General features: G+C 43.8%; 1 protein-coding gene across 1 annotated transcript; it reads right to left on the bottom strand.

Moving 5' to 3' along the window:
* Window positions 1-35,958: 35,958 nt before the first annotated feature.
* On the bottom strand, window positions 35,959-133,863 carry PARM1 (prostate androgen-regulated mucin-like protein 1). The gene is made up of 4 exons (XM_069743501.1): window positions 133,610-133,863; window positions 70,773-71,591; window positions 52,003-52,081; window positions 35,959-39,760 (listed from the first exon to the last, which is right to left on the bottom strand). Exons 1-4 carry the CDS (start codon window positions 133,680-133,682, stop codon window positions 39,676-39,678), a joined length of 1,056 nt encoding a protein of 351 aa, XP_069599602.1. The 5' UTR covers window positions 133,683-133,863; the 3' UTR covers window positions 35,959-39,675.
* Window positions 133,864-144,179: the final 10,316 nt, after the last annotated feature.

Genomic DNA, 144,179 nt, shown 5'->3' with positions numbered 1-144,179 from the left:
TTCATGACCTTAAATGAGCGGTACCATGTGACCGCTGAAGACAGGACGCGCTGCCGGCGCTGAGACACAGTTGCAGCCACCGCTGGAGGAAGGTGAGTATTACGTCTTCAGGGAGGGGGGGCGGGAAGGAAGGAGGGAGGAGGGGGGGCGGGAAGGAGGGAGAGAGGAGGGGGGGCGGGCACTTGACCCCAGAGTTTTGTAAAAAAAAAAAAAACCTAGCAGTGCAAATCCAGTTACTACGGAATCTGCCGCCCTCTCTCTTCTGCCGCCTGAGCCAAAGGGCTCAAATCGCCTAATGGAAGCAGCGTCCCTGCTGATATACATAGTTCTTATCACGTTACTGTTCAGTAAAGTTTGTTTTTGGGCTTTGATCTCCCTTACTCATCTCCATACCATCTGGTCCTGGCCTGTCAAGTACAATGGCACCACACGGTGAGCAGAGACATATCGCCAAAGTAACTACAGCACATACACCCAGCCAGGATCCCTATTTTCATGTAGCGTGGTGGGATATGGAAGACTAGTAGCTCCAGGCCACGTTACACATGTATAAAATATTCTCATACAAACAGTATATATAAAGTAAAATACATTACCATAAACACACACAATACACAGGATCCGGATAAATGGATTAAGACTTAAAAAATGTATACAATACAAAAAATATATAAAAAGGAAAAAAAGGAGAGACAGAGTGAGAGAAAAAGTCTTTGGTTTTGGATAATATATATTCCAACCAACTATAAAATGTCAGTTGAAGTTCAGATATTTGTATTTATTGTTGTAGAAAATTATGTAAGGGTAGATACCATCAGGGCTGTATTTAGAGTTTCTGCTGCCCTAGGCACTTTTCGTGCTGCCTCCCCCATTGGTGAGTAGGACACTATCGGCAGTGACTTAGGCTACTTTAACATCAGCGATTTTTGACATTTGCGGCAGTTTTTCCGCATCCGTAACGGATCACTTATGGTAACAGTGCGTTCGGCCTCATTCATTCCCTATGGGACTTGGACATGTGCGGCACTTGCGGTTTTGCCGCGATCCGGCAAATGCGGTACTTGCAGCAACAGGGAAAAAAAATGCTGCTAGCCGTGTTTTTTTGTCTCGCCTCAAGTGCAAAACCTCAAGTGCCGCACATGTCCGCAAGTCCCAAAGGGAATGAATGAGACCGAACGCAGAGTTGCCGGCCCGTAACTGATACGTTACGCGGCAGATGCGGAAAAACTGCAGTATCTGCCGCGAACGGAGAAAATTGCTGATGTGAAAATAGCCTTAGCAAACCTTTCCAGTTGTCATGTGAGAATCTGGTGAATCTCATACACATTACATGGTCAGTTGATTCTGCCATGGTTGCAAGGTTTGACAGATTTCTAAAGGGAACCCCCTCTTCAGCCTCACCCTGTTGGATGCAGGACGCAGACTTTCCTCAGCAACCTCTCCTCACTCCCGTAAGCAGCCTCCACCTGCCAGATGCAGCCTCCACCTGCCGAATGCAGCTACCTCAGCAGCCTCTCATCTCCTCACCAGCCTCACCTCTCCTCAGCAGCCTCCCATCACCAGCCTCTCATCTCCTCTCCAGCCTCCCCAGCCTCTCATCTCCTCTCCTCACCAGCCTCTCATCTCCTCAGCAGCTTCCCCTCTCATCTCCTCACCAGCATCCCATCTCCTCACCAGCCTCCCATCTCCTCTCATCACCAGCCTCTCCTCTCCTCACCAGCCTCTCTTCCCCTCACCAGCCTCCCCTCTCCTCACCAGCCTCCCCTCTCCTCACCAGCCTCCCTTCTCTCCTCACCAGCCTTCCCTCTCACCAGCCTCTCCTCTCACCAGCCTCCCCTCTCCTCACCAGCAGCCTCTCCTCTCCTCAACAGCCTCCCATCTTCTCACCAGCCTCCCATCTTCTCACCAGCCTCCCCTCTCACCAGCCTCCCCTCTCCAGCCTCCCTTCTTCTCTCCTCACCAGCCTTCCCTCTCACCAGCCTCTCCTCTCCTCATCAGCCTCCCCTCTCCTCACCAGCAGCCTCTCCTCTCCTCTCCTCACCAGCAGCCTTTCCTCTCCTCAAAAGCCTCCCCTCTCCTCACCAGCCTCTCCTCACCAGCCTCCCCTCTCCTCACCAGCCTCCCCTCTCCTCACCAGCCTCCCCTCTCCTCTCACCAGCCTCCCCTCTCAGCAGCCTCCCCTCTCCTCTCAGCAGCCTCCCCTCTCCTCAGCAGCCTCCCCTCTCCTCAGCAGCCTCCCTCCTCAGCATCCCCCCTCCTCAGCATCCCCCCTCATCTCCTCAGCAGCCTCCCATCTCCTCAGCAGCCTCCCATCTCCTCACCAGCCTCCCATCTCCTCTCCTCACCAGCCTCTCATCTCCTCTCCAGCCTCTCATATCCTCCCCTTAGCAGCTTCCCCTCACCAGCCTCTCCTCTCTCCTTAGCAGCCTCCCCTCTCATCTCTCCAGCCTCTCATATCCTCCCCTTAGCAGCCTCCCCTCACCAGCCTCTCCTCTCCCCTTAGCAGCCTCCCCTCTCATCTCCTCTCCAGCCTCTCATATCCTCCCCTTAGCAGCCTCCCCTCACCAGCCTCTCCTCTCCCCTTAGCAGCCTCCCCTCACCAGCCTCTCCTCTCCCCTTAGCAACCTCCCCTCTCATCTCCTCTCCAGCCTCTCATATCCTCCCCTTAGCAGCCTCCCCTCTCCCCTTAGCAGCCTCCCATATCCTCCCCTTAGCAGCCTCCCCTCACCAGCCTCTCCTCTCCCCTTAGCAGCCTCCCCTCTAATCTCCTCTCTAGCCTCTCATATCCCCCCTTAGCAGCCTCCCCTCACCAGCCTCTCCTCTCCCCTTAGCAGCCTCCCCTCTCATCTCCTCTCCAGCCTCTCATATCCTCCCCTTAGCAGCCTCCCCTCACCAGCCTCTCCTCTCCCCTTAGCAGCCTCCCCTCTCCAGCCTCCCATCTCCTCTCCTCAGCAGCCACTCATATCCTCCCCTTAGCAGCCTCCCCTCACCAGCCTCTCCTCTCCCCTTAGCAGCCTCCCCTCTCCAGCCTCTCATCTCTTCTCCTCAGCAGCCACTCATATCCTCCCCTTAGCAGCCTCCCCTTACCAGCCTCTCCCCTCCCTTTAGCAGCCTCCCCTTTTCAGCCTCTCCTCTCCCCTTAGCAGCCTCCCCTCTCCAGCCTCTCTTCTCCAGCCTCTCATCTCCTCTCCTCAGCAGCCACTCATATCCTCCACTTTGCAGCCTCCCCTCACCAGCCTCTCCCCTCCCCTTAGCAGCCTCCCCTCTCCAGCCTCTCCTCTCTCCTTAGCAGCCTCCCCTCTCCAGCCTCTCATCTCATCTCCTCAGCAGCCACTCATATCCTCCCCTCACCAGCCTCTCCTCTCCCCTTAGCAGCATCCCCTCTCATCTCCTCTCCAGCCTCTCATATCCTCCCCTTAGCAGCCTCCCCTCACCAGCCTCTCCTCTCCCCTTAGCAGCCTCCCCTCTCATCTCCTCTCCAGCCTCTCATATTCTCCCCTCACCAGCCTCTCCTCTCCCCTTAGCAGCCTCCCCTCTCATCTCCTCTCCAGCCTCTCATATCCTCCCCTTAGCAGCCTCCCCTCACCAGCCTCTCCTTTCCCCTTAGCAGCCTCCCCTCACCAGCCTCTCCTCTCCCCTTAGCAGCCTCCCCTCTCATCTCCTCTCCAGCCTCTCATATCCTCCCCTTAGCAGCCTCCCCTCTCCCCTTAGCAGCCTCCCATATCCTCCCCTTAGCAGCCTCCTCTCACCAGCCTCCCCTCTCATCTCCTCTCCAGCCTCTCATATCCCCCCTTAGCAGCCTCCCCTCACCAGCCTCTCCTCTCCCCTTAGCAGCCTCCCCTCTCATCTCCTCTCCAGCCTCTCATATCCTCCCCTTAGCAGCCTCCCCTCACCAGCCTCTCCTCTCCCCTTAGCAGCCTCCCCTCTCCAGCCTCTCATCTCCTCTCCTCAGCAGCCACTCATATCCTCCCCTTAGCAGCCTCCCCTCACCAGCCTCTCCTCTCCCCTTAGCAGCCTCCCCTCTCCAGCCTCTCATCTCCTCTCCTCAGCAGTCACTCATATCCTCCCCTTAGCAGCCTCCCCTTACCAGCCTCTCCCCTCCCCTTAGCAGCCTCCCCTCTCCAGCCTCTCCTCTCCCCTTAGCAACCTCCCCTCACCAGCCTCTCCTCTCCCCTTAGCAGCCTCCCCTCTCATCTCCTCTCCAGCCTCTCATATTCTCCCCTTAGCAGCCTCCCCTCTCCTCACACACATCAGCAGACTCCCGTCTCCTCTCTCACCTCACTCCTCTCTGCAGATTCCTCTCACACTGCCCACCTCCTCTCCCTGCTCACCGCCGACTTCGGTATCTTCTCCCACAAACATGGCATGCTGCTCAGCTCTGCAGTCTGCTCCAGTGCTCCTACATTCAGAAGAGCGTGCAGCATGTCACATGACCGGCGTCAGGACCATGATGCACTTGGGCCTGCCTGCTGCTTAAAAGTACAGCACCCATTTCTGGACGCCAGATGCACACTAACAAGTAATGCCCGGATAGCGGGCGGCCCTGCGCCCGAGACCCCCTCCCCCCGCAGCAGCCGTGGCTGAGGTAGGTGGGTGGGCGGGGTGACCCCCGAACCTTAAAAAAAAAATAATAATAAATTTTTTTTTTTAAACTTGCTCAGGTGCCGCCCCCTCACATTGCCCTGCCCTAGGCACGTGCCCTCAAGTGCCTAGTGGCAAATACGGCCCTGGATACCATGGATAGTATATACAGTATCACAGCAACATGATAGAACCTGGCATCTGTGCAATTATAAATTACTCACAGGTCATAGTTACATATGATAAAGTTTGCATTTCCGTTTTCTTTTAAAGGTAGATGTACGTGATTTCTACTTAGTATTTCTACTTAGTATGCTACAGGAACTCCCATGACTGGCAGTCTGTTTTCAATTTCAATGAGTTTGCACGTGATCACACTACTTGAACTTCAAATGAAGATGTTGCACCTTCTACAGTGATGGACAAACATTTTAAGACTAAAACCAGTTTTGGTTTTCACAAAGTTTTCTGCATCATATTTTTATATCTTTTAGTCAGATGTTTCTACGGTTATCAAGTACAACTATAAGCATTTCACATGTTTTTAAAAATTTTGTGAAGATGTGAAGATGCAATATTGACAGTGTTGACCCTTATTTTTCCAGATTTTGCCTTGGCTTGTTAGATATCAGCTTCTGCCTTACCAGCGCTTGGAGTCTATCACAATTTCTGCATTCTGCTTTTGAGGATTGACCACAAGTTCTTAATGGAATTGAGATCTGGCGAGATTCCTGGCCATGGGCCCAAAATTTCAATGTTTTATTCACCCAGCCACTAAGTTTTCACTTGTGCTGTATAACATGGTACTCCATCATGCTGGAAAAGCATTATTCAGTACCAAATTGCTCCAGAATCGTTGTGAGAAGTTACTCTTGGAGGATGTTTAGACACCATTCTTTACTCATGGTTGTGTACTTTGCGCAGCACTCACCATTTCTTCTCTAGAGATTAATTATTCCAGAGGTTCCAAACAGTCTGAAAGCGGCTTCATCAGAGAAAATGCCTTACTAAATGACTCTTCAGTGCGATCAACTGATTTCTTTAACAAGCAAGCCATGAAACATTACGCAGACAGAAGGCGAGGGGCACAGCCATGTGCCATCAAAAAAGGTGATATCGTTGTTGTGCGTTAAAAATCAACCACCAAAACCTCAGCTGTATATAATCCTGCAAAATATAATGTTACTGAGAGAAAAGGCAATATGGTCACGGCTGAGCGAGACGGACACTCCATCACTCGAAATTCCTCACATTTTAAAATCATACCGCAGAACAATGGTAATGAACTCCCACCAGTGGAAGATTTGATACCCGACGGTGGGGAGGACCAACAGAAGATGGCTGATCCGTCAGCAATGGACACCCCCAAAAAACCCAGACATTACACTACACAGGACTTATTGAAGAGATATAATTAAAAAAAAAAGTAATAAGACGATACAGACATATGGTTTCTCTTGGATATTTTCTTGGGGGAAGGGCTATCATAATGTTTCCTTAATGGTGTTGCACGTGTGGAATCAAGACAAATCTATGGATATTGTAGATCTACGTTTTATTTTTTACAGCAGCAGCTGTAATGTCCACACGGTGCAAGAAATTTAAGAGAGTAAGCTTTAACTGTAGTTTATTTGTCTCCTCTTTTCCTCCAGCACACAGCACAACATTTTCTCCTCAGGCTAAAACTGAAACTGAAACTGAAAATCCACTCCCGCCCTCACTTTCTTAAAGAGACAGATCTAATCATTATACATTACAGCAGCTATTACTCATTTACAGTTTACTCTGTTAAAGAATTGCAATGTACCTGTAAAAGAAGCTATACTGTGGCTTCATACTGTATCCGATATTTTTCTCGCAACCATAGACTTGAGTCTCATCTGATGTGTGGAGGAAAATCATGCATGCTGGCATTTTGTTCACAGGCTGATTAGGTCAGTGAAAAAAATCGTACATCTGCACTGCCCCATTGAACAACATTGGTTTGATCCGGTTTGTTTTTAACGGATAGCACTCGGACCGAAAATACGTTTGTGTTCACGAGACCTTATACTTACCAATGGGAGAGACCTAATCCACAGCCTCAAAGGAGTCACAAAATATCAAGGAGAGATGGAAAGAAAGATAAATATCTCTGGGGTCCTGGGTTCAAATCCCACCAAGGATAAACATCTGCAAGGAGTTTGTATGTTCTCCCCATGTTTGCGTGGGTTTCCTCCATGTTCTCCAGTTTCCTCGCACACTCCAAAGACATACTGATAGGGAATCTAGATTGTGAGCCTCAGTGGGACAGGGCCGATAATGTCTGGAAAGCGCTGAGGAATTAATGGTGCTATATAAGTGAGTAAAATAAATGAATGAACAAACAGAGTCATGAATGTGGTTGTGCTAAAGTTGATGGAAAGCACCACTGTGCAGGGAGAAACTTAGAAGTGAACACAACTAGAATTCTTAAAATTGGTAGAAGAACCCCACTTATGAGAAAGTGACAGTCTATCTCAGTGCCACCATCTCCTCATGAGATGGGAAAACCACGTCTGCCATTATCCATTAGGGTGTATTCATTTTGTTTTTTCCAACCACCATTTACTTGGAATAAGTATGACTTGTTTCACTTTTTTTCTGGTTCTGACCTTCAAAAGGCATTGGAAACCGGGCAGAAAGAGACTACCACAAGTGTGAAATAAAACTCCAATACTTTAAAACTTGTACAGCCAAATTGATTGCGCTGCCAAGTATGAAAGCAATTTATAACTAGTAGTTTTAATACGGCAAACTGTCTGCTTAGTGATGAAATATCACAGGCAGCTGTCAGCTATGGGGAAGGTTTTTCCTCTAAATATGACAGTTTCTTATTTCACAGCTACTCATTGTTGAACAACGGGAAATGGCATTTTGTCACTACCAATTCTTGGCTCAAATTACATTTTTAAGATTTTCTATGGTATTAATGGAATGAATAGCTGTTAATAAGGTGTTCTGGTATTGTTAATAAAATAAAGCTTTCCAAACACGTCATTTCCCGGCCTCCCACTCACTGCTGCAAACTGTAATTTTGTACTTTCGTCGTAAGCCAGAACTACTTGGGAGCCGCATCAGTCTATATTCCTATGTTATTATTGTAATTAGTAGCAAAACTTCTACTAACAATGAAAAATTGCTGAATAAACATTAAAAATTATGAACATATACACTGAAATGTCAAAACGACTTGCTGAGCATATGCTCCAGTTTTTTAGTTCTTTTAACATATTCAGGCTTCGAAAGCTCATTACTATTTTATATATATATATATATTACAATATTTATATACAGTGGGTACGGAAAGTATTCAGACCCCTTTAAATTTTGCACTGTTTGTTTCATTGCAGCCATTTGGTAAATTCAAAAAAGTTCATTTTTTTCCCATTAATGTACACTCTGCACCCCATCTTGACTGAAAAAATAAACAGAAATGTAGAAATTGTTGCAAATTTAATAAAAAAGATAACCTGACATATCACATGGTCATAACTATTCAGAGCCTTTGCTCAGACACTCATATTTAAGTCACATTCTGTCCATTTCCTTGTGATCCTCCTTGAGATGGTTCTACTCCTTCATTGGAGTCCAGCTGTGTTTAATTAAACTGATAGGACTTGATTTGGAAAGGCACACACCTGTCTATATAAGGCCATACAGCTCATAGTGCATGTCAGACCAAATGAGAATCATGAGGTCAAAGGAACTGGCCAAGGAGCTCAGAGACAGAATTGTGGCAAGGCACAGATCTGGCCAAGGTTACAAAATAATTTCTGCAGTACTCAAGGTTCCTAAGAGCACAGTGGCCTCCATAATCCTTAAATGGAAGACGTTTTGGACCACCAGAGGTCTTTCTAGACCTGGCCGTCCAGCCAAACTGAGCCATTGTGGGAGAAGAGCCTTGGTGCGAGGGGTAAAGAAGAACCCCAAGATCACTGTGGCTGAGCTCCAGAGATGCAGTAAAGAGATGGGAGAAAGGTCCACAAAGTCAACTATCACTGCAGCCCTCCATCAAATGGGCCTTTATGGCAGAGTGGCCCGACAGATGCCTCTCCTTAGTGCAAATGACAAAAAACTGACTGGCACATCCAGATTAGTGTGAATAGGTGCATACCAGGAGGAGCTACCTCCATATACGTTATACAAAAAAGTTTGAACTCTCTCATTCTAAAGAATGTCAATGTGAAATATATATTTCACATTGACATGCTTTAGCATGTTAGAGTGCAACCTTTTTTTTTGTATATCTCCTCAGTGCAAAACATATGAAAGCCCGAATAGAGTTTGCTAAAAAACACATGAAGGACTCCCAGACTATGAGAAATAAGATTCTCAGGTCTGATAAGATGAAGATAGACCTTGTTGGTGATAATTCTAAGCGGTATGTGTGGAGAAAACCAGGCACTGCTCATCACCTGCCCAATACAATCCAAACAGTGAAACATGGTGGTGGCGGGATCATGCTATGGGGGTGTTTTTCAGCTGCAGGGACAGGACGACTGGTTGTCATTGAAGAAAACATGAATGCGGCCAAGTACAGAGATATCCTTGATGAAATCCTCTTCCAGAATGCTCTGGACCTCAGACTTGGCCGAAGGTTCACCTTCCAACAAGACAATGACCCTAAGCACACAGCTAAAATAGCAAAGGAGTGGCTTCAGAACAACTCTGTGACCATTCTTGACTGGCCCAGCCAGGGCCCTGACCTAAACCCAATTGAGCATCTCTGGAGAGACCTGAAAATGGCTGTCCACCAACGTTCACCATGCAACCTGACAGAACTGGAGAGGATCTGCAAGGAAGAATGGCAGAGGATCCCCAAATCCCAGTGTAAAAAGCTTGTTGCATCATTCCCAAGAAAACTTATGGCTGTACTAGCTCAAAAAGGTGCTTCTACTCAATACTGAGCAAAGGGTCTGAATACTTATGATGGGGTGCAGAGTGTACATTAATGAGAAAAAAATGAACTTTTTTGAATTTACCAAATGGCTGCAATAAAACAAAGAGTGAAAAATTTAAAGGGGTCCGAATACTTTCCGCACCCACTGTACCAGGATTGGGGACATATGCCAGGATGAGGGACATAGACAAGGATGGGGATATATACCAGGATGGAGGGACATATACCAAGATGGGGGGCATATACCAGGATGGAGACATATACCATGACATATATGGGACGATTATACTTGGGGTACTACAGTACAGACCAAAAGTTTGGACACACCTTCTCATTTAAAGATTTTTCTGTATTTTCATGACTGTGAAAATTGTACATTCACAATGAAGGCATCAAAACTATAAATTAACACGTGGAATTATATACTTAACAAAAAAGTGTGAAACAACTGAAATTATGTCTTATATTCTAGGTTCTTCAAAGTAGCCACCTTTTGCTTTGATGACTGCTTTGTACACTCTTGGCATTCTAGTAACATAGTAACATAGTTAGTAAGGCCGAAAAAAGACATTTGTCCATCCAGTTCAGCCTATATTCCATCATAATAAATCCCCAGATCTACGTCCTTCTACAGAACCTAATAATTGTATGATACAATATTGTTCTGCTCCAGGAAGACATCCAGGCCTCTCTTGAACCCCTCGACTGAGTTCGCCATCACCACCTCCTCAGGCAAGCAATTCCAGATTCTCACTGCCCTAACAGTAAAGAATCCTCTTCTATGTTGGTGGAAAAACCTTCTCTCCTCCAGACGCAAAGAATGCCCCCTTGTGCCCGTCACCTTCCTTGGTATAAACAGATCCTCAGCGAGATATTTGTATTGTCCCCTTATATACTTATACATGGTTATTAGATCGCCCCTCAGTCGTCTTTTTTCTAGACTAAATAATCCTAATTTCGCTAATCTATCTGGGTATTGTAGTTCTCCCATCCCCTTTATTAATTTTGTTGCCCTCCTTTGTACTCTCTCTAGTTCCATTATATCCTTCATGAGCACCGGTGCCCAAAACTGGACACAGTACTCCATGTGCGGTCTAACTAGGGATTTGTACAGAGGCAGTATAATGCTCTCATCATGTGTATCCAGACCTCTTTTAATGCACCCCATGATCCTGTTTGCCTTGGCAGTTGCTGCCTGGCACTGGCTGCTCCAGGTAAGTTTATCATTAACTAGGATCCCCAAGTCCTTCTCCCTGTCAGATTTACCCAGTGGTTTCCCATTCAGTGTGTAATGGTGATATTGATTCCTTCTTCCCATGTGTATAACCTTACATTTATCATTGTTAAACCTCATCTGCCACCTTTCAGCCCAAGTTTCCAACTTATCCAGATCCATCTGTAGCAGAATACTATCTTCTCTTGTATTAACTGCTTTACATAGTTTTGTATCATTCTCTTGATGAGCTTCAAGAGGTAGTCACCGGGAATGGTCTTCCAACAATCTTGAAGGAGTTCAAAGAGACAATTAGCACTTGTTGGCCCTTTTGCCTTCACTCTGCGATCCAGCTCACCCCAAACCATCTCGATTGGGTTCAGGTCTTGTGACTGTGGAGGCCAGGTCATCTGGCGTAGCACCCCATCACTCTCCTACTTGGTCAAATAGCCCTTACACAACCTGGAGGTGTGTTTGGGGTCATGGCTCTGTTGAAAAATAAATGATGGTCCAACTAAACGCCAACCGGATGGAATAGCATGCCGCTGCAAGATGCTGTGGTAGCCATGCTGGTTCAGCATGCCTTCAATTTTCAATAAATCTCCAACAGTGTCACCAGCAAAGCACCCCCACACCATCAAACCTCCTCCTACATGCTTCACGGTGGGAACCAGGCATGTAGAGTCCATCCGTTCACCTTTTCTGTGTCTCACAAAGACACGGTGGTTGGAACCAAAGATCTCAAATTTGGACTCATCAGAGCAAAGCACAGATTTCCACTGGTCTAATGTCCATTCCTTGTGTTCTTTAGCCCAAACAAGTCTCTTCTGCTTGTTGCCTGTCCTTAGCAGTGGTTTCCTAGCAGCTATTTTACCATGAAGGCCTGCTGCACAAAGTCTCCTCTTAACAGTTGTTGTAGAGATGTGTCTGCTGCTAGAACTCTGTGTGGCATTGACCTGGTCTCTAATCTGAGCTGCTGTTAACCTGCCATTTCTGAGGTTGGTGACTTGGATAAACTTATCCTAAGAAGCAGAGGTGATCCTTAGTCTTCCTTTCCTGGGGCGGTCCACATGTCACCCAGTTTCTTTGTAGCGCTTGATGTTTTTTGCCACTGCATTTGGAGACATTTTTTGGACTGACTGATCTTCATTTCTTAAAGTAATGATGGCCACTCGTTTTTCTTTACTTAGCTGCTTTTTTCTTGCCATAATACAAATTCTAACAGTCTATTCAGTAGGATTATCAGCTGTGTATCCACCAGACTTCTGCACAACACAACTGATGGTCCCAACCCCATTTATAAGGCAAGAAATCCCACTTATTAAACCTGACAGGGCACACCTGTGAAGTGAAAACCATTCCCGGTGACTACCTCTTGAAGCTCATCAAGAGAATGCCAAGAGTGTGCAACAGGAAAGAAATATATCTTGGTACCGTGTTAGCCAGTAGATAGAAAAATATTTAGAATTGAGAGTCCTCACTGGTTGATACCTTTTAATGGCCAACTGAAAAGATGGTAATAAATTGCAAGCTTTCGAGACTACATACGTCTCTTCATCAGGCAAAGACTAAAACAAATTCTGAAGAATCACATATTTATGCACAACATAGTATAGAAGAAGAAAAAAAGGAAAAAAAAACATGGAAAGTGTGCAAAGCAGTCATCAAAGCAAAAAGTGGCTACTTTGAAGAACCTAGACTATGAGATATAATTTCAGTTGTTTCACACTTTTTTGTTAAGTATATAATTCCACATGTGTTAATTCATTTTGATTCCTTCAGTGTGAATGTACAATTTTCATAGTCATGAAAATACAGAAAAATCTTTAAATGAGAAGGTTTGTCCAAACTTTTGGTCTGTACTGTATATGAGGCCATTATACTGTGGAGCACATTATACTGTGGGTCAGTATATGAGGCCATTATATTGTGGGGCACTAGTTGAGGCCTTTATACTATGGGACACTAAATGACTAAATGGGGCCCTTATAATGTGGGACACTATATGGGGCAAGGCCATTATACTGTGGAGCATTATGGGAGGAACATTATACTGTGGGGCACTATATGGGGCCATTAAACTGTGGAGCACTATGTGAGGATCATTATAGTGTGGGGCACGATATGGGGCCATTATACTGTAGGCCATAGAAGTGAATGAAGCAGTGTCACGCATTACACCACTGCTCCCATAGAAGTGGATAGGGCATGGTCGAACATTTCTATGGGAGCAGTGATGTAATGTGTGACCCTGCTCTGTCCACTTCTATGGGAGCAGTGGTGTAATGTGTGACCTTGCTCTGCCAACTTCTCTCTGGGAGCAGTGGTGTAATGTGTGACCATGCTCTGTCCACTTCTATGGGAGCAATGGTGTAACGCATGATCATGTCCCATCCACTTTTACGGGAACTGTAGTGTAATGTGTGACACAGCTCCATCCACTTCTATAGGAGCAGTGGTATAAAGTGTGACCGCGCTCTGTCTGCTTCTATGGGAATGGCAATGTAGTGGATGGAGCATCGTCACACAATACACCACTGCTCCCATAGAAATGGACGGAGCTGGGTAACAATTTACAGTACTGCTCCCATAAAAGTGGATGGAGCGGGGTCATACATTACATACATTAGATACTGTGTATCTAGTCCCATCCTGTGTGATACACTCAACTGAGCTCAATATCTAATCAATATCTAATGTGATAAACTACACCATGTTCCAAATTATTATTCAAATGACATTTTTCCCGGATTTTCCTAAATGGTCGGTGCAAACGACAGTCAGTCTAATAAAAGTCATCACACGTTAGATTATACATCAAATTTTATTGAAGAAACCTCCCAATGATAATGGTATAATCTCCAAAATGAATAAAACCTCAAAATGCACTGTTCCAACTTATTAGGCACAGTAGAATTTCTAAATATTTGATACTAGATGGTGGCCCTATTCTAACGTATCGGGTATTCTAGAATATGTAGGTAGTATATAGCACAGGCTACGTACTATATTGCACAGTGACGTAGTATATAACACAACCGACGGAGTATATAACAGAGCTACGTAGTATGCAGGGCCGGACTGGCCATCGGGCACTTCTGGCAAATGCCAGAGGGCCGGTGCCAGTAGTGGGCCGCTGCACGCCATCTCACCCCAGCCGCATTCAACTATACCGACGTCTATGACGCCGATACAGTTGAATGCAATGATGGAGGAGAGAGCGTCCGCTGATGCCCCCTCTCCCACCATTCCCCGCTCTGCCTCTGACACTGCGAGTGCGCGCACACTCACTGTGTGCCAGGCAGTGCAGTGGCAGCCACCGAGACAGGAGCAGGGAGCAACGCGGGCATGAGGAGAGGTGAGGAGTGTGTTCTCTTTTTTTACTGGACTGTGGGGCCATTCTCGGGGGGGGGGGGAGGAGAGATGCAGGCTGTGCTGTATACTACTATGTGGGCTGTGCTGTATACTACTATGTGGGCTGTGCTGTATACTGCTATGTGGGCTGTGCTATATACTGCTACATGGGCGTGCTGTATACTGTTATGTGGGCTGTGCTGTATACTGCTACATGGGCTGTGCTGTATACTGCTACGTGGGCTGTGCTGTATACTGCTACATGGGCTGTGCTGTATATTGCTATGTGGACTGTGCTGTATACTGCTACGTGGGCTGTGCTGTATACTGCTACGTGGGCTGTGCTGTATACTGCTACATGGGCGTGTTGTATACTGCTATGTGGGTGTGCTGTATACTGCTACGTGGGTGTGCTGTATACTGCTACGTGGGCGTGCTGTATACTGCTACGTGGGCTGTGCTGTATACTGCTACGTGGGCTGTGCCTTATACTGCTATCTGAGCTGTGCTGTATACTACTGTGTGGGCTGTGCTGTATACTACTGTGTGGGCTGTGCTGTATACTACTACGTGGGCTGTGTTATCTGCTATGCGGGTTGTGCTATATACTATGCGGGTTGTGCTATATACTACGCGGATTTTGCTATATACTATTGGGGGTATATTATATTGTATGGGGAGGCCGTGTTATATACTATGTGACTGTGTTATATACTATTGTGGGGGTATATTATATTCTATGGGGGAGGCTGTGTTATATACTATGGGGGGCTGCATTATATTCTATGGGGGCTACATTATCTATTATGGGAAGGTGGTCTGTATTATATTCTGTGGGGGGGCTGTATTAGATTTTATGAGGGATGATTGCATCATACTCTTTGATGGGGCTGCATTATATTCTGTGGGGAGGTGGGCTGTATTAGATTCTATTCGGGGCTACATTATATTCTATGGGGGCTGTATTATATTTATATTCTTTGAGGCGTGATTGCATCATACTCTATGAGGGGGCTGCATTAAACTATGAGGGGGCTGCATTATATTCTATGGGGTGGCTGCATTATACTCTGGGGTGGCTGCATTATATTCTGTAGGGTGGTGGCTGCATTATACTATATGTGGGCTGCATTATACTGTATCGAGGACTATGGGGAATACGTTTTACTATATGAAGAACTATGGGGTGCATTATACTATGGGAAGTGAATTGTACTACATGGATGACTATGGCAGTGCATTATACTATATGGAGCCCTATGAGAAAGGTATTATGCTATATGGAGGACTGAGCAGTGTATTTTAATATATGGAAGAATATAGGGAGTGTATTATACTATATGGAGGACTGTGGTGCACATTATAATATATGGAGGACTATGGGGTGTATTTTACTAAACAAGTAAAATGCTGCATATTCATATTGTTTTTGCTGGAACAAAAATCCTTGTTCTCAGCAGCTCATCACCGGTGTAAACTGTAGATGTGCTGCTGATAACATGATACTGTATGGTGATCTGTTAGTGATCTATTAATGATGGTTCTGTCCCATCATTCTTTCTCAGACGGTGGAAAGAGGCCGGGAAACAAGCGTGGAACAACTTCAGTATTGTCGATCAAACTCATTTAGCGGCCTGAACTCAGCGCTTGTAAATACAACCGAAATGCTTCTGTGTGATGTGCAATATGTTAGCATTTGGGGCCCCATTTTATACTTTGCCTAGGGCTAAACTTTGCCTAAAACCGGTCCTGCCTACAAGTGTACAAAGATATTATACAGTCACCAAGTGACAAGTGGGCCTGTGTAACTTCCAATGCCAGGGCTGAATTTTAGTCCCAGTCCGGCCCTGGTAGTATGTAACACAGCGTACGTAGTATATAGCAGAGCTAAGTAGTATATAACACAGCCACGTAGTATATAACATAGCCACGTAGTGTATTGCACAGCTACGTAGTGTATTGCACAGCTATGTAGTATATTGGTCAGCGACGCAGTATATAGCAGAGCCACGGAGTATATAACATAGCCACGTAGTATATTGTAGAGGCACGTAGTATGTTGCATAGTTACGTAGTATATTGCACAGCCACGTAGTATATAACAGAGCCACGTAGTCTATTGCACAGTCGACGTAGTATATAACAGAACCGACACAGTCACATAGTATATTGCACAGCTACGTAGTATATAACACAGAGCACGTAGTATATTGCACAGCCACGTAGTATATTGGACAGTCACGTTGTATATTGCACAGTCACGTTGTATATTGCCCAGCTACATAGTATATAGCACAGAGATGTATAATATAACAGAGCCCACGCAGTATGTAACACAGCCCACGTAGTATATAGCAATGTGGGCACTATATGTGTGGCTAAAAAAGACTTCAAATAAAAAATAAACATATACTCACCTTTCGAAGGCCCCTTGAAGTTCTGGCGCCTGTGTTCGGTGCACACGGCAGCTTCCAGTCCCAGGGTTGGTATGAGCGCAGGACCTGTGATGACGTTGTGGTCACATGACTGTGACGTCATGGCAGGTCCTTCTCGCATAGCATCCTTGGCACCGGAACCTGCCGCTTGCACTGCCGAGGACAGCGCGCGAAGTCGGATGGTGAGAATAACCTTTTTTTTATTATTATCATTTGTAACATTAGATCTTTTTACTATTGATGCTGCATAAGCAGCATCAATAGTAAAAAGTTGGTCACACAGGGTTAATAGCTGAGTTAACCGAGTGCGTTACACCGTGGTCTGTTAACGCTGGCATTAACCCTGTGTGAGCGCTCAGCGCTGACTGCAGGGCAGTAAAGCAGCGGCCATTTCGCTGCCAGACTATGGCCGTCGCTGATTGGTCGTGGGCGTTTTGCCACGACCAATCAGCGACTTGGGTTTCCATGACAGACAGAGGCCGCGACCAATGAATATCCGTGACAGACAGACAGAAAGACAGACAGACGGAAGTGACCCTTAGACAATTATATATTAGACTAGATGGTGGCCCGATTCTAACGCATCGGGTATTCTAGAATATGCATGTCCACGTAGTATATTGCACAGCCCACGTAGTATATTGCCCAACGACGTAGTATATTGCCCAGTCACGTAGTATATTGCCCAGTCACGTAATATATTGCCTAGCGACGTAGTATATTGCCCAGCGACGTAGTATATTGCCCAGTCACGTACTATATTGCCCAGCCACGTAGTATATTGCCCAGTCACGTTGTATATTGCCCAGCTACATAGTATATAGCACAGAGATGTATAATATAACAGAGCCCACGCAGTATGTAACACAGCCCACATAGTATATAGCAATGTGGGCACTATATGCGTGGCTAAAAAAGACTTAAAATAAAAAATATACATATACTCACCTTTCGAAGGCCCCTTGAAGTCCTGGCTCCTGTGTTCAGTGCACACGGCAGCTTCCGGTCCCAGGGTTGGTATGAGCGCAGGACCTGTGATGACGTTGTGGTCACATGACTGTGACGTCATGGCAGGTCCTTCTCGCATAGCATCCTTGGCACCGGAACCTGCCGCTTGCACTGCCGAGGACAGCTCGCGAAGTCGGATGGTGAGAATAACCTTTTTGTTATTATTATCATTTGTAACAGATCTTTTTACTATTGATGCTGCATACGCAGCATCAATAGTAAAAAGTTGGTCACACAGGGTTAATAGCTGCGTTAACCGAGTGCGTTACACCGTGGTCTGTTAACGCTGGCATTAACCCTGTGTGAGCGCTCAGCACTGACTGCAGGGCAGTAAAGCAGCGGCCATTTCGCTGCCAGACTATGGCCGTCGCTGATTGGTCGTGGGCGTTTTGCCACGACCAATCAGCGACTTGGATTTCCATGACAGACAGAGGCCGCGACCAATGAATATCCATGACAGACAGACAGAAAGACAGACAGACAGACGGAAGTGACCCTTAGACAATTATATATTAGACTAGATGGTGGCCCGATTCTAACGCATCGGGTATTCTAGAATATGCATGTCCACGTAGTATATTGCACAGCCCACATAGTATATTGACCAGCGACGTAGTATATTGCCCAGTCACGTAGTATATTGCCCAGTCACGTAGTATATTGCCTAGCGACGTAATATATTGCCCAGCGACGTAGTATATTGCCCAGTGACGTAGTATATTGCCCAGTCACGTACTATATTGCCCAGCCACGTAGTATATTGCCCAGTCACGTAGTATATTGCCAGCCACATAGTATGTAGCAGAGCCACGTAGTATATTGCCCAGCCACGTAGTATATTGCCCAGCACAGAGCCACGTAGTATAGAGACTTTAAAAATAAATAAACATATACTTACCTTCTGAAGGCCCGTTGAAGTCCTGCTATACTTACCATCCGCCGCCTTTCCCGCTCCTCGGGACGCTCCCGGGACCGCTCCATTGCAAGCGGCAGCTTCCGGTCCCAGGACATTGAACTTGTGAGTTTTTGGAGAGTTTCTGCTTATATTTCTTTGCACGAAGTCAGAATAGCCTCCCAGAGCCGCTGTTTTGATGTGAACTGCCTCCCACCCTCACAGATCTTTTGCTTGATGGTACTCCAAAGGTTCTCTATAGGGTTGAGTCAGGGGAAGATGGTGGACACACCATGAGTTTATTTCCTTTTATGCCCATAGTAGCCAATGACTCAGAGGTATTATTTGCAGCATGAGATGGTGCATTGTCATGCATGAAGATGATTTTGCTCCTGAAGGCAAGTTTCTGCTTTTTAGCAGAAGAAAGTTGTCAGTTAGAAACTCTATATACTTTGCAGAGGTCATTTTCACACCTTCAGGAACCTTAAGGGGCCCTACCAGCTGTTTCCCCATGATTCCGGCCTAAAACATGACTCCTCCATCTCCTTGCTGACGCCGCAGCCTTGTTGGGACATGGTGGCCATCCACCAACCATCCACTACTCCATCCATCTGGACCATCCAGGGTTGATCAACACTCATCAGTAAACAAGACTGTTTGGAAATTAGCCTTAATGTATGTCTGGGCCCACTGCAATCGTTTCTGCTTGTGAACACTGTTTAGGGGTGGTCAAATAGTAGGTTTATGCACCACAGCAAGCCTTTGAAGGAGCCTACACCTTGAGGTTTGAGGGACTCCAGAGACACCAGCAGCTTCAAATAACTGTTTGCTGCTTTGTAATGGTATTTTGGCAGCTGATCTCTTAATCCAATGAATTTGTCTGTCAGAAACCTTCCTCATTATGCCTTTATCTGCATGAACTCTCTCTGCTCTGTTTCAGTCACAAATCTCTTCACAGTATGATGATCACGCTTAAGTTTTCGCAAAATATATAATGTTTTCATACCTTGTCCAAGGCGTTGCACTATTTAACGCTTTTCAGCAGCAGAGAGATCCTTTTTATTTCCCATATTGCTTGAAACCTGTGGCCTGCTTAATAATGGGGAACATCATTTTTAAGTAGTTTTCCTTTAATTAGAATTACCTGGAAAACTAATTATCACGTGTTTAAGATTGATTTCAGTTATCCATGGAGCCCTGAGACACAATACCATCCACGAGTTTATTTGAAAAACAAAACAATTAAATCTTTATGACACTTAAATCCAATTTGCATAGTAATTTGGAACATGGTGTACATTTAGCCCTGTATCTTATTCCAGTGTGTGTTACTCTAAGCGTATCTAATCGCACATGTGATACACTTCATGTATCTAACCCCAGCTTATGATACAGCACTAACTAACAGAATCGGTGCTGCTCGCTGTCATCAGTGACACTATACTTGTCAGTATCGCTTTTCAGTCATCAACAAAATGGCTCCTCACTGTGATGCTAAACTTTCCCTTTCTTATCCTGTTACAATCACCCAGAAGGGAAGGAGGGGAGTGACGTCACAGATGTGAGCAAACCCCGCCCACATTTACTGCAATATTAAGGTGAGCTAGTTGTACACTAGGTTTTCATGGCAAATTTCAGCAGCTGCTAATGCCAAAGTTTAAAAGTGGAAACACCAAACCTTTTTACATTATTTTTCATATATTATCTAACTAAAAACAAGAAATCTATATTTTTAAAAAGTTAAAACATTAATACTGTACATTTTTTCAATTGCTGAGAAAAAAATATTTTTACAGCACCTTCCCCTTAAGTTCCTGTTTTGCTCTTCTATACTGCTAGTTATTAAGTTCTGCCTGACCTGAGCCACATCACTGTTTTCACAGGGTTACCGCGACAGAGAGGAGTCATAAGATCACAGCATCTGATTGCTCTCTCTCTAGCGCTGGAAAGAAGCACTTCACCTTCTTTTTAATTGGTGTAAATTTATTTTGGCAATACAGGGGTTAATCGGGAGCTCTCGGAGTCTGGGCTCTCAGCTGATCACAGTTAGCTACTCCTATCCCCTATATTATCTGAGTTCTGACAGACACACATGGTCAGAGCTAGCTTTTGCTGCATGGATGGGAGGATAGTAGTTGGTGATTACATGAGAAGGCGTTTGGTGATTTATCTGTTACTGTTGATTGGTTTAATAAGCGTGATAATTCCCTTTCCTTCTCATACTTTGGTTTTTCCCTGTCCTCCACTTCCGATGCATTCCATTGTTATATGTGAGTGAATATTGGTATGCCTGGTATTTTCCATTGCCCCTGTTCTTGTTACCTTGTTCGTCTGGTTGGTGTACTATGGTGCACAACTACTCCCCTTTCCCCTGGGTGGAAGAAGGGTACAGACGGAGGGCGAATTCAGGAGATAAGGCAAGGTATGTGGCATAACTCGGGGAACAGGGCAAGCTAGGGCGCCCCCAAGCGTTAGGGACAGGGAAGGAGCCCCTGGCATCGGGTCACCGCATAACTGAGTCATGACACCTGGGCTCTGCTCCTGTGTTGCTATTTTAATTATTACCTTTTCTGAACATGGCTCGCATTCTGACCAACTGCTTGCCTTTCTCCCTTAGTCTTCCTGGTAACAACCTCGCATGTACACTATTCTTGCCGCCAGTTGCTCCACTGGTCTGCAGCCAAGTCTGTTGCCCCAACTCATGCGTCATCCCTGTGTTATTACCAATTTTTGTACCGGGGTTATAGGGTCAAGGCCATGGAAACCCCTTGGAATTGGTAGAGTTAGTGGCTATTGCTAGGCCTGAACATGGAAGCCCTAATAAGACCTGCTAGGCTACCATGAACATTGCCATCACTGGCAGTACCTTATGTCTCTACATAGAAGAAATGGTGGGCTAGGTATCTGATGATTCGCTGCTCTACCATTATATTCATCTTTATTTCTGTGCTGAGTACACATATACAGCTGAAGTTAGGAAATACCCCTGACCTCACAGGAAAGCAGGACAGCTCCTTTAATTCTTGCTGGATCCAGGACAATCGAAAGGTATGGTATAATGCCCATGGATCGGTCATGTCAAAGAATTTTCTGGTGAGCAACATGCCCTCTACTGCCTTTTACTTCATAATGCCCATAATGGAAATATTCTGTTGACATGTCTGTAGATAAACGACTGATGTGAGTACTAGACGAATCTACAGGGATGTGCAGTGCTGCTACATAGTCAAAATGTAAGCAGAAGCAGCACAGCTCAGATGTCTTTTTTCCATAAAATACAAATGTTTACTGCAAAAGACATGTCAAGTATGGATGAGTGAACCTGAACTATAATGTTCATGGTTCATACCGAACACCTAGTGTCCGGTAGTGATGAGCGAATTTGCTAGGAAAATGATCGCCAAACATATATTTCGGCACGAATATGGCATATTTGGAGTCATGATCGGAAACATGAGCAAAATTTTATAAAATCAGAAAAAATCAGAAACATTCGGTAAAAAGTGCGGGAAAATATTTGTGTTGCCACAAAAGTATTTTCAGCACTTTTGCAATGATAATGGTGGTGGATCATGAGTGTCTGGCATGTGTTTGATGAGAGGAGGGGGTTTGCAAAGCTCAGAGGTGCTGGGTGCTTGTAAATAGTAATTTTTTCCCCTAACTTTATGTGTGCACATTGTGGCTAGCCAATCAGGGCACAGGAAGCATCCACAATGTCCTGACACAACGGCTTGTGTCATTGGCTGCTGAAATCACGTCCCTCTCCATATAAATACCAGACATTTTGTTTTAGCACCATTTTGACACTACAATAGCGCAGAGAGGCTGCTCCTGATGCAGGCAGTGTTAGCTGCCAGGTTTTAGCTAGTTAGCTAGGCAATTGTTTCGTACTCAAATAGTATAGCTAGGTAGTGTCCTGTGTGGCTGTGAAATCGACCTCCCAAAATATTTTTTGTCATTACTGAGGTCCACAGACAAAGACAGCAGGGAGCATGTCATACAAGTGTGTTGTGCACTGCTTCTATTGTGCTCCATGCACGAGTATACTGTTCTAAAGCTTATTTTGTCACTAGATAAATGTGAAACAGTAAGCCATATCCCACCTTATAATTTTGTGGCGGTGATATGAAGCTGTCTGCACACCTAAGACACATTTAAAAAAATCTGTCAACACCAAAACGTTAACAGCAGCAGTAGGATAAGTGGAAGAAGTAATTTCTGTGAGTCCTTTTGACACTTTTTTTAGACCAGCTCATGCACCAGCACAAGTCCAAGTTTTACACGTGGTGAACGAATGGAGAGGATGGTGCAGAAGTATCTAGAACTGAATATCAATACCATCAGGGAGGGTTTGGACCCTTTCACATTTTGGTCTTCCAAAGTGGCCTGAGCTCACTTCACATGCCTTGGAAGTTTTATCATGCCTGGCAGCCACCGTTCTCTCAGAATATGTCTTCAGCGCTGTTGGTGGGTATCCTGGATTTCCAAGGACTTTTGCACCTCAATCGCAGACCAGGCGATGTTGCATTTTTTAACATGCTGCATTAATCTCACGTAATTGCACTTTGTGATATCTTTAGTGTGTCTTCTGTGCCTGCTGTTGCTGCAGATGTTAATATAAATTTGTGGAAATGTGAATGGTCACATTTGGTCTACATATGATGGGTTGGCTGTAGTGGAAGAGGTGTTGGTCCCTATTGCACTATTTATTCTGTGGTGAAATTGATGCCACTTCAGTGATGTCAGGCCCTCATTTTTTGAAATTTGAAAACTCCTGGTTGAGTGTCCAACTGTCCATCTGCTGGGTTGGGTGTAGTGGAAGACCTCTCGGTCCCTATTATACTATTTATACTGTGGTGAAACTGATGCCACTTTGATGGTGTCTGCCAATAATTTTTGGAAATGTGAACAATCCTGGGTGGGTGTCCATTTGCTGGGTTGGGTGTAGTGGAAAACCTGTCAGTCCCTATTATGCTCTTTCTACTCTCGTGAAATTTATGCCACTTTGGTGGTGTCAGGCCCTTATCTTTTGAAATTTGAAAACTCCTGGTTGGGTGTCCAACTGTCCATCTGCTGGGTTGAGTGCAGTGGAACCTGTTGGTCCCTATTATACTATTTATGCTGTTGTGAAATTGATGCCACTTTGGTGATGTCTGCCAATAATTTTTGGAAATGTGAACACTCCTGGTTGGGTGTCCATCTGCTGTGTTGGGTGTAGTGGAACACCTGTCAGTCCCTATTATACTATTTATACTGTGATGAAATTGATGCCACTTTTTTCGGTGTCTGCCACTAATGTTTTTTAAGTGAGGAAACATGCCTGTCGGTCCCTATTATACTATTTCCACTGTGGTGAATTTGATGGCACTTTGTTGGTGTCTCCCAATAATTTTTGTAAATGTGTAGACTCCTGATTAGGTCTCCATCGTCTCCATCATGTGTGTTGCCTGTAGTGGTAGGTCTCCAAGATCGTCAGGCCTCCACTTCATTGAAGTCAACTACCCGTGTTAGTACTATCCTTAGATTTTTCTGACAATGTAGTCTACGAAACTGATATTTGTGCCACCTGAGTGTGGCTCAGCATGAAAGCAAGTTGAGGTGTTATATGTGGCATCAGGACTCCCAGCACAGCAGGCCTATACCGATCCCTCTCCCACCCTGTCTTACTTTGAAGTCCAATTAAAAGCTGTAAATGATGGCCCAGACCATGATACCTCATGCATGGCTGATTGCTGCAGTGCCATGCTACAATTTGTACTGTGGGTGAATTGAAGCCACTTTCTTGGTGTCTGTCCCTCATTTGATCTGCTTTAGGCAGCTTTTGGGGCCGTTAGAAGTTGTTGTGCATGCGTTTCTTTTTGGAATGGCATTCAGCAAATATTTCAGATTCAGCTATCGTAATCCGAACCGATCATTGAAATATTGGCTCATCTCTAGTGTCCAGTGCTGAATTCCTAACCCAGACTTTTTCCAGTCAGTCCTTTGTACTGTTCGGTGCAGAATAAAGTTTGTTGAAAGGCTGCAGTGCAGCTAATCAACAAGCTTTTAGGCTGTGTGCACCCCCAGAGCCATAACAGTCATTCCTAGTATTCGCATGGCTGGGACTGGCCGATGCAACATGTGATCTGGCTTGTATAAACGCCGGATCAAGGGTGGTGCCGCCATTGTGCTCTGACTAGCGTAGGGACAGGACGCTACTTGAATGACGCACAATGTAAAATAAATCATTTAAAAAATGATGTGTGGTCCCCCTATTTTTAAAAGCCAGCCAAGTGAAAACAGACAACTGTGAGCTGGTCTTATTATGCTGGGAATGGCACAATATCCATGGACCATCCCAGCCTATTATTATCAGTCTCCAGCTGTCTGCTTTGCCTTTGCTGGTTATTAAAAATGGGAGAACGAGGCTCCATAGGTCACTTCTGGTCATGTCTCGACCGACCGACCGCTGCGCTCTGCAAATGACTTTCGACTAACCTCTGCGCTAATCCATACCTCCCACTCCCGCCTCCAAGACTTCTCCCGTGCTGCACCAATCCTCTGGAATGCTTTACCCCAAGATATTAGGACCATCCACAATTTGCATAGTTTTAGGCACTCGCTCAAAACACAATTGTTCAGAGCGGCCTACCACGGTCACTAATCAAACTCATTTTATGTTTGTGTGTGTGTGTAGCCCATTCACTATCCCCATCTATCCCCCACCCTCTGAAGATGGCTGGACCATCATTGTAAATACATCATTGTAAATACACACTTGTACTTTGTATCTCCCCCACCTCATTGTAGATTGTAAGCTCTCACGAGCAGGGTCGTTTTATTTCGCTTTAATTATTGTATTGTTAACGTTGTTACTTATGTCTATTGTGTTTGATACTGTTAAACTGTAAAGCGATGCGGAATATGTTGGCGCTATATAAATAAAGATTATTATTATTATTATGTCTCATGGGCGATGACATTACTGACATCATTGCTCGTGAGATAAGATCAGAAGTGACCTATGTAGCATCATTCTCAGAACGATGCTCCATAGGGTGTAGTAGAAAATCGCTGGACATCATGAGAACCACAATGGATTACATCAGAGCTGCAGGTACTTTCTTTACTAATAATGGGTGACTCAGGGAATATGTCAGGGAGTCTTTATTCAAATAAACTTTTTTTCCCTGTGTGTTTGTCTGCGTCTTTTTATTTTTAAATACAAGGTTAGTAATAGGGGTGTCTGATAGACACCTCTCCATTACTAACCCTAGGGCTTGATGCCAGCTGATATTACACAGCTGATATCAACCCCAAAAACAATTACCCCAATTGCCACCACACCAGGGCATTCGGTTATAGCCAAGGCTAAGCGCCAGAATTGGCTCACCTAATGGATGCACCATTTCTGGGCTACCTGAGGGCTGGTCTTATTAGGATGGCACGGGGCCAATATCCATGGACTTTCCCAGCCTATTAATAACACCCCAGCTGTCTGCTTAGCTCATTATTAAAAACAGGGAGGACCTTTCATTTTTTTTGTCCCCCCATTTTTAATAACCAGCAAAGGCAAACCAGACAGCTGGGGGTTGATATTAATTGAATGGGAAGGTCCATGGATATTCGCCCCTTCCCAGCATAAGACCAGTTCACAGCTGTCTGCTTTCCCTTGGCTGGTTATTAACAATATTTATGTACAGTAAACTACACACAGAAGGCACTGCTCCACTTGGACCTCCACCTCCTGGTACAAGATTATTAATTTTTACTTTTTTTTATTTCATGCTATTTTAAGTAATTTTCCTATCCACATTTGTTTGCAGTGTAATTGTCCTGCTCTTACCTCCATTTTGCATCTCCCTAGCCCTTTCTATGACAATTTTACATCACCAAAGTTTGGGTCACCGTTGGCCCCTATGGGTTTTGAGTTTGCGGCCAAGTCCTGGTACCTGAACTGAACGTCCATCTAAATTTCGACCAAACCCAATGAAACCTGAACATCCAAGGGTCCACTAATCCCTAATGTCAAGTAAAGTGACAGGTCATTTTCAAAGCAATCTGTCACTAGATTTCACAGTACAAACTGTATACAATATTATATACATTGTAGAAATGATAAGGCTGCTATACTCAGAAAATCTAAAAAAAAATAAAAAAATTGCAAAATAGAAAAATTCTAAATCACCTCTCTTGCCCCTTGAATATTACGAAAATAAACAAAAGAAGAATATTTGAGATTGCCACATCTGTAATAGTCAGCTCTGTTATGTTGCTAAATTAATTAACTTGTGTCATAAAGAAAGGAAAAAAATCAAAAACACCAGATCAGCAGCATTTTGGTCACAACACCTCTATAAGAAAATAAGCAATCAATATGTTGTATGTATCCCAAAATGGTATCAATAAAACATCAGCTTGCTACCCAAAAAAAGACCTATCACAGGCCAATCAATAGAAAAATAGAAGTGTCATGGGTAGACATGAGTAATTTTATCTGAGAGAAATTGAATTCTGTTAGTATTTTACAAAAATCCATAGTTTCCAAAATGTAGAATTATTTGTAACTCGCTTTGTGGGAATTCAGCAAAAAGGTAACTGGCACCATTTTGCTGTGCCATAAAGGTCAGCAAAAGGTTAAAAAAAAAGAAAGAAAATAATACTGCTTAGCTTTCAGGGTACTTCAACTGCTCACTCTCACCAATATGGTCCTCAGTGCCTCTTCTTACTTACACTGTATGCTGAAACCCAGGAAGCTCTGCCTGTGACCGGCGGTAACACACAGCCGCGCTCTCTCTGCTCAGTGTGAGCCGCCTGGCATGGAGAGTGGCCACATCATTGATATGACTGCTCTCCTCAATGTCTGAATTGTAGTGGGACAGGCCATTAATGGGGGTTTGCCTTCCAACAAGACAATGACCCCAACCACACAGCTAAAATAACGAAGGAGTGGCTTCAGAACAACTCTGTGACCATTCTTGACTGGCCCAAACAGAGCCCCGATTGAGCCTCTCTGGAGAGACCAGAAAATGGCTGTGCACTAACGTTCACCATCCAACCTGACGGAACTGGAGAGGATCTGATGGAAGAATGGCAGAGGATCCCCAAATCCAGGTGTGAAAAACTTGTTGCATAATTCCCAAGAAGACTCATGGCTGTACTAGCTCAAAAGGTGCTTCTACTGAATACTAAGCAAAGGATCTGAATACTTATGACCATGTGATATTTCAGTTTTTCTTTTTTATTAAATTTGCAATAATTTCTACATTTCTATTTTTTCAGTCAAGATGGGGTGCTGAGTGTACATTAATGAGAAAAAATGAACTTTTTTGAATTTACCAAATGGCTGAAATGAAACAAAGAGTGAAAAATTTAAAGGGATCTGAATACTTTCCGTACCCACTGTATGTGAAGGGGGTCTTAGACTATCTTAGGGAGATGACAGATTTTCAGTTAACTCGTTCTGCAGCCAGTAATAGACATAACAGCACATTTTTATCTCAAATTAAATGCATTTATGTAAATAAATTTTTTTTCCCAAAAGGAAGACAACCCTTCAGCTGTTGTCATTATCATATATTAAGATTATGATGCTATTATTGTGTACTAGTGTGTCACTTATTTAGTCACTTTTCTTGTACTGTTTTCTTATACGAGTTATGCAGACAACTTGGGGGCAAGTTTGCTCATGAGATCACCATTTTGGGGATTATATGGTGTTCACCAGACAGGCTACATCTGTATGGCTGGAAGAGGCTGAAATCTATGTTAGGTTAAGACTGTAGGAAATACATTGTTCCCACAATTTTTTTGGGGACAAATGGCAGAAAAACACTGGTTCATTACCGACAGTAAATATAAGGTCAATTAGCGGCCCAGACGGAGTCCTGTCATGTCCAGTCACTGGAAACATACCGTAAATCAATAATCAATCTAGATGCAGCTTAATGTGATCCTAGAAAAGTAGAGAAGCATATTAATGAGTGAGAGGGAAATCCCTTATAGTCAGTGGTCACGTGATATGCCATACAGATCTCCTCTCAAACACCATTACAGGTGACCTTTCAGCAGTTTCTCTCATTTATTGATGAGTTTAGACTCTCACCAAATATATAACAGCCATTATTTTTCAGAATAGAGAGCAATTATGCAAATAAGTGCAGATACAATGCGAACTGCTCAACATGTACTTGTCATATACTAGTAATCAAAGTGAAGCGAACCGACATGGGGTAAAAGGCAAAGATTCAATTTATTAAATAACTAAATCTCAGACTGACGACACCCAAACACGTTGGCTTACAGCGGTTGTGCTGTGCAGGACTAAATTATTTTTTTTTTACTATGAGCCAAAAAAACTAACAGGCAGGTAGGACTACTATCTGCCACCACCAATCATTTATACAGGCCGATCAGACACAGTTACAGGTAGTGTACAGCTCCAGGGGTGCGGTTTATAGAGAAAGTGGAACCAAGCTATTACATTTTATATATTTAATCCAGAAAGGTAGGCAGTGTTTTTAAAAACTATACAGAGATGATACAAAATGAGAACAAAACAATATGATTTATACAATTACATAAAATAAAAAAGAATAAGAAAAGATAATTCCAAAACCTGACGTCATGGAAATGGCTCAAAGCTTAGTGGAGGGAGGTAGTCCTTAGGAAAACGGACAGAACTACAGCAAGCTGTACCATCCAGGACTGACAAAGGACCAAACCCAAATTCTTATTTTTATTAAATCAAAGTTACGTCCACATACTTCCCCTTGATGAGCTCATGTGGGGGCTGTTTGTGGGATGTACTTGGCCCTTAAGAATTTTATAAGATTTTACTTAAAGGATATCTTTGCCTCTGGAGGTCCCAGTCGGTAGATATTGTCATGTCTCCTAATTGCATTTTTATCTTTTTATAGAGATGAGACATGACCTGGGTAGCATCATCCAATGGACCCTTATTAAGTTGAACGTGTACTGTCGGCCTTACAGTGATGTGAGTGAAAGAGTTCTGTTCATCCTTTTGTTAAAAAATATCTCCCATAAATATCAGATTGATGCAAACCCGAATATTTATATCTGGACATCAAAGAAAGAGTATCTAACTGCAGTTGTCCAGTTTTCCCTTGAAGAGAACAAGAGTGGAACAGGCTGCCATTAGAGGTGGTGAGTTCTCCTTCCATAGAAGTCTTCAAACAGAGGCTGGATAGACATCTGTCTACCATTCTATGATTCTATAGTTACCTCTAAAGGTGTTATATTTTCCACTTCTCTGCCTGTTGACTATATGGATCTCAGCCTTGTGTCTTTTTCCCAACAAATCTCCCTGCTGTAATTATCTGATCACCGCAGGAGGCCCCTAACTCAATGGAGATAAAAGTGTTAGCTTTCTCTCATTTCCATATGTTTAATGTGAAGTCCTACTTCTTTGGAGAAGTCTTTGTAGATTTTAATTTTTCTCCATGACAACTTGTAATACTTAGTGACAAAACTCTGTGCCATTCATAGTCCTCTTTCAAGCAGCCTTTCATATTTATGCTCATGCGCATAGCACAAAGGAGCAGGAGCTTCCAACTACTGCATACTAGTCCTGTCCATTCTGCAGTCTAAACTAGTGCTTTTTTCCAGACTGTTATTGGTCTGTAAGAAAAATTGCTTTATCACTCAACTGTTAATGTACAGGTCCTTCTCAAAAAATTAGCATATAGTGTTAAATTTCATTATTTACCATAATGTAATGATTACAATTAAACTTTCATATATTATAGATTCATTATCCACCAACTGAAATTTGTCACGTCTTTTATTGTTTTAATACTGATGATTTTGGCATACAACTCCTGATAACCCAAAAAACCTGTCTCAATAAATTAGCATATCAAGAAAAGGTTCTCTAAACGACCTATTACCCTAATCTTCTGAATCAACTAATTAACTCTAAACACATGCAAAAGATACCTGAGGCTTTTATAAACTCCCTGCCTGGTTCATTACTCAAAACCCCCATCATGGGTAAGACTAGCGACCTGACAGATGTCAAGAAGGCCATCATTGACACCCTCAAGCAAGAGGGTAAGACCCAGAAAGAAATTTCTCAACAAATAGGCTGTTCCCAGAGTGCTGTATCAAGGCACCTCAATGGTAAGTCTGTTGGAAGGAAACAATGTGGCACAAAACGCTGTACAACGAGAAGAGGAGACCGGACCCTGAGGAAGATTGTGGAGAAGGACCGATTCCAGACCTTGGGGAACCTGAGGAAGCAGTGGACTGAGTCTGGTGTGGAAACATCCAGAGCCACCGTGCACAGGCGTGTGCAGGAAATGGGCTACAGGTGCCGAAATGGGCTACAGAGAAGCAGCACTGGACTGTTGCTAAGTGGTCCCAAGTACTTTTTTCTGATGAAAGCAAATTTTGCATGTCATTCGGAAATCAAGGTGCCAGAGTCTGGAGGAAGACTGGGGAGAAGGAAATGCCAAAATGCCTGAAGTCCAGTGTCAAGTACCCACAGTCAGTGATGGTGTGGGGTGCCATGTCAGCTGCTGGTGTTGGTCCACTGTGTTTCATCAAGGGCAGGGTCAATGCAGCTAGCTATCAGGAGATTTTGGAGCACTTCATGCTTCCATCGGCTGAAATGCTTTATGGAGATGAAGATTTCATTTTTCAGCATGACCTGGCACCTGCTCACAGTGCCAAAACCACTGGTAAATGGTTTACTGACCATGGTATTACTGTGCTCAATTGGCCTGCCAACTCTCCTGACCTGAACCCCATAGAGAATCTGTGGGATATTGTGAAGAGAAAGTTGAGAGACGCAAGACCCAACACTCTGGATGAGCTTAAGGCCGCTATTGAAGCATCCTGGGCCTCCATAACATCTCAGCAGTGTCACAGGCTGATTGCCTCCATGCCACGCCGCATTGAAGCAGTCATTTCTGCCAAAGGATTCCCGACCAAGTATTGAGTGCATAACTGAACATTATTATTTGATGGTTTTTTTGTTTGTTATTAAAAAACTCTTTTATTTGATTGGATGGGTGAAATATGCTAATTTATTGAGACAGGTTTTTTGGGTTATCAGGAGTTGTATGCCAAAATCATCAGTATTAAAACAATAAAAGACGTGACAAATTTCAGTTGGTGGATAATGAATCTATAATATATGAAAGTTTAATTGTAATCATTACATTATGGTAAATAATGAAATTTAACACTATATGCTAATTTTTTGAGAAGGACCTGTACTATACCCTTTCAATATAGTAGATAGAAAGGGTACTGCCATGGGGTTGTGTGTGGGAGGGGGAAGAGGGTGTAAGGAACTTAATCTTTCCCTGCCCAACTTATATAGCTTTGTCTAGCTAATGTCAGCAATGTTAAAATGGTAAGTCATTTAGACAATGAAGTGCATAACAAGGCTAAACATGAAATAACCATAGTTTTTAAGTGTTATTGTCATGGTCCTATCTTCAGGAGTGCGCTCCCTCTGATCAACACTTTGGACCTAGTGCATGGCCGAGACGGTACCACAGACGGTACCACAGACGGTACCACAGACACCAAGACACCAAGGAGAGCAGACGTGTCTGTCTGCTCTCTGCTGGATGAGGACAATAAGGCGCCGTGCTAGTGGCAGCCCATTGCAGCAGCAATAGTTTTGTTTTGTTTTAGTTTTGTTTTGTTTTATTTTGTTTTGTTCTACTTTACTTTATTTTATTTTGGAATTATTTTTGTTATGTGTGAACCTTTTTCTTTCTGAACCTCAGCTTTTTGGTACTCCTAAGGAATTTTCTTTTCCCCAATACCTTCTCCTTCTGAACTTGGATCCGCTGGAATGCTTCCCTTGGATTTATGCTGAACCCTTGGATTTATGCTGAACCCTTGGATTTCCCCTTGGCTGGTTGCTTCTGAACCTGGGATACTCTGATTTGTTTCCCCTGGATGCATACTGCTACCCACAGCTTTCTGGATGTATGCTTCTGATCCTTGGCTCCCCTGGAAGGTTTCCCTTGGATGTTTGCTGCTACCCGCAGCTATCTGGATTTACAGTGCATTTGTGATCACCTTGCAACCTAGGACTGGTATTATACGCACCTACTGCCAGGCGGCCACTACCTGTCTGGGAATTGGCACAGCTATGTCTGGAGGAGTGCACTGTATACCTCCCTACACGGACAGGCTTAGTGCAACTAACATGGGCAAGGTTTTGATTGATGTCCCTAAGTCTGTTCATAAACGTGTTGCTTACTCAAGGGTCCGACTTCTGGAGCTGCGCAGGCTAATGCCTTCTCCTGCGGTGGGTAGACCATGTGTCCCGTGTGAGGTAAGGCGACCCTACAGAGGCTGCAGAGCGGGCAAAAAACTTAAGGCAAGGCGAAGACGGTTTAAACCTGTAGTTCCGTCCATCATCATGGGGAATGTTCAATCACTGGGTAATAAGTCGGATGAACTGCTGGCATTAATACGGACCCAGAGGGAATACAAAGAATGCAGTTTGATATGTTTTACTGAAACATGTTTACGTGGCGAGATCCCGGACTCAAGTGTTTCAGTACCAGGATTTCACATGGTCCGGGCGGATAGAGACACTATGAAGAGCGGCAAAAAAAAGGGTGGTGGAGTTATACTCTACATAAACAATGGTTGGTGCAATCAGGGGCATGTGACTGTAAGGGAGCGCCATTGTTGTCCGAACATTGAATTGCTAGCTGTTGGCCTCAGACCTTACTATATTCCTAGAGAATTCTCGCTTGTTATTGCAATAGTGTTGTACATACCACCAACTGCAAACCATGAGGCTGCAGGTGAAGTGCTGTCAGGAGTCATTGCCCGGCTCCAGATGAAACACCCCAACTCGCTTACTGTAATCTCTGGGGATTTTAACCGGGCTAAAATGTCTACTGCCTTACCTAAATTCTATCAATTTGTTAAATGTACAACACGTGACAAAATTACGTTGGACTTACTCTATGCGAATGTCAAGAATGCTTATTCATCGTCTACCCTGCCGCCCTTGGGGAAGTCTGATTACAATCTTGTACTATTGTCACCAGTCTACCAACCTGTTGTTAGTACACAGCCTCCTAAGATTAAATCAGTTAGAATGTGGAATCCAACAAATGAACAGGCTTTGCAGGATTGCTTTCATCTTACAGACTGGGATGTGCTGCTTGGGACAATGGACGAGTATACAAATGTTAATGAAGTGGTTGGTAGAGTGACTGACTACATTAACTTCTGCACTGATATGTTGGTGCCGACTAAAAAGATTAGGTGTTTTGCAAACAACAAGCCATGGATAACAAAGGAATTGAAGCATTTGCTCAACAGGAAAAAAAAGGCATTTAAACTGGGTGACAAAGAGGAAATTAAAATGATACAGCATGAATTGAAGCATAAAATAAAGGAGGCCCAGGAAGCCTTCAGAATTAAACTTGAAAAGAAACTGTCCCACAATAATACCAGAGAGGTTTGGGCAGGAATGAAATTACTGACTGGGCTTAAGCTGAGGCTTGAAAATGATCCAGGAACAATGGACAAGGCTAATGAGATGAACGAGTATTTCAACAGGTTCAGCAGTACATGTGTAATGCAAACTGATAGTGGATGGGAACTGGGTGCAAATTCTGCAACATCGATATTGGAGGATGAGCAGACCTATTTTAGAGTATCCGAAAATGATGTGAGGAGGCAGTTTAAGTCACTTAACATTGGTAAAGCTGCAGGACCAGATGGACTCAGCTCACGTGTCCTTAAAGTGTGTGCAGACCAGCTGTGTACTGTCTTTACGCGCCTATTTAATGGAAGTCTACAAACACAGAGGGTACCGGTGTTATGGAAAACTTCCTGTCTGGTGCCGGTACCCAAGACGACTTCTCCTGCAACCCTAAATGACTATCGTCCTGTAGCCTTAACATCTCATGCTATGAAGGCCTTGGAAAGATTAGTGCTTGCTCACTTAAGACCGAGGGTCAATGCCTTTATTGATCCCCTTCAGTTTGCTTACCGACATAGATTGGGGGTGGATGATGCTATCCTTTCTCTGTTACATAGGGTACATTCATTTCTGGAGATTGATGGAACCACGGTGCGAGCGATGTTCTTCGATTTCTCGAGTGCATTTAACTCCCTGCAGCCACTTTTACTACACAAAAAGATGACTGATATGAAGGTGGAGGAGGGGATGAGAAATTGGATAACTGACTACCTATCAGATCGGCCACAGTTTGTACAGATGGGAGCAGTGGTGTCAAGCAGATTATTGAGCAGTGTAGGTGCCCCCCAGGGAACGGTGCTTGCGCCCTTTCTATTCACATTGTATACCTCAGACTTTCAGTATAAATCTGAACTTTGCCATCTTCAAAAATTTTCGGATGACTCTGTGGTTGTGGGATGCATTAGGGGAGATCAGGGGGATGAGGAATATAGAAGGGTGGTGTCGAATTTCGTGGATTGGTGCAATGGTAACTATCTGCAGCTAAATGTTAAGAAAACTAAGGAGTTGGTGGCCAACTATAGCAGGATAAAGTTGGAATGCTTACCGATCACTATTGCTGGTCAGGAGGTCGAGCAGGTGGAGAGTTACAAATATTTGGGGGTCCATTTGGATAGCAAACTGGACTGGAGATGCCACTCAGAGTTTGTCTACAAGAAGGGGATGAGCAGACTGTATTTCCTAAGGAAACTGAGGTCTTTTAATGTGTGTAGCAAAATGTTAGAAATGTTCTACCAATCTGTGGTGGCAAGTGCCATCTTTTTTGCAATCACGTGCTGGGGTAGTAGTGTGCGGGCCTCTGATGCTAATAAGCTGAATAAGATTATTAAGAAGGCAAGTTCTGCTGTGGGCTGCAATCTGGACTCTTTTGGGGAGGTAGTGGAGAAAAGAACTCTGAGAAAGTGTATGACAATTATGAACAATAATGCACATCCATTATATGAGCTATTCATGAGACAGAAGAGCACCTTCAGCAACCGGCTAATACTTCTGAGGTGTAAGAAGGAAAAATATAGGAAATCGTTTGTGCCAACTGCCATGGGAATGTACAACAATAACATTAGGGTTAAACCACCAAGGTGAATGTCTACTTATTTCTCTACATTTCAGTTCACTCGTTGTGTATGTCCTATTCTAATGTATAATGTTCTTCTGTCAACAAACTGTCATGTCAACTATGGAATTCCTTTATGATTTTTATGATTTAAGTTGTGCTGCTGTGATACCATAATTTCCCACGGGATCAATAAAGTGTATCGTATCGTATCGTATCGTATCGTAAACTGCGTTTTTCCATGCTGCAAGCAGAGTCATCATTAGACGAGTCCAGGGGTTCTGCAGTTGGCTGGATCCAGCGATCTGACCCGCTTCAGAGCATGGCTTGCTAGCTGTATAGCAAAGAGCTTGCAAACATGATCCTTGCAGGGGAGAGTGGCCACCTCTGACAGACTGCAGCGGTGGCCGATTAGACAACCAGCAGTAAATCATACAAAAAATTTGCAATTCTATCCATATATGATGTAGAGAGAACTCCTTTGAGCTGGTTGCTTTATATTAAAACTCCAATAAAATATTCAAATGAAATGATTTTCGGACTTAAGAGTTTATTGGTTGAAACAGGCAAACAAATGATATACGGTCTGGGTAATACATATAGGTTTGATGCGCTCCATCAGCAAGGACAGGTTCACATTCTCATCAATCCAGTGGCTAAGAGGAATGGAGTAAAATGACGGTTCTCAGTTATAATGGTGTACGATACAAAACAACACAGCAAGTAAAAGAAATAGCAAATCCTACAATGTGCCTTGAATGCAAAATCAGCTGCTGCGTCATAAGAAATTGGAGCGTGCAAGCATTCCTTATATCACGATGTCCTGGCATTGCTACAGGCAGCCGACATAACGGTGGCGCATACAGAAAAGATACTTCCAGAAAATATGTCAGAGGTTGGAAAAGTGTCACAGAAAGGCCCCATAAAATGAACATAACGCACAACAATGTTAAAACAACGCTGCTGTGCACATGTTCATATGTTATGTCACTTCTTTCATCCCATTCACGACATGGTCATTTTCTGTTTTTGTTCTTTCCTCCTCTTCTTCCAAGAGCCATAACGTTTTTATTTTTCCATCCTCATACCCATATGACTACTTATTTTTTGAGGGACAAGTTGTACTTTTGAATGACACCATTAATTTTATTATACGATGCACTGGAAAGCGGGAAAAAATTCCAACTGTGTTGAAATTGAAAAAAAGTGTAATTTTACAGTTTTTTTTTTTGGGGGGGGAAGGTTTAGGTAATGCATTCCCAATATGATTCTCAAGGTCAAAACGAGTACGAAGATACCAAACATGTACAGTTTTTTGTTTTATTTAAGTGGAGAAAAAAAAATCGGAATTTCGAACAAAAATACAATTGTCCTTGTGTTTTCTGAGACACGTAATGTTTTCATATTATGGGATCTGGGGCTGGGTGAAGGCTTATTTTATGTCACCCTGAGCTGAAGTTTTTACTGACACCATTTTGGAGTATTTACGATGATTTGGTCACCACCTATTGCAGTTTGTTGCAATGTTGCGGCAGCCAAAAAAACATATTTCTGACATTTTGTTCTATTTCTCATTACGTTGTTTACCGATCTGATTAATTAATGTAATATTTTGACATTTACAAATGCAGTGACACTAAATGGATATTTTTTAAGGGGTAAAAGGAGGATGATTTTATTTTGTTGTGTTTTTTTTTTTTTTCTTTTTTTTCAAATGTTAAAAAATATATATTTTTTTACTTTTTACTGTATTTATTAGTCCCTGTAGGTGACTTAAACTAGATCCCGATCACTTGTACTATAAGTAGTAGTACATCCGCCCCACTAAACCCACCACTGCTGTTACCACTGATGTTAGAGGCACATGATGGCTGATTAAATCAGCCATCATAAGTTGGGAAACATGCGGACTTGGCATCAAAGTATGTCATATGTCGGTATGGGGTTAACTGCTACAGGGTTCGAAAGTATAGAGTGAAAGCCAACGACAGTGGAGCTGCAACAAGAAGGATGGCAAAGATGCTGCTTCTTGAAAATGACTGCGGGCATTTACTTGAAGTGGCTTTGGCTATGAAAACTCTAAATGACGCCGTGTGCACCTAACCTAAGACCGGGAGTCCCCCAGTTTTCCTCTCACACTGCCTGCAGCACAGCAGGGCACCTAATATAGAGCACATGAAGGTTGATGGGTATTTATTGATTATAATGGATGACTTAGGGTGGCATCCTGATCAGGTCGCCCATTGAAGACCTCATCAGTTACCAGTAATCTATTTTATAATGGAAGTGTGCAAAGTAGACACCTTCTTCTAGACAATTTTAAATGATTAAAGAGGTCAGCTTTAAGTGATCCTTTTTCATTATAAGGTCAAGTATAAGCTAATGATGATATCCCACAACTGTAACTCAGTGACATATCTATTTAGGAACCTGGTAGCAAGTGCTCAACTTCCCTGCACTGCCTCCACAGGTAAAAACTAAGCATTACATGGTGTCAATTGAAATCAGTCTGTCTGTGTAATGCATGCTCAGGCCGGCTCCCCCAGGGAACAGAGTTCCTCTCTTTCCTCGCTAATCAATAGAGATCCTAAATGTAGGTCTCCTGCTATTAACTAAAACCTGATATAATTTCTCATAATGAGTTTTTTTTAAAACCAGACAACCCATTTTAATAAGATAATAAAAACATGTTGATGTTATGTGTGGACGATCCTTGTGTTCTCTAGCTATCGCTATGTTCTCATGATATCTCATTAATTTATAACTCTGAATATTCCAAAATATCATTACAGTACAAAACAGGCTTCAGCCCAATCAAAAGGGCACCGCAATGATACCATAAGCCACCACCACAGTCTATCTCCTGTATCCTCGCTGCCAGCTATTAAGCCCTGGGATTCATTCTCCAAATGATTCACATTTCTGAAAAAGGGCACACAGCATAATACTTTGTGATACAATACTTCCAGTGTTTGGTAATGATCGACAAGTGATTTCGTGTAAAACCAGTTTACCAAGTGGTGTCATATAATGACTGCTATCATCTATTGAAAGAGAAAATGGCTAGAATTAATTGGAGCATGGGGTAACAAGAAGCCATACTAGTCGTACTTTTATTTGTACTTTATATAGATGGTCTATCCTTAGGATAAGTCCTCAATATCACATCAGTGGAGCTGTAACACCCGGCACCACCGCCGATCAGCTGTTCTCAACGGCGGTGGCTGGAAGTGATCAGTTGCGGAATGGAACCTCACAACTCCGTCAACCGTATAGTGGCCGCAAGGGGTACTGCACATCCACCCCTATGGACACTTCTTCAGTAGACCTTACTTATGTAGGATGGCAGGGCAGTATAGAGCAGATACTACGTCGATTCGGCTGGTAGTCACCTAGAGAAATCAGGTATCATAATCTCTTATGTTCTGCCCAATATACAAGGTATGTAATACTAGTCAAACAATGTGTATAAAGTTCCTACAGGAACGTTAGATTTCAGCGTGCCAGAGAAGTGTAGATAATAAATGATATAACTAAGTACCAAATATCAATTCTGACCACACTTGTTTTCATTGTACACATATTTCTGTATGAATGGAGTGGATGAGACTTGTGTAATGGAAATGATAGAAACGTGGAAGAAGATAGTGATGTGATGGGATAAAACGCCTCTAACACTAGACCTCGTCTGTTATCGACAGATTATCCCCCCAGTGTATGTCAATCGGTCCGAGCATCGCACTTCACACTAACGGTCCGCATTGCTTGATTACTTACTCTCAGTAATAAATTAATAATACAAACTGATCTGTAATAGCCATAAAGGTGGACATGGAGTGTAACACGATGCGTTTCTTTGGGTTTCTTACAAATGTCAATATTCCATACACGAATTGATTACACGCCAGGATCACTTCAAGTGTGCAAAACTGCTCTCTCATTAAAAAATATATATATATCTCTTCATTTCTTAAATAAGGCTATTAGTTATTTGGTTAAGGAATCATAATCAATGTGATTTCTATCATCCAGGAGACGGAGCTGAGCGATGAATGGCGATTACAGAGGACAGAAATGTTACTTTGGTTTTTGGTTCGTGACTTTGTTGATTAACAGCAGATAGACGACGTGACAGGTGATTTCAGCAGGGATGACGATAGAAAGGTAACGTGGATCGGTTGCTCTGACCCTGCACAACAATAAGACCATAGAAAATGTTTGTTCTTCTTGAGCGGAGAATCCGTCCTTCACGAGTCATCGTACAGTGGATTGTTGTAGTTTCCTAGCGACCCATAATCTTGGTCTTCTAGTAGTCTTCCATACGACGAATGCCTACAAAACGGAACAATCACAAAGTGAGAAAATAATGTTGCTAGATTGGAAATACTTTGCATAATGCTGTAAAAATGATATACTGAATTTAAAGCTGAGATCACATTAGTTAATCCTAGTTTATTCTAAGGCTACACTAGTAGTGGTCCATCTCCCGGTGCTCCCCCTGATCAGCTGATTGATCGGTTTTCTTGGTTTACCAGAAGTGGCACTTGTAGTGGCTGAGCCTGGTACTGCAGGGCACTGCAGCTTAGTCCAGTTCTAGGGACTGTGCCCAGTACTGCAACAAACATAGGGTCCTACGTCTCGTAAAGAGATCGAAATAAATGAAAGGAACACTGCTGTTCATCAGGGGTGCTGAGAACCAGACACCCACTGATGTGATCCGAGACCATTTAAACCGAAAGATTATTCTTCAGCTGATCAACAAAGAATGAGCATTATAGCAAACTGGTTACGGACCGTCATCCATGGGCTGTATTTAAGATTCGCTGATATTTGCTAGTCCTTGGTTATTCAAAATGTTACTAAGCATTCCTTGAAAATTGCTCATTAGTTGCCAAGTGTCAGGAAAAATGTATAGCCAGTCAATACAGAGTAAAAGGGGTAAAGCTGATCGTAACAATCATCCAACTGTTCTTCAACCATCAACCTACTTATATCTAAGGGGAATCTGTTACCAGGTCTTTGTCAACTACCCTGAGAGCAATATCATGTAGAGAGTGAGATACCTTGCTTCCAACAATGTGCCACTTCTGGAGCTGCTTGCTGTAATTTTACTAAAATCACTGATTTATCAGCAAGAGATCATCACTAGAGGAGTATTAAACCTGCTGTCATGTAGTCCCCCATATTCATCAATTCTGTATAACCCTGCCCATAACACCGATGGCAGCTTTCTGCCTATGCACAGTGTACACAGGGAGCTGCCAATCAGTGATGTGGGCGGGGTTATACAGGGCTCAGCATTCAGAGAACTGGTATATCTGCAGCAGAGAAAAAGGGATTTTATTGAACTGGTAAAATGCAGCTCAGTGATACATCACTGGAATATGGGTCTCTGGCACTAGAGGACACTGTTCTCAGATATGGTAGCAAAAACAGATTCACTTTAAGAATAGGCTATCAATACTGTTATCCTAGAAAATAACGTTAAATATGAACTGATCCCATTTAATTCTGGTACCTGGCTATGGCTTCAGTAAAATCAGTTTATAGTATTATGTTTGCCTTTTTCATAAAATTGTTCTGCTGATGGATCTCATTATAACTTCTGCAGAACTTTAACTGAGTACATTAGCAAAACAAGAAGTGTGTGTATATATGTATATATATATATACATATATATATATATATATATATATATATATATATATATATATATATATATATATATATATATATATAGTAAGAAAGTCAGGTAGAACGGGGTTAAATCCTAGCACTGCAGGTGTTGATTACAAGCACCTGGATAGCTTTAAGTAAGGCTAAGTTCCCACAATTAGTTTTTCGGATGTTTTTGACGCTGTGTATTTAAAAAAAAATGCAAGTAACCAATCTTAATGGGTGCAGAAATGCTGCAGAAAATCTGCAACATCAAAAACTCACCAAAGAAGCTCATTGTAGGAATCAAGCCTAACCAGGTCATGTGTGCATCTCTCTCTCAGTCAGCTGGCGAAGCTGAGCAGAGTGGGTTGTGTTGGAGCTGGTGAGAGACAAACCAGAATCTCACTGAAGGGAATCTGCAGCGGGCCGTGTGCACCAAACTGCAAATATAGTCCCACAAAGTCCTCCATATATTATAATGGGACCCACATGGTTCCCCGAATAATATAATGGGCCCACATCTCCTTCTGAATAATATGAGTCCCACATAGCCATCCATATAGTATAACAGCCTCCACATAGCCCTCCAAACAATATAATGGGCCCCACATATTTCTCCATACAGTATATGGGTCCCACATAGTCCTCCATACAGTATAATAGGCCCCACATCCAGGATGCCAATACAGTTGAAAGTATGATGCTGGAGAAGGGGGGTACACATTTGTGCTCTGGAGAAAGAACTGAATATGACAGATCAAATATAATAATCAGTCGATAAATTATCTCAATGATCTATTTTATCCTCTGTTAACTTTTATGACAATTTTTGGGGGGTTGTACAGTTTTTTTTCCATTTTCTGTGTAAAAAATGGCAGCTACACATTACATAAACCCATGTAACAATTTCTTCTCTTCATCTGGGCATCTCTTTCCCTAACATCACTTCCTTCTCTACAGCTATTAGTAAAGGTTTCACAGCACAGACTTCCTGCTCTGCAGGTATTGGCGGAGGTTTCACAGCACAGACTTCCTGCTCTTCAGCTATTGGTGGAGATTTCACAGCACAGACTTCCTGCTCTTCAGCTATTGGTGGAGATTTCACAGCACAGACTTCCTGCTCTTCAGCTATTGGTGGAGATTTCACAGCACAGACTTCCTGCTCTTCAGCTATTGGCGGACGTTGCACCTCATCGACTTCCTGCATTGCACCTATTGGTAGAGGTTTCACCGCACAGACTTCCTGCTCTGCACAGATCACTGCTTCTGAATCTCACCAATTCAAAAGTGATGGTATAGTCTTGCAATATGCCATCTAATATATAATTGCCTAGAATACTACTTCCTGCAATTTGTGCCAACTTCCGTGGCTTTGTCCGGAGCTAATGTCCGGAGCTAATGTCCGGAGCTAATGTCCGGAGATAAGTGACGTCAACAGTGTCCAGTGTCTGATTGGTTGCCGCCTGCTGCGAGCGACCAATCAGAAACGTGCCGTACTGTGACACACTCCGCCCGCCATTTTGGTGTGATTTTTGAATTTTTACCTCACAGCAAGTTTCTACTGCGTGGAGGCGGGCCCAGTGACGTTGCTCTTCAAGCTCCTGCCGAATTTCGTAAAAAAAAATGATAATACCATTTACCAAAACTATATATATTTAGTTGTGAAGTCGTTCAGTGACATTTTCACGCCAATTTTGAACTTTTGTTTGGTGTTTTCTCAATATACTGCCTATTATTTTTGTTCCTTCTTACTATTATTTATTAATTGTATTATTCTTACATTTGAATAAAGTATATATGGATTCTAGACTCCCGATTCTTTAGAATCGGGCTGCCATCTAGTTACTTTATAAAAGGGTAAGTCTCTTTGTGTATATCACCTTCAAGTCAAGAACTCATTGATTCTTCCTTTATTTAACCATAAATCTGTGTCCTTCTCCTTTACTGTTGATGTAGTAGATGTAATCATACGTGTGGTAAGTCACAGCCCCGTTTCCAGATCAGACAGCCTTTCCCTAACAAGCTAAAAGATGATCTGATGCCAATTTATTTGCTGACTACATCATAATAAGAACAGAAAGGAACGTCTTATTTAAGATACCAGCTGGCTTCTCACAAGCTGACGGACACTGTAATACAACTCATGGATTAACATCCATGATACGTCAGGCCCTGTGTGAGTCATAGTGAAGAATGGTAGTGGCAAAGGTCCGGAAAGAAGACAATAGAGGACAAAAGACCAAAGATAGAGGAGCTTATTGGAAGAGGCGAGTATGACTTTTTTTTCTTAATGAGCATACGTAGTTAACAATATTTATTGTGGCATGTCAGTTATACACGTTTGTGTCCCAAATTTCCCATATTTTTGGATTTTCATTTTCTTTATTGTGACCTTCAGCCACTTTGAAACATCCTCATCTAATATATAATTGCCTAGAATACTACTTCCTGCAATTTGTGCCAACTTCCGTGGCTTTGTCCGGAGCTAATGTCCGGAGCTAATGTCCGGAGCTAATGTCCGGAGATAAGTGACGTCAACAGTGTCCAGTGTCTGATTGGTTGCCGCCTGCTGCGAGCGACCAATCAGAAACGTGCCGTACTGTGACACACTCCGCCCGCCATTTTGGTGTGATTTTTGAATTTTTACCTCACAGCAAGTTTCTACTGCGTGGAGGCGGGCCCAGTGACGTTGCTCTTCAAGCTCCTGCCGAATTTCGTAAAAAAAATGATAATACCATTTACCAAAACTATATATATTTAGTTGTGAAGTGGTTCAGTGACATTTTCACACCAATTTTGAACTTTTGTTTGGTGTTTTCTCCATATACTGCCTATTATTTTTGTTCTTTCTTACTATTATTTATTAATTGTATTATTCTTACATTTGAATAAATAAAGTATATATGGATTCTAGACTCCCGATTCTTTAGAATCGGGCTGCCATCTAGTAACTAATAAACATTTACAAGGCCTAGTAAAAAAAAAAAACAATATGCAACACATATGCAACCCAATATGCAACACAAAGGTAAACAGTCAATAAAAGTAATGAGCATGACATCAGCGGTTACCAGGCTATTATATTCTTTTCTATTATGGACAATCATTACAATGTTGAAGAATTCAATTGTTCTAAAGCGGACCTGGGCAAAGTGTGGTCAAATATGAAACCCATTAGTTGGGAATCAAGCACAGAACGGTACTGCAAGAAGCAAAAGTTCAACCCCCCCCCCCGCTTTTGCCCCACTGAAAAGAAGACCATGAAAAAGAAAATACACATTTTTGGTATAGCTGTGTTCATAACTGTCAGATCTGTCAAAATATAAATAAATCAATCCGATCGGTAAACAGGGTAACGAGAACAAAAAATCAAAACGCCAGAATTAAAATGCAATAAAATGCAATGAAAATTTTTTATCTATCCCAAAATAGTATCAGTAAAAAAGTCTGCTCAAGACGGCAAAAAATAAGCTCTCATCCAGCCCCATAAGGTTGTGATGGGGCTAATATTGAGCAGAATAAAATAATAATATTAATAATATTGAGCAGAATTAAGTAACGTTCTCTCATGTGGCCCATGATTTGCTCACCCATGGTCTAAGGTCCCTGTGGAGAGCGCCATGCCGACGTAAGGAGACTAAGGAACCTTTCACACGTCCGTGTGTCCGGTACATGTGGTGACAGTTTTCAAGTGAATGGGTCTGTGCACATATCAGTGTGTTTCCACGGACCGTGTGTCCGTGGGCAAAACACGCTGACATGTCCATTTTTTGCCGTAATCACGGATGGCAAAACGTCCCGCACACATGCACATGGAGAACACACTTTGATGTCCTCTGTGTGACATGGGCAGCCGGCCTGGAAGAAGCGCTACAGTAAGCACTGCTCCCCGGCGTCTGGTGCTGAAGCCGGCTGTTATCATTCTACCCTGCTGTGCCGGCAAGCAGAGGAGAATGATGAACATTATATTAAAGTCTGAACAATAGCAGGTGGTGGCTTTTGCGACTGTTACCCAGATCTTACGACACCTGCTGTAGCTAATAACAGTGATAGTAGGTGCGGAGGATGGGGGTATTCCACAATTAATTAAAAACCCGATGTGGGTTCCCCTCTATTTTATTAGCCAACCAGACAAAACTCACAGCTGGGGGCTGCAACCCCCAGCTGTCAGCTTTTACAAGGTTCGTATTAGGAGTCGAGTTCCCGCGGCTGCACAGGGGGAATCTCGAGCCATGTCTGCTGCTGTCTCTCATTCTACATCAGCTGCAGTGGAGCCTGCTGAGCGGAGATGTCGGTCCCAGCGTCTCACTCAGTCTCATTCTGTGCAAAGGGTTACTGAGTGCAAAGGGTTACTGCTGCCTTTCCAGGCTCTGCTGTTTTAGCCTCCACTGGTCAGCGGCGAGTAGGCTTTTCTGGGACTAAATCCTGCTTTGCACACACTGAGCATGCCCAAGGTAAGACCTCTCATTGGAGGACAGGGGTCACATGCTCAGGTACTGCAGCAGCTATCAATGGTCCTCTAGGAAGGTCCTGAAGTTGCTCAGGTACTGTAGCAACTTCCATTGGTTCTCTAGGAAGGTCCTGATGCTGCAGCAGCTATAAAAGGTTTGCATGGCCGCACGGCGCTAGTATCACCTCATGTCATGAGCTTGTTATTTGTGGTTGCGCCTGTATGTGTGTATTCAGGGACCCGGCTGTAATAAGCCCCTAGAATACCGGCACCTCCGGTGAGGAGTTTCCATGTATGTGTTCAGGGACCCGGCTGAAATAAGAGAATGCCAAGAGTGTGCAAAGCAGTCATCAAAGCAAAAGGTGGCTACTTTGAAGAACCTAGAATATAAGACATATTTTTAGGTGTTTCACACTTTTTTGTTAAGTATATAATTCCACATGTGTTAATTCATAGTTTTGATGCCTTCAGTGTGAATGTACAATTTTCATAGTCATGAAAATACAGAAAAATCTTTAAATGAGAAGGTGTGTCCAAACTTTCTGGCAGCCCACAGCTGCCAGAAAAGGCACATCAATTTAGAGAGCAGGAGCGGCGGATTGGAGTATTCATCTACCACTCCTGCACTATAAATAAATAATTTAAAAAAAAAGGCGTGGCTATCCCCCTACTTTTGATAACCAGCCATACAAAACTCAGTTTCAGCAAGGTTGGTTATCAAGAATAGAGGGCAGAGCGCAGCATCATTCACCAGCGGTGACATCATCACAGCCGGCCTGAAATGTGATGGCCTCAGGACCGTGAGAAAAAGCCGTTGATGATGTCACCGCTGGTGAATGATGATGCCCTCTCTGCAGCTCATTCACCAGTGGTTTTCAGCTGAGAAGGTTGCATATTGGCACCTTTCTGGATGAAAACTATTTAGCCCCCAAACTTGGATTACAGTGTGGGACAGAACGATGGACAGGTATGGCACATTGTTGGTTTATTATTTTATTTTTATTACAGGAGATCGAGGGCGTCGCATGGATTAGGAGTAATAATAAAATGGGAAAACTGTTGTGTTTTATTTAATTAAAAGACTTTGTGTCTTTAATTAACATTACAACTATAGGATTAGTAATGAATAGGTGTCTTATAGCCTGAAAAGTGACATCAACCCCCCACTTCCCACCGCTAATAGATGCGCCTTTTCTGGGCAGCTGCGGGCTGCTGTTTTTAGGCTGGGGGGCCTATATAAATGGTCCCTTACCAGTTTCGAGAATAGCAGCCTCCAGCTGTGAGCTTTAGCAAGGCTGGTTGTCAAAAATGGGGGGACCCCACGCTGTTTTTTAAATTATTATTTATTAAAATAATTTAAAAAAACAGCGTGGGTATCCCTCTATCCTTGATAACCAACCTTGCAGAAGCTGACAGCTGGGGTTGCAGCCCCCAGCTGTGAGTTTGTCTGGTTGGTTAATAAAATAGGGGGGAACCCATGTCACATTTTTCATTCAATCATTTCCGAATGATCGCAGCCGGCGGCTGTGGAATATGCCCATCCTCCGCACCTACTGTCACTGTTATTAGCAACAGCAGGAGTCGGATGATGGGGTAACAGTCCCAAAAGCCACCAGCTGAGGTAGTTCGGACTTTAATATAAAACTCATCATTCTCCTCTGCTCGCCGGCAGTGCAGGGGAGGATGAAAGCCGACTTCAGTACCAGCCGCCGGGAAACAGTGCTTACTGTAGCGCTTCTTCCCCGGTGGCTATCCATGTGGTACTGATGCGGCACACGGGTGGCACACAGTGCCGGAAATATACGGACGTGTGAAATTGGCCTAACAGCAATTTTTTGCCATTAAAATTCAAGTCCTTTTCCTCTCTGAAGAGGCAATATGCATATTTAAACTTACCAAGGAGCACTGCATGGTCTATAAGTCTTCCTACGCCGATCTGGCGCTTCCCACAAGGAGAAACTTTACCCATAACAGGAACCTGTCAGGTCCGATAACACTGCAGGTTAATAGACTTAAGAATCTGCCCGGCCGCTGTGTTGAAAGTGCGGCACCTGGTAGAAAATGAACTTTTATTTTCCTGAGAGCTGCCAGATTTCAGTCATGCAGGAGTTCCCGGAGCAATCAGAGTCACAGTTCATAGCACTCATAGCAGCACCTAAGCACACCCTGACACTGATGACAGCCGGCTCAGCAGTGCATCTGTGCAGAGACAGCGGTCAGTCAGTGCCGGGGCTTACAGCCACCAATCTCTGTGATGTGAGTGGTGCCTGTTATTGATCTGGGCACGGATACATGACTGAAAGGCGGAGGCTTCTGGAAGAGATAAAGTTAATTTTCACTTAGGTGCAGTATGGCAGCTGGGCACCTTCATAACACTATCAATCTATTGATTAACACTATATTTGCTGGTTAATAGTGTTATCAGACCCAACAAGTTGCCTTTAAATGCCCTGTCAGAGGCATCTCACCCAGTCAATCCAAGTACTCCTGTTTGGCACTGATGAGGGGCAAACAGCGTGAAACATGTGTGCAAACAGAGAGTCTGATTTGGCTTCTTGTCCTAAGTCATGTGACAAGACCCTTTTACGGGGGCGATATTGACTCTTTTGATTGCAACAATTCATTAACTGGTTGTACTAGAGTTCCCATGGCTCCCTGAATAGGAGAATGTAATGGCACATATTCTGTAAAGTTTCTATTGGGATGTTGGGAATGATCTTATTTGTTACTTTGTAAGAATGGCTCGTCAGCTGTATAAACTCCAGAGTACAAACTTTTGGATAAGTTTCTAACTTACTGATAATCATTTCTAACTGTCTTATGCTTCTCAGTTGACCATGAGGGCAGTCAGAGCAGACTTTTGACATAAGCTTCTTTCCCAGCCAAGGCTCTGAAGGGAGCTAATAATAGTAAGTATCCTTGTCTCTAAAATACCTAAAATAGTCCACAGAGGAGGAGGATTAATCTTATGAACTGAAGTGAACCGACTTTCATTTCCCAGCTAGCTCAGTATTTACTATCTGTTGAATTGAAACATGATAGTTGTGCTTCCATCTTATTGTTCAAGAAGAGCTGGAAATATATTTAGCCCGTTCACGATTGGGTAATTTTATATTTTTTTGCACATTCGTTATTTCCTCCCCCTTTTGAAAGAACCATAACTTTTTCATTTTTTCATCGACATACACACGAGGGCTTGTTTTTTTGCAGGACAAGTTGCAGTTTTAAATGACACTTTTGACTTTACCACATAATGTACAGAAAAAACAGTCCAAATGATGTGAACTAGAGCAGGGGTCCCCAACTCCAGTCCTCAAGGCCCACCAACAGGTCATGTTTTCAGGATTTCCTTTGCATTGCACAGGTGATGCAATTATTACCTGGGCAAGACTAAGGAAATCCTGAAAACATGACATGTTGGTGGGCCTTGAGGACTGGAGTTGGGGACCCCTGAACTAGAGAACAAAAAAAATGTATTTTGTTGGGGAGCTTTTTTATGGATTTTATTGTGGGGGAAAAATAACCTGACTACATGATTATCCAGGTCTGTATGATCATGGTAAATCACTTTTTTAAATTCTTTTGGGAAAAAAAATTAAGAACAGTGTAAAAGAATAACATTTGGCTTGTGTCACCATTTTGTGGGACCCATGACTTTTTTTACTTTTCTGCCGATGGAGCTGTGTGAGGAGGGCTTGTATTTTGCGTGCTCAGCTGACATTTTTATTCATACTATTCTGACGTACATGCAAGAAGGTGACGGCTTTTTACTGAGTTAATTGGGGAAATGATGTGAACAAATAGCAGCAATTCTGATATCCAATATTTTTTTTTACATGTGGTTTAAATTATTTTATACTTTGATAGGCCGGACTCTTGCGGTTGGTACCAAAAATGTCTAGTTTTTGATAATTTCTACATTTCTGAATGGGAAACGGGGAGTAATTTCAACTTTTAACAATACAATGGGCAATTTTTAGTATTTGATAAACTGCCAATTTTGCAAATTTTCTGAGAAAACAGAGGTTGGAGTGTAGTGTGTGGACATATGTCTTTTTTTTACAGGTAACGAGTTCAAACAGGTGCAATTAATACAGATAATGAGTGCAGAGTAGGAGTGTTTCTTAAAGAAAAATTAATAGGTCTGTGAGAGCCAGAATTCTTGCTGGTTGGTAGGTGATCAAATAGTTATTTCATGCAATAAAATGACATTTAATTATTTAAAAATATGATTTTCTGTTTTTTACTTTTAGATTCTGTCTCTCATAGTTGAAGCGTACCTACAGTAAAAATTACAGACCTCTCCATTCTTTGTATGGGGGAAAACTTGCAAAATCGCCACTGAATCAAATACTTATGTTCCCCACTGTATATATATTTTTTTACTTTTTTTAATTTTAATTTAAACCTTCAATTATTTGATCGCTTAGGCTACTTTCACACTTGCGTCAGTACGGGTCCGTTGCTATGCGTCGGGCTGACGTACCGACGCACGTTGTGAAATTTATGCACGACGTGGGCAGCAGATGCAGTTTTTCAACGCATCCGCTGCCCAGTCTAAAGTCCGGGGATGAGGGGGCGGAGTTTTGGCCGCGCATGCGCGGTAGAAAATGGCGGACGCGACGGACAAAAAAGTTCACTTGAAAATTTTTTCGTGCCGACGGTCCGCCAAAGCACGACGGATGCGACGTGTTGCTATCCGTCGCGATCCGTCGCTAATATAAGTCTATGGGAAAAGATCCTGCGGGCACATTTGCAGGATCCGTTTTTTCCCCAAACGACAGATTGCGACGGATTGCTAAAAACACAAGTGTGAAAGCAGCCTTAGACTATATACTGAAACACCTCAGTATTGCAGTAGTTCTTCTATGAGGCCCTGCACCAGGATGAGTTTCATAATAATACTGAAATGACAGCCTTCACCAGGCAACTGGCTGCCATTGTAGCTTCCCGTGTATATGTTACGGGGGTGAGGAGGGCCATGTGCGTCTGTTCATGAGGAAACAACAACCAGACCAATTAAACACTGATGTCAGTGATTGACAATGGCATCTAAATGGTTAAACAGCAGTAATCAGAGCTAGCTCCGATTGATGCTGTTACTGGCAAAAGCCGGCTGCATAACACATCTGGTATCTTCTGTGTACGTAGCAGAGTATGGCCCAAATCTACACTTCTCAGAATATAAATTATTCTACTATTCTCTGTAAACATTAAAGTTAGTCATTTTGCCTTTATTTTAACAAATGTGTTGGGCACATGATTTTGTCCAACTTATATACTTATTACAAGTTCTCCTCCTACAGACTGCACTGCGTTACTGTTCTCAAAATGGCTGTAAATGAAGAAGCATGCGACCAGACCTGTCCATCAGCCTCCTCCAAAGGAAAAACACTGCACAAGAGAACGCTGACCTGTTCAAGCTCTGTCCACCTACAGAAGGACCTGCTAGTAGCTAATCGATGGAACTGGATCTCCACCAATCTGATATTGATGACTTGTCCTATGTAAAATAGGACCTTTAAATTATGAAAAAGATCTCTAATAAAGGTGTGCCATTGGCCTAGACATCCCGTTCTAGAATGACAGGACCCTTCACTGATACTCAGATCTTCCAGGGGACCCTTATTGACTTTACTGTCTGTTCGTCTTCATTCTTCGTTTCACCTCATGGTACTGCTTATGGCAAACAGTACTATGTACCTTGTTGAAGCGGTATTCTCAAGTTTGTAAGTTATTCCCTATCAATGGGATAGGAGATAACTTCTCAAGCTTTGAAAGTTCGACCGCAGGGACCCTCATCAATCTAGAGAACTGAATGGAGCACTGTGAGATCATGGGCACTGCTGATACTTTCATTCTTATGGGAGTGTCGAAAATGAAGCGAGCGCAGCTCTTGGCTACCTCCCGCGATCCCATTAACAATGGATGGAGTGGTAACACACATGATTGATCACCGCTCAACGCACATAGGGCACTGTTTCTCATAATCCTAACAGCCCCCCACCTCACTCCCACTTGAGTAATTGGGAAGTTATCCGCTATCTCATGGATAGGGATTATCTTCCAAACTTTATGTAGAAAGGTCACTGTGCGAAAACTTAGCAGATCGTCTCCTATTAAAGAATCAGTCTAGGCTCGTTAGATATTACTTTGTAGCCTACTGAGTAAAGTCTGAAAATCTGAACACCATTCTGCAAGACCATGATGGTGGTCACTGACCTTCCTACATAATAAATGTAGCCACTACAGCTGTCTTGGCTCGGGTGGAATGGGTTAGTGAAGGAATTTAGCATTTTGCATCCCAGTTCTTAATTATCCTGCAATGAAAACAGTTCAGATAACTCAAAAATTCATCCATCATCATGATATTATGGAAATGATTCCTTTTTTTTCAATTCCACTGTAAATGAATATATGAGCACAACCTAAGTGTTAAATCCTTAACAGTTCATAGCCACTTACCTAATCCTCCAGTATGCTGCTCCTCCAAATATTAGCAAGACAAGGACAATTACTATTATTGTAATGGCAGCAACACTTCCTGTAAAACAACAAAAAAAGAACAAAATATTAAAGGTTAATATTTAATACACACAGGGAAGTTGTGATCCTACACATCATGCAAGACATACTTCCTACATAGAGTTGGAAACTGCCACCAGGATTATGCTGCCTTATCTGAGGACAACACAAAGTCGCGGCAGAGACCCTGCTTCTGCACTGACCCTTTTTTCTAGCCAAAAAAGTGATAGCCCCCCCACCCCTAAACTGAAAGATTTTTCCCATCATAAAAATGTAAAAAATGTATCATCTACCCATAGTATAAGTGATAACATTCTGATGGATGAGAGTGCGACCCCTAGGATCCCCATCAATTCTGAGTATGGGATTTTTAAATGACCTGTCGGAATAAAACAGTGGCCACGGATGCTACAGAGTACGTGGCTTATCAAAATAAAGAAAGAAAAAGACGTGGCAACACTCACCAGTCCTGTGAAGCGGATATGAGTCTTTTATTTAAGCATCGGTGAAGCCGTCTTCACGGCACGGGGGAGACAAAGGAGAAAGAGGTGAGCGGGGAGAGTACGTGGCTTAGCCCTAGATGGCCGTCCCATAGAGAAGGAAAGGAGCAGTGGCGTGAACCTATTACATTTCACGGCTCTTTCCTCGAGATCTGTTTGGGACCCCACTGATCAGAACCGATTTTGTGGATAGGTCATAACTTTTAGCGATAAGAGTAAGTAACCCATTAAGGGGAATATGTCACCAGGTTGTTGCATAATGAAGAGACAGAGGCCTCCTCTAGCTCTACATTATGCTGCTCTCACATTATTCCAGCGATGTGTCACTGGGCTTCGTGCAGTAGATGTTCTGAAATCGCTGATTTATCAGCATGAGATTATCACTAGAGAACTAGTAAACTTGCCGCCATGTAGTACTTCATGAGCTCTGTATAACCCCGCCCCCACCGCTGATTGGCAGCTTTCTGCCTCTGCAGTGTACACAGAAAGCTGCCATTCAGTGGTGTGGGCGGGGTTATACAGCATTCAGAAAACTGGTAGATATACAAAGGTTAAAACATTTTTTAATCAAAACTGCAGCAAGCAGCGCAGTAAGTATATATTACTGAAATCAGGGTCTCTGCCTATATAATGTTGCTCCCAAATGGGGGAGCAAAAACCTGGGGACAGATTGCCTCTAAGCTAGGGGTGAAAGAGTCGGATTTTTTCACATATTTTTTGTAATGATGATTTAACATGTATAATTTGTGCTTCCTCAATTTGCATTTGTTTTACATTACATTGTGTTACACCTGAAAGCCTTAATTCTGAAAGGGAGAAAATACTTTGTCAAGCCCCTGTACCCCTAGGAGGAGAATTCTACTAATTACGTGCTTTAAGGGAACGACGAAGCGATTCACCCATGTGTCCTCAACTGCATCTGTAAGGAGAGGGGATGTGCGAATTGGGAGAGATAAATGATGATAGATGGGAATCTATTTTAGAATATGTGCCTAAGAGCGAACCTGGGAGGATGTCTCAACTATATGTGATTCATAGAGCTTACAGAACTCCCGATAGACTGTTCAAGATGGGCTTGAGGTCTGATTCCGAGTGTCCATGATGTTCGCAGGAACGGGCAGACATGTTACACATGCTGTGGCACTGCCCTAAGGTAAGGTTCACATTTGCGTTTCCCGTTTTGCGTCGTGTTTGCGTCGGGCGACTCAGCGGCGACGCATGCGTCATGCGCCCCTATATTTAACATGGGGGACGCATGTGTCTTTTTGTGCTGCGTCGTGCGACGCATGCGTCTTTTTTGCCGCAAGCGTCAGACCAAGAAAACGCAACAAGTTGCATTTTTCTTGCGTCCAAATTTCAGCAAAATACGACGCATGCGTCGCAAAACGCGTTTTTGCGTGCGTTTTGCTGCGTTTTTGCGTGCGTTGTGCGTTGCGTCGCCGACGCAGCGGCGCACAATGCTAGTGTGAACGTAGCCTAAATTGTCTGCCTTCTGGACAGTTGTATTGAATCGGATTGAATTGGTATATAGGTGTGTCATTCCCAGAGACCCTTTGGTCTGTATATTAGGTTATGTGGAAGAATTAGCAGCGGTATCTATGGTTAAACTGGCGATTACTAGATTGTTATTCATAGCAAGGAAATTGATAGCTCGGTTCTGGATCAGGGAGGAGTCTCCGACTAGACGAGACTTTCTTACGCAGGCAGATCATATAATATTATTGGAAAAAAGTATCTATACTAAGAGAAATAAACTAGATGTATTTCAAAAGATATGGCAGCCATGGATAGAATGGAATTAGATTTATGGGGAGGATGCATAATGTTATAGATGAGGTTCATACTATACAATTGTATTTGGATTGGGGAAGGAATATCGGATGGGAAATGAGGAAGGCATTAAGGGGGTCTCGAAGGGAGGGGGGATGGGGGGGAAAGGGAGGGGGGAGTTTTGTTCATAAAAATATATGATTATCTGTGAATAATAGCTTGATGTCATTTGTTATAATTGTTTTTCCTTAAAGGGAACCTGTCACCCCGTTTTTTCAGATTGAGCTATAAATACTGTTAAATAGGGCCTGCGCTGTGCGTTACTATAGTGTATGTAGTGTACCCTGATTCCCCATGTATGCTGAGAAATACATTACCAAAGTCGCCGTTTTCGCCTGTCAATCAGGCTGGTCTGGTCAGGTGGGCGTGTTCACAGCGCTCTTTTCTTCCCCAGCTTTCCGTTGGTGGCGTAGTGGTGTGCGCATGTCCAAGGTCCGAATTCCCTCCGCCCACGTGAAGACACAGCGCGCGATCTGCGCTGTCATCCCTTTCATCGGTGGGGGCGGCCATCTTCCTCGGGCCGCACGTGCGCAGATGGAGTGCTCTGCTGCACGGGGCTTCAGGAAAATGGCCGCGGGATGCCGCGCGTGCGCACAAGAGATCGCGGCGGCCATTTTCCCAAAGCCGAGATGCAAACTCGGCTTTGGGAAAATGGCCGCCGCGATCTCTTGTGCGCACGCGCGGCATCCCGCAGCCATTTTCCTGAAGCCCCGTGCAGCAGAGCACTCCATCTGCGCACGCGCGGCCCCAGGAAGATGGCCGCCCCCACCGATGACAGGGGCAATAGCGCAGAACGCGCGCTTTTGCTTCACGTGCGCGCAGGGGATTAGGAACTCTGGACATGCGCACACCACTACGCCACCAACGGAAAGCTGGGGAAGAAAAGAGCGATGTCACCACGCCCACCTGACCAGACCAGCCTGATTGACAGGCGAAAACGGCGACTTTGGTAATGTATTTCTCAGCATACATGGGGAATCAGGGTACACTACATACACTATAGTAACGCACAGCGCAGGCCCTATTTAACAGTATTTATAGCTCAATCTGAAAAAACGGGGTGACAGGTTCCCTTTAATAAAAATGTATCTGATTAAAAAAAAGAGAGGGGATGTGCGGATGACTGGGCCAAACTCGAATATATGCTCATTACTTTTATCTACTCGCAGCAGTTGTGAAGTGTGTGGCCGTTCTGATATGCAAGTACCAGGCAGCGGTCCAGCTCACGTCTGTTATGGAGGTATCTACTTATCAATAACACAAGGTATGATATTAACAACCGCCATCATTGCCTCATGCCAAGTTTCGTTTCAGGATGAGTGAATTCTCTGGAAGGTTTCACTGCTGATTCATCCCATCACTGTGTCACATGCGGTAAGAGTAGGAGTGTTTCCTCATCAATAGCTACAGTTGAAACCAGAAGTTTACTTACACTATATAAAAAGACACATATGTATGTTTGTCTCAATATCTGACATGAAATCAGAATAAACCTTTCTCGTTTTAGGTCAATTAGGAATACCATAGTTATTAATATTTGCCAAATGTCAGAATAATGAGAGGGAATGTTTTAAGACATTTTTATTACTTACTGCAAAGTAAAAAGTTTACATACACTGAGATTACTATGCCTTTAAACAATTATGGACGCCCATATGATGATGGCATGTGCTTGGCAGCTTCTGTTTTTTGGCAACATCTGAGTAAGGCTACTTTCACACTAGCGTTAACTGCAATCCGTCACAATGCGTCGTTTTGCAGAAAAAACGCATCCTGCAAAAGTGTTTGCAGGATGCGTTTTTTCTCCATTGACTAACATTACGCGACGCATTGCGACGGATTGCCACACGTCGCAACCGTCGCGCGACGGTTGCGCCGTGTTTCGGCCGACCGTCGGCCGCAAAAAACGTTCCATGTAACATTTTTTGCAGCCGACGGACCGTCTTTTCCGACCGCGCATGCGCGGCCGGAACTCCTCCCCCACCTCCCCGCACCTCACAATGGGGCAGCGGATGCGCTGAAAAGCAGCATCTGCTGAACCCGTTGTGCGGCGGAGGCAACGCTAGCGTCGGTAACCTCGGCCCGACGCACTGCGACGGGCCGAGCCCGACGCTAGTGTGAAAGAAGCCTAAATTAGAGACACACCTGTGGATGTATTTTAATGCACACCTGAAACACACTGCTTGTTTGTATAGAATCATGGGAAAGTCTAAAGAAATCAGCCAAGATATCAGGAAGAGAATTGTGGACTTGCACAAGTCTGGCTCATCTTTGGGTACAATTTCAAGATACCTGAAGGTGCCTCGCTCATCTGTACAAACAATTATACACAAGTAATCAAGACCACGAAACGAAGAAAGTCAACACTCACCCCTTTCGGAAGATACTTCAGTCCTTTTTAATTTTCATTTGATTCAGGAAAAATCACAAAAAGTGCAACAGTGCTAGCAGCGTGGCGGCAGGAACAGTGATTTCCAAAAAAATAGCCATGACGGACAACAAACATTTTGTGCTTAGTTTGCGCTTCTACCTTAGTTTGCGCTTCTACTGGTCCATGGACCAGTAGAAGCGCAAACTAAGTGCAAAAACTTCATTGTCTGTCATGGCTCTTTTTTGGAAATCACTTTTTGGGGAATCTCTCTCATTAATCTACCATTTGTCAAATATGAATAATTATGGTAATCCTAATTGACCTAAAACAGGAAAGGTTTATTCTGATTTCATGTCAGATATTGAGAAAAACATGCATGTGTGTCTTTTTATATTGTGTATGTAAACTTCTGGTTTCAACTGTATATACAGGGGCGGATATAACACTGGTGCATCCTGGGTAGCTGAACAGGGGCCTGTGAGGTAAGGGAGCCACTTCTATCTCCAAAGCAGGTGGAATTGTGCATTATAATGGGCTATTGGACAGCAAAGGGCTCATATAAGTTTCTTGCCCAGGAGTCCTCATCTGACTGTGTTAGATCCTGGCTATAGAAGGCAATTGCATCTCAATCCATGATATGTGCAATACAATAATGCATTTACTGCATAAACAATGCTATTTTTTCAGGTTGCTAAAGTCAGTTGTTACCACCCATCCATGGCCATGAGCCCCACTTTCTAAAGCCACATGTGATTGTGATTTCATTCCACCTGATCAGGACCACACAGTAGCTCGGATCACGCAGTAAGGATGAACAGCGCCTAACAACTGACTTTCCACTTCAAATCATAGATCAAGAACTTCTCAAAACCACACACTTGTCTCCTGACATTCTACTCCCATGAAAAACTCCTTAGGAAAAATAGAAAAATAGCCGTACATGAATGACCAGTTCTTTCACGTTGTAGTCGAGACAGAGTCTAAACATTGATTAACCACAGAAAAGCCTCACGGGTCTATAAAAAGTCATTCAGGAGAGACTCTTTATTATAAACTGTTACTAATGTAAAATTAATGGACGTATGCTAATTACATCCATATATAAATAGCTATTTAAATGCCATCAGTCTGCCAAGTTGAAGGAACTTGTCATCCTTCATTGTAAATTTCTGAGTTGTCTGCTCGTCAGCAGCAACGATCTGAAGCCTGTCAGAATGTATCATTTATTATAGCTGTTTGCGGTAATCCTCATGAATCATCTGTCCTTTCAATCCACGCTGCTTGGAGACAACACCTCATGTGCTCGAGCTGCTAGTAAATTAATTTCCTTCGTATTTCAGAGATGATCAGGTAAGGCTTCTAGCCTGGCTAGATGAAAGATCAGTTTTCATGATGTATTGTGTTACACAGCCTGGAAAATGATCTGAGGATCTTCTAGGCGCTCCCTTGCTTAGTAAAGTTAGTGCGGCCTTGGGCAATGCTGTTCCTTCAGGACAGAAGTAATACCAGGTACAAATGACTTATAGGAGTGATTCGAGCTGTAAAAAGTATTATAGATTTCATGTTTGGCATATTTTTTATTTTTTCTCCATTAAGCTCCACATTTTGTGCCAACAACTTACCACTATGAGAATTAATTCACAACATAATACATGGACACAAGTGTTGGTGAGTGCCAGATGAGGTAGGCACTTCCCTACATGGCCCTAGTTCCAAGTTGACCTTGGTTTTAAAGCCTGACCGAATAGGAACTGAGCATACAGTTAGCTCGATAGGTAGACAGATCTTTTTACATTATTTCAGAAAAAGTTACCTAAAGCAACCTAAGGTCAACTTTAATTTCCTATTCTGCATTTCGGTTCTGAACTCTGAGCCTAAGTACTGTATGTGAGCCCAGTCTATGTGGTCCATGTGGAAGATCTAGGTATCTCTTTTTAAAATGCTTTAAAACTTCAGACACCTATAGAGCAGTAGTTTCACGGCTGAACAGTCCGGGCACATGTCCGTTTGCTCCATTGATAAGTGCTGATTATTCAGATTTTGTAACCGTCATGGGCTGATAATGGACTTCTAGAAATCTCAGGAGGGCTGACTAGTCTGGGGCAACTAACGCCCCATCGACTAGTCAAAGCCCTAATTAGCATAGGAAATGGGGAAAATGTAAATGCTTTTTTAAAACCACATTTTTAAAGAAGGGATGGTTAGGCAGGGAATTTACTCATAAATAAGTGAATGCCGCTGGGTTTGAGGGCATGGGGGACCGGACAGGTTACATTTAATAACTTTCATTTAGTGGGCCTACCTACAGTGACGAACAAAAGGCTAACAATGTTTTGAACTTTTGACTTTCAGGCTCCATATCTCACCATCCACTACAGCTTTGATCGTGACACTACCATCATTTTATATACAATCATCTTGGGTATCTCATACATAAATTTGACTTGCACCTATTTAGCATATGATTAGTTATACAGATTCTTGTCAAGTCACTACATTGTTAACCCCTTTACCCCCAAGGGTGGTTTGCACGTTAATGACCGGGCCAATTTTTACAATTCTGACCACTGTCCCTTTATGAGGTTATAACTCTGGAACGCTTCAATGGATCCTGGTGATTCTGACACTGTTTTCTCATGACATATTGTACTTCATGACAATGGTAAAAATTATTTGATAGTACCTGCGTTTATTTGTGAAAAAAACGGAAATTTGGCGAAAATTATGAAAATTTCGCAATTTTCCAACTTTGAATTTTTATGCAATTAAATCACAGAGATATGTCACACAAAATACTTAATAAGTAACATTTCCCACATGTCTACTTTACATCAGCACAATTTTGGAACCAAAATTTTTTTTTGTTAGGGAGTTATAAGGCTTAAAAGTTGACCAGCAATTTCTCATTTCTACAACACCATTTTATTTTAGGGACCACATCTCATTTGAAGTCATTTTGAGGGGTCTATATGATAGAAAATACCCAAGTATGACACCATTCTAAAAACTACACCCCTCAAGGTGCTCAAAACCATATTCAAGAAGTTTATTAACCCTTCTGGTGCTTCACAGGAATTTTTTGAATGTTTAAATAAAAATGAACATTTAACTTTTTTTCACAAAAAATTTAATTCAGCTCCAATTTGTTTTATTTTACCAAGGGTAACAGGAGAAAATGGACCCCAAACATTGTTGTACAATTTGTCCTGAGTATGCCAATACCCCACATGTGGGGGTAAACCACTGTTTGGGCGCATGGCAGAGCTCGGAAGCGAAGGAGTGCCATTTGACTTTTCAATGCAAAATTGACTGGAATTGAGATGGGACGCCATGTTTCGTTTGGAGAGCCCCTGATGTGGCTAAACATTGAAACCCCCCACAAGTGACACCATTTTGGAAAGTAGACCCCCTAAGGAGCTTATCTAGAGGTGTGGTGAGCACTTTGACCCAACAAGTGCTTCACAGAAGTTTATAATGTAGAACCGTAAAAATAAAAAATCATATTTTTTGCACAAAAATTATCTTTTCGCCCCCAATTTTTTATTTTCCCAAGGGTAAGAGAAGAAATTGGACCCCAAAAGTTGTTGTACAATTTGTCCTGAGTACGCTGATAGCCCATATGTGGGGGTAAACCACTGTTTGGGCGGATGGGAGAGCTCGGAAGGGAAGGAGCGCCGTTTGACTTTTCAATGCAAAATTGACAGGAATTGAGATGGGACGTCATGTTGCGTTTGAAGAGCCACTGATGTGCCTAAACATTGAAACCCCCCACAAGTGACACCATTTTGGAAAGTAGACCCCCTAAGGAACTTATCTAGAGGTGTGGTGAGCGCTTTGACCCACCAAGGGCTTCACAGAAGTTTATAATGGAGAGCCGTAAAAATAAAACAAAAATTTTTTCCCACAAAAATTATTTTTTAGCCCCCAGTTTTGTATTTTCCCGAGGGTAACAGGAGAAATTCGACCCCACAATTTGTTGTACAATTTGTCCTGAGTGCGCTGATACCCCATATGTGGGGGGGAACCACTGTTTGGGCGCATGGGAGGGCTCGGAAGGGAAGGAGCTCCATTTGGAATGAGGACTTAGATGGAATGGTCTGCAGGTGTCACATTGCATTTGCAGAGCCCCTAATGTACCTAAACAGTAGAAACCTCCCACAAGTGACACCATTTTGGAAACTAGACCCCCTAAGGAACTCCTCTAGATGTGTTGTGATAGCTTTGAACCCCCAAGTGTTTCACTACAGTTTGTAACGCAGAGCCGTGAAAATTAAAAAAAAAAATCTTTCCCCCCAAAATTATTTTTTAGCCCCCAGTTTTGTATTTTCCCGAGGGTAAGAGGAGAAATTCGACCCCAAAAGTTGTTGTCCAATTTGTCCTGAGTACGCTGATACCCCGTATGTTGGGGGAAACCACCGTTTGAGCGCATGGCAGAGCTCGGAAGGGAAGGAGCGCCATTTGGAATGCAGACTTAGATGGAATGGTCTGCAGACGTCACATTGCGTTTGCAGAACCCCTAATGTACCTAAACAGTAGAAACCCCCCACAAGTGACCCCATATTGGAAACTAGACCCCCCAGGGAACTAATCTAGATGTGTTGTGAGAACTTTGAACCCCCAAGTGTTTCACTACAGTTTATAACGCAGAGCCGTGAAAATAAAAAATCTTTTTTTTTCCCACAAAAAATATGTTTTAGCCCCGAGTTTTGTATTTTCCCAAGGGTAGCAGGAGAAATTGGACCCCAAAAGTTGTTGTCCTATTTGTCCTGAGTACGCTGATACCCCATATGTTGGAGAGCTCGGAAGGGAAGAAGCACTGTTTTACTTTTTCAACGCAGAATTGGCTGGAATTGAGATCGGACGCCATGTCGCGTTTGGAGAGCCCCTGATGTGCCTAAACAGTGGAAACCCCCCAATTATAACTGAAACCCTAATCCAAACACATCCCTAACCCTAATCCCAACAGTAACCCTAACCACACCTCTAACCCTGACACACCCCTAACCCTAATCCCAACCCTATTCCCAACCGTAAATGTAATCTAAACCCTAACTGTAACTTTAGCCCCAACCCAAACTGTAGCCCTAGCCCTAACCCTAGCCCTAACCCTAGCCCTAACCCTAGCCCTAACCCTAACCCTAGCCCTAGCCCTAACCCTAGCCTTAACCCTAGCCCTAACCCTAGCCCTAACCCTAGCCCTAACCCTAGCCCTAACCCTAGCCCTAACCCTAACCCTAGCCCTAGCCCTAACCCTAGCCCTAACCCTACCTCTAATGGGAAAATGGAAATAAATACATTTTTTTAATTTTTCCCTAACTAAGGGGGTGATGAAGGGGGGTTTGATTTACTTTTATAGCGGGTTTTTTAGCGGATTTTTATGATTGGCAGCCGTCACACACTGAAAGACGCTTTTTATTGCAAAAAATATTTTTTGCGTTACCACATTTTGAGAGCTATAATTTTTCTATATTTTGGTCCACAGAGTCATGTGAGGTCTTGTTTTTTGCGGGACGAGTTGATGTTTTTATTGGTAACATTTTCGGGCACGTGACATTTTTTGATCGCTTTTTATTCCGATTTTTGTGAGGCAGAATGACCAAAAACCAGCTATTCATGAATTTCTTTTGGGGGAGGCGTTTATACCGTTCCGCGTTTGGTAAAATTGATGAAGCAGTTTTATTCTTCGGGTCAGTACGATTACAGCGACACCTCATTTATATCATTTTTTTATGTTTTGGCGCTTTTATACGATAAAAACTATTTTATAGAAAAAATAATTATTTTTGCATCGCTTTATTCTCAGGACTATAACTTTTTTATTTTTTTGCTGATGATGCTGTATGGCGGCTAGTTTTTTGCGGGACAATATGACGCTTTCAGCGGTACCATGGTTAGTTATATCTGTCTTTTTGATCGCGTATTATTCCACTTTTTGTTCGGCGGTATGATAATAAAGCGTTGTTTTTTGCCTCGTTTTTTTTTTTTTTCTTACGGTGTTTACTGAAGGGGTTAACTAGTGGGCCAGTTTTATAGGTCGGGCCGTTACGGACGCGGCGATACTAAATATGTGTACTTTTATTGTTTTTTTTTTTTTATTTAGATAAAGAAATGTATTTATGGGAATAATATTTTTTTTTTTTCATTATTTTGGAATATTTTTTTTTATTTTTTTTTACACATTTGAAATTTTTTTTTTTTACTTTTTTACTTTGTCCCAGGGGGGGACATCACAGATCAGTGATCTGACAGTTTGCACAGCACTCTGTCAGATCACTGATCTGACATGCAGCGCTGCAGCCTTCACAGTGCCTGCTCTGGCCATCTTGGATCCGGGGCTGGAGGGAGCAGGGAGGGAGGTGAGACCCTCGCAGCAACGCGATCACATCGCGTTGCTGCGGGGGGCTCAGGGAAGCCCGCAGGGAGCCCCCTCCCTGCGCGGTGCTTCCCTGTACCGCCGGCACATCGCGATCATCTTTGATCGCGGTGTGCCGGGGGTTAATGTGCCGGGGGCGGTCCGTGACCGCTCCTGGCACATAGTGCCGGATGTCAGCTGCGATAAACAGCTGACACCCGGCCGCGATCGGCGGCGCTCCCCCCGTGAGCGCTGCCGATCGCATATGACGTACTATTGCGTCCTTGGGAAGTAAAGCCCACCCCACATGGACGCAATAGTACGTCTAATGGCAGAAAGGGGTTAATGTTTTGCTCCTGGTGGTGGAAAAACATTTTTCTTCCTCTATACTACAAATTACAACCTGTTCTCACATTCTCCAATAACTCAGTGTGGTATTAGGTTGATTCCCAAGCGAAAAGTCACTGGTTCGAATCGAGGAGCAACCATAAAGAAGCTTTCCGAAGAGAAACTGCATCATCCAGCTCATAGATAGCGGGCTTTCAGCCAAGAAAAGTGCCAAACTACATCATGTGCGTGTCATAACATTTGAAAGAAAACAAAACAAAGTCCGTCCATCGATCAAAAGCGAAGAGGTGGCCATCCAGGCAAAATATTGAAATCAACAAGTTGGCTTATCACAAGGTCTATGATTTCTGGAGCGCCAAGCCATGGAGGTGCCTTGTATGCTTCGTAATAGTGAGATCACAGACATCGATGCAAGCACCATGCGATTCACGTTACAAAGGTCTGGAATGGGGGCTTGAAAAAAAGATGAAGAAGACTCAACTTCAATATGATCATAAGAAGTGTCGGTTTGAGCTTGCAAAAAAGTATGAAAACTGGACTGTAAAAGATTGGAAAAGGGCGATTTGGAGCGATGAGATGAAAGTCAATAAAGGCTCTGACATGTGCAAATGGGTCTGGAAGAACAAGGACAAAAGGGGCTTACGGATCAAGAAGTTCAAGGAGCTGTCAAGTTCGGTGGAGGAAGCCTGATGATATGGGGTTGTCTCACAGCCAAAGGCACAATACTTGACCAGGATTGTTGGTGGTCTCAATAATGAGCTATAAGTGAGTATCCTACAAGACAAGTTACTTGGCACACTCAAGTATTATAGTTATGAAAAGGGTTCCAGCAGGACAACGACCTCAAGCATACGTCAATATTGGCAAAGAAATTGTTCAATGACAATGAAGTGGATGTGCTGAAATAGCCCCCACAGTCTCCAGACATCAACCCAATCAAACACTTGTGGGTAGAATTGAAGGAAAAACTGTATACATATCCAAGTGAGTCGACCAGTTTGCTCTAACTCAGGGAACGCGTAAAAGAGACCTGGGATCAGAATTTGGTCGAGACATGTTTGAATCTGATTGACGCATGCCCACAAGGATTCAGGCAGGGTTGAAAGCCAAAAGTTGATTTACAAGATAATACAAATTTAAATTGAGATTTTTAGGAGCAAAACAGTAACAATGCAGTAACATGACAATAATCTGCATAACTAATAAATGCTAAATAGTTGCAAGTCAAATTTACATATGAGATGGTCAAGATGATTGTCTATAAAATGATGATAGTGTCACATTTGAAGCAGTAGTGGAGGGTGAGATATGGAGCCTGAAAGTCAAAAGTTCAAAACATTGTAGTCTATTGCTCGTCGCTGTATGTGACCGCTGGATCAGGATCTTGTTTGGCGTACTCTCCATAGTGGATTTTAGATTCCAGCTGAATCCATTTAGGGCCTTTAGTTGTGAATATAGTGGCCTAGGTTAAATGAGTATTTAAACTCCCTTATTATTTTTTATTTATAGCCTTAACTAGGGTTGAGCGAAACGGGTCGGCAATTTTCAGAAGTCGCCGACTTTTGGCAAAGTCGGGTTTCATGAAACCCGACCCGACCCCTGTGTGGGGTCGGCCATGAAGTCGGCGATCTTCTGAATCTGGAATCGGAATTCCGATACCGATTCCCGATATGTTTAAGTTATCGGGAATTGGTATCGGAATTCAGATTTAAGTGTAAAATAAAGAATTAAAATAAAAAATATCGCCATACTTACCCTCTGACGCGCCCTGGCACTAACCGGGAACCTTCCTTCCTTAGAATCAGCCTTCCAAGACCTTGCGGTGATGTCGCGGTGACGTCGCGGCTTGTGATTGGTCGCGCGGCCGCCCATGTGACCGCTCGCGCGACCAATCACAAGCCGCGACGTCACTGAAGGTCCTGGAAGGGCTGATTCTAAGGAAGGAAGGTTCCCGGTTAGTACTAGGGCGCGTCAGAGGGTAAGTATGGCGATATTTTTTATTTTAATTCTTTATTTTACACTTAATTATGGATCCCAAGGCCTGAAGGAGAGTTTCCGCTTCTTCAGACCCTGGGAACCATTGGAAACCCAATGCACTGCATTGGGTTTCGAGTTTCGGCCGACCCCGACTTTTTTATAGGATCGGCCGATTTCACTCGACCCGACTTTTGAAAAAAAGTCGGGTTTCGTGAAACCCGACCCGATCCTATAAAAGTAAAGGTCGCTCAACCCTAGCCTTAACTAATGATGTAGATAAAAATTATACTTCTTCTCTATTTATATATGACCTGCCATATTTGTCCAAGTTCACAGCAATTGGCTAAGGCTATGTTCACATTTGCGTTGGAGACGCAACGCACAACGCAAACAAAGACGCAACAAAACGCACGCTAAAACGCAGCGTTTTGCGACGCATGCGTCCTTTTTTGCCAAATTTTGGACGCAAAAAAATGCAATTTGCTGCGTTTTCTGCACCCTACGCTTGCGGCAAAAAAAATGCATGCGTTGCAAAATGCAGCACAACGCATGTCCATGCGCCCCCCATGTTAAATATAGGGGCGCATGACGCATGCATCGCCGCGGCTGCACCCGACACAGCCCGGCAGAACGCAAATGTGAACGTAGCCTAATACTGTATATTTAAATCTCTCTATAGAGTCTAAATATAAAAGGTATAGTTGATAAGAAGTAGTAATTTATAGGAAGTGTAAATTATTCATTTTTGCTTCACGAAAAGCATATACTTCAAGAACGGATTGATTTTCTCACACAGGTTTAGAAACCTAATTACTCATCAATGGAAAACCAACGTTGTGTAATGTATCTTTCCCTGAAAGTGAGCCTAGGAAAAGTCTTGTGATCAACTATGGTAATGAGAAGATAAAGATCTGTAGATGGTAAGATTGTGATGCTATGATACAGTGTAGGGGGCTCTTGTTTTTCAGGACTAGATAAACTTTAATTAAGGTAAAATATGGTTTCAACAGAACATACATAGTTACATATACTAATGGTTAAAGGAAATGTGTTAGCAGGTTTTTGCTTTGTAATCTGAGAGTACCATAATGTAAGAACAGAGTCCCTGGTTACAGGGATGTATCACTTACCAGACTGTGTTTTGCTGTTTCAATACAATCAGTGTTTTATCAGCAGGAGATTATCACTACAGGACAAGCTGCCTGGTGCATTCTAGTCCAACCATGTCCCCAGCACTGATTAGCAGCTCTCTGTCACTATACAATGCACACAGAAAGCTGTAGTGTGGTCGGTGTTCTACACAGCTCAACAACTGAGCTCTGCTACATCTGTGGCAGGGAAAGCTGTGATTCTATAATAACTGCTGCACCCAGTAAACTGAGTAAGCTGGAATAGGGGTCTCTGTCTCTGCATCATGCTGCTGTTAAATTACATATCAAAAACATGCTGACAGATTCTCTCTAACTTGAGTAAAAAAAGTCACATTAAAGAGGATGACCAAACCGAACCATCAATATCTAATCGCTTGGGGGGGACACCTGGCACCTTGGCCGATCAGCTGTTTCTGGCTGGAACACAGCAGCTCCATTACTTCTATAGTGGCCGCGGTCACGAACTACGGATTCACCCCCTATTCGTTTGCGTACAGGGTGGATCTGCAGTACCCAATCACAGCCACTATAGAAGTGACGGAGCTGCTGTTGTGTTCTGGCAGCATCCAAGAACTTGGAGATACCTAATCAGCCAGATGTCACACCTCCACTGATCAGATATTGATGGCCTACCCTAAAGATATAAAAGTAGTGGCCAAACCCTTTAAGTATTTTCCGACAATCTTTTGCGGTCTTTCATTTTCAGAAGCCTTCATAAGCAATTTCCTCCACATATGAGTCACTGTCACTTGCCCATATTGGCCGTTCTCCAGACTTTTCGGATTGATTTAATGCAGCATGACGAGCTGATTATTACAGTACGTGAAACATCAGGCACCAATGAACGCAGCAACCTCATTCTTCCCTTACTTTGTTGTAGATCAACCTCCCCCAAGTAGGTTAAACGTCTACATCCAAAGCTTAAAGGGGCTGTCCACTTCTATGAAAATAATGTATATGTTACAAGTTATCCAACTCCTGAACCACTGTCATAATTTCTGCTTCCTATTAGTGAATAAAAACCTTTATTCTTTCACATGCAAAAAGTTGAAAGCGCACAGAACATTTGAGCTGTGTTGTATCAGCATAGGCTAGCCTCTTAGAGAATATGGCACCGTTTCCAGGGCGCTCTTCATCAAGGCCGGCGGAGAAAAATAGCCAGTCCTGCAGAGTCAGCCTCCGAGTATATTAAAGGCAGAACTCTTGATTATGTCTTTATTATTTGGCTTTATTCTGATAAGTAGGGAGACGTCATTAAACAGCATCCCCCTTCTCTTGCCGCTGTGGCGGTGTAAGTGGAGCACATGTAGTCCTCGGCTTTAGTCCCACGGTGCCCTATTAATAAGGCATATAATGCTTATCTGCAGGACACAGCGTGGGAGAGAAGACATAAGACCGTTATGTGCTGTTATTACACGTGACCCCGTGACCAGCTCTTCCTGGCCTCATTATCAGTAACCTGCCTTCTCTGATCTGATGATACTGGAAGCGGATGATCTCAGCTGGTGATCACTGGATCTGTAGCTATGAATGTCATCTCCTACTCGAGACTAAGGTTTCTGAAACAAAAGCATCTATTTTTCTCCATGGCATCCCAGGAGAACATGATGAGGGCATATTTCCACGTTGTCTGCTGGTGGAAACAAATCTTTACTTCCACAAGCTTCCGCATTGGAGTAGATTCATGCTCATCCAACGTGCAGGGCTGTTCAGGAGCAGAACAATGCAAACGCTGACTGTTTGTTCAGTGAAATATAGGAAAGGCTGCGTAGTGTGCAATCACAGCTTTATTGACACTGGCTAATGTCCTAATCCAGAGACAGATTGGAAACATGGCAGATTTGTCACCAGATTTTACAATACATACTGTAGACATTAGCAAATCCTGAAAGTTTACCCTTAAGCTCTGTTCGCCTAGTCTGCTTTTGGACAGTTCCTCAGTGTCCCTCCTCCCTGCTGAGACCTCACACAGCTCAGCACAAGCTGCAGCTGTCAGTCTGGGTGGGCAGAAACTGAATACACTTGGACCATTGCGCTTTCTCACTCTACAGCAGGACTCAAAAAATACTTATCTGGCTTATAAAACCATTCTGACATGAATTTTCAAAGTAACTACACCAGTCTTATCGTGTCTAAGAGATCTATATAATAATGCATGCCTTTAGTATTGAGAAAACTGGTGACAGATCCATTGATTCTGCTTGTAGAACTAATGTTTCCTGTACAAGAAATATCTGGTAATGTATACAATGTTTCCATACGTTACTATGAGTTGCAGTATGTACTGCATATCTGCCAGAGATGTGGAGCTACGGCACAGAAAACTACAAACTGGTAGACAAGGAAATGTCAGTCTAATCTGGTGAAATACTCTTTAAAGGGGCTGTCCAGGAGTATAGAATTGTTTACTATGGGCCTAAGAACAGACAGGTAGTTGTTAACAAGCTGCGTGTTGTGTACAGCGCTGATCTCTGACACCACAGCAGTCAAAGACTGTTTCCGCCAATTATTCAGAGACTTCCGCTGATGCCACGCCGACAGAACAACAGCTTCTTATCCGTTTTGCTCTGTTGACGGATGTGACTGCTGATGTCAGTTCCCTGCTGCCTAACTGCGGGGAGCAGGTTGCCAATCAGCATGATGTGGGCAGTCACGCCTCATTGATTGACAAAGCAGCCCATAAAAAGAGTGGCTCTGTTGACATGGAGCAACTGCATCACTGGCAGGAGTGGTCGGTGATTCCTCTGTGCTGGCGTCAGGTAGAACAGGCGGGTAGTTGCCTCGGATAGCAAATACCCGTCTGTTAGTTTTTAGGTCCAAAGTAAATAAAATATGTAATAGTTCTGGACAACCTTTTAAATTTGGCAGGTGACGATTACAATCTTTACAAAACAGGACAAAATTGCATAATAAATCCCTCTAACAACCTTTTTAGTCAACTTAACCTCTTCATGACATGCGCCATTCTCACGGGTCATCTTGATAAAGGCCTCAACAGGCCAAAACGTTGGTTCCTTATCTGTGTCCCATTGGATGGAGTTTGATCTATTAAATATAACTTATTCAGTGAATTTCTTGAGTAGTTCATTCTTAAAGGGAACCTGTCACCCCCAAAATCGAAGGTGAGCTAAGCCCACCAGCATCAGGGGCTTATCTACAACATTCTGTAATGCTCTAGATAAGCCCCCGCTGTATCCTGAAAGATGAGAAAAAGAGGTTAGATTATACTCACCCAGGGGCAGTCCTGGTACGATGGGCATCGCGGTCCGGGGCCTCCCATCTTCTTACGATGACATCCTCTTCTGGTCTTCACACCGCGGCTCCGGCGCAGGCGTACTTTGTCTGCCTTGTTGAGGGCAGAGCAAAGCACTGCAGTGCGCAGGTGCTGGGCTTCTCTGACCTTTCCCGGCGCCTGAGCACTGCAGTACTTTGCTCTGCCCTCAACAGGGCAGACAAAGTACGCCTGTGCCGGAGCAGCAGCGTGACAACAAGAAGAGGACGTCATCGTAAGAGGATGGGAGGCCCTGGACTGCGACGCCCATCGTACCGAACCGCAGCGGGACTACCCCGGGTGAGTATAATCTAACCTCTATTTCTCATCTTTCAGGATACATTGGGGGCTTATCTACAGCATTCTGGAATGCTGTAGATAAGCCCCTGATGACGGTGGGCTTAGCTGCTTAGCTCATCTTCAATTTTGGGGGTGACAGGTTCCCTTCAAGTGCTGAAGTTATCTTTCTATTATCTTGAAATATGTAATTCTTCTGGGCACAAAACTCTCATGGTTGAGTAGACCTTCTGCTTTGCCATGGATAAATAAAAGAGTTATGACTAAGAAGAAGGTGAGGAAAAAACGAAAAAGCCAAAATGGAAATTGGCCGTATCGTGAAGGGTTAAAATACTATTAAGAGGTTGGCACAAAAAGGTTCTGCAGCTTCAAATCTCAACTTTTAAACTTTTATCCCAGTTAAACTTTTATCCCAGATGTATCAGACCCTTCCCAATAGGTGGAAGCATATTTCAATAATGACAAAACTCATGGTGAATGGGATTGAGAAATGATTACATGACAACCTATGTGGGAGCAGCTTTGGAGGCCCTATTGTGTGTTAACCAGCTTTCCTATAAAACAGGAAAAAACACCATCCAATCCCCCATACGTCTGAAGACAAAACTCTTACCAGGACTTAGTGCCTTTTGAAGCTCAACGTCATGTCCAGTTGGAGCGTCTGTGGTTGATGTAACCTTAGGAGGTGAGGCTGGAGTTTTGCTTAAAGGTGGTAATTCTGGGGCAACAGTTGGAGCAGTATGTGGAGAAGACTCTATCTCAGAATGATTTGTGTTTTCTGGAGACACTGGCTTAGAAGGAGAGGTAGCATTAGCGGTACTATTTTCAGTAGATTCTGTAATTCCCGTTTGATTCGTTGTTCCAGTAATTGTTTCATTGACGACTTTAGTTATTGTCTCTGTGCTCGATTCTGTTGGCCCACTTTCATGTTTGGATGAATTTGGGGTGGAAGGTGTAGTAGGTGTACTGGTTGTAATTATTGAAATCATTGTACTAATTGGTACTGTTGCATTGATTGGTACTTTTGCACTGGTTGGTACTGTTGTATTGGTAGGTACTGTTGTATTGGTTGGTACTGTTATTTTGGTTGATTCTGTTAAATTGGTTGATACTGTTGTGTTTTTATTCATTGATACCTCGCTAGTATTCGATGGTGTTATTGTGGTTGGAATGGAGTCTGATGAAGGGTTTGTTTTTATAGTAGGAGACACCTCTTTGGTAGCAGTCACACTATCGGTGTCATTTTTGGATACAGGAGTGACTTCTGGGAGTTCAGTGGATGCTTTAGTACTTGATTCTCCTGTAGGAACCTTTGTTGACGCTGTTCCAGAAGGATTTTTAGGTAGTTCTGTTGGCACATGTGTAGATACTAAAGATGTGTCTGTCACTGATTGTTGGCTGGCTGCTGTTGATTCAGCTCTAATATGTAAACCTGGAAAAAAGACAAGCCATTAGAATAAAGCGAAATCACATGAGTTAAGCTCCACATTTAGTAATATACAGATAGGGTGAAAATGACTAAGACTGGCTTTTCCTACAATGGGCTGAAACCACAGTACATTGAAGCAGACATTATTAAGAAGTGCACTTTGGTATGTTTGCCTGTCCATGTGCCAAGATGGGAACTCTATGAGCAGACGTAGATTTGAGCTGTAGTTTACACCAGTAAATGTTATGCTGTGGAAGGCCCACCGGCCCTGTCCTGCCAAACCCAAGCCACTAATCTCATCTTCTTCACAGATATCAGAGCTGTCAGGGGCGTAACTACCGAGGTCGCAGGGGTTGCAGCTGTGTCAGGGCCCAGAGTGCTTAGGGGCCCGCCCAGCTCTGGGCCTTCATGTCCTCCCTCGCTTCAACTCCAAGCTCACTCTCGGTGTTTGAAATCTGTGTGCTGTTTCTTCCAGCATGGAACCGTCAGAAGACAGAACTCACAGCATGGCCCGGAGTAGTGAGTAAATTGGTGTGTAAGGCAGGTGGGGGATGGAAGGCCATGTAGTGATGCCGGCAGGGTTGTTACAAGTAAATTGAATGAATTTTCAACGAATTCTTGATGCAAATATAACACCATCTGTATAAAAGCTGAAGTTGACAAGATGATGACTTCTACAAATGGATAGTGATCCTAAACACACATCAAAATCCACAACAGACTACCTCAAAAGGCGCAAGCTGAAGGTATTACAATGGCCCTCACAGTCCCCTGATCTGAGCATCATTGAAAATCTGTGGCTAGACCTTTAAATAGCAGGGAACGCAAGATGACCCAGTAATCTCACAGAACTGGAAGAATTTTCCAAGGAAGAATGACTGAAAATCCCTCAAACAATAATTGAAAGACTCTTGTCTGGCTACAAAAAGCATTTACAAGCTGTGAAACTTGCAAAAGGGGGTGCTTCTAGGTATTAACCCCTTTACCCCCAAGGGTGGTTTGCACGTTATGGACCGGGCCAATTTTTACAATTCTGACCACTGTCCCTTTATGAGGTTATAACTCTGGAACGCTTCAACGGATCCCGGTAATTCTGACATTGTTTTCTCGTGACATATTGTACTTCATGATAGTGGTAAAATTTCTTTGATATTACCTGCGTTTATTTGTGAAAAAAACGGAAACATGGCGAAAATTTTGAAAATTTCGCAATTTTCCAACTTTGAATTTTTATGCAATTAAATCACAGAGATATGTCACACAAAATACTTAATAAGTAACATTTCCCACATGTCTACTTTACATCAGCACAATTTTGGAACCAAATTTTTTTTTTGTTAGGGAGTTATAAGGGTTAAAAGTTGACCAGCAATTTCTCATTTTTACAACACCATTTTATTTTAGGGACCACATCTCATTTGAAGTCATTTTGAGGGGTCTATATGATAGAAAATACCCAAGTGTGACACCATTCTAAAAGCTGCACCCCTCAAAGTTCTAAAAACCACATTCAAGAAGTTTATTAACCCTTCAGGTGTTTCACAGGAATTTTTGGAATGTTTAAATAAAAATTAACATTTAACTTTTTTTCACAAGAAATTTACTTCAGCTCCAATTTGTTTTATTTTGCCAAGAGTTACAGGAGAAAATGGACCCCAAACCTTGTTGTACAATTTGTCCTGAGTACGCTGATACCCCATAAGTGGAGGTAAACCACAGTTTGGGCGCATGGCAGAGCTCGGAAGGGAAGGAGCACCATTTGACTTTTTAATGCAAAATTGACTGGAATTGAGATGGGACGCCATGTTGCGTTTGGAGAGCCACTGATGTGCCTAAACATTGAAAACCCCACAAGTGACACCATTTTGGAAAGTAGACCCCCTATGGAACTTATCTAGAGGTGTGGTGAGCACTTTGACCCACCAAGTGCTTCACAGAAGTTTATAATGCAGAACCGTAAAAATAAAAAATAATTTTTTTTTCACAAAAATTATCTTTTCGCCCCCAATTTTTTATTTTCCCAATGGTAAGAGAAGAAATTGGAACCAAAAAGTTGTTGCACAATTTGTCCTGAGTACTCTGATACCCCATATGTGGGGGTAAACCACTGTTTGGGTGCATGGGAGACCTCGGAAGGGAAGGAGTGCCGTTTGACCTTTCAATGCAAAATTGATAGGAATTGAGATGGGACGCCATGTTGCGTTTGAAGAGCCACTGATGTGCCTAAACATTGAAACCCCCCACAAGTGACACCATTTTGGAAAGTAGACCCCCTAAGGAACTTATCTAAAGGTGTGGTGAGCACTTTGACCCACCAAGTGCTTCACAGAAGTTTATAATGCAGAACCGTAAAAATAAAAAATAATTTTTGTGAAAAAAAATGATCTTTTCGCCCCCAATTTTTTATTTTCCCAATGGTAAGAGAAGAAATTGGAACCAAAAAGTTGTTGTACAATTTGTCCTGAGTACGCTGATACCCCATATGTGGGGGTAAACCACTGTTTGGGCGCATGGGAGAGCTCGGAAGGGAAGGAGCGCCGTTTGACTTTTCAATGCAAAATTCACAGGAATTGAGATGAGACGCCATGTTGCGTTTGGAGAGCCACTGATGTGCCTAAATATTGAAACCCCCCACAAGTGACACCATTTTGGAAAGTAGACCCCCTAAGGAATTTATCTAGATGTGTGGTGAGCACTTTGACCCACCAAGAGCTTCACAGAAGTTTATAATGCAGAGCCGTAAAAATAAAACAAACATTTTTTCCCACAAATATTATTTTTTAGCCCCCAGTTTTGTATTTTCCCAAGGGTAACAGGAGAAATTGGACCCCAAAATTTGTTATGCAATTTGTCCTGAGTGCGCTGATACCCCATATGTGGGGGGGAACCACCGTTTGGGCGCATGGGAAGGCTCGGAAGGGAAGGAGCGCCATTTGAAATACAGACTTAGATGGAATGATCTGCAGGCGTCACATTGCGTTTGCAGAGCCCCTAATGTACCTAAACAGTAGAAACCCCCCACAAGTGACCCCATATTGGAAACTAGACCCCCCAAGGAACTTATCTAGATGTGTTGTGAGAACTTTGAGCCCCCAAGTGTTTCACTACAGTTTCTAACGCAGAGCCGTGAAAATAAAAAAAAACATTCCCCCCAAAATTATTTTTTAGCCCCCAGTTTTGTATTTTCTCGAGGGTAACAGGAGAAATTGGACCCCAAAATTTGTTGTACAATTTGTCCTGAGTGCGCTGATGCCCCATATGTGGGGGGGAACCACTGTTTGGGCGCATGGGAGGGCTGGGAAGGGAAGGAGCGCCATTTGGAATGCAGACTTAGATGGAATGGTCTGCAGGCGTCACATTGCGTTTGCAGAGCCCCTAATGTACCTAAACAGTAGAAACCCCCCACAAGTGACCCCATATTGGAAACTAGACCCCCCCACGAACTTATCTAGATGTGTTGTGAGAACTTTGAGCCCCCAAGTGTTTCACTACAGTTTATAACGCAGAGCCATGAAAATAAAAAAAAAAAATTTCCCACAAAACTTATTTTTTAGCCCCCAGTTTTGTATTTTCCCAAGGGTAACAGGAGAAATTGGACCCCAAAATTTGTTGTGCAATTTGTCCTGAGTGCGCTGATACCCCATATGTGGGGGGGAACCACCGTTTGGGCGCATGGGAAGGCTCGGAAGGGAAGGAGTGCCATTTGAAATACAGACTTACATGGAATGGTCTGCAGGCGTCACATTGCGTTTGCAGAGCCCCTAATGTACCTAAACAGTAGAAACCCCCCACAAGTGACCCCATTTTGGAAACTAGACCCCCCCACAAACTTATCTAGATGTGTTGTGAGAACTTTGAGCCCCCAAGTGTTTCACTACAGTTTATAACGCAGAGTGTTATGAAAGGCAATTCAGAATCACAATGGACATGGAGGTCAGAGCACATACAGTGAACTGACAATAACCCAAAATAATAGAACGAGCTCTGAGACGTGGGAACTCTGCAGACCGCAATCCCTAAGCCTATCAAACCACACTAAAGGTAGCCGTGGAGCGCTCCTGACCAGAACCTAGGCGCCTCGTCACAGCCTGAGAAACTAGCTAATCCTGAAGATAGAAAAATAAGCCTACCTTGCCTCAGAGAAATTCCCCAAAGGAAAAGGCAGCCCCCCACATATAATGACTGTGAGTAAGATGAAAACACAAACATAGAGATGAAACAAATTTAGCAAAGTGAGGCCCGACTAGCTGAACAGAACGAGGATAGGGAAGATAACTTTGCGGTCAGCACAAAAACCTATAAAAAACCACGCAGAGGGGACAAAAAGACCCTCCGCACCGACTAACGGTACGGAGGTGGTCCCTCTGCGTCTCAGAGCTTCCAGCAGGCGAGAAAAACCAATTAAGCAAGCTGGACAGAAAAATAGCAACAAAATAACATAAGCAAAACTTAGCTTTGCAGAGCAGCAGGCCACAGGAATGATCCAGGGAAAAAAACAAGTCCCACACTGAAACATTGACAGGAAGCATAGATCAAAGCATCAGGTGGAGTTAAGTAGAGAAGAAGCTAACGAGCTCACCAGATCACCTGAGGGAGGAAACTCAGAAGCTGCAGTACCACTTTACTCCACAAACGGAAGATCCCAGAGAGAATCAGCCGAAGTACCACTTGTGACCACAGGAGTGAACTCTGCCACAGAATTCACAACAGTACCCCCCCCTTGAGGAGGGGTCACCGAACCCTCACCAGAGCCCCCAGGCCGACCAGGATGAGCCACATGAAAGGCATGAACAAGATCGGGAGCATGGACATCAGAGGCAAAAACCCAGGAATTATCCTCCTGAGCATAACCCTTCCATTTAACCAGATACTGGAGTTTCCGTCTTGAAACACGAGAATCCAAAATCTTCTCCACAATATACTCCAATTCCCCCTCCACCAAAACCGGGGCAGGAGACCCAACAGATGGAACCATAGGTGCCACGTATCTCCGCAACAATGACCTATGGAATACGTTATGTATGGAAAAAGAATCTGGAAGGGTCAGACGAAAAGACACAGGATTAAGAACCTCAGAAATCCTATACGGACCAATAAAACGAGGTTTAAACTTAGGAGAGGAAACCTTCATATGAATATGACGAGAAGATAACCAAACCAGATCCCCAACACGAAGTCGGGGACCCACACGGCGTCTGCGATTAGCGAAAAGTTGAGCCTTCTCCTGGGACAAGGTCAAATTGTCCACTACCTGAGTCCAAATCAGCTGCAACCTGTCCACCACAGTATCCACACCAGGACAGTCCGAAGACTCAACCTGTCCAGAAGAGAAACGAGGATGGAACCCAGAATTGCAGAAAAACGGTGAAACCAAGGTAGCCGAGCTGGCCCGATTATTAAGGGCGAACTCAGCCAAAGGCAAAAAGGACACCCAGTCATCCTGATCAGCAGAAACAAAGCACCTCAGATATGTTTCCAAGGTCTGATTGGTTCGCTCGGTCTGGCCATTAGTCTGAGGATGGAAAGCCGAGGAAAAAGACAAGTCAATGCCCATCCTACCACAAAAGGCTCGCCAAAACCTCGAAACAAACTGGGAACCTCTGTCAGAAACAATATTCTCTGGAATGCCATGCAAACGAACCACATGCTGGAAGAACAAAGGCACCAAATCAGAGGAGGAAGGCAATTTAGACAAGGGTACCAGATGGACCATCTTAGAAAAGCGATCACAGACCACCCAAATGACTGACATCTTTTGAGAAACGGGAAGGTCAGAAATAAAATCCATAGAGATATGTGTCCAAGGCCTCTTCGGGACCGGCAAGGGCAAAAGCAACCCACTGGCACGAGAACAGCAGGGCTTAGCCCGAGCACAAATCCCACAGGACTGCACAAAAGCACGCACATCCCGCGACAGAGAGGGCCACCAAAAGGATCTAGCAACTAACTCTCAGGCACCAAAGATTCCAGGATGACCAGCCAACACCGAACAATGAAGTTCAGAGATAACTCTATTCATCCACCTATCAGGGACAAACAGTTTCTCCGCTGGGCAACGATCAGGTTTATTAGCCTGAAATTTTGGCAGCACCCGCCGCAAATCAGGGGAGATGGCAGACACAATTACTCCTTCCTTGAGGATACCCGCCGGCTCAGATAAACCCGGAGAGTCGGGTACAAAACTCCTAGACAGAGCATCCGCCTTCACATTTTTAGAGCCCGGAAGGTACGAAATCACAAAGTCAAAACGGGCAAAAAACAACGACCAACGAGCTTGTCTAGGATTCAAGCGCTTGGCAGACTCGAGAAAAGTCAAGTTCTTATGATCAGTCAATACCACCACGCGATGCTTAGCTCCTTTAAGCCAATGACGCCACTCCTCGAATGCCCACTTCATGGCCAGCAACTCTCGGTTGCCCACATCATAATTACGCTCAGCAGGCGAAAACTTCCTGGAAAAGAAAGCGCATGGTTTCATCACTGAACAACCAGAACCTCTCTGCGACAAAACAGCCCCTGCTCCAATCTCAGAAGCATCAACCTCGACCTGGAACGGAAGAGAAACATCTGGTTGACACAACACAGGGGCAGAAGAAAAACGACGCTTCAACTCTTGAAAAGCTTCCACAGCAGCAGAAGACCAATTGACCACATCAGCACCCTTTTTGGTCAAATCGGTCAATGGTTTAGCAATACTAGAAAAATTGCAGATGAAGCGACGATAAAAATTAGCAAACCCCAGGAACTTTTGCAGACTTTTCAGAGATGTCGGCTGAGTCCAATCATGGATGGCTTGGACCTTAACAGGATCCATCTCGATAGTAGAAGGGGAAAAGATGAACCCCAAAAATGAAACCATCTGCACACCAAAGAGACACTTTGATCCCTTCACAAACAAAGAATTAGCACGCAGGACCTGAAAAACCGTTCTGACCTGCTTCACATGAGACTCCCAATCATCCGAGAAGATCAAAATGTCATCCAAGTACACAATCAGGAATTTATCCAGGTACTCTCGGAAGATGTCATGCATAAAGGACTGAAACACTGATGGAGCATTGGCAAGTCCGAACGGCATCACGAGACACTCAAAATGACCCTCGGGCGTATTAAATGCAGTTTTCCATTCATCACCTTGCTTAATTCGCACCAGATTATACGCACCACGAAGATCTATCTTTGTGAACCAACTAGCCCCCTTAATCCGAGCAAACAGATCAGATAACAATGGCAAGGGGTACTGAAATTTAACCGTGATCTTATTAAGAAGGCGGTAATCTATACAAGGTCTCAGCGAACCATCCTTCTTGGCTACAAAAAAAAACCCTGCTCCTAATGGCGACGATGACGGGCGAATATGCCCCTTCTCCAGGGATTCCTTCACATAACTGCGCATAGCGGTGTGCTCAGGCACGGACAAATTAAACAATCGACCTTTTGGGAATTTACTACCAGGAATCAAATTGATAGCACAATCACAATCCCTATGCGGAGGTAGGGTATTGGACTTGGGCTCATCAAATACATCCCGGTAATCAGACAAGAACTCTGGGACCTCAGAAGGAGTGGATGACGAAATTGACAGAAATGGAACATCACCATGTACCCCCTGACAACCCCAGCTGGACACCGACATGGATTTCCAATCTAATACTGGATTATGGGCTTGTAGCCATGGCAACCCCAACACGACCACATCATGCAGATTATGCAACACCAGAAAGCGAATAACCTCCTGATGTGCAGGAGCCATGCACATGGTCAGCTGGGTCCAGTATTGAGGCTTATTCTTGGCCAAAGGCGTAGCATCAATTCCTCTCAATGAAATAGGACACTGCAAGGGCTCCAAGAAAAACCCACAACGCTTAGCATATTCAAAGTCCATCAAATTCAGGGCAGCGCCTGAATCCACAAATGCCATGACAGAATATGATGACAAAGAGCAGATCAAGGTAACGGACAGAAGAAATTTTGACTGTACAGTACCAATGGTGGCAGACCTAGCGAACCGCTTAGTGCGCTTAGGACAATCAGAGATAGCATGAGTGGAATCACCACAGTAGAAACACAGACCATTCAGACGTCTATGTTCTTGCCGTTCAACTCTGGTCAAGGTCCTATCACACTGCATAGGCTCAGGTTTAAGTTCAGGTAATACCGCCAAATGGTGCACAGGTTTACGCTCACGCAAGCGTCGACCGATCTGAATGGCCAAAGACATAGACTCATTCAAACCAGCAGGCATAGGAAATCCCACCATGACATCCTTAAGGGCTTCAGAGAGACCCTTTCTGAATATTGCTGCCAGCGCAGATTCATTCCATTGAGTGAGCACTGACCACTTTCTAAATTTCTGACAATATACCTCTATCTCATCCTGAGCGTGACAAAGAGCCAGCAAACTTCTCTCTGCCTGATCCACTGAATTAGGCTCATCGTACAGCAACCCAAGCGCCAGGAAAAACGCATCGATATTACTCAATGCAGGATCTCCTGACGCAAGAGAAAACGCCCAGTCCTGAGGGTCGCCGCGCAAAAAAGAAATGACGATCCTAACCTGTTGAATTGGGTCACCAGAAGAGCGAGGTTTCAAAGCCAGAAATAGTTTACAATTATTTTTGAAACTCAGAAATTTAGTTCTATCTCCAAAAAACAAATCTGGAATAGGAATTCTCGGTTCAAGCAAAGAATTCTGGACCACAAAATCTTGAATATTTTGAACTCTTGCCGTGAGCTGATCCACACATGAAGACAGACCTTTAATGTCCATTGCTACACCTGTGTCCTGATCCACCCAAATGTCTAGGGGAAAAAAAAGACAAAACACAGTGCAAAGAAAAAAAAAATGGTCTCAGAACTTCTTTTTTCCCTCTATTGAGAATCATTAGCACTTTTGGCTTCCTGTACTGTTATGAAAGGCAATTCAGAATCACAATGGACATGGAGGTCAGAGCACATACAGTGAACTGACAATAACCCAAAATAATAGAACGAGCTCTGAGACGTGGGAACTCTGCAGACCGCAATCCCTAAGCCTATCAAACCACACTAAAGGTAGCCGTGGAGCGCTCCTGACCAGAACCTAGGCGCCTCGTCACAGCCTAAGAAACTAGCTAATCCTGAAGATAGAAAAATAAGCCTACCTTGCCTCAGAGAAATTCCCCAAAGGAAAAGGCAGCCCCCCACATATAATGACTGTGAGTAAGATGAAAACACAAACACAGAGATGAAACAGATTTAGCAAAGTGAGGCCCGACTAGCTGAACAGAACGAGGATAGGGAAGATAACTTTGCGGTCAGCACAAAAACCTATAAAAAACCACGCAGAGGGGACAAAAAGACCCTCCGCACCGACTAACGGTACGGAGGTGGTCCCTCTGCGTCTCAGAGCTTCCAGCAGGCGAGAAAAACCAATTAAGCAAGCTGGACAGAAAAATAGCAACAAAATAACATAAGCAAAACTTAGCTTTGCAGAGCAGCAGGCCACAGGAATGATCCAGGGAAAAAAACAAGTCCCACACTGAAACATTGACAGGAAGCATAGATCAAAGCATCAGGTGGAGTTAAGTAGAGAAGAAGCTAACGAGCTCACCAGATCACCTGAGGGAGGAAACTCAGAAGCTGCAGTACCACTTTCCTCCACAAACGGAAGATCCCAGAGAGAATCAGCCGAAGTACCACTTGTGACCACAGGAGTGAACTCTGCCACAAAATTCACAACAGCAGAGCCGTGAAAATTAAAAAATCTTTTTTTTCCCCCAAAATTATTTTTTAGCCCCCAGTTTTGTATTTTCCCAAGGGTAACAGGAGAAATTGCACCCCAAAAGTTGTTGTACAATTTGTCCTGAGTACGCTGATACCCCATATGTTGGGGTAAACTCCTGTTTGGGCACACGGGAGAGCTCGGAAGGGAAGGAGCACTGTTTTACCTTTTCAACGCAGAATTGGCTGGAATTGAGATCGGACGCCATGTCGCGTTTGGAGAGCCCCTGATGTGTCTAAATAGTGGAAACCCCCCAATTATAACTGAAACCCTAATCCAAACACACCCCTAACCCTAATTCCAACGGTAACCCAAACCACACTTCTAACCCAGACACACCCCTAACCCTAATCCCAACCCTATTCCCAACCGCAAATGTAATCCAAACCCTAACCCTAACTTTAGCCCCAACCCTAACTGTAGCCTTAACCCTAACTGTAGCCTTAACCCTAACTGTAGCCTTAACCCTAACTGTAGCCTTAACCCTAACTGTAGCCTTTACCCTAGCCTTATCCCTAGCCCTAACCCTAGCCCTAACCATAACCCTAGCCCTAACCCTAGCCCTAACCCTAGCCCTAACCCTAGCCCTAACCCTAATGGGAAAATGGAAATAAATACATTTTTTAATTTTTTTTTTATTTTTCCCTAACTAAGGGGGTAATGAAGGGGGGTTTGATTTACTTTTATAGCGGGTTTTTTAGCGGATTTTTATGATTGGCATCCGTCACTCACTGAAAGACGCTTTTTATTGCAAAAAATATTTTTTGCGTTACCACATTTTGAGAGCTATAATTTTTCCATATTTGAGTCCACAGAGTCATGTGAGGTCTTGTTTTTTGCGGGACGAGTTGACGTTTTTATTGGTAACACTTTCGGGCACGTGACATTTTTTGATCGCTTTTTATTCCGATTTTTGTGAGGCAGAATTAGCAAAAACCAGCTATTCATGAATTTCTTTTGGGGGAGGCGTTTATACCGTTCCACGTTTGGTAAAATTGATAAAGCAGTCTTATTCTTCGGGTCAGTACGATTACAGCGACACCTCATTTATATCATTTTTTTATGTTTTGGCGCTTTTATACGATAAAAACTAATTTATAGAAAAAATAATTATTTTTGCATCGCTTTATTCTGAGGACTATAACTTTTTTATTTTTTTGCTGATGTTGCTGTATGGTGGCTCATTTTTTGCGGGACAAGATGACGCTTTCAGCGGTACCATGGTTTTTTATATCTGTCTTTTTGATCGCGTGTTATTCCACATTTTGTTCGGCGGTATGATAATAAAGCGTTGTTTTTTGCCTCGTTTTTTTTTTTTCCTTACGGTGTTTACTGAAGGGGTTAACTAGTGGGCCAGTTTTATAGGTCGGGTCGTTACGGACGCGGCGATACTAAATATGTGTACTTTTATTGGTTTTTTTTTTATTTAGATAAAGAAATGTATTTATGGGAATAATATTTATTTTTTTTTTTCATTATTTAGGATTTTTTTTTTTTTTTACACACTTGATCTGTCAAACAGCTCTGCAGCGTTACCAAGTGCCTGCTTTGAGCAGGCACTTGGTAAGCCACCTCCCTCCCTGCAGGACCCGGATCCGTAGCCATCTTGGATCCGGGACTTGGTGCAGGGAGAAGGTAAGAGACCCCCGGAGCAACGCGATCACATCGCGTTGCTGCGGGGGTCTCAGGGAAGCACGCAGGGAGCCCCCTCCCTGCGCGATGCTTCCCTGCACCGCCGGCACATCGCGATCATGTTTGATCGCGGTGTGCCGGGGGTTAATGTGCCGGGGGCGGTCCGTGACCGCTCCTGGCACATAGTGCCGGATGTCAGCTGCAATAAGCAGCTGACACTCGGCCGCGATCGGCCGCGCCCCCCCCGTGAGCGCGGCCGATCGCCTATGACGTACTATTCCGTCCTTGGGAAGTAAAGCCCACCCCACATGGACGGAATAGTACGTCTAATGGCAGAAAGGGGTTAACCATGCAGGGTGCCCAAACTTTTGCATTGGCCCATTTTCCCTTTTGCAATTTTTAAAATGTAAAAAAATTACAATATTTTATTTTTTTGCCTAAAATACAAAGGAAATGTGTCATCTTTAACTTTAGTCCGTATAGAGCTCATTTCATCTTCAACTTGCATAACTGTTCACAAAAACAGTAATTTTGACCAGGGGTGTCCAAACTTTTACATGCCACTGTAGATGGATAGATAGATTTTACCCTTCTCCACTGTTTCTGGGGCCTGATACGAGACAATCATCCTTACTCATATAATGTGGTAATATTGTAGATGAATCTCCTGTATTTGGCTGCACATACTGAAACAGTCATAGAATGAAGCAATACTTGTAGGTAGAATGTAGAAGAAACTGTTTCCTGTGACTAATACTGATCATCAGCAATACAAGACAAAATATCACATAACAGGTCATTGTCTGGTTAATTTCACCCAAAGAGCCCAGTGGTACGCCTCCCCTCCCCAACGCACGTTTTGGATTGGTTCCTTCATTTGTCTTGAATTGCTGATGATCAGTATTAGTCATTATTTCACCATATTACTCTATTGTGAAGGACCAATGGTTTTATGTCCCTACTATTTTCATGATATCAATTGCCCATGTGGTCCACCATGCTCTTATGTGTTTTACTGTACATGTGTGTTATTTTATCCCTTGTCTGTTCTGACTTGTCATTTTGCATTTAATTAAGGATTTATTAAAATGTGATAATTTTTATGGACTTTGTGATTGTCCTTTTGGTGGTTTAGCCCCATCTCCCTTTTTCTGTTCATGTCTTTGTCAGTGGGCAAACTTACAAAACCAGCAAGGGATCAAATACTTATTTTCCCACTGTAACTAATACTAGGTAATCCTAACCACCACGGCTGCAGTCCATGGTTCAGTAGAGACATATCAAGGAACGTAGGATCTATAATACATACAGGATTCTATAAAGTAGCTAAAAGTAGTTCATAGCCTCCCCAACAAGCTTTGCCTTGACAGGCTTCCTCAAGGGGCTAGGGCTGTCATAGTCCCTAATGTCGTCATTATCAATGTGCCCGCATGGTTGTACTCCATTCAAATAGCTGTAAGGCTACGTTCACAATAGCATTGCGGCGGGTGCAGCCGCGGCGACGCATGCGCCATGCGCCCCTATATTTAACATGGGGGGCGCATGGACATGCGTTGTCTTGCGTTTTGTGACGCATGCGTTTTTTTGGCGCAAGCATCAGGGCGCAGAGGACGCAACAAGTTGCATTTTTTTTGCGTCCAAAAGCAAGCCAAAAATGGACGCATGCGTCACAAAACCATGCGTTTTTGCATGCGTTGTGCATTGCGTCGCCGACGCAACACACAACAACGCAAATGTGAACGTACCCTAAAAAAGGGTCAAAATTTACCCCTATTGCTCACAGCTTTAGGATGGCATCCAAGAATGAGTGCAGTCAGGAAACATCCAAAATATGGTAAATGACCACAAAATAAAATAAAATAAAATGTTGTATTGAGTATAATAATCATAATAAAATAAAGCTTTTCCTATGATAAAATATGCTTTCCTATGATAAAATATTATCCCCTTTCCTTTGAATACATAACCATTGTTTGATCAGTGGTTTTCGTGCACTGGGTCCCATGCTCACTTGGGTGAGGTCCGGAGAATCTTTTTTCTCCTCACTGAAAAATCACACTGAGGAGAACCTTGAATGAAGAGGAGGTTGAGCAGATTAGGTGCTTTTCCATTTAAAGTCTATGTTTTTGTCAGCCTAAGGACAATTGAGCCTAAAGGTACCTTCACAATGAGCAACTTTAGAATGATAACGATAGCGATCCGTGATGTTGCAGCGTCCTGGATAGCGATATCGTTGTGTTTGACACGCAGCAGCGATCTGGATCCTGCTGTGACATCGCTGGTCGGAGCTAGAAGGCCAGAACTTTATTTCGTCGCTGGATCACCCGCTGACATCGCTGAATCGGCGTGTGTGACGCCGATTCAGCGATGTCTTCACTTGTAACCAGGGTAAACATCGGGTTACTAAGCGCAGGGCCGCGCTTAGTAACCCGATATTTACCCTGGTTACCATTGTAAATGTAAAAAAAAAAAAAAACTACATATTTACATTAAGAAACATATGTCCTCCTTGTGAAAAAGCACACCTTGTGGAAAACGTTATTTTGGCGGGAAGTAATATAGTAACTCATTCTCTGTACCAGACGGCTGACCATGTACTACAAAAACTGACAGATAAATCCAAAAGCAGATTCAAAGGCCACAATAAAATAGATGAGCAGCAGACACCCCCCATAGAATTGTGTTCTTCTAACCACAGTGTCATGAAATCTACGTGATTTGGTTAGTTAGTCTTCACCTAGGTAACAGGTTCAGGGATCGTGGATTCACACTCAGGACACATCTTCACTACAGATGAAAGTCTTCCACCTGATGACTGTTTTTATCTCCTTTCCTGAGGACTTCTGCGCTCTATTGCAATGCCATGCCTTCACCGATGGTGAAGCCTTCACCGATGGTGAAGCCTTCACCGATGGTAGTACACGCAAAATAGTCTCCTCTTAGAGGCATCCTGATTTTTGTCAGGAGCCCTTTCTCCTTGTACTAGATGCCCCTTTCTACAAATACTTCCCTATCATTGTCATCTCAGGTAATAAAATAATAGACCTTGCAGGCAACAGACCATTTCATGTCACTTTCAGCTAGACAGATCACACTTCTCCCATCCCCCACAGGGCTGTCTTTTGACATTACCTACCAGGCAGTAATAGTACAGTGAAGGATTTGTATCCGGTGACCAATTCACCTCATTAATTACATACACAATTAGATGACCCGTCACTTAGCCGACCTGGGCACAGAGAAGATGCCGACTTCCGATGTATATGCTGGTGTGAACGAGCTCTTAGAACAGGGGTCTAAAACATGAGGCCCCTGAGGAGCAGTTGTGCAGTCCTCAGGCTCCTGAGACAATCGTGTCTAGTGAGCCAGGGCCCCGCCGACGTCAGCCCTTCTTTTCAATCGAAATGTATTGCGGCGCAAAGACCAACTCTCCGCACTGCAATTCCAATACTAGCTACTGGCCAATCAGAGGCCGCAAGTGATGTCATTGTTAAGCGGCCCGGCTGTGAAGGGGGAAGAGGACGCTGTCCGCCGAGGGAGCAAGGTCAGGCGAGAAGACTTTTTATGTGTATGTAAAATGCAGCAGAATACTGTATGGGGCTGACTGAGGGTCAAAAAAGAAAACATTTTTTTTTTTTTTTTTAAAAAGTAAAATAAATGAAAAAAATAACAAAATAATATTTGCTCACTAAAAATGTTGTTTTATGTAAAAATTGAAAAGAGAAGACCTGTAGTACCATACCCATATGCCAAACACCATTACAAAGAAAAAAACATGATCAAAAAGTCATAGAAATACAGTATCACTGAAAATGTAGTCTTCTCCATAGTCTCATTTTTTCTATGTGCGGCCCATTTACCCGGCTGAGTTTGAGACCCCTGCCTTAGAATAACATGTAGACACTTGTAGCGAGAAGCCTGTCTATTTCACCTTGCTTTTTGCCCAGCCACCATGAAGCTCCTGCAGTAGAAAATAGTAATAATGGTCTTAGGGTCTGTTTCCACGATCAGGAAACGCTGCGTGTCTGACGCTGCATAGAGCCGCAGCGTCAGACACGCAGCGTCCAGATGTTACAGCATAGTGGAGGGGATTTAATGAAATCCCGTCTCCACTATGCGTGGTAACACGCACGCGGCGGCCCTGCGACTCCGGACATGCTGCGCGTCTTTTCAGATCGCAGCATGTCCGTATATCTTGCGGCGACGCTGCGTCGCCGCAAGATATAGCACAGGGCCCTATGGTGGGGAGCGATGATGCCGGATGTGTGCTGTGAACACATCCGGCATCATCGCGTCTCCAGAAGGGGGCGGGGCTTACCGCAGAGCGGCTAAGCCGCTCCGACGATACCGCCGGCTATCCTGATCGTGGACACGCAGCCTTAGGTGCGCTGGAAATGAGACCAAAACAAGGATTTTAGTGTTGAACCACAACGCGTTCCATCTGATGAAGACGGTTTAACCGTTGAAACGCGTTGTGGTTCAACACTAAAATCCTCGTTTTGGTCTCATTTCCAGCACTCCTAAGACCGTTATTACTATTTTCTACTGCATTTTGTATCCTCCTGGAAGTTTAGAAGGCTGGAGCTGCGGTGGACCTTTTGCCTTCATTTTTAACTGTGACCCTCACAGCGCTCCCCAGTGACAACTTTCTTTTCCCTTGAATTACCATGAAGCTCCTGACATTTAGCATGAAATAAATGAATGCTAGAAATTGATATCTTATTGGGAACATGTACAGAATGCTACATTGTCTCATGATGAAAAAGAGCCAAGGAAAATCACAGCATAAACCGTATGCCAAAAGGTGAAAAGGCAGAAAGCACCAAGCTTTGGCAAATGCAGTCTGAGAGGCCACATGGCACAAAGGTCTCCTATATTGTGGCTGATAAGGGGGCACAGATTACTAAACTTATGGTATAAATTATTATGGAATTCTGCTATCCTCATTTCTTGGCCAGAGTGGCAAGCAATTACAAAGAGCGCCTCTATCTATAAAGGGTGTGCCCTGTCCTGCATTACACAGAAACTCACTGATATGAACGGGCACTTTATGACGCTTAATTTCCTCCATAATCGTGATGCAGAAGAATTTTTTTAGGAGCTAAAAAAATAAGTTTTTTTAGGGGGGAAAAAAAATAAGTGACACAATCCTTAAAGAAAATCTGTCACCAGATTTTTGCCACTTAATTTGAGAGCAGAATGATGTAGAGACAAAGACCCTGATTCCACCGATGCATCCCTTTCTAGGGAGATTATCATTAGAGGACTAGTAAACCTGCTGCCATGTAGTCTTACAAATTCATGAGCCACCACTGATTGGCAGCTTAGAGGCAAATAAGGCTACTTTCACACTAGCGTAGTTTGGGATACGTCGCAATGCATCGTTTTGGGGAAAAAACGCATCCTGCAAAGTTGTCTGCAGGATGCGTTTTTTCCCCATAGACTAACATTAGCGACGCATTGCGGCGCATTGCCACACGTCGCAACCGTCATGCGACGGTTGCGTCGTGTTGTGGCGGACCGTCCGAACAAAAAAAACTTTGCTTGCAACGTTTTTTTGAGCGTCGTGTCAGCCATTTGCAACCGCGCATGCGCGGTCGGAACTCCGCCCCCACCTCCCCACAACTCACAATGGGGCAGCAGATGCGTTGGAAAAATGCATCCGCTGCCCCGTTGTGCGGCGCTTCCACAGTATGCGTCGGTACGTCGGCCCGAAGCACTGCGACGGGCCGAGTATGACGCTAGTGTGAAAGTAGCCTAAAACAGTGATTTTACCAAAACTGCAGCAAGCAGCATAGTCAGGGTATGTGCACACGTTGCACGTTGAATGATGTGCAGATCTTTCCGCACTGATTTTGGTAAATCCGCAGGAAATCCGCACCGCGTTTTTTTCTCGGTTTTTGTGCGGATTCCACCTGCAGTTTTACACCTGTGGATTCCTATTGAGGAGCAGGTGTAAACCGCTGCGGAATCCGCACAAAGAATTGACATGCTGTGGAATTAACAACGCAGCGTTTCCGCGCGTTTTTTTCCGCAGCATGTGCACTGCGGATTTTTTTTCCCATAGGTTTACATGGTACTGTAAACTCAGGAAATACTGCTGCAGATCGGCAGAGGCCAATCCACTGCGGCGTGTGCACATACCCTCATAGATACATTGCTGAAACCAGGGTCTTTATCGATATATTATGAAGCGCTCAGGTGGGGTAGCGAATACCTGGTGGTGACCGATTCACCTCATTAACCCCATCCTGCAATCCATCCAATAACAGCGATTTGACAATAAAGAAAACAAAAAATCAATGTTTTTTTGTGCTGTTTCGATCTGCAGGCAATAAGAGGACCTTCCTTCAGTTTCAGGAGGTAGTCATCAAGGCCTGAATCTTTGGCATTCAGGAAGGTTAGGGTCCCAGTACTTCTGAAACTGATGGCGCCCGTATAGTCCCAGGTCAACATTTTCCCGGTGATGTTCTCCAAACAGCGAAGAAAGGAAGAACGCAAAAGCGGTGCAGAGTATGCTCCAAGTCGTGAATACACAAGGGCAATTTACCATTGTGAAGCCTGCCCTGAGAGACCTGGCCTTTGCATTAAGGATTGCTTTAAAGCATAGCACACGTCCACAAATTACAAAAATTTGGTTTTATCCTATTAACACAAGACACTTGTATAACCTGATGTACCCCGCACAACATATGCCACCACATTATAAATTCATACACCAATAAAACCAAAAGAATTATTATCACTATTATAACTATGCCTCTAGATAATTACTTGAGGGGTGTAGTTTCCAAAAATGGGGTCACTTGTGGGGGGTTTCCACTGTTTAGGCACATCAGGGGCTCTCCAAACGTGACATGGCGCCCGCAGAACACTCCATCAGTCTGCACTCCAAAACATCACTCCTTCTTTTGGAGCTCGGCAGTTTGTCCAGACAGTAGTTTCCACCACATATAAGGTATGGCGCACACAGGAAAAATGACACAGCAATTTTGGGGTGCATTCTCTCTTGCTGCCCTACAGTTTAGGCATATCAGGGGTTCTGCAAATGTGACATGTCGTACGCTATTGATTCCAGCCAATTTTGACATAACTCTCTGGTTTAATGGCATAAAAATTAAAAGTTTAAAAATTCCTATATTTTCACAAATGAATGTAAAAAATATCGTCCTAAAATTACCACTAACAAGAAGTGCAATATGTCATGAAAAAATAATCTCAAAATTACTGAGAACCGTTGAAGCGTTCCAGAATTATTACCTCATAAAGTGACACTGGTCAGAATTGAAAAATTTGCCTGGTCAGGAAGGGGAAAACAGGCTTTGGCACAAAGGGGTTAATTACATACACCAATAAAAGACCGGTCAATTAAGCGAAGCTGAGCACAGAGAAGATGCCGACAGCCATTTACCATTTTTATTGATTATAAGATGCACTTTTTTCCCCACAAATTTGGAGGGAGAGTGGGGGGTGTCTTATAACCCTAATGTAGCTTACCTGGGTGGGCGACTGCAGTAGAGCAGGGTTCAAGGAGGCAGGGCCGCTGTTGTAGGAATCTGGCGGCAACAGGAGTGGGGCAATGCCGCGGACCCTGGGATGGGAGGAGGGGGTGTCCGGCGGTGCGAGGCTGCGGCAGGCCGCGAGCTTTCAGCACTTCCAATTCTTTTAACTATGGTGAATTTAGGGAAAATGGCCACAGGAGGCGGCGAATGCAGACTGAGATCTTGGCTTCTTGAACATTTTCTGAAAGCCGGAAGCCCACCTCAACTTTGCACAGCCGAACCCCCCTTCCACCCAGCCCGGGGCACACAGCAGCACTTCAATCCTACAGCTGCCACCAGCTTCCTGCATCAGCAACGCTGCTTCCTGGGACCCCGCTACACTACAGCCCCGCCCCCGGAGAAGCTGACATAAATGCAAACTATAAAATGCACCACCATTTTATTTAAAAAAAAAGTTTTTCTATTTTCCTCCCCAAAATTTAGGGTCTTTCCCGCTGCGTCTTATAGACAGCAAAATACGGTACATGATTCAAGATGGACATAAAGATTTGCTGGACCCTGGTCCACTTCAGCCGTTTGTGTCACCTACTTCTGCCAGAGTCACCGGCAGCAATTCAGCACAACGTCATAGTTGCACAATGCACACACGAGATTACACTGGGCCTACTAATCAGAAAGGGAGTCAGGAGAGCATGCAAGAAAAGGGTCGCAGAGCTCTGGCCGATGGCCATGAATTACCATTGTGGCCGCTGAACCAGGATCCCATGAATCTATTTGACAATCTCTATTCTTCCCCCCTTACTGCCATGTTTTCCCACGAATCACAGGTGATCACAGGGGGGTCTATGTAGGGGATACTTTATAGTTTAAAGTGAGTAACTCCATTAAGAATTACAAAAAAAAATCTATTTTCTGACATTCACTTCTGGCAGCCATGTTTTTTGCCATAGGAATAGCTGTATTTTGCAAGGAGGTGACTATTCACACTATGGGGCACCCTTGCCCAAAAGTTCCGGTTGAGATGGTTTTAAGCCGCTCTTTGCAGTCGAGTGACGTGTAATTTTTTTTAATTGTGAATCCAGCAGTGAAGATTAAGATGACATTTTATGGATATGTGATATATTTAGACAACATTGTTACAGTATTTTGGATGACCTTTTGACATCATTGGCAATGTGCTAGCATGTAACGTGCCCTCGGAGTGTGTTCCCTACGCTCATAATGAATGTTTTTGTGTTATGGCACACAAGGATTTTGAAAGTAAAGTGTTTCCTCCTCATTAAGCTTGTTGGTAAGAAACGCTCTAAAAATACTTCTCAGGAATAATAGTTTTTTTTTTTCAGTAGAACCAGAGTAAAGGTTAGGGCGGATGAAACAGAGTGGAGCCAACCATAATGCCTGGACCTGGCAGGTCTCCATATGCCAGCCCGATTATAAATTCTCCTCATTGTGCGTGATTATACAGCCACCTTTTCATGTACAGATATCAATGCGTCTAATGCAGGGGCCTATGGGCACTGATCTCCAGGTCTCACATGGGTGTCATTCCATTCAATACTAGTGATGGCTAATGGGCGCACAATAGGACATCATTATTTCTTCATAGACTCTGAGGCAGGGGCGGACCGGGGCTGCACCGGGGCCCGGAGGTGGAGGGGGGACCACTGCAGGGCGGCTAACACTGAGGGCAATCTGGCCAGAGGGGCTCCTGGACAGATTGACCTCCTGTGCGACGGGCAGGCAGCAATCCCTGCAGCTCCGCTGCCTACAAAACGGAGGAGTGGAGCTGCATGGATCTGTCCTGCTTGCTGCCCGCGCTTCCTGTCTGATACAGCAGCGCAGCTGGATGTTGTCAGCATTCAGCGCATGGCTGTGCCAGACAGAAAGCTGCCAGCGACAAAGATGCTGTGGCTGCCGGCCGCCCCTGACAGCATCCTCCCCATATCACAATTCATTCTGATGCTATTGGGGACTTAAAATTTATTGAGAAGTGGGAGAGGAGGGGGTAAGGTGCATAGGACACTTTAAAATGAACTGAAAAGCAGGAGAAGACTGTCAGGGACTTGTAATGAATTGGGAGGTGGTGGAGGATGCTCAGTAACTGATGGCGTCTTCTCTCACCCCCAATTCATTTTGATGCTATCAAGGACTTACAGTGCCTTGTGAAAGTATTCGGCCCCCTGGAACTTTTCATCCTTTTCCCGCATATCATGCTTCAAACATAAAGATACCAAATGTAAATTTTTGGTGAAGAATCAAAAACAAGTGGAACACAATTGTGAAGTTGAACAAAATTTATTGGTTATTTTAAATTTTTGTGGAAATTCAAAAACAGAAAGTGGAGCGTGAAATATTATTCAGCCCCTTTAACTTAATACTTTGTTGTGCCACCTTTTGCTGCAATTACAGCCGCAAGTCGCTTGGAGTGTGTCTCTATCAGTTTTGTACATCGAGAGACTGAAATTCTTGCTCATTCTAACTTGGCAAACAGCTCGAGCTCAGTGAGGTTTGATGGAGATCGTTTGTGAAGAGCAGTTTTCAGCTCTTTCTACAGATTCTCGATTGGATTGAGGTCTGGACTTTGACTTGGCCATTCTAACACCTGGATACGTTTATTTGTGAACCATTCCATTGTAGATTTTGCTTTATGTTTGGGATCATTTTCTTGTTGGAAGACAAATCTCCGTCCCAGTCTCAAGTCTTTTGCAGACTCCAACAGGTTTTCTTCAAGAATGGTCCTGTATTTGGTTCCATCCATCTTCCCATCAATTTTAACCATCTTCCCTGTCCTTGCTGAAGAAAAGCAGACCCAAACCATTATGTTGCCACCACCATGTTTGACAGTGGGGATGCTGTGCTCAGGGTGATGAGCTGTGCTGCCTTTACGCCAAACATATAATTTGGCATTGTTGCCAAAAAGTTTGATTTTGGTTTCATCTGACCAGACCACCTTCTTCCACATGTTTGGTGTGTCTCCCAGGTGGCTTGTTGCAAACTTTAAACAACACTTTTTATGGATAGCTTTGAGAAATGGCTTTCTTCTTGCCACTCTTCTATAAAGGCCAGATTTGTGCACTGTACGACTGATTGTTGTCCTATGGACAGACTGTCCCACCTCAGCTGTAGATCTCTGCAGTTCATCCAGAGTGATTATGGGCCTCTTGGCTGCATCTCTGATCAGTCTTCTCCTTGTTTGAGATGAAAGTTTAGAGGGACGGCCGGGTCTTGGTAGATTTGCAGTGGTATGATACCCCTTCCATTTCAATATGATCGCCTGCATAGTACTCCTTGGGATGTTTAAAGTTTTGGAAATAATTTTGTATCTAAATCCAGCTTTACACTTCTCCACAACAGTATCACTAACCTGCCTGTTGTGTTCCTTGGTCTTCATGATGCTCTCTGTGCTTCAAACAGAACCCTGAGACTATCACAGAGCAGGTGCATTTATACGGAGACTTGATTACACACAGGTGGATTATATTTATCATCACTAGGCATTTAGGACAACATTGGATCATTCAGAGATCCACAATGAACTTCTGGAATGAGTTTGCTGCACTGAAAGTAAAAAGGGCTAATAATATTGCCCGCCCCAATTTTCAGTTTTTGAATTTCCACAAAAATTTAAAATCACCAATAAATTTCTTTCAACTTCACAATTGTGTTCCACTTGTTGTTGATTCTTCACCAAAAAATTACATTTGGTATCTTTATGTTTGAAGCATGATATGTGAGAAAAGGTTGAAAAGTTCCAGGGGGCCGAATACTTTCGCAAGGCACTGTATAGTGAATGATGAGGACACAGGACAGGGACTAAAGCAATGTGCACATGTTCAGGATATGCATTAGAAAATTCTGCTGCATATCCTAATGTGTTGGCAGGGAGAAAGTTGCGTAAAATACATGTATTTTTTTCCACATTTTTGCCATGCTTTTGTTAAGTATTTTTCCCCATTAGTACAGGTGAAATACGCTGCAAAAATTGACATTATGCAGATTTTAAGCTGCTGCAAATCTGCAAGGAAAAAATAAGCAGCGTGTGCATGAGACATCAGGGATCTCGTTCACTTCGCTTGTACTATAACTTTGCATATTTTCCATGTGCACATAGCCTTACAGGTAATTGGGGTGAGTCAGAGACTGAATAATTTATATTATTGGGAGACAGAGATTATGGTAATGGGGGCACAGTGCTGCTTATCACTTTATATTTTTAATGGTGTGTGGCTAATAACATATTAATGGTGGGGTACATATGTGTATTCAGGGGGAACGCACAAGTATATATACAATGTATGTGACCATGTTATTTTCAGGGCTGCGATGATCATCATGACAAGACGAGTCATGGCTAGGAGATGTCGACATGAAGGTCTGACCAGATGGAGTACAAACAGGAGAAAGCAGCTCCAATCAGACAAGACGTCAGCGGTAAGTACGTGGATGTAGATTTTATTCTGTATCTGCAGTGTGTAATGTGGAGTGATGTTATCTGTAAAATCCCTTATTCTACATTCTCACATTTGTGTGAAATGTTCGTGTGCTTCCAGGTGTTTTTTATCGGATGGCACACGGACCTTATAGAGTTTTATAGATCCATTCACACATACATGAAAATCACGGATCTGAGAATGAGATCCTTGAGGGTCAGAGAATGTCCTGTTCTGATCTGATTTTGAGGATACGACATGCTCCATGCTTCTGTAAAAGCAGGCAGCAAACCGACACTGCACACTGATGCAGGAATGTAGCCTTATTATGTATAGCAAAGTCCCTTAGTATATAGTGTACTCACTTATTATGTATAGAACAGTCACTTAGTATAGCGTGTACTCATTATGTATAGCACAGTTCCTTAGTATATAGTGAACTCACTTATGTATAGCACAGTCCCTTAGTATATAGTGTACTCACTTATTATGTATAACACAGTCCCTTAGTATATAGTGTACTCACAGTCCTTTAGTATACAGTGTACTCACTTATTATGTATAACATTCTCCTTAGGTACAGTTTCCACTGTTATTATGTATCACACCATCCCTTATTGCGTACCATTCTCTCGTTATAGATGATGCCCTCCCTTATTATATAGCTTCCACTGCTGTTATGTACAGTGCCAGTCAAACAGCCTCCTCTATTAGAAAAGAAACTTTCCCATGCTCCATCAGCCATAATTGCATTATATTATCTAACAAGAGAGGACGGTATATAATAAAGACAGGGCTCTACGTAATCCAATATGTAAAGGACGGTGCTGTACATAACAAGAGGGGGCACTGGGTAATAATGGACAGCAATATACATAATAAAGCAGACTATGTAATATATATTCAGTACATGTAGGTGTGTGTGTGTGGATATACAGTACAAACCAAAAATTTGGACACACCTTCTCATTTAAAGATTTTTCTGTATTTTGATGACTATGAAAATTGTAAATTCACACTGAAGGCATCAAAACTATGAATTAACACATGTGGAATTATATACTTAACAAAAAAGTGTGAAACAACTGAAAATATGTCTTATATATTCTAGGTTCTTCAAAGTAGCCACCTTTTGCTGGGCCCAGACACATTTCTTGCACAGGGGCTCTAAGCTGTCAGTGTCTGCCCCGCTCAAAGAGGGGTCTGACCTCACAGACTCCCACCACCATTTTTAGCATGCCACGGATGCTGAATGGCCTCTGAATGTGATGGCTTTGTTGGGCAATCCCTATGGAGGTCATATAGCTATTTCTGGGGGTGTAATATTATCCACCTACGTTACTTGCTGCAATGCATTAGGCTATCCCTGCAGTGGCAATGGGGGGGAGTAGAAATAAATAATTCTCTATTTAAAGGGGGTGTCCATTAGCAGCATTGATAGCATACATTATAAAGATAAAAAACCAACAGTACTTAAAAGGAACCTGTCAGCAGATTTTGCCGCTATAAGATGCGGCCACTGCCTTTCAGGGCTTATCTACAGCATTTTATAATGCTGTAGATAAGCCCCCGGTTCGACCTGCAAGTGAAGGAAAATTAGTTGTATTATACTCACCCGGGGGGGGGAGGGTCCAGTCAGATGGGTGTCGCAGGTCCGTGTCTGCCACCTCCCATCTTCTTGTGACTCCACCCTCCTGCTTCTTCATCGCTCCCTGGTATCGCTTTCCTGCGCATGCATACTTATCGGCCCTGTTGAGGGCAGAGTAAAGTACTGCAGTACGCAAGCGTCGGGCCTCTCTGACCTTTCCCAGCGCCTGCGCACTGCAGTACTTTACTCTGCCCTCAACAGGGCAGATAAGTATGAATGTGCAGGAGCGCGATGACGGGGAGTGATGAAGAAGCAGGAGGGCGGTGTCACAAGCAAATGGGAGGCGCCGGACCTGCGACACCCATCGGACCGGACAGCACAGGACCGCTGCCCGGGTGAGTGTAATATAACTTATTTTTATCGCTTGCAGGTCGGACCAGGGGCTTATCTACAGCATTATAAAATGAAAGGCAGTGGCCGCATCTTATAGCGGCAAAATCTGCTGACAGGTTCCTTTTAAAGGGGTTGTTCACTACTCAGAGACCCAGATCTTAATCACTATGCTCACCCCTTTTAAAATTACAACACCTACACTCACCTCTGGCGTGGGTGTCATTCTAGCACTGACAGCAATCTCTTCCAGGGACCACTTGACATTGTTATATCTTGCGAGCTCTGCAGCCAATCATCAGCTGTTTCAATCTCCCCACTTTCTCCTATCTATCTCATATCTACCTATCTATTATCTATCTATCATTATCTATTCCATAACTATCTATCTATCATTATCCATCCATCAATCTATTATCTGTTATCTTTCTATCTATCTATCTGATGTGCCAGCCAGGGCCGTGGGGCACTCTGTACCAGGTCCGGAACTTAAAGAAATGTGTCACAGCGGCGGTGACCCAGTCCATGGCCCTGGGCACCTATATTAAAGGGAAGGTCTTTAAAGGGGTCTGTGAAATAATAAAAGTTTGTGATGCCACCTGTGGTATTCGTTCAGGGGTGTTCGACGCTGCTTAAAAGGGTCCTCTGGGGTGATGTTATGGCAGCCAGATGGTATAACTTCCCATAGGTGAAGTAGGTCCCCAGGGCTCCAGGTGAATAGATGAAGATGGTAGGAGGTGTAGTAAGAACGAAGGACTCAGTTGTGCAGTCTCTTTACCGGTTTTACTGATGGCAGCAGGCAGCCACAGTCCAGGGTACCAGATCACAAGTACAGTCAGGGTTCAACTGGCTTGGAAGCGAGTTCAGAGTCCCCTTGACCAGGTGGAGTAAAAAGCCTTCCTAATAGTGCGGTGGTATTGTAGTCCCTTACTGCCTATGGCTTCTCGCAAGGTCCTCTCAGTTCTCTCTCTCCCCCATGTAGGTTAGGACACAAACCCGTATGACAGGTGACTCGAGCCTTTTTACATGGCCTCTATCATGACCCGGGCTCTATGTGTCACTGTGTCTCCTGGGTGTTAGGACGGACAGGTTATGTGTAGTCTAGCCGTCCTACCGGTTTCTGCTGTGCCTCCTAGAGTATGACACAACCTTGGTCCTCCGGTTACCGGTATCTTCGCTCTGTCAGGGAGGTAGCCTAGTCACAGCTATTCTCCCTTGTTGTTAGTCTCCTGTGCTTCGCTCTCCGACACATTCGCTAAAAGCTGTTCTTCCTTCTGTATCTCGCTATCTAGGAGCTACAGCATTTCAGGCTGTACGGCCCCTCACTCTTCCTTCTGCCTCATACTGCTCCAGTCTGCTCTCTGGCACCAACTGTCTAAATCTTCCCAACTGTCTAGCAACTGCCTAGCAACTAACTCCTCCCGACCAGAGAGAGCAGCTCCCCTGAAGTCGGGTGTAGAGCTCCCCCTTCTGGCCTGGAGTCAGAATGGTGTTGTATGTGCTAATTACCTGTTAAGAGGAATCTTCCATCGCTTCCAAGCGTGACATCACTCTCCCTGTGAGGAAAGCAATGCCACTGTGACAACCAGGACCCTGGGGCGTCACACTTCTATTATCTATCTATCATTATCTGTCCCATATCTATCTATCATTATCTATCCCATAACTATCTACCATATTATCTTTCTATCATTATCTATCCCATAATTATCTATCATTATCTATCCCATAACTATCTACCGTATTATCTTTCTATCATTATCTATCCCATAATTATCTATATATCTATCTATCATTATCTATCCCATATCTATCTATCTATCTATCTATCTATCTATGTATCTATCTATCTATCTATCTATCCATATCTCTATTATCTATCACATATTTATTATCTATCTTTTATTATTTCTATCTAATATTAATCTATTATCTATCTATTATATATCTATCCATCTATCCCATATCTATCTATCTATCTATCTATCTATCTATCTATCTATCTATCTATCTATCTATCTATCTATCTATGTAGCTAGCTAGCTATCATCAATCTAGCTATCCCACATCTATCTATCTATTGTCTATCTATTTATCTATCTATCTAATCTCTATCTATCTAATCTCTATCTATTATCTATCTATAACTTTTTACCTAATATACTGCACTTGAAGACGAGATCAAGAGACAAGTCCAGTTGTTCAAGCTTTTTTGACACATAACGAAATAAATGGAAGGACATCAATACTGCCCCGATTTATAACCTCCAAGCTGCTCTGGGGATTTGACAGCTGTTACTAAGATTAAAAAATAAATAAGGTAATAAACGTAGGATTTCAAAGATGTATAAATGTGATATCCAGGACTAATTGCTGACATTTGTTATCCGTATTTACTTACAAGTGCAGACACCAAAAGAGAAAATATCTGGAAATTAAAGTGCATGTGACTGCAAACCACAAACTAGAAGTAAGCCAACAGCCTAAAACCGGCACAATACAGGCAGGCAGATCATATTATGCCGCAGATAGCAGCATCGTGGGGGCTTATGGTGGGATTCTACTCAGACCAAACACATTCTTCTACAAATCCTACAGCCATTTCCAGAGCTGAAGAATGTGAAATGTATTCAACTTTGCAATTCAGTTTTTTATAAAACAAGTTAAAGCTATGTGCACACGTTCAGATTTTTTCGTGCTTTTTTCGTGTTTTTTCACAATAAAAATGCATAAAAAACGCATACATATGCATCCTATCATTTATCATGATGCGTTTTGTTCCGTGAAAAAAACGCTTTGCGGTAAAAAAAGCAGCATGTTCATTAATTTTGCGGATTTTTCTTGTTTTTTCCCGCTATTTAATGCATTGGGAAAAAACGCAAAATAAACCGCACAAAAAACGCATCAAAAAGAATAAAAAACGCGAAAAACGCATGCGGATTTCTGGCAGAAATGTCCGGTTTTTGTCAGGAGATTTCTGCAAGAAATCCTGAACGTGTGCACATACCCTAATAGTTTTTGAAACTTTAAACAATAAAAAACAACATGATTTTCTAACATTGTTCTTTGTATCATTTTAGCTGCACAATAAGGGATTTTTCCAATGTTATAAAAATTGTTTATCCTTTTTTACCCACGTCTCCACCTGAAAGAACCTAATTGTGTATTTGAGCTTAATTTCTGTGCTAATTGTGCATGTTTCTGATTTGCCCCTTGCTTATCATTTAGCCCATTCATTCCAGCGCTCGCTTCTGGCACTTGGCCAACTACAAGTTCCGTAACGGCACATCATCAGTGGTCCAGGCAGAACTTGATTAACCCTGGCCCTCTTTCTCCTGCTCCCGGTGTAGACCCAGAAGACATGCAAGTGACCGGATATCATAAAGGGTAGTGGCGCATGTTAGTACTAACTGTGATGCAGTGACCCATGTTACAGCCAGGAGGCGCTGTATGTGCTCCTCAGGATATGCATGGAGGCGTATCTGTAATGGTGATAATGAAACAGTAACCAGCATGATTGTAAATGGCCGGTATGTGTCGCAGAGGGAGTCTGCGCTGTAAGCCTGTAGTATTGTTGTTCTTGGACCTGTAGTCCCACAAGTATTTGTATAGTTAAAAGGGAGGCTTGCAGGGTTAGTCGGAGAGCTGGGTGGGACTGGCTAACCACACACACCTCCCACCTATGGGGGTGGTTTCAGCTACATAATGTGACCAGGGTTTGGTCACATGGTTCAGAGTGTATGGGCTGAATGGTTAGTGTGTTGGAATGTCCTGGAGTGGACTGGATTCCTGGAAGCACATGGTAAGACCATGGACTGATGGCCTGTGTGATGGAATGTCCTGGAGTGGACTGGATTCCTGGAAGCACATGGTGAGACCATGGACTGAAGGCCTGTGTGTTGGAAATACCTGCGACTGGACTTCCTGAATAGCGCACGGAGAGGCCGTGTCTGCAGAGCCTGGAACAGCTACTGTGTTAGGGAAGCTACAGTTCCTTCTGCGAATCTGGACTATCTGAGGTGCCCTGGTCACAAGGAAGGTGATCCCAGTAAGGCAGGTTCCCTGGGAACAGGACTGACAGGAGTCAGTTTGTAGAGCAGGAGCTCCTGTAAGGTAACTCCAGATAAAGGGGGTTACGGGCAGAGAAGTAGTTGCCATTGGAACAGACTGTCGGTGGTTTATGTGTTCCTTTGATGTTAATGAACTGTTCGCCGAGTTAAAGTGCTATGGACTATGTGTAGGCCTGTGATGTGCAACATGGCCTAGGGTCCAGTTTATGACATTTAAATAATCCAAATAGACTGTTTTTATGAGAAACTGTGCCTGAGTGCTTTAATCCCATTACCAAGCGAGTGTCCCCTAACCCACTCAGGTAGCGCTATCTCACATAACCATGCTCCAATCTAGCCAAGGGTGTAATGTCACCAGCCAACAACAGTACGAATACAGACCGGTCCCAAAAATTTGACCTCAGAGATTATGACAACTTTGAGAAGGCAAAAGGTATGGGTGAACATAATATCATCGGAAATGGACGGTATCTGAGAGCAGGATGTATGTGAGCAGGAGAGCTATATACAGAATGGTCCTAAAAATGCTTATTTATTCAAGATGGGCTTAAAATAATAAATTTTTAATTTCTAAAAAAAAAACCTTTAAAATAGAATAATTCACTGGAAAAAAATACTGATGAATTGAATGAAATGTTCCCTTTGTATTAAATGGACACTGTAGATAGTCAATACACTTGCTTTTCTAGAAGAAATAAAGAACAAACATGGCCAAAACAATATTGTGCTCCGTCATACAAACCATATAAATGTATAAGACACAACGGAGAGGGTGCTACCATGCGGAGAGTCCTCCAGCCCCAACCTCTGACTGTACATATTAACATTTACAAGTCTTCTCGTGAGCCAAAGTACAGATCTCTCATGTATTATTGCTCGCGTTTGTGGACTTTAACATCTTCCTGCGAAATGTGACGCACCTAAGTCTGACATGTCTGCCCGAGCTTATATATTAACTTCAGCAAGTCTTAAACAACCCACACAAGGAATCAGAAGTCAATAAGTTACTGCTTAAAGGGAACCTGACATCCCCAAAATCGAAGGTGAGCTAAGCCCACCAGCATCAGGGGCTTATCTACAGCATTTTGTAATGCTGTAGATAAGCCCCCGATGTATCCTGAAAGATGACAAAAAGAGGTACTGCAGTGCGCAGGCGCCGGGAAAGGTCAGAGAGGCCCAGCGCCTGCACACTGCAGTACTTTGCTCTGCCCTAAACAGGACAGACAAAGTACGCCTGCGCCGGAGCCGCAGCATGAAGAGGACGTCATTGTAAGAAGATGGGAGGCCCCAGACCAGACTGCGATGCCCATCGGACCAGAACCGGACCAGACCGCCCCTGTGTGAGTATAATCTAACCTCTTTTTCTAATCTTTCAGGATACATCATGTTAAAGCGAACCTGTCACCCCCAAAATCGAAGGTGAGCTAAGCCCACCAGCATCAGGGGCTTATCTACAGCATTCTATAGTGCTGTAGATAAGCCCCTGATGCTGGTGGGCTTAGCTCACCTTCGATTTTGGGGGTGACAGGTTCACTTTAACATTCAGCAATGGGAACTTGTCTCTTTGTCCCGGTAAGGGAAGAAGCCTCAGTCTCTCCTGTCATTTTGACATTTAGCCTGTTGTTTTAAGAAAATGAGACTGGGAATACTTTGTATATAGGCAGCACGTAAGAGTGGAGCGCTACAGCAGTTGGATTTCAGCCATCATGTTTGCACATAAAGTGGAAACAAAGGGCAACAACAGTTTTATAGCATTCCACAGCTTTGCTTTACTCATCTTCTACATATTTTTGTCCCATTCTTTAGACTCCAGTCTTATGTTATCTCAGATTTCATTGTGACCAGTGTGGACTCTTAGGGTACCGTCACACAGTGGCATTTTGATCGCTACGACGGCACGATCCGTGACGCTCCAGCATCGTAACAATATCGCTCCAGCGTCGTAGACTGCTGTCACACTTTGCAATGTACGACGCTGGAGCGATAATTTCATGACGTATGTGCGATGTAGAAGCCGTTGGTTACTATGCGCACATCCTATACAATATCGTGCACACCTTTGTTACACCATGCGATCATGCCGCCACAGCGGGACACTAGACGACGAAAGAAAGTTTCAAACGATCTGCTACGACGTACGATTCTCAGCGGGGTCCCTGATTGCAGGAGCGTGTCAGACACTGCGAGATCGCTGGAACGTTACGGATATATCGCTGGAACGTCACGGATCGTGCCGTCGTAGCGATCAAAATGCCACTGTGTGACGGTACCCTTATATCCATTAGAAGAAGTAACGTTGACAATTTCCCATGATTGTGCAGGTGTGTAGCACCAGACTGCACTTTTAACCCCTTCATGACCCAGCCTATTTTGACCTTAAAGACCTTGCCGTTTTTTGCAATTCTGACCAGTGTCCCTTTATGAGGTAATAACTCAGGAACGCTTCAACGGATCCTAGCGGTTCTGAGATTGTTTTTTCGTGACATATTGGGCTTCATGTTAGTGGTAAATTTAGGTCAATAAATTCTGCGTTTATTTGTGATAAAAACGGAAATTTGGCGAAAATTTTGAAAATTTCGCAATTTTCACATTTTTAATTTTTATTCTGTTAAACCAGAGAGATATGTGACACAAAATAGTTAATAAATAACATTTCCCACATGTTTACTTTACATCAGCACAATTTTGGAAACAAATTTTTTTTTTGTTAGGAAGTTATAAGGGTTAAAATTTGACCAGCGATCATTTTACAACGAAATTTACAAAACCATTTTTTTTAGGGACCACCTCACATTTGAAGTCAGTTTGAGGGGTCTATATGGCTGAAAATACCCAAAAGTGACACCATTCTAAAAACTGCACCCCTCAAGGTACTCAAAACCACATTCAAGAAGTTTATTAACCCTTCAGGTGCTTCACAGCAGCAGAAGCAACATGGAAGGAAAAAATGAACATTTAACTTTTTAGTCACAAAAATTATCTTTTAGCAACAATTTTTTTATTTTCCCAATGGTAAAAGGAGAAACTGAACCACGGAAGTTGTTGTCCAAATTGTCCTGAGTACGCTGATACCTCAAATGTGGGGGTAAACCACTGTTTGGGCGCACGGCAGGGCTTGGAAGGGAAGGAGCGCCATTTGACTTTTTGAATTAAAAATTGGCTCCACTCTTTAGCGGACACCATGTCACGTTTGGAGAGCCCCCGTGTGCCTAAAAATTGGAGCTCCCCCACAAGTGACCCCATTTTGGAAACTAGACGCCCCAAGGAACTTATCTAGATGCATAGTGAGCACTTTGAACCCCCAGGTGCTTCACAAATTGATCCGTAAAAATGAAAAAGTACTTTTTTTTCACAAAAAAATTCTTTTAGCCTCAATTTTTTCATTTTCACATGGGCAACAGGATAAAATGGATCCTAAAATGTGTTGGGCAATTTCTCCTGAGTACACCAATACCTCACATGTGGGGGTAAACCACTGTTTGGGCACATGGTAAGGCTCGGAAGGGAAGGAGCGCCATTTGACTTTTTGAATGAAAAATTATTTCCATCGTTAGCGGACACCATGTCGCGTTTGGATAGCTCCTGTGTGCCTAAACATTGGCGCTCCCCCACAAGTGACCCAATTTTGGAAACTAGACCCCCCAAGGAACTTATTTAGATGCCTAGTGAGCACTTTAAACCCTCAGGTGCTTCACAAATTGATCTGTAAAAATGAAAAAGTACTTTTTCTTCACAAAAAAAATCTTTTCGCCTCAATTTTTTCATTTTCACATGGGCAGTAGGATAAAATGGATCATAAAATTTGTTGGGCAATTTCTCCCGAGTACGTCGATACCTCATATGTGGGGGTAAACCACTGTTTGGGCACTCGGCAGGGCTCGGAAGGGAAGGCGCGCCATTTGACTTTTTGAATGGAAAATTAGCTCCAATTGTTAGCGGACACCATGTCGCGTTTGGAGAGCCCCTGTGTGCCTATGCATTGGAGCTCCCCCACAAGTGACCCCATTTTGGAAACTAGACCCCCCAAGGAACTTATCTAGATGCATATTGAGCACTTTAAACCCCCAGGTGCTTCACAGAAGTTTATAACGCAGAGCCATGAAAATAAAAAATAATTTTTCTTTCCTCAAAAATGATCTTTTAGCCTGGAATTTCCTATTTTGCCAAGGATAATAGGAGAAATTGGACCCCAAATATTGTTGTCCAGTTTGTCCTGAGTACGCTGATACCCCATATGTGGGGGTAAACCACTGGGCGCACGGCAGGGCTCGGAAAGGGAAGGCACGCCATTTGGCTTTTTAAATGGAAAATTAGCTCCAATCATTAGCGGACACCATGTCACGTTTGGAGAGCCCCTGTGTGCCTAAACATTGGAGATCCCCCAGAAATGACACCATTTTGGAAACTAGACCCCACAAAGGAACTAATCTAGATGTGTGGTGAGGACTTTGAACCCCCAAGTGCTTCACAGAAGTTTATAACGCAGAGCCATGAAAATAAAAAAAAAAAATTATTTTCTCAAAAATGATCTTTTAGCCTGCAATTTTTTATTTTCCCAAGGGTAACAGGAGAAATTTGACCACAAAAGTTGTTGTCCAGTTTCTCCTGAGTACGCTGATACCCCATATGTGGGGGTAAATCACTGTTTGGGCACATGCCGGGGCTCGGAAGTGAAGTAGTGACGTTTTGAAATGCAGACTTTGATGGAATGCTCTGCGGGCGTCACGTTGCGTTTGCAGAGCCCCTGATGTGCCTAAACAGTAGAAACCCCCCACAAGTGACCCCATTTTGGAAACTAGACCCCGAAAGGAACTTATCTAGATGTGTGGTGAGCACTTTGAACCCCCAAGTGCTTCATAGAAGTTTATAATGCAGAGCCGTGAAAATAATAAATACGTTTTCTTTCCTCAAAAATAATTATTTAGCCCAGAATTTTTTATTTTCCCAAGGGTTACAGGAGAAATTGGACCCCAAAAGTTGTTGTCCAGTTTCTCCTGAGTACGCTGATACCCCATGAGTGGGGGTAAACCACTGTTTGGGCACATGTCGGGGCTCAGAAGGGAAGTAGTGACTTTTGAAATGCAGACTTTGATGGAATGGTCTGCGGGCATCACGTTGCGTTTGCAGAGCCCCTGGTGTGCCTAAACAGTAGAAACCCCCACAAGTGACCCCATTTTAGAAACTAGACCCCCCAAGGAACTTATCTAGATATGTGGTGAGCACTTTGAACCCCCAAGTGCTTCACAGACGTTTACAACGCAGAGCCGTGAAAATAAAAAATAATTTTTCTTTCCTCAAAAATGATGTTTTAGCAAGCATTTTTTTAGATTCACAAGGGTAACAGGAGAAATTGGACCCCAGTAATTGTTGCGCAGTTTGTCCTGAGTATGCTGGTACCCCATATATGGGGGTTAACCACTGTTTGGGCACACGTCAGGGCTCGGAAGTGAGGGAGCACCATTTGACTTTTTGAATACGAGATTGGCTGGAATCAATGGTGGCGCCATGTTGCGTTTGGAGACCCCTGATTTGCCTAAACAGTGGTAACCCCTCAATTCTAACTCCAACACTAACCCCCCCAACACCCCTAACCCTAATCCCAACTGTAGCCATAACCCTAATCACAACCCTAACCACAACCCTAATTCCAACCCTAACACTAAGGCTATGTGCCCACGTTGCGGATTCGTGTGAGATATTTCCGCACCATTTTTGAAAAATCCGCGGGTAAAAGGCACTGCGTTTTACCTGCGGATTTTCCGCGGATTTCCAGTGTTTTTGTGCGGATTTCACCTGCGGATTCCTATTGAGGAACAGGTGGAAAACGCTGTGGAATCCGCACAAAGAATTGACATGCTGCGAAAAATACAACGCAGCGTTTCCGCGCGGTATTTTCCGCACCATGGGCACAGCGGATTTGGTTTCCATATGTTTACATGGTACTGTACACCTGATGGAACACTGCTGCGGATCCGCAGCGGCCAATCTGCTGCAGATCCGCAGCAAAATCCGCACAGTGTGCACATAGCCTAATTCTAAAGGTATGTGCACACGCTCCGGAAAACGCTGCGGATCCGCAGCAGTTTCCCATGAGTTTACAGTTCAATGTAAACCTACGGGAAACAAAAATCGCTGTACACATGCTGCGGAAAAACTGCACGGAAACGCAGCGGTTTACATTCCGCAGCATGTCACTTCTTTGTGCGGATTCCGCAGCGGTTTTACAACTGCTCCAATAGAAAATCGCAGTTGTAAAACCGCAGTGAAATGCGCAGAAAAAAACGCGGTAAATCCGCCATAAATCCGCAGCGGTTTAGCACTGCGGATTTATCAAATCCGCAGCGGAAAAATCCGCAGAGGACCAGAATACGTGTGCACATACCGAAACCCTAACCCTACCCCTAACCCTACCCCTAACCCTACCCCTAACCCTACCCCTAACCCTACCCATAACCCTAACCCTACCCCTAACCCTACCCCTAACCCTACCCCTAACCCTAACCCTATTCTAACATTAGTGGAAAAAAAAAATGTCTTTATTTTTTTATTGTCCCTACCTATGGGGGTGACAAAGGGGGGGGGGGGGTCATTTATTATTTTTTTTATTTTGATCACTGAGATATAATCTATCTCAGTGATCAAAATGCACTTTGGAACGAATCTGCCGGCCGGCAGATTCGGCGGGCGCTGTTGTGAATTCTGTGGCTGAATTCACTCCTGTGGTCACAAGTGGTACTGCAGCTTCTGAGCTTCCTCCCTCAGGTGTTCTGGTGAGCTCGTTAACTGCTTCATTACTTAACTCCGCCTGATGCTGCTATCCTTGCTCCTTGTCAATGTTTCAGTGTTGGATCTGAGCTTCTCCTGATTGTTCCTGTGACCTGCTGCTCTGTATAGCTAAGTGCTTTTTTCTTTTTTGTTGCTTTTTTTTCTGTCCAGCTTGTCTTTTGTTTTGCTGGAAGCTCTGAGACGCAAAGGGTGTACCGCCGTGCCGTTAGTTCGGCACGGTGGGTTTTTTTTGCCCCCTTTGCGTGGTTTTGCTTTAGGGTTTTTTGTAGACTGCAAAGTTCGCTTTACTGTCCTCGCTCTGTCCTAGAATATCGGGCCCCACTTTGCTGAATCTATTTCATCCCTACGTTTTGTCTTTTCATCTTACTCACAGTCATTATATGTGGGGGGCTGCCTTTTCCTTTGGGGAATTTCTCTGGGGCAAGTCAGGCCTATTTTTCTATCTTCAGGCTAGCTAGTTTCTTAGGCTGTGCCGAGTTGCCTAGGTAGTTGTTAGGCGCAATCCACAGCCGCTTTTAGTTGTGTTTAGGATAGGATCAGGTGTGCAGTCTACAGAGTTTCCACGTCTCAGAGCTCGTTCTTGTATTTTTGGGTATTTGTCAGATCACTGTGTGCGCTCTGATCGCTAAGCACACTGTGTTTCTGGATTGCCTTCATAACACCTGTCATTAGCAAACATAACAGTACAAGGAGCCCCACTAATGATTCTCAATAGAGGGAAAGAAAAAGTTCTGACATCATTTTTTTTTTTTTTTTTTTCTGCTCTGTGTTCACTTTTTTTTTTTTCCCCTAGACATTTGGGTGATTCTGGACACAGGTGTGGACATGGATATTCAGGGTCTGTGCTCTTCAATGGATAATCTCGTTATAAATGTACAAAAAATTCAAGATACTATTGATCAGAAATCTATGTTAGAACCAAGAATTCCTATTCCTGATTTGTTTTTTGGAGATAGAACTAAGTTTCTAAGTTTCAAAAATAATTGTAAGCTATTTCTGGCCTTGAAACCTCATTCTTCTGGTAATCCTATTCAACAGGTTTTGATTATTATTTCTTTTTTGCGCGGCGACCCTCAAGACTGGGCATTTTCTCTTGCGCCAGGAGACCCTGCATTGAGTAGTGTCGATGCGTTTTTCCTGGCGCTCGGATTGCTGTACGATGAGCCTAATTCAGTGGATCAGGCTGAGAAAAATTTGCTGGCTTTGTGCCAGGGTCAGGATGATATAGAAGTATATTGTCAGAAATTTAGGAAATGGTCAGTACTCACTCAGTGGAATGAATCTGCGCTGGCAGCTTTGTTCAGAAAGGGTCTCTCTGAGGCTCTTAAGGATGTCATGGTGGGATTTCCTATGCCTGCTGGTTTGAATGAGTCTTTGTCTTTGGCCATTCAGATCGGTCGACGCTTGCGCGAGCGTAAATCTGTGCACCATTTGGCGGTACTGCCTGAGGTTAAACCTGAGCCTATGCAGTGCGATAGGACTATGACTAGAGTTGAACGGCAGGAATACAGACGTCTGAATGGTCTGTGTTTCTACTGTGGTGATTCCACTCATGCTATTTCTGATTGTCCTAAGCGCACTAAGCGGTCCGCTAGGTCTGCCGTCATTGGTACTGTACAGTCCAAATTCCTTCTGTCCATTACCTTGATATGCTCTTTGTCGTCGTTTTCTGTCATGGCGTTTGTGGATTCGGGCGCTGCCCTGAATCTGATGGATTTGGATTATGCTAAACGTTGTGGGTTTTTCTTGGAGCCTTTGCGGTGTCCTATTCCATTGAGAGGAATTGATGCTACACCTTTGGCCAAGAATAAACCTCAATACTGGGCCCAGCTGACCATGTGCATGGCTCCTGCACATCAGGAAGTTATTCGCTTTCTGGTGTTGCATAATCTGCATGATGTGGTCGTGTTGGGGTTGCCATGGCTACAAACCCATAATCCAGTATTGGATTGGAATTCCATGTCGGTATCCAGCTGGGGTTGTCAGGGGGTACATGGTGATGTTCCATTTTTGTCGATTTCGTCATCCACCCCTTCTGAGGTCCCAGAGTTCTTGTCTGATTATCAGGATGTATTTGAAGAGCCCAAGTCCGATGCTCTACCTCCGCATAGGGATTGTGATTGTGCTATCAATTTGATTCCTGGTAGTAAATTCCCTAAAGGTCGATTATTTAATTTATCCGTGCCCGAACACGCCGCTATGCGCAGTTATGTGAAGGAATCCCTGGAGAAGGGACATATTCGCCCATCGTCATCACCACTGGGAGCAGGGTTCTTCTTTGTAGCCAAGAAGGATGGTTCGCTGAGACCGTGTATTGATTACCGCCTTCTTAATAAGATCACTGTTAAATTTCAGTATCCCTTGCCATTGTTATCTGACTTGTTTGCTCGGATTAAGGGGGCTAGTTGGTTCACTAAGATAGATCTTCGTGGTGCGTATAATCTGGTGAGAATCAGGCAAGGAGATGAATGGAAAACTGCATTCAATATGCCCGAGGGTCATTTTGAGTATCTAGTGATGCCGTTCGGACTTGCCAATGCTCCATCTGTGTTTCAGTCTTTTATGCATGACATCTTCCGTGAGTATCTGGATAAATTCCTGATTGTTTAATTGGATGACATTTTGATCTTCTCAGATGATTGGGAGTCTCATGTGAAGCAGGTCAGAATGGTTTTTCAGGTCCTGCGTGCTAACTCTTTGTTTGTGAAGGGATCAAAGTGTCTCTTCGGTGTGCAGAAAGTTTCATTTTTGGGGTTCATCTTTACCCCTTCTACTATCGAGATGGATCCAGTTAAGGTCCAAGCCATCCAGGATTGGATTCAGCCGACATCTCTGAAGAGTCTGCAAAAGTTCCTGGGCTTTGCTAATTTTTATCGTCGCTTCATCTGTAATTTTTCTAGCATTGCCAAACCATTGACCAATTTGACCAAGAAGGGTGCTGATTTGGTTAATTGGTCTTCTGCTGCTGTGGAAGCTTTTCAGGAGTTGAAGCGTCGTTTTTGTTCTGCCCCTGTGTTGTGTCAGCCAGATGTTTCTCTTCCGTTCCAGGTCGAGGTTGATGCTTCTGAGATTGGAGCAGGGGCGGTTTTGTCACAGAGAGGTTCTGATTGCTCAGTGATGAAACCATGTGCTTTCTTTTCCAGGAAGTTTTCGCCCGCTGAGCGTAATTATGATGTGGGCAATCGAGAGTTGCTGGCCATGAAGTGGGCATTCGAGGAGTGGCGTCATTGGCTTGAAGGAGCTAAGCATCGCGTGGTGGTATTGACTGATCATAAGAACTTGACTTATCTCGAGTCTGCCAAGCGCTTGAATCCTAGACAGGCCCGTTGGTCGTTATTTTTTGCCCGCTTCGACTTTGTGATTTCGTACCTTCCGGGCTCTAAAAATGTGAAGGCGGATGCTCTGTCTAGGAGTTTTGTGCCCGACTCTCCGGGTTTATCTGAGCCAGCGGGTATCCTCAAGGAAGGAGTCATTGTGTCTGCCATCTCCCCTGATTTGCGGCGGGTGCTGCAAAAATTTCAGGCGAATAAACCTGATCGTTGTCCAGCAGAGAAACTGTTCGTCCCTGATAGGTGGACTAATAAACTTATCTCTGAACTTCATTGTTCGGTGTTGGCTGGTCATCCTGGAATCTTTGGTACCAGAGAGTTAGTGGCTAGATCCTTCTGGTGGCCATCTCTGTCACGGGATGTACGTACTTTTGTGCAGTCCTGTGGGATTTGTGCTAGGGCTAAGCCCTGCTGTTCTCGTGCCAGTGGGTTGCTTTTGCCCTTGCCGGTCCCAAAGAGGCCTTGGACACATATTTCGATGGATTTCATTTCTGACCTTCCCGTTTCTCAAAAGATGTCAGTCATTTGGGTGGTCTGTGATCGCTTTTCTAAAATGGTCCATCTGGTGCCCTTGGCTAAATTGCCTTCCTCCTCTGATTTGGTACCTTTGTTCTTTCAGCATGTGGTTCGGTTGCATGGCATTCCTGAGAATATTGTTTCTGACAGAGGTTCCCAGTTTGTTTCAAGGTTTTGGCGAGCCTTTTGTGGTAGGATGGGCATTGACCTATCCTTTTCCTCGGCTTTCCATCCTCAGACTAATGGCCAGACCGAACGAACCAATCAGACCTTGGAAACATATCTGAGATGTTTTGTTTCTGCAGACCAGGATGATTGGGTGTCCTTTTTACCGTTGGCTGAGTTCGCCCTTAATAATCGGGCCAGCTCGGCTACCTTGGTTTCTCCATTTTTTTGCAATTCTGGGTTCCATCCTCGTTTCTCTTCAGGACAGGTTGAGTCTTCGGACTGTCCTGGTGTGGATTCTGTGGTGGATAGGTTGCAGCAGATCTGGACTCAGGTAGTGGACAATTTGATCTTGTCCCAGGAGAAAGCTCAACTTTTCGCTAATCGCAGACGCCGTGTGGGTCCCCGACTTCGTGTTGGGGATCTGGTTTGGTTATCTTCTTGTCATATTCCTATGAAGGTTTCCTCTCCTAAATTTAAACCTCGTTTTATTGGTCCATATAGGATTTCTGAGGTTCTCAATCCTGTGTCTTTTCGTTTGACCCTCCCAGACTCCTTTTCCATACATAATGTATTCCATAGGTCGTTGTTGCGGAGATACGTGGCACCTATGGTTCCATCTGTTGAGCCTCCTGCCCCGGTTTTGGTGGAGGGGGAATTGGAGTATATTGTGGAGAAGATTTTGGATTCTCGTGTTTCTAGACGGAAACTCCAGTATCTGGTTAAATGGAAGGGTTATGCTCAGGAAGATAATTCCTGGGTTTTTGCCTCTGATGTTCATGCTTCCGATCTTGTTCGTGCCTTTCATGCGGCTCATCCTGGTCGGCCTGGGGGCTCTGGTGAGGGTTCGGTGACCCCTCCTCAAGGGGGGGGTACTGTTGTGAATTCTGTGGCTGAATTCACTCCTGTGGTCACAAGTGGTACTGCAGCTTCTGAGCTTCCTCCCTCAGGTGTTCTGGTGAGCTCGTTAACTGCTTCATTACTTAACTCCGCCTGATGCTGCTATCCTTGCTCCTTGTCAATGTTTCAGTGTTGGATCTGAGCTTCTCCTGATTGTTCCTGTGACCTGCTGCTCTGTATAGCTAAGTGCTTTTTTCTTTTTTGTTGCTTTTTTTTCTGTCCAGCTTGTCTTTTGTTTTGCTGGAAGCTCTGAGACGCAAAGGGTGTACCGCCGTGCCGTTAGTTCGGCACGGTGGGTTTTTTTTGCCCCCTTTGCGTGGTTTTGCTTTAGGGTTTTTTGTAGACTGCAAAGTTCGCTTTACTGTCCTCGCTCTGTCCTAGAATATCGGGCCCCACTTTGCTGAATCTATTTCATCCCTACGTTTTGTCTTTTCATCTTACTCACAGTCATTATATGTGGGGGGCTGCCTTTTCCTTTGGGGAATTTCTCTGGGGCAAGTCAGGCCTATTTTTCTATCTTCAGGCTAGCTAGTTTCTTAGGCTGTGCCGAGTTGCCTAGGTAGTTGTTAGGCGCAATCCACAGCCGCTTTTAGTTGTGTTTAGGATAGGATCAGGTGTGCAGTCTACAGAGTTTCCACGTCTCAGAGCTCGTTCTTGTATTTTTGGGTATTTGTCAGATCACTGTGTGCGCTCTGATCGCTAAGCACACTGTGTTTCTGGATTGCCTTCATAACACCTGTCATTAGCAAACATAACAGGGCGCACTGCGCATGCGCCCGCCTTTTTGGAAGATGGCGGCGCCCAGGGAGAAGACGGACGGGACCCCGGCTGGATCGGTAAGTATGATGGGGTGGGAGGGGACCACGGGGGGGGGGGGGATCGGAGCACGGGGGGGGAATCGGAGCGCGGGAGGGGGGGAATCGGAGCACGGGGGCGTGGAACGGAGCACGGGGGGGCTGGAATGGAGCACGGGGGGGTGGAACGGAGCACCGGGGGGGGGGGTGGATCGGAGTGCAGGGGGGGTGATTGGAGCACGGGGGGGTGATTGGAGCACGGGGGGAGCGGACAAGAGCACGGGGGGGAGCGGAGCACTGGACGGAGGGGAGCCGGAGCAGTGTACCCGCCAGATCGGGGGGCTGGGGGGGCGATCGGTGGGGTGGGGTGGGGGCACATTAGTATTTCCAGCCATGGCCGATGATATTTCAGCATCGGCCATCGCTGGATTGTAATATTTCACCAGTTATAATAGGTGAAATATTACAAATCGCTGATTGGCAGTTTCACTTTCAACAGCCAATCAGAGCGATCGTAGCCACGAGGGGGTGAAGCCACCCCCCCTGGGCTAAACTACCACTCCCCCTGTCCCTGCAGATCGGGTGAAATGGGAGTTAACCCTTTCACCCGATCTGCAGGGACGCGATCTTTCCATGACGCCACATAGGCGTCATGGGTCGGATTGGCACCGACTTTCATGACGCCTACGTGGCGTCAAAGGTCGGTAAGGGGTTAAGAATACAAATAGATACAAAGATAATGGCAACTACAGAGAAGTGGCTGTGAGGCAGTGACCAGTGACCGGTGTTATATGTGAGGGTCGCTATGTGTCCCCCAGGATGTGCATAGAAGCGTATTAAGACCGCTGGAGTGTATTGCAGTCACAGGCAATAGCTGTGGTTGCAGTGCAAAATAAAAGTAAGTTTGGTCTTGGACAAGCTATTTGCCCAATGCAGGTTTAAGAAAGCTCGGCATGAGCTTTTATTTTTGGAGCGAATGACAGGATGGTAGTGGGGCAGTTCGCTCCCTCCAGGCCGGGTCTTACAAGTGTCCTCCACAGATTCCAGTTAAAAACCCTGCAGCAAAGGTTTGGGTGTGCCAGTCTTGATTTGCAAATGTGCAGAGCAGGTGGCTCTGCAAATCTTCAGACTGTTTGAAGTGACACAGACCCAAGCAAAGCCAAAAGGCCTGGCACCCCTCAGCGTGACACGGTGTTGCACTCGCCCACGGCAATCGGTCTCAGATACGGATTGTCTTGATTCCAAGCTGCGATCCGGAGGATACCGTGTGCTGTTTACTTTGTGAGGTTTGGATATTAAGCACATTTGTTTTGAACTTTCATGGGTCACTGCCTGTCTGTCACAGTGCACCAACCCCGCTGCACTACAGTGCCGCAGTCTAAAATTCACTTCTTGTGTAATTAGAAGCCCATCTATGTCTCTTCCTTGTCATTACTGAAACTCTGGTTGCCGTATAAAAACACAAGCCCGCTGCATCATCTTCTATAAGCCTTTGTTCGCACTTCCATCATGGCTGATGTTTATAACAGAGCCTCTTTTTTATATCTACTTACGCAAATAATTCTTAGTTTCAAGGTGCATATTGGAGTGAACTTGGAAACACTTGGAAATTTCTGGCAGTTCCAACGACAATGAAAGGAGCAGAGGTCGAGCATGTGCACCTCCACGCCATTCAGGAAGTGCCCATTCTTAACATTTGGAAGCCCCATTCACATGATAGCAGGAAGTCCAGTGATCAGACCGCCCAGCGATCAGTAATCCCCTATCCTATAGCCTGACAGCTGATACATGCTGCCCGATCTGTAGGCAGCAAGTGTCAGCCATGTATGTTTGACCGTGAAACGCTGCAGTATATTTTAAAAGCCTCCTGAAAGACCAGTTGGAAAGGCGGGACCCTGGTGGCTTCTAACAAGTTGCACACCTTGAGTGACGGGTCTCTCCCCGCATGCGGGTATAGAGACCTGTCAGTCACTGGCAGCGGGTGGGGAGAAGCCACCGGTGACCCGCCTATCGGACTAGTCTCCCTGTAGCATTTCAAAGTCAAACCTACCTGACTGGAATCATACAGCCAGCGTCTGATACCTGCTGCCTATGGTTCGGGCAGCTTTTATCAGCTGTCAGGTTCCCTTTAAGATATTGTAAAAGTTCAACTCCCAGTACAATCTTGCCGTGAGTTGTCGTTTTTCTCAGCAAAAGACATCAGTACAACTCAATGTATTTGCTTCTTTAAGATGTTCCCATCCACAGAACAGATGCTCACACGGCGGCCCTTCCAACCACAGTAATCCCGAATGTTCATGGAAGTCTCGTTTTGTACACGTAAGGCATACTCTAATGTAACAATGGAGGAGGACAGGTGGACGAGGTATGTAAATGCTCACCAACATTCACACAATAATTACCTACATCATGTCATCTGACACTTTCCCAGCACTGGCGATCTAGCTGAGTATATTGACCTACAACAAAGCAAACTGCTTCTGAAACAGCTCAGCTCGGCTTAATCCCTTTATTTAAGTAGAGACAAGTGTATTTTATTCTACTGTATAGTCACCAAACTCAGATACGGTAATTACTTAGCACGAATACGTCTGCAGCACTCAAGTACTGTATCTACGTATTGCTATTCTTTCATCCCATATTACAGCCTCTTGGCTATTAGAAGCACACGTAATGGTACGAGACTAGGCAATAGTGGTGGTGATGGGAACGTTACTTTACAAACATCATTTACATCTACCCTACAGTACAACGTTTCGCTGATTATCAGCATTATCAAGGGGTTCTAATGCTATTTGCTATTTAGACTTTTACGTGAGGACGCGGTTTGGTGCAATGAATTTGGTTTTTTACTGAGCAGCATATTTACCCATGTTCCCACTGGTAAAATAGGGATGTTTTAGTCCTGTCTCGAAGATGAACTCCATAACGCCCATAACGTCTTCTAAAACACACAAAATGGGAAGGTAACGTTTTGCCAGAGTTGAGCAATATCCTGACCTCTTTTTAGCCCAAAGATTTTGTTTAAAAACATTTGTGGCTACTGGCAACTATGAAGCAGAGCATAAAAACCACACACTGAAGGGATGAAAGCCACATACTGTACTAGGATTCATGCACAGTACCGTTCCTGGACCTCAAGTAAAAGCAATTCAAGAGACCAGGACGGATTCGTTCCCCGCACGGCAAGCTAGCCATTCAATCTGAGGGGATCCCAAGCATCAGATCCCCTTTAGATCAGCCAGTAATAGCACATTCTAGCAATAAGCAATGACTTGTATTAATGGGAAAGCGCACTAAACCTTTCTTGACTATGTACGTTTCTGTTTTTTCCACCCATTTTCCAAAGAGCCACAACTGTGAGGGATCGTTCAAATCTGTAGATCTGCAGTGGCCTCAGTGGTTGGACTTCCACCAGTCGTAAAGTTATAACATATCCCTCCTATTAGGGTAAAAAGCCCATGCAAAGAACACAATGAGAACCCGCAAGAGTATGATCTTCCTTTCATAGTTATTAAGGCTTATGGCCTAGGAGAACGGAGAACCCTTGTGATATTGGTCTAATTTCTCAATTATGTCACATGTGGGAAAAGATCATCTTACAAAGTAAGTCACGATGGCCTTGTGTACTATTACTAGTTGCAGTCATGGCTCATTTAAATATATTTCTTTGTGGTATGGGAGGCTATGAAGGTTTATTTCAGAGGGCTCTGCATTAAAGAGATATCCCGAGTCAAGGTAGAAACGGGCAGGAAGGATCAGATGTTGATAAGAGCGCTGGAGGACGCTGAGGAGGCATTAATCAATCCCCAGAAACACAGGGAAGGTTGAAGGTAGCGCAGAATAGAGTATGCCAGATGGCAATGAAAAAGGCGGAACGTATGAGAATGTTTCAAACTGCTAAATATTTTGAGGAGAGGGACAGGGCGAGTCATCTCCTTTCTAGAATAGTGGCGGCGCAGAGGGACTCAACACATGTAGTCGCTTTGAAAGGAAAGGACGGGAAGGATCATACTGGTTCCAAAAGCAATATTGGCGGTGATGAAGTATTATTCGGATCTTTATAAATCACGGGAACAGCCAACGATGGAGGAGGTGGATGGATTTTTGGCAGAGGTACAGCTTCCCAGACTTTCAGTGGCCAATCGGGGACTTCTTGAGGAGCCGTTTAATTTGAAGGAGCTTGACACCGCACTGGCCTCTATGCCTAATGATAAAGCCCCAGGGGTGGATGGAATACCAGGGGAGATGTATAAAAAATATAAAGAGGTACTACTTCCCGCTTTGTTGGTGGTGTATGCTGTTGATCTAGTGGAGGGGGAGTTGCCGGGGTCCATGTATGAGGCAATAATTGTAGTGTTGCCAAAACAGGGAAATGATCCGGCGGATCAGGCTTCGTATCGCCCAATCTCGTTATTAACAATAGATGTCAAAATACTGACCAAGATATTGGCCAATCGTCTTAACAAGGTGATAACGACACTAATACATCAGGACCAATCCGGATTTATGCCCAATAGTTCTATCGCATGCAACCTTAGACGATTGTTTCTTAATATGCAGGTAAGGCTACGTTCACATTAGCGTTCCGCTAATGTGCGTCGCTGTTGCGTCGGCGACGCAGCGGCGACGCAGAGGCGACGCGCCTCTATGTTTAACATGGGGGACGCGTGCGTTTTTTTTGTTGCGTTTTCCGACACGTGCGTCGTTTCCGACGCTAGCGTCGGACGCAAGAAAATGCAACAAGTTGCATTTTTCGTGCGTCCGATTTTCGTCAAAAAACGACGCACGCGTCGCAAAACGCAGCGTTTTTGCGTGCGTTTGCGCGCGTTTTTTTGTGCGTCGTGCGTTGCGTCGCCGACGCAGCGGCGCGCAACGCTAATGTGAACGTAGCCTAAAAGCGGATAATATGGGTCGGAGGGTTGTGATGTCTTTAGACGCCACTAAGGCGTTTGATAGTGTGGGGTGGCAGTATTTGTGGGCGGTCATGAAGGCTATGGGTTTTGGCGAGAGATTTATAATATGGGTGCAGCTGATGTATTCGTCTCCGAGAGCTAAGATACGGGTAAATGGGCTCTTGTCGGGGGATTTCCCTTTATATAGGGGAATGCGGCAGGGGTGCCCTTTGTCTCCTCTGCTGTTTGCGATTGCTATAGAGCCTCTGGCAGCGGCGATATGGAGGGATAGGGACATAAAGGGATTTAGATATGAAAACTATGAAGAAAAGATAGCCATGTACGTGGACAATGTGTTATTGTTTTTGGAGGATGCACAGGAGTCTCTGGGGGCCGTTATGAACAGCATAACTAAATTTGGGGCTCTTTCCGGATTATCTATTAACTGGGATAAGTCTGTGTTGTTGTCCATGGACGCAGCGGCTCCTCTGACACTTGAGCCTGGGACCTCCTTAAGGGTGATACATGAGTTTAAATATCTGGGCATCATGGTTTCGGACAAAATAGAGGACTATGTGCGGCTCAACCTGACTCCCCTGCTTGGGAAGTTCCAGCAGAAGATTGGGGCCTGGAAGAAGCTATTTCTATCGGTCGCAGATAGAGTCAATCTGATCAAAATGATACTTATGCCTCAGCTCCTCTACATATTGCATAATGCTCCAGTGTGGTTGTCTCAGAATAAATTTTATAGGATCAATACTTTATTTAGGGAATTAATTTGGAAGGGTGGATGGGCACGCATCAAATTAGAGCATCTGCAAAGGGCAAGGGATGAGGGTGGTCTTACAGTCCCTAATCCATGGATATACTATATAGCATCCCAATGCCAACATATGGTAGGTTGGGGAGAACCAGAACAAAGTTCTTCAGCAGGGATAATCATTGAATGCGCGGTGGGGAAGGGCCCATTGTTAGCTAGTCTGGAAGCGGGCAGATTCAGAATTAACCCAAAAAAATTCCCAACAATAGCTATGCTGGGGAAAGTCTGGCAGAAAATTAAGCAGTGGAGAGGAGTAACGGAATTGACGTGATATGCGTCGATTTGGTTTGATCCTAGGTTGGCAGAGCTCATGAGATTGCGGGGGTTCGGTCAGTGGAGGCGCATTGGCATTTGGTTCGTGTCTCAGTTGTTTGATGGGGATGTTATTAAAACATTTGAAACACTTAGGAATGAGTGTCCTTTAAGTCCGAAGATGTTCTTACAGTAACTGCATCTGAGACGTGCCCTGAATAGTCAAAATGAGGTGTCGCGTGTGATTCTGCAGTCCGATAGCTTGTTGAATCTTATAGGGCCACGGAGGAGTACGAAGGGGTTTGTTATTTTGATCTATAGGGGTCTGATGGATACCTTTTTATTGAAGCACCCTTTAAGGATAAGGGAAAAATGGGTGGCAGACGTGGGTCCCTTGTCAGAGTCCCAGTGGGAGTCCATACTACAATACATCCCCAGGGGTTCCTTGAGTGAAGCTAAGAGGGTGTTACAGCTATATCCGGTGTATAGGGTGTACAGGACCACGGCATGGATGATGAAGGCAGGACTGAGAGGTGACTCAAAATGCCCAAGGTGCGGTGAGGAAGGTGCTGATTTGCTACATATGATGTGGTTGTGTGATTTTCTCCAGCCTTTTTCGGTGAAGGTGCTTACCGTAATTTGATTCAAGAGGAAGAAGCTTGGTATCACTTTTCAAGAGGTGATGTTTCAGATGGTTTTATTGGACAAAGGGCAGGGGATTGGGGGCTTTGGTTATGGGGTATGAGCGTTGTTTACGTAAAATGAAAATGTATCCATCGGTTTTGTATTCATTGTACCCGTCTGGAAACTGTATCAGACTGTGTTACTTGAGTGTCATATGCTTTAATAAAAACTATGCGATTTAAAAAGATATATATATGTTTCTTTGTAAAATTATGATATCTAAGATTTAATCAAAAATAGGAAATGCTCCTTGTTTGTAGGTCACAACTTAGACGTACTTGTCTCTATATAGCGTGTCGGCACATTCGGTGAGATATATGAAGTGCGACAAGCAGGATGTGTGTGGGACATGCAACATCTTGGCGTGACCACAATAAAACCCTTCACCTGCCAACCTTCACATCACATACGTCAGTTGCTCACACTCCGGCCTGAATGGTACAGGAGCTGCAGATTCTCCCGTCTCTGCACTCAATGTAAAGGTCTGGGATGTGAAAAGCATTTTCTATTCGTCCCTTTTCCATTCATTTAACCTTGTAAATGTATTATAACAATGATCTAGGCTGCAAACAACTCCTACCAGAAGGTCACTACAGATCTTACATATCTAAAGCTGCCATATTGTAAAAACAAATAATACAGCTATACAGAATGCAAATAGGACACTCATGAACAGTCAGTGTCCCATTAACAGCAAATCACAGATCTCCCAAAAGGTGACCCCATAAACGGCGGTGCTAGTACAGCTCAGTGGTATTATTTGTTGTGGTTTACGACAGTAAAGGGGTTAAGGCGTATCTATGTTTTTAAGGTGGCATGGCCACAGGACTTGCCAGAAATGTAATTTACTGGGTTCTTTGTATGGATATAATGGCCACTGTCTGCCACAACAGTTAATAAAGAAATAATATCAATCTGTATGCAGTGAATTCCCATTAATGGCAACTTTCCAGGTGAAAAAAGAAGGGACTTTGGGGCTCCATATCTGTCAAAACCAAACGCATTATTACACTTAAAGGCTTTATTGATCTTAGATATTTATGGCATATATACAGAATATGGCCCAAAAATCGGACCCGTTAGGGTCTCCTAACACTTTTTCTCCATCTAGTATAAGAACTGTGGTCCGTAAATGGAGAGAAGTGTGCACCTGCCCAATATGTACAGTATGTCTGATGAAGGCTGGATGCAGCCAAAACGCGGTGTTTTCATTCATCCCTTTATTGGAGCGTTATATTACCTAGTCACTTCATCCTTGCTATATATTAGCTGTGCGACTCTTATCTGGAGCAGATACCAGCGGCACCTGATCAAAGTACCTGGATCTCATAGTTCACTATGGAGCTGTGCCCTGTCTTGCCCAACACTCCCAGGTGAGACTTATCTTTCTTCTCACATACCATTCCCACTAATACTACACTCCAATAGCGCTGTTCTTCCATCTCTGCCTTGGGAAATCTGCATTTATTTATAATTTAAAAATCACATTAAAATATAATGTACTAAAAAATATGGAAAACAAATCCCAGTGGGGTAAAATGGTGAAACAAAATGCAATGCCAACATTGTTTTTTGGGGGGCTTCGTTATTAAGGTAATCATTGTGTTGTGAAAAATGATCATATTATAGTGGTTAGAAAACTCCAAACTTTGTAAAAAAAAAAAAAAAGTTTGATTCCCCATGTTCATTTTCAGATTTCGAACCAGGGCTGTGGAATCTGTATCCATTTTGATGGAGTCAGTATAAAATGGACTGACTCCTAAAATATATAATAAATTGGGTGCAGTAGTACAATACAGGATGTGCTGTCATTTTTTTTTATAATAATTTGGGAAAGTTATGAAATGTCCTATAAATGTCTGTTCTGTTCCTGATCTAAAGGTCTCGGCTTTTAGTTGAGATGAATCTGTGCTGCACTTTATGGACATGCTCAGTAGTGACCAGTGCTGTGGTGTCGGGAGTCAGGGAAATGTCGGAGATTTGGCTTACCGAATTGACAGCCCTACTTGTAACCTTTTTTACTTTTGCTGACGGAGCACGTTGAGAGGTTGTTTTATGCACACCGAGCCAAGTTTTCATTGATGCCAATTTTGGTCCAAAGGATGCCTATGCCTTCATTGCACTTTATTACATTTTAAGAGGGAAGTGCTGTAGGAGATCCCTAGCTGCTTCGAAATAGCAAAATAGCCTCTGTCAAGATGAGAAAGATAAGATATAAACCGAAAAAGTCAGTACCACAGAAATAGAGACAAAAAAAAATAAATTTGATCAGGGAAGCCGGGTTACGGAGCAAAGCGTCAATCAGAAGGTAAAGAGAAGAATCATGCAGTCCAAGGGTTAAACCAGTAGGGGCTTTCAGGGCTTAATAGGAACACAGAATACAAAATTAAGACAAAATAGTGAGCCAAGACAGTAGTCAAAAAAGTATACAATAGCTGGCCCTGGTGGCAAGACAAAGGGGAATTAAAGGGAACCTGTCACCTGTCACAATGCATTACTAACAACACACTGGGGCCAGTTTAATAGCTAAGAAAGAGGTAACAGGTTCCCTTTAAACAAAGTTCCAAGAACCCATCAGATACGGTAATTGGTCTGTTGGCTGTCTCATGTAATTGGTTGGCCAATCAGACCACCTAATGGTCCAAATTACTATCCACCATGCTGGTTCAGTGGCACTTACACTTGTTAGTGCTCCCATGGGGTCTGACCTGAAAGCTTCTACCAGAGGTTAATATTGTGGGAGCTGGGACGGGTGAGTATATCACACTGATATAAACTGCACAATGTCGAGTGTATGTAACATTTTCTAGGAATACCTCCGATGACCAATATTTACTATTCTCACTATAGACGGTGATGACACTATGCAACATCCCATAACGTGACGGGTGTCAACATCAAGACCTAGCCATACTTCAAGCGTGTCCTCCTCATTCCCCCTGAATGATGGAGATGGCATGTTTACCCTCATAAGCAAATATTGTGTCAAACATTACACATGGCCACCTTTTCCAGGACTTCTCAACAACTCATCTACATTTACCTTCCATATACAGTAAGACTCGGGCTTTTGTCACACGGGATCCAATGTTGTCAATGGAACAAAAGAAAACTTTCCCAAAAGTTGTTTTCATGAGAGAATCAGATCCTATTGTAGGCATTTAATTTGTAGATAACCTGTGTAATTCCATTATTTTCCTGGACAACACACAAATTACAAACTGAGAGCTTTCAATACAGACACCCTACGGATGTCTTTCATGATGTCTCCCATCAGCCACATCAATGCTCAATATTGAGGACACCTCACCTGACTATGGAAGACTGTAAATGGTGACACCATATAAAAGGGGCGGAAAGACCCCCAAATAAAGGCACAGATATGAAATTACATACATACAACATATCTAACCCAACCATTACTATTGCTTCTAATCTTTGGGAATTCATCAAGACAATAGCTTTGTATGCCGTCTTGATCTAGAGTCTGGCAAAGCAAGATGTGGCATAAACACTAACAGGCATATGTCTCTTAACAACATTTGGCTACCCATATGCCAATGTTGAAAAATGTACTGGTTCACCTGGTGAGATAGATTTGTTAAGCTGCAGGTCAGGGTCAGAGTGACAGACCGGAGTTGCAGCAGTGGAGCTGGACTAGTCAGACAACAAAGGGAACAGCAAAGACCCAAAGGAGTTGAAAGTGCTTGATGCAGCAGAGTCAAGTGTGCCAATAATACCATGAATCAGTAGAGACAGGCATGTAGGTAACTTGATTATTATTATTATACATTTATATAGCGCCATTTATTCCATGGCGCTTTACATGTGAAAACTTGATGTAGCAGAATTCAATGTGCGCACAGCACAATGGAAAAGACAGACGAGTAGACAGGCAACAAAGTTAAGTGTATGGACAGAACCTTAGATCAGAAGAGAGGAGTAAGCAGGTATGACGTTGGCTGGAGCAGAGCTGATTGTGCAGACGGCGCCTTAGATCAGTAGATACGAACAGGCAGGCAAGCACCTTGTTGCAGCAAAGCCGAGTGTGTGGACCGCACTCTGGATCGGGAGAGCTGAGTAAGTAGTCAGGTACCTTGCAGTAGCAGAGCTGAGACAGCACCCAGGAATAGTAGAGCTAAGTTAGCAATCAAGCACCTTGTTGTACCAAAGCTGAGTGTATGGAGAGCACTAAGAAACAGAGGTGTTAGGACTCCATTCACATGGACCTACTGGTGGCATTAACACACTAAACAATCGCCGAGCGGTAAGCTTTTACCACTCAGTGGTCGTTTAACAGCCTGTTTACACAACAGACCATAGTAAGCAATGCACACTGAATGATTTGTACTAGACTGCTCAATGCTCATAGGCCGCCATAGTTCTTGGCACTACGAGTCCCATTACTACGCTAATATTGCTACAATTAACACCAATTTTGTGGCATAAATTGTAATAAATGTGTGGAGCTGCACTAGGCCTGGCCCACCCCCTTAAGCTGCACTCACTTTCTAAAGAGTTTGTGGAGTTGGGGTCAACACAAACCCAGGTAACAACATTTTTGCACATTTTTAGTTTGTTAAATCCGTTCCTTTGTGTTTCAAGTCAAGCTAATTCTTTGCCAGAAATGGCAGAAAACATTTTTTCTTCCAAAGGTTTTTGAAGTAACTCGTGAAGCAACATTTCCAATGATACATTTAAAGCCCAAACCATAAATGAAGGAACCTTCACACAGTGCAATATCACATTTCCCAATTTTCCATAGAGTGGGTGTTTATAGCGCACAAGGGAAGGACGCTTATCTCCACAGTGTAATCACCAACTCTCAGATCATGGTCAGGGCAGAAAGAAGAGCCGTACGCCATAAGATCGCAGCCCATGAGCACGCCATAAGATCGCAGCCCATGAGCACGCCATAAGATCGCAGCCCATGAGCACGCCATAAGATCGCAGCCCATGAGCACGCCATAAGATCGCAGCCCATGAGCACGCCATAAGATCGCAGCCCATGAGCACGCCATAAGATCGCAGCCCATGAGCACGCCATAAGATCGCAGCCCATGAGCACGCCATAAGATCGCAGCCCATGAGCACGCCATAAGATCGCAGCCCATGAGCACGCCATAAGATCGCAGCCCATGAGCACGCCATAAGATCGCAGCCCATGAGCACGCCATAAGATCGCAGCCCATGAGCACGCCATAAGATCGCAGCCCATGAGCACGCCATAAGATCGCAGCCCATGAGTATGCCATAAGATCGCAGCCCATGAGCCAGGTAATGGTTATTCCGTAATATGGTAATTACCGCCTTATTTCTGTACCCAACTAGCAACAAGAGTTGTCTACCAGCGGCCGGGGTAATGCCAGATGGCAGAAATGTCTCTTCCAAGCACTTGCTAAGGAACTCACCAATAAAGAATTGCAAGGGTAAACTGCACTATTTTCAGAAAGTTTCCCTTAACCCTTTGTTAACCAGACCAATTTTTGGCTCAATTTAATGCTGTTATTTTGGCACAACACTAAAGTTTGGGTGTATTGTAGGAATCCACGCACATGCAGCGGTTTTTTCCTATTTGCAGAAGTTTCTACAAATCTCTTATGTGTTAATATACCCTTAGGCTGTGTTCACACATCGCGTATTTAGTGTGGATTTTCCACACGTGAAACCTCCTGAATTTTAACCTAATCTCATTCACACAAATCGTTTTTTGCTATCATTTTTTTGGTGCAGGAACCAAGGAGAAATTGATTCTTTAAGAAATTTTCATTTTAGCCTTTGCAATTTAACGGTTGATATCTGCACTCAAATCTGAATATCAGGTGGGAAAATCTGCACCAAATACGGAATATGTGATACCTGAACCCAGCCTTGGCCTGTGTGCACAGTTTGGGAGTTTTTTGAGAAGTTTCTGGAGCAAAAAAACTGAACGTAAACTTTTCAAATCCTCCTCCAAATCTCAAAACTCCTCAAAAACTTTGTTTCCACTCGTAAACTTAGCAAAAAGACTGTGCGCACATTGCCCGAGATGTAAAAAATAAAGCATTCCGGGGTTTTATCCCATTTTGTTAGGTGGAACCGACGATTTTTGGCGGCCACGTTTTCCTAAGCATCTTCGCAGGTGGTTTGGCAGTCCTTTGGCAGCTCTGCCGCCCACATCCTTGCTCCATACTTTCCAGTGTATAGAGCACGCAGCCTCCCAACAAAGATGGCCAAAGAATGAAGATGTCACTTCTCTTAACATGTTCCCGAACAAGGTGTCCAAATCCTGACGTGGTTAAAAGAGACAATAGAAGAGACACGTACACAGCAATGTCGACATGACATTGCAGGACTTTATGTACAATTCTTCAAAAAAGATGTCGAGTGCACATGCCCTAGGGCTAGTTTTATATGTTGTGTATTTTGGTGTACACTTTACTGACCAGACACATTCCTCCGGCAGGCATGACATAAGCAGCTATACCACTTTTTTTGTTAGGGCAGAGACACTGCTGTGGTTCTCATGCCCAGAATCGCATCGTAAATCTCGTACTGGCTGTCCACTCTCCTGACCTGAGCTACATAGTAATCCATCATGCTGTCATGCTCAGGTCAGGAGAGGTGCCGGCCGGCCAGTCCAGCCAGTCCGTGCAGTGCCATGCCATTCTCACAGGAGAAATACAGCAGTGTGTCTCTGCCCTTAGGCTATTTAACGCTGAGTTGTTGTTGTTTTTTCTCATGTTTTAGCACCAATGAGACATTTTATAGAATCTATGTTATTTTCTCCTTAGCTATTTTGCTATTACTGATAGAGGGCAAAAACAGCAATAACATGTTACATATTTTTCCTTTAAATAGACCACAAAAATATCCACCTTTCTTTGACTTTATACCAGGTGAAGATTAGAATATCTGAGGTGGGTTTGTGACAAAAAGAGGATCGTTCATTGAATTTTTAATTTAAAGAGAACTTGTTATGTCTCAAAACATTATTAACCTACAGATACAGGGTTAATTGACAGGTTAATGGTGTTCCAAACAGGGCTGTGGAGTCAGAGTCGGAGCCCATTTTGGTGGAGTCGGAGTCGGTGCCATGGAAATTCAGGAGTCGGAGGTTTGGCTAACTGACCCCACAGCCCTGTTAGGGCTGTGGAGTCGGAGCCCATTTTAGTGGAGTTGGAGCCGGTGTCATGGAAACGTAGGAGTCGGAGGTTTGGCTTACCAACTCCACAGCCCTGGTTCCAAAGAAAGCTACCCGGCTGCTGCAGTGAGAGCCCGGCTACTGGGAGAAAATTAGCTTTATTTAGTCACTGCTCAGTATGTATACAGTGAGTGGTAGCTGTAAAGAACACCTTGGCACATTGACTGCCAGCTGTCAGCACTGATACGCTGAAGAGAAGGCAGCTGTCAGTCAATGTGCAGGGTGTGCTTACCACTATCGCTCACTATGTACTGAGCGCTGACTGAAGCCACGCCGGCCTATGACTGAAAGCCAAAGTCTGCTGGGGGGGGGGGTAAAGTTAATTTCCTTTTGATAGTTGGGATTTCAGTACTATTTCCTCATGTGCAGGCATTGCAGGACCTTAGGTATCCATGGTTACGTCCACTAATAAAGTGACAGCTAGCGGCTAGTGGTCGTAACCACGGATACCAAAGGTCCTGCAATGCCTGCACATGAGGAAAGAGACATAGCGAATCAAAAAAACTATATTACATTTCTAATTGGAGGAATTTGCTAATATTATTATTATTACACCTACTACATACTGGGATAGGATCTTGGAAATGGGAATATTTCTTTAAAGCTTCCATCAAAGTTCACTGACATCCAGGCCCCAAAAAACATTAATGTCTGCTCTTTGAAACACATACAAGTGGTCATAATAGGGTTAACCACTGTGTTACGAGGCCGCAGTAAATCCTGTTCTTCTGCATTATCCACTAAACACGAGTCCATAACACGTAACCTCTAAAGAACCTGTTCACTAAAACCAGCTCTAACAGTCCAGCAGTGAAGGGGCTATTCTCTGTAACCTGGCATGGCCGCCACTGGAATGACCATGTAGTCATGACGGGAATGAAACATATTTCCTGCTGGATACACAATAGTCAGTCTTGTTCCCCAGGCAGTATGGGGAGAGTGGGGTTAAATTGAAAGTCTTCAGTCAGAGCACAGTGCAAGGAAGAAAATGACGATCTTGTTACCGTCCTCACCATAATGATATAGGGTTACTGATGTAGCAGAGATAAATGTGTCACGTGCCCAGTAAGACCAGTCCTATGGTGAGAAGTGCCCATATCTAGAAGTGTTATGCACTAATAACTATATGTAGGTGCATCATTCTGTGAGGGTAAAACATATAGTTCCATTGTCACCAACCATACTACATAACGACACAGCAAGGGGATCCATTCTCTACGAAGGGCCGTTATTACAAATACGCTGCTTTTGGTATTTAGTATCCCGCACATACATGATTAATGAGCGCCCCGTCTAAAGTTACCGTGAGAACTGCTAAATAATCCAATAAAGATGGCAATTCCCAAGACGGGGTGGGAAAACCTTAGATAATTTCTAAATGTCATTTATCTTCCGGGAGGCTCCAGAGAATCCCCTATCAAAAAAGAATAAGGATGAAAGTTTTACAAATAATCACACAGTGATCTCTGCTGCCCCATATTAGTAATGATCTCCCCACTGATAACCTCATTATGGTAATTCATCCCAAACTATCAGAATTTAGGCAATGTTCACAATTACATTGGAGGTTCCGTCGCAAACCAAAACTACAGCAAGACCCGTGAAGCTTTCTAATGTGAGTCAATGGGATCAGTACGGCACCGGGGGTATGTGCTGCACGACAAATCTGGCACTATGTCCATTGTAGATGCAGATGGACATGGGACATTAGACCTGCTGAATTACCCACCTTCAAAATGCCTTAAAGATGTGTTCAAAGCCCTTAAAATAGGGTTAATCCCAGACCACGGTGGTGAGGTGTCATTCACAGAGATATGACCAGCAATTGGCTGCCACTGGCATAAAAGTGGCAGCCCATTGTAGATTAGTGCTGCACGGTCACTCCTTTCATTCCAGGTTATGTAAGGCGGTGTTGTCCATCTCATTCTTCATCCCAGAAATGTCACTTTTGTGTTGTTATAAAAACAATCTTCACACAATGAATATAAATTCTTCACCTTTATAATAAAGAGCTAATAGCAACAAAAAAGCAAACAGAGACTTTGTTAAGTGTAAAAGCCTCTCCCTGAGTCCTACCTTCCTACAGGGAACTCTACGTATGAATTATGGTCCATAGACCTCCCTGCGACATACAATACTGAAATCCCAAACATCTACAACAAACAAAGAAATAACACCCAAACCAAAAGCAGCCACATGTTCATAGCTTACAGTGCACAGTGTCCATGTCACTGGTTTACAAGAGATACATAGTAGTAATATCACAAGCTACACTGATACATAGTGCCCACGTTAATCAGCAACTGATACATAGTGCCCAAGTCAATCAGTAACTAATATATAGTGCCCATGTCAATCAGCAACTGATACATAGTGCCCATGTCAATCAGCAACTGATACATAGTGCCCAAGTCAATCAGCAACTGATACATAGTGTCCATGTCAATCAGCAACTGATACATAGTGCCCATGTCAGTTAGCAACTGATAAATAGTGCCCAAGTCAATCAGTAACTAATATATGGTGCCCATCTCAATCAGCAACTGATACTTAGTGCCCACGTCAATCAGTAACTGATACATAGTGCCCATGTCAATCAGCAACTGATGCATAGTACCCAAGTCAATCAGTAACTAATATAGTGCCCACACCAATCAGCAACTGACACATAGTGCCCACATCAATCAGCAACTGATACATAGTGTCCAAGTCAATCAGCAACTTATAGTGCCCACATCAATCAGCAACTGATACATAGTGCCCACATCAATCAGCAACTAACACATAGTGCCCAAGTCAATTAGCAACTGACAAATAGTGCCCAAGTCAATCAGCAACTTATAGTGCCCACATCAATCAACAACTGATACATAGTGCCCACATCAATCAGCAACTGACACATAGTGACCAAGTCAATCAGCAACTAACAGTGCCCAACTCAATCAGCAACTGACACAGTGCCCACATCAATCAGCAACTGATACATTTTGCCCTCGTCAGTCAGCAACTGACACATAGTGCCCACATCAATCAGCAACTGATACATTATGTCCTCGTCAATCAGCAACTGATACATAGTGCCCACATCAATCAGCAACTGATACATAGTGCCCACGTCAATCAGCAACTTATAATGCCCACATCAATCAGCAAATGATACATAGTGCCCACATCAACCAGCAACTAACACATAGTGCCCAAGTCAATCAGCAACTGACACCTGGTGCCCAAGTCAATCAGCAACTGACACATAGTGCCCAAGTCAATCAGCAACTTATACATAGTGCCCACGTCAAACAGCAACTGATACATAGTGCCCACGTCAAAAGGCAACTGATACATAGAGCCCACATCAATCAGCAATTTATAGTGCCCACATCAATCAGCAACTGATACATAGTGCCCAAGTGAATCAGCAACTTATAGTGCCCACATCAATCAGCAACTGATACATAGTGCCCACATCAATCAGCAACTGACACATAGTGCCCATGTAAATCAGCAACTGACACATAGTGCCCACGTCAGTCAGCAACTGACACATAGTGCCCACATCAATCAGCAACTGATACATTATGTCCTCGTCAATCAGCAACTGATACATAGTGCCCACATCAATTAGCAACTGATAGAGCTCACGTCAATCAGCAACTGATACATAGTGCCCACGTCAATCATCAACTTATAATGCCCACATCAATCAGCAAATGATACATAGTGCCCACATCAATCAGCAACTGACACATGTCAGTTAGCAACTGATACATAGTTCCCAAGTCAATCAGTAACTAATATATAGTGCCCATCTCAATCAGCAACTGATACTTAGTGCCCACGTCAATCAGTAACTGATACATAGTGCCCAAGTCAATCAGTAACTAATATATAGTGCCCATCTCAATCAGCAGCTGATGCATAGTACCCAAGTCAATCAGTAACTAATATAGTGCCCACACCAATCAGCAACTGACACATAGTGCCCACATCAATCAGCAACTGATACATAGTGCCCACATCAATCAGCAACTGACACATAGTGCCCAAGTCAATTAGCAACTGACACATAGTGCCCAAGTCAATCAGCAACTTATAGTGCCCACATCAGTCAACAACTGATACATAGTGCCCACATCAATCAGCAACTGACACATAGTGACCAAGTCAATCAGCAACTAACAGTGCCCAAGTCAATCAGCAACTGACACATAGTGCCCACATCAATCAGCAACTGATACATTATGCCCTCGTCAGTCAGCAACTGACACATAGTGCCCACATCAATCAGCAACTGATACATTATGTCCTCGTCAATCAGCAACTGATACATAGTGCCCACATCAATTAGCAACTTCACGTCAATCAGCAACTGATACATAGTGCCCACATCAATCAGCAACTTATAATGCCCACATCAATCAGCAAATGATACATAGTGCCCACATCAATCAGCAACTGACACATAGTGCCCAAGTCAATTAGCAACTGACACCTGGTGCCCAAGTCAATCAGCAACTGACACATAGTGCCCAAGTCAAACAGCAACTTATAGTGCCCACATCAATCAGCAACTGATACATAGTGCCGACATCAATCAGCAACTGACACATAGTGGCCATGTCAATCAGCAACTGATACATAGTGCCCACGTCAAACAGCAACTGATACATAGTGCCCACGTCAAAAGGCAACTGATACATAGAGCCCACATCAATCAGCAATTTATAGTGCCCACATCAATCAGCAACTGATACATAGTGCCCAAGTCAATCAGCAACTGACAAATAGCACCCATGTCAATCAGCAACTGACACATAGTGCCCAAGTGAATCAGCAACTTATAGTGCCCACATCAATCAGCAACTGATACATAGTGCCCACATCAATCAGCAACTGACACATAGTGCCCATGTAAATCAGCAACTGATACATAGTGCCCACGTCAAACAGCAACTGATACATAGTGCCCACGTCAATCAGCAACTGATACATAGTGTCCATGTCAAACAGCAACTGACACATGGTGCCCATGTCAATCAGCAACCGATACATAGTGCCAACCTCAATCAGCAACTGATATATAGTGCCCATGTCAATCAGCAACTGATACATAGTGCCCATGTCAATCAGCAACTAATACTCAGCACCTGTCAGTAACTGTCATAAGACATGTAGTGCCCACGTCAGGCGCTTACAAGATATCTGTTCATACGTAACTGTATATATATATATATATATATATATATATATATATATATGTAGATAATAAATATATATCTACATTGTATATATATATATCCACATAGATATATACGATTCTATCAATGTCAGTAACTTTGACAGCGTACATCGCGCCCTCCTCTGTAGCTTACGCTATATACGTACAGATATCACAGACATATCGGCGGGGGATTTCTCGCAGTTTATTGCTTCCTACAGGACGGAGTTCACGACTTTCTCTGCAGCTTTTATAATCTGCCTTATCTGCTTTCCGTTCACTTTTTGAACCTTTTGAGCGCAGCCTGAAATTATCGATGACATTTTTCCCTCACAGACGCTGTTCACAAACATTCCAAAACTCTGTGGACAAAAATAAAGTGTCAGAAATCAGCAGACCTTGCCCCATCACACTCATGTCGTCACCGTGGCCACCTCGGCGTAGAACAGGCGCGTAATGTCTATATTGTGAGTGTTGTAAAGGCTCGTTCACACAAGGGCGGTCTGTGGAAAAAACGGACTAATATTATCCCATGGGGCCGGGCACTGACCGAATCTGTGTGTGAAAACAATGGCCGCGTGCACTAGTTTCTTCTGGATATCATGATATAAGCCCATGGAAGTCTATGGGAGCGTGAGAACAATCGGAAGCCGTACGGAGACACAATATAACGTTATGGATACAATACAATTCTGTCACATAGGAAAGTAAATGATTAATGGCTGCTGCTGTAAAAATGGATTGTACACGGGCCACACACGGGTGGCAAGAGAGAAAAGAAGCCGATCGCCGGTGTGAGCCCACCGTAAGCACTAGGGTCTGCCCCTTTTCAATACCTTGCATTAGATATATAGATATTACTGGTAATAATCTCCATATATAGATCAGTCACCAATCTGCACGAAGAAGAATAAGCAATGAATGCCCATATTCCTCTGGCACCCCCACTAATTAGAACGACCCCCATAGCTGTCACTTTGGGTCTCTTGGGGGTTAATCAGTCCTCTAACTCAATGAAGAAAGAACAAGCCCCCGTCACTCAGTGAGTTATCAGATGTCCCCCATAAGAGAAGCCCCCACATGGCAGGACCACTCACTATGCATTACCTGGCAGGAGCAGCAGGCAGGCCAGCAGAGGGCAGCACAGCAGCGGGGACCCCGCACCCCACTTTATGTCCATGGTGGAGGAAGAAGCCAGAGCTCAGAGATCGGTCACAGCGGTGCAGAAGCCGGGATCGGCGGCGGCGTGTGACACATCAGGAGCAGGTGCCTGACCAGCTGGGAGCACTGTGACATCTGCAGTCCATGCTGCCTTCTGCTGCCTATACAGACCCGCCCGCACCTTCCCACGCCGCTCCCACAGAGTCACTGTACACAGCGAGTGACAGCGACCGGCCCCACAGCGCCCTCTGCTGGACGCAGCGGCCTCTGCTGGGCACAGCGGCAATACTTTCTCCTGGAGCTCTCTGTGTGATCTCATGGGAGCAGATTATAAGGGTACTAGATGGTGGCCCGATTCTAACGCATCGGGTATTCTAGAATATGCATGTCCACGTAGTATATTGCCCAGCCCACGTAGTATATTGCCCAGCCCACGTAGTATATTGCACAGTCCACGTAGTATATTGCCCAGTCCATGTATATTGCACAGTCCACGTAGTATATTGCCCAGCGACGTAGTATATTGCACAGTCCACGTAGTATATTGCCCAGTCCACGTAGTATATTGCCCAGCGACGTAGTATATTGCCCAGCCCACGTAGTATATTGCCCAGTCACGTACTATATTGCCCAGTCACGTAGTATATTGCCCAGTTACGTACTATATTGCCCAGTCACGTAGTATATTGCCCAGACACGTAGTATATTGCCCAGCCACGTACTATATTGCCCAGTCACGTAGTATATTGCCCAGTCACGTAGTATATTGCCCAGTCACGTACTATATTGCCCAGTCACGTAGTATATTGCCCAGTTACGTAGTATATTGCCCAGCCACGTAGTATATCGCACAGCAACGTAATATACAGCACAGAGCCACGTACTATATTGCCCAGCCACGTAGTATATTGCCCAGACACGTAGTATATTGCCCAGCCACGTAGTATATTGCCCAGCCACGTACTATATTGCCCAGTCACGTAGTATATTGCCCAGTCACGTACTATATTGCCCAGTCACGTAGTATATTGCCCAGTTACGTAGTATATTGCCCAGCCACGTAGTATATCGCACAGCAACGTAATATACAGCACAGAGCCACGTACTATATTGCCCAGTCACGTAGTATATTGCACAGTCCACGTAGTATATTGCCCAGCGACGTAGTATATTGCCCAGCCACGTAGTATATTGCCCAGACACGTAGTATATTGCCCAGTCACGTAGTATATTGCCCAGCCACGTAGTATATTGCCCTGCCACGTAGTATATTGCCCAGCCACGTAGTATATTGCCCAGTCACGTACTATATTGCCCAGCCACGTACTATATTGCCCAGTCACGTACTATATTGCCCAGCCACGTACTATATTGCCCAGTCACGTAGTATATTGCCCAGTTACGTAGTATATTGCCCAGCCATGTAGTATATCGCACAGAAACGTAATATACAGCACAGAGCCACGTAGTATATTGCCCAGCCACGTACTGTATTGCCCAGTCAAGTAGTATATTGCCCAGCCACGTAGTATATTGCCCAGCCACGTAGTATATTGCCCAGTCACGTACTATATTGCCCAGTCACGTACTATATTGCCCAGCCACGTAGTATATTGCCCAGTCACGTACTATATTGCCCAGTCACGTACTATATTGCCCAGCCACGTAGTATATTGGCCAGTAACGTAGTATATTGCCCAGCCACGTAGTATATTGCACAGCCACATAGTATATTGCACAGCCACATAGTATATTGCCCAGCCACGTAGTATATTGCACAGCGACGTAGTATATTGCCCAGTGACGTAGTATATTGCCCAGTCACATAGTATATTGCCCAGCCACGTAGTATATTGCACAGCGACGTAGTATATTGCCCAGTGACGTAGTATATTGCCCAGTCACATAGTATATTGCCCAGCCACGTAGTATATTGCCCAGCCACGTAGTATATTGCACAGCGACGTAGTATATTGCCCAGTGACGTAGTATATTACCCAGCCACGTAGTATATTGCCCAGCCACGTAGTATATTGCCCAGTCACATAGTATATTGCCCAGCCACGTAGTATATTGCCCAGCAACGTAGTATATTGCCCAGTGACGTAGTATATTGCTTAGCCACGTAGTATATTGCCCAGCCACGTAGTATATTGCCCAGCCACGTAGTATATTGCCCAGTCACGTACTATATTGCCCAGCCACGTAGTATATTGGCCAGTAACGTAGTATATTGCCCAGCCACGTAGTATATTGCCCAGCCACATAGTATATTGCACAGCCACATAGTATATTGCCCAGCCACGTAGTATATTGCACAGCGACGTAGTATATTGCCCAGTGACGTAGTATATTGCCCAGTCACATAGTATATTGCCCAGCCACGTAGTATATTGCCCAGTGACGTATATTGCCTAGCCACGTAGTATATTGCCCAGACACATAGTATATTGCCCAGTGACGTAGTATATTGCCCAGTGACGTAGTATATTGTCCAGCCACGTAGTATATTGCCCAGACACGTAGTATATTGCCCAGTGACTTAGTATATTGCCCAGCCACGTAGTATATTGCCCAGCCACGTAGTATATTGCCCAGTCACGTAGTATATTGCCCAGTCACATGGTATATTGCGCAGCCACGTAGTATATTGCGCAGCCACGTAGTATATTGCCCAGTTACGTCGTATATTGCCCAGTGACGTAGTATATCGCACAGCAACGTAGTATACAGCACAGAGCCACGTAGTATATTGGCCAGTAACGTAATATATTGCCCAGTGACGTAGTATATTGCCCAGTCACGTAGTATATTGCACAGCGACGTAGTATATTGCGCAGCCACGTAGTATATTGCCCAGTGATGTAGTATATTGCCCAGTGACGGAGTATGCAGCACAGAGCCACGAAGTATATTGCACAGCGAAGTAGTATACAGCACAGATCCACGTAGTATATTGCCCAGCCACGTAGTATATTGCCCAGCTACGTAGTATATTGCCCAGCCAGGTTTGTCACAGGTGAAAAAATAAAAAATAAACATATATTCACCTTTCCGAGGGCCCCTTGTAGTCCACGGCAGCTTCCGGTCCCAGCGTTGGTATGGGCGCAAGACCTGTGATGACGTCGCGGTCACATGACCGTGACGTCATGGCAGGTCTTTCTAGCGCAGGCGCGCAGGGCCTGTGATGACATTCCGGTCACATGACCGTGACGTCATGGCAGGTCCTTGTTGCATAGGCGAGCAGGGCCTGTGATGACGTCGTGGTCACATGACCGTGACGTCATGGCAGGTCCTTCTGCCATACCATCTTTGCCACCGGAAAGTGCAGCGGAAGATGGCGGCTGGCGGGAGCGACTCAGCGGACTACGGAGGGTGAGTATAGCAGTTTTTTTTTTTTTTAATTATTTTTAACATTACATTTTTTACTATTGATTCCGCATAGGCAGCGTCAATAGTAAAAAGTTGGGGACACACAGGGTTAATAGCGGTGGTAACGGAGTGCGTTACCCGCGGCATAACACGGTCCGTTACCACCGGCATTAACCCTGTGTTAGCGGTGACCGGAGGGGAGTATGCGGGCAACAGGCACTGACTGCGGGGAGTAAGAAGCGGCCATTTTCTTCCGGACTGTGCCCATGACAGACAGCTGGCGAGACCAATCAGCAAATGAATAACCGTGACAGACAGACAGACAGAAGGACAGACGGAAGTGACCCTTAGACAATTATATAGTAGATGTGCACAAGTTGCGGATTCGTGTGCGGATTTTTCCGCTCAGATTTTGAAAAACATTTTACCCGCAGATTTACCGCTGTTTTTGTGTGGATTTCTCCTGTGTTTTTAGGGTATGTGCACGTCAGGATTTCTTGCAGAAATTTTCCTTACAAAAACCGGACATTTCTGCCAGAAATCCGCATGCATTTTTTTCCCGTTTTTTCATACGTTTTTGACGCGTTTTTGTGCGTTTTTTGTGCGTTTTTTCCCAAATGCACAGAATAGCGGGAACAACGCAGAAAATCTGCAAAATTAATGAACATGCTGCTTTTTTTACTGTGATGCGTTTTTTTCGCGGAAAAAAAAAAAACGCATCATGTGCACAAAACATGCAGAATGCATTCTAAATGATAGGATGCATAATGTATGCGTTTTTAATGAGTTTTTATAGCTTTTTATCGTGAAAAAACGTGAGAAAAAAACACAAAAAAACCTGAACGTGTGCACATACCCTTATAGGAATCCGCAGGTGTAAGGCTATGTGCACACGTATAATGGTATAATGGTCCTCTGCTGGTTTTTCCGCAGCGGAATTGATAAATCAGCATGGCAAAAACGCTGCGTTTTTGCTGCAGATTTATTGTGGATTTACCGCGGTTTTTCTGCGGCTTTCACTGCGGTTTTACACCTGCGGTTTTCTATTGGAGCAGCTGTAAAATCACTGCGGAATCCGCAGAAAGAAGTGAAATGCTGTGAAATGTAAACCGCTGCATTTCTGCACAGTTTTTTCTGCAGCATGTGCACAGTGTTTTCTGTTTCCCACAGGTTTACATTGTAATGTAAACTCATGGGAAACTGCTGCGGACCCGCAGCTGCAGAAACGCTGCGGATCCGCAGCAAAATCCGCAGCGTGTTCACATAGCCTTATGGAGCAGGTGTAAAACGCTGCAGAATCCGCACAAATAATTGACATGCTGCGGCAAATAAACCACAGCCTTTCCACGGTGTATTTTCCGCAACATGTGCACTGCGGATTTGGGTTTCCATAGGTTTACATAGTACTGTACACCGCATGGAAAACTGCTGCGAATCGCAGCGGCCAATCTGCTGCGGATCTGCAGCCAAATCCGCAGCGTGTGCACATACCTTACGGTCTCTGCACATTTTAGGGATTCGTGTGTGGATGTTTTGGTGCAGATTCTGAAAAATCCACAGGTAAAACATCCTGTGTTTTACCTGAAGATTACCTGGAGATTTACCGCAGATTTACCGCTGTTTTTCTTGGATTCCACCAGTGGTTTTACACCTGCGGATTCCAGTTATGGAGCAGGTGTAACCCCGCTGCGGAATCCGCACAAAGAATTGACATGCTGCGGAAAATAAACCACAACGTTTTCGCCCAGTATTTGCCGCAGTATGTGCACAGAGGATTTTGTTTTCCATAGGTTTACTGTACAACGCATGGAAAACTGCTGCAGATCCATAGCCAAATCCGCAACATGTGCACATATACTAAAGGGTTTCCTATTGTAGGTGCTTCTGACATCTTCATTAATTAGAACAGCCAATTATTATTATTAGTTAGGACCCAACAATACATAATACAGATATAATTTGCATTCTGGGTGCTAATCTGTAATGAATGGGCTGCAGTATGCTATATGCGGGCTACTTTATATTCTATGAGGGGGATACATTATATTCTATGAGGGGGCTATCTGAACCTCTGCTACATAACTAAGACGTGTACTACCTTATATTATGCCCTGATATTAGCGTGTTTTACCACACAATCGGTGGTCTTGTAGCTGTTTCTATGTAGCTACATAGTGGACCCCAAGAACGATGTTCTCTGATGAGCCCAGTGTGCTCCAGTCTGATACTGCCTGCACCACTGTAAATTACAGAATTGTTCTGAAAGTTGTAGCAGTCATACAAACCCACTTTGACAGTCAAGACTACCTGATAGTGCCTTCCTTCATTTCATTGTTGTGTCTACCTTTATCTACATCAGTATTTTTCTCAAGTTTTAATCCATGTACTGCACCGTCTGAGTGTGATCAATGAGTGGAACAGGCTGCATGAGAGGTGGGGATTTCTCAATCAATGGAAGTCTTCAAACAGAGGTTGGACAGACATCTGTCTGAGATGGTTTAGTAAATTGAGCAGGGGGTGAGATCCCTTACAACTCTAACTATCTATGATTCTACTTGGGGGTTAAACTAATGACTAACAGGATACGTGGCACAAAATACTTGTCTTTCTCCTGGCGCTGGCCATGTACACCACACTACTGGGTGTTTCTACACTTCTTTGTAGCCATCAACATGCAGACACCAGGTAGCCGCCCGTAACACCTCACTAGTTCCAAGGTTGCCTTGTTTCCTCCATTTCCCTCTATGTACAGTGGGGGGGGGGGGAAGAATTTAGTCAGCCACCAACCGTGCAAGTTTTCCCACTTAAAAAGATGAGTGAGGCCTTTAATTGACATCATAGGTAGACCACAACTATGAGAGTCAAAATTGAGGAAAAAATCAATCCAGAATATCACCTTGTCGGATTTGGCAAGATTTCATTTTCAAATTATAATGGAAGATAAGTATTTGGTCATTACCAAAAGTTCATCTCAATATTTTGTTATATATCCTTTGTTGACAATGACAAAGGTCAAACGTTTTCTGTAAGTCTTCACAATGTTGGCACACACTGTTGGTGGTATGTTGGCCCATTCCTCCATGCAGAGCTCCTCTAGAGCAGTGATGTTTTGGGTCTGTCGCTGGGCAACACGGACTTTCAACTCCCTCCAAAGGTTTCCTACAGGGTTGAGATCTGGAGACTGGCTAGGCCTCTCCAGGACCTTCATATGCTTCTTACGAAGCCACTCCTTCATTGCCTTGGCAGTGTGCTTGGGATCATTATCATGCTGAAAGACCCATCCACGTTTCATCTTCAATTTCCTGGCTGATGGAAGGAGGTTTGCACTCAAGATCGTACGATACATGGCCCCATTCATTCTTTCATGTACATGGATCAGTCATCCTGGACTCTTTGAAGAGAAACAGCCCCAAAGCATGATCTTGCCACCCCCATGCTTCACAGTAGGTATGGTGTTCTTTGGATGCAGCTCAGCATTTTGTCTCCTCCAAACACGAGTTTGTTTCTGCCAGTTCTATTTTGGTTTCATCAGACCATATGACATTCTCCTAATACTCTTATGGATAATCCAAATGCTCTCTAGCAAACTTCAGTTGGGCTCAGACATGTACTGGCTTAAGCAGGTGGACATGTCTGGCACTATAGGATCTGAGTTTCTGGCAGCGTAGTGTGTTACTGATGATAGCCTTTGTAACGGTGGTCCCAGCTCTAAGCAAGTTATTCACTAGGTCCCCCTTGTGGTTCTGGGATATTTGCTCACCGTTCTTGTGATAATTTTGACCCCACGTGGTGAGATCTTGCGTGGAGCCTCAGATCGAGGGAGATTATCATTGGTTTTGTATGTCTTCCATTTTCTTATTATTGCTCCCACAGTTGATTTCATCACACCAAGCTGCTTGCCTATTGCAGATTCAGTCTTCCCAGCCTGGTGCAGGGCTACAATTTTGTTTCTGGTGTCCTTCAACAGCTCTATGGTCTTCACCATAGTGGAGTTTGGAGTGTGACTGTTTAAGGTTGTGGACAGGTATCTTTTATACTGATAACAAGTTCAAACAGGTGCCATTACTACAGGTAATGAGTGGAGGACAGAGGAGCCTCTTAAAAAAGAAGTTACAGGTCTGTGAGAGCCAGAAATCTTGCATGTTTTTAGGTGACCAAATACTTATTTTCCACCATAATTTGCAAAATAAATCTTGCCTAATCAGACAAGGTGATTTTCTGTATTTATTTTCTCATTTTGATTCTCATAGTTGTGTGTACCTATGATGTCAATTACAGGCCTCTTTCATCTTTTTAAGTGGGAGAACTTGCACAATTGGTTGCTGACTAAATAATTTTTTTCCCACTGTATGTTGAACGCACATTTGGAAATCTCTTTGCCTCTTGGCTCACTCAGTGACCAGCACACCTCTGGCTGTGATCAGTCACACTACCATTTTATACTCTTGACCTGCGAGCATCAGGACTTATATGGTGCCTCATGTTGGTGTCCTGCACCAGTGATCTGTGGCCTACACTAACTGGTGTACCCACTGTACACATACATTGTAAAGCTCAGTGCCTGCATTATTTACAACATTTACCTACAATCATGTATATATATTCGCCAAGATACAACACAGTTGAAAATGGCGCTGCCACCAGGGATTCTGCTGCCAGGGAACTCCGTGAATGTGAAGTATAATTAAACTTTGGCAAAAATGAGAATTCCTAAGTATTCCACAAAGAATTAGAGAAAAAAAACCATAAAACGTACATATCTACTGACACTAACTTTTAAGACCACCAGTATAATGTAATGACAGAGGCAAAAAATCAGTCATTGCTATCGGCAAGGATACTTTCAAGAATATTGAACTTGTCTAGAGTACTAGTAGCTTGTAAAGTGATGCAGTTCGGGGCTTTGCTTTTATCTTTTTTAATAAACATTGAAAACTGAGAAAAGTTTGCAAACTCCGACCTAAGTGGTAATTATCTCTATAATTACTAGTCATTTTGATCACTGGTGAGAAACAGCTTTCAATGCAACTACTGTTTCAGTACGATGAATGGAGAGCAGGGTATGGTCCTTCCCACAGCTTAAAGGGACTCTGTCACCTGAATTTGGAGCGAACAATCTTTAGCCATATGGGCGGGGTTTTCAGGTGTTTGATTCACCCTTTCCTTACCCGCTGGCTGCATGCTGGCTGCAATATTGGATTGAAGTTCATTCTCTGTCCTCCGTAGTACATGCCTGCACAAGGCAATCTTGCCTTGCACAGGCGTGTACTATGGAGGAGCCAGCGGGTAAGGAAAGGGTGAATCAAACACCCAAAAACCCCGCCCCCTATGGCTGAATATTGTTCCCTCCAAATTCAGGTGACAGAGTCCCTTTAAAAAGTATGTCCACATAAACAGCCCCCAAAGCTCTGGTTATGGGATAGTGCACATTGGAAAGTTTCAGCCCTATCCCTGCTCAGCATTATTCTCCACGACCTCTAGATGTGAAACTTCACTTTGGGGGTAAAGGTGTTTTTAACTTCTATAAAGTGAAGACATATTGCTTGAAAATATTTTCGCCCCAATTATTTTCATCGCCTACCACAGTTCCCGGCACTAAGGGTGGCTGGCACTCGGTTGTGCAAGGAGAAAACAAGTGATTAGCAGAGTGACACTAGACTAGTTTTCTTTTAATGCTGCATAGAATATTGCACAGCGCAATTGAAATGTTTTACTTGATGACGAAGACTTCTTTTATTTACAGAAATTTGCATTGGATCTTACAATGTACTTATTTCATACAATTGTTCCAGTCCAATATGCTGAAGGCGTCTGTTTGTGCAAAACCACGTCACAACTGCACCGTCTGGGCTAAACCTCAATCCATATTTATTATCACCCACATTTTGTTTAGAAACAGATTGAAAGAATTAATTCAATTTTAAACAAATATATTTTCTGAATGAAACATAATAACAAAACCTAAATTCTAGTTAATATATCATAACAACTATTAAAAATTAAAGAGGAACTTTTACCAAATTCTTCATGTTGAAATGGACTCGCAATGTTCAGAGCAGAACAAAACTTTTTATTCTTTTTCACCTTTCTATTGTAGAGATATTAGCTGTTAAGGTATTTGGGACCTAATGAGTTAACGTTTGTAATGTCCAAGTGGGTGTTATCAGATAGTTTTCATTGGGGGCATGTACTTCTCCCTGTATCATGCTGACCAATCATAAGCAGGCAGCAACACACTGGAGAAAAAAGAACACGCCTCCATTTAGATTACGATAGCTGTAGTGTCAGATGTGCAGAATGTGTGACAGCCCTGATCTCACGGTCTAACCTCCTGCATGATTAGAAAGCACAGCATTAAGATAAGGTATGTATGAGCAGAGAAGGCTGTCATTATACAGTATGTCTCACACAGGAGCAGTCTGCTCAGCTCTCACTGCAGAGTGATTACTAGTTGCTGTGAGCAGAACAGACAAGTTTGATATTGACACCTTTGCGCTCATCTACCATGAAGCAGTGTGGGGGATGGGCAGTACAGCAGAGGTGACAGGGGTATGAGATGAAGAGAGCTGATAGAAGTGTTTGTTAGCTAAACTCAGTTTGCTGCCCCTGCCCACACATGAATTGACAGCACTTTATCTGAAAGGTGTGAGTCATCTGTTCTCTACCCTCAGCACTTTCTAATCATGCAGGAGGTTAGACCAGAAGACCAGAGCTGTATCATCACATCTCACACTGGGAAACCTGCTCTAAGCTATTGGGGAGGCATGCTTTTCTTATCATGTGTGTTGCTGTCTGCTTATTATTGGTCAGTAATGTACAGTGAGAAATACATCCCTCCGGGGAAAACTATCTGATAACACTCACTTGGACTTTACAAAAGTTAACTAATTAGGTGCCAAATATTTTGACTGCTAATATCTGCACAACGGAGAGGCGAAATTAAACGAAAACAAAACTGTTTCATTCTACTCTGCTGCCACTATTACATCGTAAATCCAGTTCAACATGAAAAAAATCACAAAAAACAGCACATATTCCATTTTCTGGGCCACTGGGAGAATTGGAGAGAAGATCTTTGTCATGAAAGGGAGGACCTGGTGCTGGCCTAGTTACTGCACAAGTCTTATCACACCATACCTTTCAG

This window comes from Ranitomeya imitator, chromosome 1 (assembly GCF_032444005.1).
Source record: "Ranitomeya imitator isolate aRanImi1 chromosome 1, aRanImi1.pri, whole genome shotgun sequence".
Lineage (NCBI taxonomy): Eukaryota > Metazoa > Chordata > Amphibia > Anura > Dendrobatidae > Ranitomeya > Ranitomeya imitator.
The sequence above is the reverse complement of the archived record's forward strand: the minus strand, read 5'-3'. Positions and strand labels throughout refer to the sequence as shown.

Excerpts from the sequence above, each read along its gene's own strand:
- PARM1 (XM_069743501.1), bottom strand. The coding sequence starts at position 133,682 with ATGGACATAAAGTGGGGTGCGGGGTCCCCGCTGCTGTGCTGCCCTCTG. Across the intron at positions 71,592-133,609 it reads CTGCCTGCTGCTCCTGCCAG|GTTTACATATTAGAGCTGAA; the intron begins GTAATGCATAGT and ends TCTTTTTTCCAG. Across the intron at positions 39,761-52,002 it reads GCAGCATACTGGAGGATTAG|GCATTCGTCGTATGGAAGAC; the intron begins GTAAGTGGCTAT and ends TCCGTTTTGTAG.